The sequence below is a fragment of the Bubalus bubalis genome, chromosome 1 (assembly GCF_019923935.1).
Source record: "Bubalus bubalis isolate 160015118507 breed Murrah chromosome 1, NDDB_SH_1, whole genome shotgun sequence".
Taxonomy (NCBI): domain Eukaryota; kingdom Metazoa; phylum Chordata; class Mammalia; order Artiodactyla; family Bovidae; genus Bubalus; species Bubalus bubalis.
In genome coordinates this window covers 169,630,930-169,775,108 of record NC_059157.1, presented here as the reverse complement: position 1 = coordinate 169,775,108, position 144,179 = coordinate 169,630,930, and the positions used below count along the sequence as shown (strand labels likewise).

At 39.5% G+C, this 144,179-nt stretch overlaps 1 long non-coding RNA gene, 1 other non-coding gene and 1 pseudogene across 2 annotated transcripts; 2 read left to right on the top strand and 1 right to left on the bottom strand.

Annotated features, from left to right (window-relative positions):
- Positions 1-20,352: 20,352 nt before the first annotated feature.
- Positions 20,353-20,456, bottom strand: LOC112587345. The gene has a single exon (XR_003111840.1). It is a non-coding gene; the product is annotated as a U6 spliceosomal RNA (small nuclear RNA).
- Positions 20,457-53,926: 33,470 nt separating this feature from the next.
- LOC112586255 lies at positions 53,927-65,835 on the top strand. Its single transcript, XR_003110718.3, has 3 exons — positions 53,927-54,092; positions 62,979-63,145; positions 65,313-65,835. It is a non-coding gene; the product is annotated as an uncharacterized LOC112586255 (long non-coding RNA).
- A 24,317-nt stretch (positions 65,836-90,152) lies between these two features.
- On the top strand, positions 90,153-96,804 carry LOC112578143 (annotated as a pseudogene).
- The last annotated feature ends 47,375 nt before the right edge of the window (positions 96,805-144,179 follow it).

Below are 144,179 nucleotides of genomic sequence, written 5' to 3'. Positions count from 1 at the left end.
TTTGAAATAGCTCCACTGAAATTCCATCACCTCCACTAGCTTTGTTTGTAGTGATGCTTTCTAAGGCGCACTTGACTTCACATTCCAGGATGTCTGGCTCTAGGTCAGTGATCACATCGTCGTGATTTTCTGGGTCATGAAGATCTTTTTTGTACAGTTCTTCTGTGTATTCTTGCCACCTCTTCTTAATATCTTCTGCTTCTGTTAGGTCCATACCATTTCTGTCCTTTATCAAGCCCATCTTTGCATGAAATGTTCCGTTGGTATCTCTCATTTTCTTGAAGAGATCTCTAGTCTTTCCCATTCTGTTGTTTTCCTCTATTTCTTTGCATTGATCGCTGAAGAAGGCTTTCTTATCTCTTCTTGCTATTCTTTGGAACTTTGCATTCAGATGTTTATATCTTTCCTTTTCTCCTTTGCTTTTGGCTTCCCTTCTTTTCACAGCTGTTTGTAAGGCCTCCTCAGACAGCCATTTTGCTTTTTTGCATTTCTTTTCCATGGGGATGGTCTTGATCCCTGTCTCCTGTACAATGTCATGAACCTCATTCCATAGTTCATCAGGCACTCTTTCTATCAGATCTAGGCCCTTGAATCTATTTGTCACTTGCACTGTATAATCATAAGGGATTTGATTTAGGTCATACCTGAATGGTCTAGTGATTTTCCCTTCTTTCTTCAATTTAAGTCTGAATTTGGCAATAAGGAGTTCATGGTCTGAGCCACAGTCAGCTCCTGGTCTTGTTTTTGCTGACTGTATAGAGCTTCTCCATCTTTGACTGCAAAGAATATAATCAATCTGATTTTGGTGTTGACCATCTGGTGATGTCCATGTACAGAGTCTTCTCTTGTGTTGTTGGAAGAGGGTGTTTGTTATGACCAGTGCATTTTCTTAGCAAAACTCTATTAGTCTTTGCCCTGCTTCATTCCGTATTCCAAGGCCAAATTTGCCTCTTACTCCAGGTGTTTCTTGACTTCCTACTTTTGCATTCCAGTTCCCTATAATGCAAAGGACATCTTTTTTGGGTGTTAGTTCTAAAAGGTCTTGTAGGTCTTCATAGAACCGTTCAACTTCAGCTTCTTCAGCGTTACTGGTTGGGGCATCGACTTGGATTACTGTGATATTGAATGGTTTGCCTTGGAAACGAACAGAGATCATTCTGTCGTTTTTGAGATTGCATCCAAGTACTGCATTTCGGACTCTTTTGTTGACCATGATAGCTACTCCATTTCTTCTGAGGGATTCCTGCCCGCAGTAGTAGATATAATGGTCATCTGAGTTAAATTCACCCATTCCAGTCCATTTCAGTTCGCTGATTCCTAGAATGTCAACATTCACTCTTGCCATCTCTTGTTTGACCACTTCCAATTTGCCTTGTGTCATGGACCTAACATTCCAGGTTCGTATGCAATATTGCTCTTTATAGCTTCGGTCCTTGCTTCTGTCACCAGTCACATCCACAGCTGGGTATTGTTTTTGCTTTGGCTCCATCCCTTCATTCTTTCTGGAGTTATTTCTCCACTGATATCCAATAGCATATTGGGCACCTACTGACCTGGGGAGTTTCTCTTTCAGTATCCTATCATTTTGCCTTTTCATAATGTTCATGGGGTTCTCAAGGCAAGAATACTGAAGTGGTTTGCCATTCCCTTCTCCAGTGGACCACATTCTTTCAGATCTCTCCGCCATGACCCGCCCATCTTGGGTTGCCCCACGGGCATGGCTTAGTTTCATTGAGTTAGACAAGGCTGTGGTCCTAGTGTGATTAGACTGACTAGTTCTGTGAGTATGGTTTCAGTGTGTCTGCCCTCTGATGCCCTTTTGCAACACCTACCATCTTACTTGGCTTTCTCTTACCTTGGGCATGGGGTATCTCTTCACGGCTGCTCCAGCAAAGTGCAGTGATTGCTCCTTACCTTGGACTAGGGGTATCTCCTCACTGCCACCCTTCCTGACCTTCAATGTGGAATAGCTCCTCTAGGCCCTCCTGCGCCAGCGAAGCCACCATCCACTTGGACGTGAAGTATCTCTTCACGGCTGCTCCTTACATTGAACGTGGGGTATCTCCTCACGGCTGCCGCCCCTGAGCTTGGATGTGGGGTATCTCGTCTCCGCGGCTCACTGCTCCAGCACTGTGCAGCTGCTACTCCCTGCTCCAGCACCATGCAGCCACCATAGTATGATCCCAACTCTATGACACTTTGAAAAAGGCAAAACTATTTGGAGACAGTAAAAATAACAGTGGTTGCCATGGGTACAAGGGTGCAGTAATGAATAGGTAAAGCACAGGGGATTTCTAAGGCAGTGAAACTATTCTGTATGCTGTAGTGGTGTGTACTTGAATTGCGTGTGTGCATGTGTGCTAAGTCCCTTCAGTCAGTCCGACTCTTGGCGACCCTATGGACCGTAGTCCATCAGGCTCCTCTGTCCATGAGATTCTCCAGCCAAGAATACTGGAGTGAGTTGCTGTGCTTTCCTCCAGGGGATCTTCTGGACCCAGCGATGGAACCCTACTCTCTTAAGTCTCCCTCATTGGCAGGCAGGTTCTTTACGACTAGCGCCACCTGGAGAGCCCCGTGCTTGAACTGCATGTATACCAAAACACATGAAATGTATAACATCAAGAGTGAATGAAGGACTTCCCTGGTTGTCCGATGGTTAAGAATCCACCAGTCAATGCAGAGGATGCAGGTTTGACCCCTGGTCCGGGAGGGATCAGCTAAGCACTCTGTGCCACAAATCATGAGCCTGCACACCGAGAGCCCAGGCTTTGAAACTAGAAGCCACCACAATGAGAAGCCTGTGTATTGCAGTGAAGAGTAGCCCTGCTTGCTGCAAGTAGAGAAAGTCTGTGTGCATCAGGAAAAACTCAGTGCAGCCAAAACCAATAAATAAATAATTTTTAAAAAGTGTGAAGTGATAGAAAGAAACATACTGCTCTGATGGGGAATATTGATAGTGGGGGAGGCTATGCATATGAGGGGGCAGAGGATATACAAGAACTCTGTACTTTTAGTTCAGTTTCTATTCGGTTTCACTGTGAATCTAAAATTGTTCTTTTTTTAAAACAAACAAACTTTTAACTTAAAAAAATTGTTGGTGGGCATTTGGAACTGAGATTCCATTTGATGCAATGAAAATAACATGAAGGCCCTTGAATCTGACAAGCATTATTTGAAATTTTATGATCATTAGTCTGAAAACTTTGTGAAGTTTAACTTCTCTAGGACTCAGTTTTCTTGAGAATAAGTTAAGTGAATAATATTTATCATGTAGAACTTATATGAGGAGGAACTTAGATAACTCTCTACATGCTCAATAAATAGTAGCTATCATTTATAATATAATATATTTCAGATTTGGGGCCAAGGGGACTCATCCTTCATACTAGTGGGAAAGCAAGAAAGGCAATAGATAAAACTACACCCTTTCAGAAGCAGTTTATGGGAGACAGAGAAAAGATTAAATTTGACCAGGCTCAAGTATATTGTATTTAAATTTTTTCCCCTTTTACTCTAGCAGTGATAATGTGAGATCTCTTTTGATAAATTGTTTGTATCTTAAAAAATATCATGCATACTCCCCCTAGAAAAGGTATTCAAATGATCTAGTATTGGAAACGGTACATAGAAAGTCATTATTTCTTGATGAATTTGCCCTCCAAATATTAGAAATGACTAATATTTCTAAAAAATTATTGTTGTTTAGTTGCTCAGTCATGTCTGACTCTTTGCAACCCCATCAACTGTAGCCTGACGGGCTCCTCTGTCCATGGGATTTCCCAGGCAGTAATGCTGGAGAGGGTTGCCATTTCCTTCTCCAGGGCATCTTCTTGACCCAGGGATCGAACCCAAGTCTCCTGCATTGGCAGTCGAATTCTTTACCACTGAACCATCAGGGAAGCCCGATTTCTAAAAATAGAAGAAAGGAAAATACATACCTGAAAAAAATTGCTAGGAAGAAGTAGTAACAGTATATTGTATCCTAGTCAGTAATCTTATTGAGAAATTAAACTTGCAGTTGGGCTGATAAATGGGGAGTAATGACAGGACAAATATCTTGAAAAATACAAAAAGGAAAACTGAAGGCAATTAGAAGTCGGTAACTATGAGAACTGTCGGATAGCTTCTTTTTCATTTTCTTTTACCTCACACCAAAAATCCTCACTTAAGAAAACAAAATTATGTCCGGTGGCAGAACTATTGGTCTGCCACAGCATCCATTACTTCCTTTTTTCTTCCTAAAAATCCCCTACCCCTCCTTTTTGTTAATATCTCCCCTTGTCCCCCTGAAGCCCATGGGCTTCAGGTAAGAAAACTTTTCCCTCGGTCTAGGGACTGGGAGCACTGACTGCTCATAATCCCATTTCTTTGTCAGTGATTGCTGCAGAAATGAGCATGTGATGTGGCCCAGTTTGTGCCAATGAGATGTAAAGAAAGGTTTGCTAAGTGCTTCAGGGAAAGACATTTTCTTGCTCTTAAGAAAGAGCCACTCAAAAGGGTTATTCTCCCTTTCTCTGTTCATCACAGAGGTGCAGATAAAAAGCTCAGAACTGCCATAGCTCTTTTTCCACCGTGCAGAAGCTAATCTAAGGATGAAATGAATTCACAGTGAAGGACTTAGTGAGTTACAGAGAAATAGGACTGGAGTTACTGGCTTGTTCCAGACCTACACTATATCTTCCTCTGGAATTCTGGGTATGAACCTATACATATCCTTATCTGAGATAGCTTAAATCATAGTTTAATTTGCAGCTGAAAGCATCCAGCTAATATCTGCTGACTATGAACTATTAGAAATGGTTATTTCTGATGTGTTGGTTTTTATTAACATTGTACACAAAAATGTTAACAAAGATATGGTAAGACTTTTAGGTCAAGGCATAGGATAAAGAGTTTGCCAGGTGGCACAGTGGTAAAGAATTCACCTGCAAGTCAGGAGACCTGGGTTTGATCCCTGGGTTGGGAAGATCCCCTGGAGTAGGAAATGACAACCTACTCCAGTATTCTTGTTTGGAAAATCCCCATGGACAGAGAAGCCTGGCAGACTATAGTCCATGGAGTTGCAAGAGTCTGACATGACAGAGCATACACACACACACACAGAATAAAGAAAATCAGGAATTTGATACCCTAGGAAAAGAGCTCTGAAAAGGCGATTGATTTGACTATCTGGAGCTACCACACCACTCATTTTTGAATGATTAAGCCCTTATGCTAATGTCCTTTTGATTCACTTTTTTTTTGACAATTTTGTGAATTGTGAGACCTCATACCTATCTGAGTTACAGACAGCAGAAACACCATGAATATCTGTGTAACAGAACTGGAATAGATTCATGGGACTTAATCATATCGTGAATAATGGAAGCTGAGTAATACTGACAGTTATAGCAAAGATGATGGCAGGGGATTTTTTTGTAACTGGATTTAATATAACTGTAACTTCAGATGTAATAGCCTTTTAAGACTAGGTTTGCTAACAGGTCTAAAGGATGAATGTGCTATCAGATTGTGGAGTTAGAATCACACTGATGCTTTCTATGATATGAAAATAACCTGTCTTGATTTTTCAATATACAAGTAATTAGCAACATATAGGAGGACAGCACATTTTCCCTAGTTATCTTGGATTGACTTTCATGTACTTTGCATTTCACTTGTAAATCTTCTTAATGGGAATGGAACTAGAATGTCATTGATGATGAGTAAATGCAGTATGTCAATCATGATGAAAATAAATGTGTATTTATTAAATCAATCAATGAATGAAGACTTTTTCACTTTTGTTTTAGTTACCACTTAAGCACATGGCTTGTAGAATAATCCTGTAGAGTTAAGATGCTGGATGCTACAAACCACTCACAAAACTCTTCACACTGCGCTATTGTTAGATATTACTTTTTTGTTTTAGATCCAGATTCATCTTTCCAGATGCCTATAGAACATTTTCATATGCATGTTCTACTATCAGCTCAAACTTTCATATCTTATCTGGATCTTCTCATCTCCCCACCCCTCTTTTCAACTGGTGACTTGCCTCTCTCCCAGTCACTAAGGGATGCGTCCACAAGGCACCATTCACTGTTTTCTTTCCATTGTCTCTCTTATTTAATTATAGCCATGGAGTCTTGTTTACTCTTGCTTTGGAATGTCCCTTTCTTCCTAGTGCCATGGCTACAGCCCTTCACTGACTCATTGTTGTTATAGGCATGTCACTCTTTCCTAGTCTCTATTTACCTCCAAGTCAAATCACACCTCACATTTTGGCCAGATTAATCTAACTAAAACATTGCTTTCATTGTCGCTGTCTTTGTCTTGAGAACTCAAAGCAACTGTATGTGACTTGAAGTTTGAAATCCAATTGAACTTGACTGTCATTCAAGGCCTTTTATTATCAGTCTAATATTACTGATAGAAATTGTCTTTTAAATCTCCTCAGACTAAACCCTCTGCTATAGTTTGGTTTCTGGTACAAGCTTGGCACAACCCCACAACATTGCTTATGTTGTTTCTGCCAGAAATGCCCATTTTCAAATCCTTATCCAATTCAATCCCTTCCCTTGCTTTTTTGCCTTCATACCTGACTCTCAATTCAAATATCTATGCCATGCTTTCTTCAAGTTGAGCAAAATCTTACTTCTACTAAGTTTGTGTGATATACTCAGTTGCTAAGTCATATCTGACTCTTTGCGATCCCAGGGACTGTAGCCCATCACACTCCTCTGTCCATAGGATTTTCCAGGCAAGAATATTGGAGTGGGTTGCCATTTCCTTCTCCAGGGGACCTTCCTGACCCAGGGGTCGAACACTGTGTCTCCTGCATTGGAAGGTGAATTCTTTACCATTGAGTCACCTGAGAAATATTTGTGACTATCTCAGTTCAGTTACTCCATCCTGAAGGAGCATATTCCCAAGACTAAATTGCCTCAAGTTGTTTAAAGTTATAAAATTGGATTGTCAGTACTATGCAACTTTGAGTGGAGGCCTCCCAGGTGGCGCTAGTGGTGAAGAACCCCACTTGACAATGCAGAAGACATGAGAGACCTGGGTTCAATCCCTGGGTTGGGAAGATCCCTAAGAGGAGGGCATGGCAGCCCACTCCAGTATTCTTGCCTGGAGAATCCCACTGGACAAAGAGCCTGGCAAGCTACAGTCCATATGGTCACATAGAGTCATTCATGACTGAATCAACTTAACACACACACACAGCCAAGCCTCTGCTCCCATTTCTGGCTGGATGTAGGGAGTGACAAGCCCTGGAGCCAAGATTCTAGTCATAATATAGCTTGGTGGTTATCTGCTAACTGTGGTTTTCCTCTTTGTGGCTTCCTTAATAGGAATTTCTCCTATGGAAAAGATAATTAAATGTTGACTTTAAAAATTCTTTCCTTATGCATAGGCACACTGTAGTTATAAAATCTACCCTGTGTTGGGAGAATGCTTTAAAATGATTTAAAATAATATTTAGAAAAAAAACCCTAATGATTGGACTTGTACCAATATATGTAAAAAAGCATAATAAAAAATTGGATATATTTTTATCTTAGTATATCAAAATTTATGTACTCTAAAAAATACTGGAATATTATTATTAGCAGTGATCATTTTGGATGATGGTTATTTAATGACTTGCTATCTTTTAAAATACTTTATTTTTTAAACTTGTGTTTCAGAGAAGTACAGTAATACATAGTTCAAGTAGTCTATAGAAGATACTGTTTAAGCAGGTAAAGTCCAGATATGTGCTGCATTTTTTGAAAAGCATTAAGGAGTATGAATAAATAGAAGGTCAAAAATTATTTATTAGGGCTTGCAGGACACAAAGATAGTTAAATGCAATATAGCAACTATTTTGCTTTGAATTTCTAAAATTAAGAAAGTAAAAGACATTACTTTAACACTAATTTTTGTTTTGTTTATATTTTTTATTATTAAAAATTTAAAACATACTGAAAAGTATGGAGAATACTATATATAAACACCTGTATATCTCTTACTGGGATTTTACAATTATTGAAACTTTTGCTATATTTCTATTTTATATGAAATCTTATAAAATAAATTATAAGCATCCTAACATTTTATTCCTAAGTAGTTCAGAATGAATTTCTTAGAAAATGATTGCAGTTTTCTACTTAATTACAATTCTATTATCACAACTAAAAATAGAATAATGATTGCCTTACGCTATCTTGTACTGAGCCCATATTCCAATTTTCTGTTTTGTCCCTAACATGTCTTTTATAGCTAGTTACTGAACCCAAGATCCTAACTAGGAACACACAGTGTATTGGCTGTGATGTTTCTTGTTTGTTTTTATTTACAACATCCACGTTTTCCTCCTTCCCTCCCTTCCTTCCTTGCCTCTCCATGGTATTAACTTGAGGATGAGCTGCTGCTGCTGCTGCTGCTAAGTCGCTTCAGTTGTGTCTAACTCTGTGCGACCCCATAGATAGCAGCCCACCAGGCTCCACCATTCTCTGGATTCTCCAGGCAAGAACACTGGAGTGGGTTGCCATTTCCTTCTCCAATGCATGAAAGTGAAAAGTGAAAGTGAAGTCGCTCAGTCGTGTCTGACTCTTTGCGACCCCATGGACAGCGGCCCACAAGGCTCCTCCGTCCATGGGATTTTACAGGCAAGAGTACTGGAGTGGGGTGCCATTGCCTTCTGTGGATGAGGTAGTTGCCTTGTAAAAACCCCTGCTTTTTGAATTTGTTTAATTGCTTCCTGGTGATGCTGCTTTAACTTGTTCATCCAGCTCCTGTTTTTCTATAAACCAGAAGTTTGATCTTTAGGAGTGCTTCCATCATTTTGACATAAGTACATTTTGACACAGATACTTTATTAGTAATGTCACCTAGTTCCTAATGCATCCAACTCTTCCACCATCGTGCTGACACTAATCCCTGAATCCGAGAGGCCCCAGCCAGATCTTTTCCCACAAAGCCGCATTCCTCTCCTCCAGCCAAGTCTCTCCAGTGATGCCTCAGCATCAATTTAAGATTGATTAGTTTTCTGAAAATGAAATCCTCTAATTAAATTAAGTAGTTAACATTTAAATACACTTAAATTTTAGAAATCCCTTGGAGTATGTGAAAAATATCTTTGACTCTGAAATATGGTCTTCCAAATATAAATACTGTATTAAACCAAATGACTTAGCAGGTTAATTCATTTTCCTTCAAGTGTTCAGTACAGTTCAGTCACTCAGTCGTGTCTGACTCTTTGTGACCCCATGAATCGCAGCACTCCAGGCCTCCCTGTCCATCATCAACTCCCGGAGTTCACTCAAACTCACATCTGTCGAGTCGGTGATGCCATCCAGCCATCTCATCTTCTGTTGTCCCCTTTTCCTCCTGCCCCCAATCCCTCCCAGCATCAGAGCCTTTTCCAATGAGTCAACTCTTTGCATGAGGTGGCCAAAGTATTGGAGTTTCAGCTTTAGCATCAGTCCATCCAAAGAACACCCAGCACTGATCTCCTTTAGAATGGACTGGTTGGATCTCCTTGCAGTCCAAGGGACTCTCAACAGTCTTCTCCAACTCCACAGTTCTAAAGCATCAATTCTTTGGCGCTCAGCTTTCTTCACAGTCCAACTCTCACATCCATACATGACCACTGGAAAAACCATAGCCTTGACTAGATGGACCTTTGTTGGCAAACTAATGTCTCTGCAAGTGTTAGCTCAGTTCTTTTAAAACTCTCTTTCACATTCTGTTAAATAAACATATCGATATGTGTCACACATGCTGCAGAACTGTTGGCTTCTGCTGAGTAGGCATCCCAGGGCCCTTACGCTGCCTCTTTTCTGGGGCTCACAGGAGCCGGAACACAAGTGCCCTGTGTATGCTTCACTGTGCTTCCCAAGGCATGCCTTCTGCCAGTCAAAACTGGCTGTTCCCACTGTGCCAGCCTCTCACATTGGTCCCTGGGCTTTTGCCAGTTTTTAAACTTGGCATGAGAACTTGTGCTGCAAGTTTGTGTTACTACATTTACAGCTCACTTTAAATTCTAGGCAAAAATATAACTCCCCAGTGTTTCTTTGGGAGAGTACTTAAATACCCCTTTTGAACTTTGGGCACTCGGCACATGCACTTGTGTGAAAGGTGCTAAATATTTATGCAATTTAAATAAAAATTTAAATGAATGCCTGTAACCATAATCGACTCTGTATATTTGCTGTGGTTATTATAGGGCATCATTTACCTAATTAATGGAATATACACTTGATTCATTGACATTTCTGAATGGTGTCTAGGATGTGGCCACAAACTTGCTCATGCACTTCATAATATTCTTAGTGACATTATCGTTGGAAGTTATGTGCTCAAAACAAGTGGAGGAGTGAATTGATTACTAACTTGGTCTTTAATCTAGAAGATTTAAATCTCAAGATGCTTTGTCCTTGGGTTATTTTTAGATTACAGAAAAAACCACTCCTTTAAATATGGATTGTTGGGAAAAAATGTAAGTTAGAAATATGAGAAAGGTAGATGAAGAAGTAGATAGAAACATTTATTTTTTCACAGTTATAAATAATCTGCTTTCCATTTTAGAAATGCCTTTGACTGGAAAGGATTATATAGTATATGTTCTTCAAGCTATTATGTAAAATTTTATTTCTCCATGAGTTCCTAAGCTAGAAGCCAAAACAATGTTTTTTTGGGCCTAAGTGCATTGCTTGATCTTGCAGAGCCTATTTCATGGTCTGCTAGATCCTAATGGAGATGGTTGGTAATGAGAAAATATTTATTTATATATAAAATAAATTTACAACAGAGTACAAAAAGTGTGTAAGCAAGCAGTACCAGTTTTAAAAAATTCATAGTGAGACCATATGAGTGTTTCTAGTTTTTTCCAAGAGAACTGTTTCTCTACACACATAATTTAGCTGCCTTGTGTTCAGGTGTGTGTGTGTGTATTAGTTGCTCAGTCCTGTTCAACTCTTTGCAACCCCATGGACTGTAGCCCACCAGGCTCCTCTGTCCATGGAGAATCCCATGAATGATATTGCAGTGGGTAACCATTCCTTTCTCCAGGGGATTTTCCCAACTCAGGGATTGAACCCAGGTCACCCACATTGCAGGCAGATTCTTTACCATCTCAACCATCAGGGAAGCCTGTGTGTGTGTGTGTGTGTATTCCTTTTACTCAGCGGTACATGTGTACCTTGGGGTATCATAGAGGATGACTCTTGCTGTATAACTTAAGCTCTAGCATTCTTACTATCCTAAGAACTATTTATCAGATTGCTGCTTTCCTGGAAATTGATTAATAACAAATGTTGAGTTTATTTGTTTAAGGCAAGTTCTGTGCCCCAGTTAAATGATTTATATATTTCACCATCTAAGAACTGTAAAAGAAACTTCTACAGGGTCTTTCAGTGACCTTAGTAGCTGATGTGTTAATAACATTTCAGACTGACGATTTGTGGCAGGCTTCTTGCCCAAAGCTCTGTAGTGAGTTATTGCTGCATTGCAGATTACAGTTTAATTCCTTAAAAAAAAAAAAAAAGCCTCATTGATGTTTGGGTTGCAGGATCCAAAACCATACTCAGTCCGCTACATCTTGGAAAAAATCATCCGTTTAGATGGAACTCATGAGATTCATAAATACACTTTGTGCCAAAAACCATAATGTGATACCTTGATTAGTGAAAGCTCTAGGAACTGGTCTCCTTTCTGATGAAACTGGCAGTATTAAAACTGTGGGAAGTAAAAGTTTGTATGTGGTTAACCGGCTTGACAAATGGCACCGCTTGGCTTCCACTTGTCCCATCTAAATACAGAAGGCCAAGTTTACAAGGAACAAAATGGTGAGGCTGTCAAAATATGCCTCATCCTGTGAAACCAATGCCCTCCTATGCTCTTTACTCTCAACTTTCCCAGAAGAAGAAACCCTAATAACTCTCACTTCCATTAGCTTTCCTTGTTGACTGAATGCCTTTTGATGAGCAAATTATAAAATGGCAGTCTATATCCTGAATTTGGCATGAAACTTTTGTTTGCCCCAGAATATTTTGTTTTGATTATGGGAATGAATTAGTTGTCAATGTTATGAAAATACAAACATTTTACATAAAAGTAGGGGTCAGCATCTGTCTTGAAATACCAGAAGCTCTTGCAACATTTGTAACCATGCAGACTTTCCCCTGACCACCCAAATTCGAAGCTGGGGGGTGTCTGGCCTCTGCAGATGGAGTGTGCCCTTTATGGGAAACTCATCATTCCCCCTCCTCAGTTGCTTCACTCATTTATGTCCCCTGCTTGCCCTTGCGGACATTTTGATTTTTATGTTTTGTTGTTGAATGTTTATTCATTTACTTGACTGTGTCAGGTCTTAATTGTGGCCCACAAGAGCTTCGTTGCAAATGCAGGATCTTCCTCTAGTCGCTGTTCATTGCCTTGGTTGCCCTGTGGCAATTGGGATCTTAGTTCCCTGGCCAGGGATTGAACCCACATCTCCTGCATTGGAACACAGTTCTTAGCCACTGGACCACCAAAGAAGTCCCTGGACATTTGTTTTGATTCTTGTATTTCATGACTATTTTACCCTCAGTGGAATTCCCAGGTGACGCAATGGTGAAGAATCCGCTTGCCAAGGCAGGAAACACAAGTTCAATCCCTGGGTTGGGAAAAATCCCCTGGAGTAGGAAATAGCAATCCACTTCAGTATTCTTGCCTGGGAAATGCCATGGACAGAGGAGCCTGGCCGGCTACAGTCCATGGGGTCGCAAAGAGTTGGACATGACTGAGCATGCACTCATGTGTGCCTACCCTCAATAGCACTTAATGTTTTACAAACTTAAGTTTTATACCTAAACATTCAAATTATGAAGGGGAATATTTGGTTTCCTCTTAAAAGAGTATTAGACCTTGGGAAGCAGGTATGTAAAAGACTCAAGTCATATGGTCTGTAGACCATGAAAGTAAAGTTGTCACTCCTATTAAAGATAGCATGGTGGGTGTGGGTGGAGGAAAGAAGTAGATGAAGGAGATTAAAAGGTACAAACTTCCCCTAGCAAAATAAACAAGTTTTGGGTATGAAGTGTACTGTATGGGGACTGTAGTTGGTAAGTATGTAATATCTTTGTGTGACATGTCACACATGTCAACTAGACATATTGTGTAGAAATATTGAATCACTATATGGTGTAATGGGCTTCCCTTGTGGTTCAGCTGGTAAAGAATCCACCTACAATGCAGGAGACCTGGGTTCTTTCCCTGGGTTGGGAAGATCCCCTGGAGAAGGGAAAGGCTACCCACTCTAGTATTTTGGCCTGGAGAATTCCATGGCCCGTAGAGTCCATGGGGTTGCAAAGAGTTGGACATGAGTCAGTGACTTTTGCTTTTGCTTTCATTTTTATACTGTGTAACAGGAGGTAACATAGTCTAGAAGGTCAATTATACTTCAAAAACAAACAAAGCCATAGAAACAGAGATCAGATTTGTTGTTATCAGAAATGAAGGAGTCGGAGGAAGGGGAATTGGATGAAGATCGTCAAAAGGTACAAACTCCCAGTTATAGACAGGAACTAGGGATATAATGTACAACATGACAAATTAACACTGCAGAATGTTACATATGAAAGTTGTTAACTCTTAGCAAATACTAATAGGTCTCATCACAGAAAAAGGTTTTTTTTTCCTGTTTCTTTAATTTTGTATCTATATGAGATGATGGGTTCTCACTAAACTTATTATGACAATTCTTTAATGATTTGTGTAATTCAAATCATTATGCTGGGCACCTTAAATGTATATACTTGTCATAGTAATGTGCTCAATCATGTCCGACTCTCTGTGACCTCATGGACTGTAGCCTGCCAGGCTCCTCTGTCCGTGGGATGTTCCAGGCAAGAATACTGGAGTGGGTTGCCATGTCCTTTTCCAAGGGATCATCCTGACCCAGGGATTGAACCCACGTCTCTTGCATCTGTTACATTGGCAGGGGGGTTGTTTACCACTGCATCACCTGCTGCTGCTGCTGCTGCTGCGCTAAGTCGCTTCAGTCGTGTCCGATTCTGTGCGACCCCATAGACTGCAGCCCACCAAGCTCCCCCGTCCCTGGGATTCTCCAGGCAAGAACACTGGAGTGGGTTGCCATTTCCTTCTCCAATGCATGAAAGTGAAAAGCGAAAGTGAAGTCGCTTAGTCGTGTCTGACTCTTAGCGACCCCATAGACTGCAGCCGTCCAGGCATTTTCCAGGCAAGAGCACTGGAGTGGGGTGCCATTGCCTTCTCTGGCACCACCTGGGATACCTTTAAATGTATATAGTGCTGTATGTCAATTATATCTGAATAAAACTCAGAAAAAAATGAAAAAAATTCAAATGAAGGGGGAAGAATGATACTTCATTGTTTTCCCTAGACTACTCTTCCCTGTCTCTCCTCATCCCTCTATTCTTCTGGGTCAGCACTGGTACTTACTGGGATGTCTGGAGCTGGATGAAGTTTTGTCCTTTGCTACAGGGTCTTACTGAAACCTGGACTGTCTTGCTCTTTAACACATCACCTGGTGAATCTTTTCCATCAACTGTCCCCCAAACCTTCTGCTTTTAACTACAGGGTTAATACTAGGTTTCTTTCTTAAACTCCTTTAACATGATTTCTCATCATTTACTTCAACATTGACTTGTAGGAGGACTATTTTATGTTTTCCAGCAGATTTGATGCTATTTTCTTTAGTATTTTGTCATATTTCTATATTAGATGTCATATTTTTACCTTCCAACTTGAAGGTCTGAAGCTAACACCTAGATCTTTTGATTTTTTTTTTCTGTCTTGCTTATGAAATAGTTGATGAATAAGTGTGTCATTGAAACACATTCTCTTCATTAATAGAGGTATTACTGCAAGCCTGTGTTAATATCCCACTGGAAATAAGCCTGCAGGAATGCTCGTATTTTCAACAGGTTTTATTTGCTGAATTTCTCCCTGGTGGATTCTTTCAGAGTAAAGTAAGAAAAATGCATTTTTATGCCTGGCATTTGGGTTTTATTTTAAAATTGCCCATTGTTTTTATACACAGTTGTATATACTGCTGCCTAAGGGTGCTTTGTAAAATTGCTTGTTCTTGAAACCTGTTGATCATAAAGTTAGCACTTGGGGCTTTTCTCTTCTGCCCCAAGTTGGATTTTCTGGGGAGCAATGAATGTAGTCAGACTGAGCCGAGAGCATTCCTTCAGTCTACCCAGGATAGGATCATGTACAAAGATGCTTTTGTTTCTATCCATTGGGATGTATGGTAACGGGATTTTACTAACCTAATATTTGTCCGGGGCATTGATGGTATAAAAATAATGTCCTGAGAGGGAGAATACTTCTTTCTCATATGAGCTTAGAGACAAAGACTTAGTTTTGAAGCATGTAAGAATATGGTGTGTTTGGAGTCAGGCTTGGCCTTTTTGCCCAGTGACGGTACAGATCCCAGTGTGTACAGAGGAATGTGAACCTGAAGGTCAAGGCAAACCAAGTGGAAGACCAGGGAGAACACATGTGATGGGAACAGAATTTTTTTCTTTTTCTTTTTTAAGACCCCAAGCTTGCCAACTTATTTCTCTTTTTAAAATATTAATTATGTATTTACTTTTGGCTGCATCAGGTCTTAGTTGCAGCAGGCAGGATCTTAGCTGTGGTTGTGGGCTTCTCTCTAGTTGCAGAGCAAGGGCTTAGTTGCCCTGTGGCATGTGGGATATTAGTTCCCTGACCAAGGATCGAACCTGAGTCCCCTGCACTGGAAGGTAAATTCTTAACCACTGGACTGCCAGAGAAGTCCCAGAGGTTTGTTCTTTTTCTTTTTTAGCAACAACCTTGAAGGAAATTTGGGGGATATTCCTTTAATTACTCTACTTTTTCTCTCATTTTACCCGCTCCTTAAATATCCACAAAATAAAACTCTGAAAATAAAACTTACAGGGTCAGTGGAGTTGATTCAGTGGAAAAGTAAGTTGATTCAGCCAGGGCATTGAATCCCAAGGATTCTCAGGGGCCCATTTTAGTAAAATTTTCATAGTATTGATTATAGTCATTAACTAGACAATTACATTTAGAGAGCATTGTGACACCAATAAAATTACACCTGAGTAAAATTTAGTTCTTTGGCTTCATTTTCTTAAACTGATAGAAATCTCAATATGATATCTAAGGCTCCCTATATGATTTGACCCTAATTGGTTTCTCCAGATTCATCTCTCACTTAAGGTTCTTATATGCTATGTGCCACTGAACTGCTTTTTTTGGTCCTTTCCCTTCATCAGTGAGTGTGAAATAAAATTTAAAAAATTAATAAAAATATAAATCTCTCTTTAAAAAAACAAAACAAAACAACAACAACAACAACAACAAAAAACCAGGAAACTTTGCCCCTAGGTCCTGGCACAGGACTCCTAAAACACTTGTAATTTCCTAAGTGAGAAGAGCACTAGGAGCATCTTTTGTGCATTTTGACCCCAGTTCCTAATACAAAACTCCTAAATCCCTTGGAATTTCCTGGATGATAGAAGTATCTTTTGTTCTAATGAGATGACTTTTGGTGGACTCCTGCATGGGGGCTGGCTATGAGAAATACCAAGCTGTGATTAAAAGATTGGAACTTTTAGCCCCACCACCATTCCTTAAGGAAGGAGATAGGAGCTAGATATTAAGTTAATGTTCCATCATACCTTCATGATGAAGCCTCCATAAAAATCCCAATACTACAGGATTTGAAGAGCTTTGGGGTTTGTGAACACATCTACATGTTAAGAGAGTGGCATATCCCACATCCACAGGGACAGAAGCTCCTGCATTAGGGACCCTTCTGAACCTCGCCATTTATGTTTCTTCCTCTGGCTCTTCATTCTTATCCTTTGTTGTATCCCTTGCAATAAACCAGTGTATGCTAAGTGACTTCCATAAGTTATTCTAACAAATTATGGAACCCAAAGTGGGGTGGTGGGAACCCCGACCCATATAGACAGTGGGTAAGAAGTTCAGGTGACGATCAGAGATTTGCAATTGCTGTCTGAAGTGGGGTCAGTCTTGTGGAACTCAGCCCTTAATTTGCGGGATCTGATGCTCACTTCAGGTATACTGTGTTGTTGCAGGAAGGGAGACCCCTTCCAGGGCCTGAGAGTGGTTCTTGTCTAACACTCAGAAATAAATTGTCTGAGGAGACAACATGAGCTGACAAAGCAAGAGGCTTTGTTGGGAAAGGGCACCTGGGTGGTGAGCAGTAGGTAGGGTAAGGGAACCCAGAACTGCTCAGTCACGTGGCTCATAGTCTTGAGTTTTATGGTGATGGGATTGATTTTCGGGTTGTCTTTGGCCAATCATTCTGACTCAAGGTCCTTCCTAGTGGCACACTTATTGCTCAGCCAAGATGGATGCCAGCAAGAAGGATTCTGGGAGGTAGTCGGACACGTGGTGTCTCCTTTAAACCTTTACCAAACTCTCTGGTTGGTGGTGGCTTATTAGCTCCGTGTTCCTTACTAGGACCTCCTGTCATAAAAGAACTCACACAAATGGTTGCGATAGTGCCTGGTCAGGATGCTCAGTTTTAGTCAGTGTGCTTCCCTTAAGAATGTCAGATTTCAATTATGAAGACCCAGCTGGTGTTGCAGAGAGTTGCTTGATGTGTGGAAAACCCACACATCTTGTGTCAGAAGTATTATGAGAACAAAGGAAAATACAGGAGTATTTTTCCTAGACAGTGGAAGAAATATCCCTCTGTGCATTTTTATTTGCTATATGTCACTCACCTTTGAAGACCTAGGTCAAATGTCAACAACTCCATGAAGACTCCAAGAGCACCTTATATAAGAAATCTGTTCTTCCTTTATTTTCCCCACTGTATTTTAATATCTCTATTTTATTGCACTCCATTTTCCTTAAAAAAAAAAACCACATTTATTTATTTGGCTATGTTGAGTCTTAGTTGCAGTACGTGGGCTCTCTAGTTGTGGTTCACGGACTCAGTATTTGCTGCACGTAGATTTAATTCCTCCACAGCATGTGAGATTTCAGTTCCCTGACCAGGGATTGAATCCACGTTTCCTGCACTGAAAGGTGGATACTTAACCACTGGACAATTAGGGAAGCCCCTGCCTTATGTTTGCAGTTGCTTGCATCTCTATCTTAATTCTCACAAAAAAGAGATACATATAAGTGTGTGTGTGTATACATATATATATATATGACATCTCACACAATATATATTATGTATAATATCACAAAAAGTTATATATATGTATATAAAATGTCACAAAAGATTATATGTAGAGGCAGAATTGCCATGTTGCTCATCTTTTTATTTCCTGTAGTACTCAGCACAGTATCTTAAGCCCAATAGACGCACAATAAATGTTTATATTAATAGATTTGTAGATCTTTGGAATAGCTACTTGCCAAAAGAATTAATTTGACACCTGAAATATGAAGTAGAAGGAAAGTATATTATTTGGGCAAAAAAAAAAATAGACTTGGACTTTTGAGAACGTGACAGTTTAGAGTATCCTGAGGAAAGTATAAATTTGAAAGCAGTTAAAACAATATTAATGTGAGATTCAGGGAATAAAGGAGAACTGGGGCTGAAAATATTCGTACCTAACAAGTTCTGATTGGCCCACTAATTCTCAACTTGTATGTGGTTCAGTTCAGGGAAATCTGCCAATTTGAGCAGTGTGACTTAAGCTCCATGATTCAACTATTATCTCAGGCATAATGGGTATTTGTGCACAATGAAAGAAAAATTCTCTCACAACATCATATATACCCTCTGTGGGAGGGAAAAATACATAAAATGCATGCATGCTAAGTCACTTCAGTTGTATCTGACTCTTTGCAACCCTGTGAACTGTAGCCCACCAGGCTCCTCTGTCCATGAGATTTTCCAAGCCACTGGACCACCAGGAAAGCCTCTGACTTGCTTTTAAACTAAAAAAAACCACCTTTTTTGTCTATGGGATAAAATATAAACTCCTTAAAGTGCCCTTGACGAATCATCCCCTACTCCTCTCCAGCCTCAGTTCCCACCAGCCTTCTCCCATGGGTGCTGTCCTCCAGCCACTAAGAATTATCATCAGTCCCACAAACAAATTATTTCCTCTCATCCCTCTGTGCCCTTTCTCATGCTGCTCCTCCTTCTTCAAATATGGACACCTTTAGCCTCCCTTCTCCACCAGTTAAAATTCTATTGCCCTTCAAGGCAAAACTAAAGGTTACCTCATCAGTGCTTGCCTAGCATGATGGAGCTGTTCACCTGCAGTGCTTCCACAGTATTTTATACGCATGTGTCAGACCACGAGTCACATTGTTCTGTCATTATTACTCCTCTGACAGCTTCTGCCACTGCTCTGGGACCTTTTTATAGGACACGCAGTCAAGTGTTCCATGACTTATGTTGGTCTCCCCTGCTGAGCACAGGATGGACTTGCTGCGTAGTAGGCACTTTCTACCTGGAGTGTTTGCTATACAATAGTAACAACTGTGAAATTATTCATTCTGCCACAGTGTTTAAAACTTTTTGTTCCTGTTAAGGATACAAGATACTGAGGCTGCTGCTGCTGCTGCTGCTAAGTCGCTTCAGTCGTGTCCGACTCTGTGCAACCCCATAGACGGCAGCCCACCAGGCTCCCCCGTCCCTGGGATTCTCCAGGCAAGAACACTGGAGTGGGTTGCCATTTCCTTCTCCAATGCATGAAAGTGAAAAGTGAAAGTGAAGTCGCTCAGTCGTGTCTACCTCTTAGTGACCCCATGGACCTCAGCCTACCAGGCTCCTCTGTCCATGGGATTGTCCAGGCAAGAGTACTGGAGTGGGTTGGCATTGCCTTCTCCGAGATGCTGAGGCATCGTTTTCGAAATATTACCTTGCTGAAAGATGTATAAAACCAGAATTGCTGCCAATGGCAACTCTAGCCAAAAAGGAAATCCATTGTTACTAAGCTTCACTAAATAACCTTACCTGCAGCAATCACTAGAACTTCTGCTTGGGAAGAGGGCCTCCTTTTATTTTTTATGAGTAAAAATTACACTGAAAAAATATTTTTATTGGAGTATAGTTGCTTTACAAAGTTGTGTTAGTTTCTACTGTACGGTAAAGTGAATCAGCTATATGTATACATATATCCCCTCTACTTTGGATTTCCTTCCCATTTAGGTCACCTCAGAGATTGGAGTAGAGTTCCTTGGGCTATATCATAGGTTCTCAGTAGTTATCTATTTTATACATGCTATCGATAGTATATATATATGTCAGTTTTAATCTCCCAGTTCATCCCACCCTCCCCTCCTTCCTCCTTTGTATCATATATTTGTTCCCTGTGTCTATGTCTCTATTTCTGTTTGCAAATAAGATCATCTATACCATATTTCAAAAATATAGACCACTTCACAAATTTGCATGTCATCCTTGCACAGGGGTCATGCTAATCTCTGTATCATTCCAATTTTAGTAGATGTGCTACCAAAGCAAGCACGAAGTTGCACTTTTTGGGGCTTGCTTGGTCGCTTAGTGGTAAAGAATCCACTTGTCAATGCAGAAAACATGGGTTCGATCCCTTGTCTGGGAAGATGCCACATGCCACAGAGCAACTAAACCATTGCACCCCAACTACTGGGCCTGTGCTCTAGAGCCCGGGAGCCCTCAACTGCTGAAGACCATGTGCCTCGAGCCTATGCTCTACAACAAGAGAAGCCGCGCGGTGAGAAGCCTGTGCACCACAGCTAGAGAGTAGCCCTCACTTGCTGCAACTAGAGAAAAGCCTGTGCAGCGACAAAGACCCTGCACAGCCAAAAATAAATGAATAGCTTATTTTTTTTTAAGTTACACTTTCTGATTAGAAAAGAAAGCACAGCAATTTGTGTTATCTGAGTAGCATCTTTCTGCTTCCTGCCCATTTTTTTTTCTTCTCCCATGTAGACTAGACAAAAGAGAGACTCTGGGGTCCTGATCTGTGGGAAATGATTCAGCAGCAGATCTTGAATGAGAAAAAGCACAAATATTGTTCTTTGACCTTAAATACTCATGAACAGTGATTACAAGACCCTTCAAGAGACATACAGATGGCTAACAAACACATGAAAAGATGCTCAACATCACTCATTATCAGAGAAATGCAAATCAAAACCACTATGAGGTACCATTTCACACCAGTCAGAATGGCTGCGATCCAAAAGTCTACAAGCAATAAATGCTGGAGAGGGTGTGGAGAAAAGGGAACCCTCTTACACTGTTAGTGGGAATGCAAACTAGTACAGCCCCTATGGAGAACAGTGTGGAGATTCCTTAAAAAACTGGAAATAGAACTGCCTTATGATCCAGCAATCCCACTGCTGGGCATACACACTGAGGAAACCAGAAGGGAAAGAGACACGTGTACCCCAATGTTCATCGCAGCACTGTTTATAATAGCCAGGACATGGAAGCAACCTAGATGTCTATCAGCAGATGAATGGATAAGAAAGCAGTGGTACATATACACAATGGAGTATTACTCAGCCATTAAAAAGAATACATTTGAATCAGTTCTAATGAGGTGGATGAAACTGGAGCCTATTATACAGAGTGAAGTAAGCCAGAAAGAAAAACACCAATACAGTATACTAACACATATATATGGAATTTAGAAAGATGGTAACAATAACCCTGTGTACGAGACAGCAAAAGAGACACTGATGTATAGAACAGTCTTATGGACTCTGTTGGAGAGGGAGAGGGTGGGAAGATTTGGGAGAATGGCATTGAAACATGTATAATATCATGTATGAAACGAGTTGCCAGTCCAGGTTCGATGCACGATACTGGATGCTTGGGGATAGTGCACTGGGACGACCCAGAAGGATGGTATGGGGAGGGAGGAGGGAGGAGGATTCAGGATGGGGAACACATGTATACCTGTGGCAGATTCATTTTGATATTTGGCAAAACTAATACAATTTGTAAAGTTTAAAAATAAAATAAAATTTAAAATAATTTAAAAAATAAAATAAAAAATTAAAATTGAAAAAAAAAAAAAAAAGACCCTTCAAGAATATCAGCACTAAGCTGTTCTGAAGTCTAACTCCAGAAACTTTCTTCTCTACCATGTGCTTCTCTTATTGTTGTCTTATTATTACCCAAGGAGGGGAGAGAAAAGTTGCTTTTAAAAAATTGAGATTAAAAAAAAAAAAGGTTTATTTTTTAATTTTATTTTTTATGTAAATATGCAATTTAGAGTCTTCAAATGGTTGACTTTATCATTCAGGTTTCTTTGTATAACTGCTGAAAACTCAAAACTAAACATCAAGCTGAAACTACATGTGATTCACTTTATTTCTTTTAGTGACAGCTTCCTGTGGTGGTTAAGAAGTGGGGTAGGTTTATATTTTAATTCTGCAATTCAACTTCCTGTGTGACCCTGAGAAAGTTGTGTGAACTCTCTGTGCCTCAGTTTCCTCATCTGTAAAACAGACATGATAAGGACATCTACTTCATAGGGAATTATGCATTCGATGAGCTGTACTTTCCAAATGGTTAAGAAGGGTGCCTGAAACACAGGAAGTGTTGTGTGAGTGTTCGTAAAATATATAAATGTTCCCATAGGATTGGATGGTGTATGTGAACCCCTTCTATCATACACTCTTTGGTAGTGTTGACAAAAATTAATCAGTTGATCTAAGAAAGAAGTAGAAAATTTTATTGGAGTCAAATTGAGGATTATAACCTAAGAATAGCATCTCAGAAAGCTCTGAGAACTGTTCTGCACATTTATTTAACTTTTTAGAGACAGAGGGTTGTACCTTAAATGACAGCTTGCACAATCTAGATACAATATCAAAAAGGAATGTTATCTTTTAAGGAGTTGTCTTGTTGATGCTAGGAGAAAAATGCCAGAAGAATGCTTTGTATGGTTGAACCAGTATTTCCGCTGATGGGGGTTGTTTGGCAGATATGTAATGCTGATATGCAAGGCACAGTAGAGGGGAGAGAGGAAACCAAAAGGCAGAGAAAAAATTTTAATGCTTATTTTTTTGTCTTGTCGTGAAATACAAATTGTATTTCACAGTTGGAAAAAGAACAGTGATACAGGTAGCCTTTTTTAACTTTTTGAAGCACTGTCAAGTATATTTTCTAGATTGATCTTTACTACAATACTGGGAGGAAAGGGAACAATAGATAAAAATATTAACATCTGAGTGACTTGCCCACAGATGATTAACAGTGTGGAGAAGGGCACCTAGAGTCTTTTGACTTTCCAAAGACATCTGCATTCTTAAAAAATTGGACTGCATGATTAGAAATCAATATGTGTTTAAGTCAAAATTATTTTATTGATAAAATGACAAGCTTTAGCCTGTTTGTTTTTAAAATGCCTACAAAGGTATTTTAAAAAAATTATTGTGTCCAACTTTATCTAAAAAATACAAAGTCTGAGTTGTCATTATTGATTAATTTTGACCTAGTCAGTAAGAATGTTAATGTTTATAGAGAGCAGATGGGTGGTTGCCAAGATGGGAGCAGGGTGGGAGAGAGATGGATTGGGAGTTTAACAGATACATATATATACTGAATCAGTTTGCTGTACAAAAGAAATTAGCATCACATTGTAAACCAACTATATTTCAATCAAAAAGAATATTAATGTTTAATTAGTTAAATAGCCTTGTGCCATGACTAGAGCTTTTCAGTAATTGCCAAGTTCTTCTGTAAATATCGGGAGTCTGCCTGCAATGTGGGAGACTCAGGTTTGATCCCTGGGTCAGGAAGATCCCCTGGAGAAAGAAATGACAACCCACTCCAGTACTCGTGCCTGGAAAATTCCATGGACTGAGGAGCCTGGCAGGCTAAAGTCCATGGGGTCGCAAAGGGTCAGGCATGACTGAGCAACTTCACTTCTTCTGATAATTCTGGATCTTTTAGACCATCTGTCTCCCACCACCCTATCCGAGGGATATATTAGAATTAAAGTAAGATTTTGGCCAAATTCTATGAATCAAGCCATTACTTATTAACAAACGGATGTCATAGAACCTATTCTTGAATCTTAATTAAATACCCTACTCCCACTCATCAGACACTTGATTAATGAGATACTAGGTTTTATCCCCAGGCTCTGCCATGGATGGGAAAGGGTGTGTTATAGTTGCTCGGTTGTGTCTGACTCTTTTTGGCCCTACCGGGTGGAGCCTGCCAGGCTCCTCTATCCATGTGATTTTCTAGGTAAGAATACTGGAGCGGGTTGCCATTTCCTTCTCCAGGGGATCTTCCTGACTCAGGGATCAAACCCTGGTCTCCAGCTTTACAAGCAGACTCTTTATCATCTGAGCCACCAGGGAAGTCCAAAATGTCTATGGGATGACTTCCCTGGTGGTCCACTTGCTAGGAATCTGCCTGCCAATGCAGGGGAAATAGGTTCAATCCCTGGTTTGGGAAGTTCATGCTGAGGGGCAACTAAGCCGATGGGAGGAAAGAGTATCAAAGGCTTTTGAAACTAAGGCATGTGCTATTTATAAAAAATTTGCATGCAGGAAGAACAAGGGAGCATCTATCAGTCAGAAGTCAGATACTTCAATTCTTAGGAAATAAAAGTGACTCAAGTATATATTTTGAAAATGAGAATATTAACAGTAAATTAGATCAAATGTGAATTTTTAAAAAATAAAATATACATTTGAAACAAGGATGCTGTGCTTAGTCACTCAATTGTATCCAAGTCTTTGCAACTCCATGGACTGTATCCCACCAAGCTCCTATGTCCATGGGGATTCTCCAGGCAAGAATACTGAGGGGGTTGCCTTCCTCAGGGGATCTTCCCAACCCAGGCGATCTCCCTCCTCTAGGGGATCTTCCCAACCCTGGGATGGAAGCCAGGTCTTCCACATTGCAGGCCTATTCTTTACCGTCTGAGCCACCAGGGAAGCCCTGAAACAAGGGAGACATAAATGAAGTAAATACAGATCTGAAGAGAAATTCAGATATCCACCAAAAAGAATGAGAGTCAAGTTATTACTTTGGAAGAGCAAAGAGCATTGTGATATTTAAGGGTTCATGAAATTGCTTCCAGAGAGAAAAAAATAAGGATTTTAAAAGTGAATTGAAATTTAAAATTTTATAACATTTGTTATAAATTTCTGTTGATTATAGAGGTTCTGATTTTTGTCATCATTTTCTCTCTTCTCTAGATATAAAAATCCACATATTTATACCTACATTTTATTACTATTTATTTTATTTATTATTTTATTTCTTTGGCTGTGCCAGACCTTAGTTGTGGCATGTTGGATCTTTGATACTTATTGAGGTATGCAGGATCTTTAGTTGCAGCATGTGGGATCTAGTTCCTTGACCAGGGATCAAACTTGGGCCCCCTACATTGAGAGTGTAGGGTCTTAGCCACTGGATCACCAGGGAAGTCCCTGTAACTACTTTTTTTTTTTTTTTTAAATTTTAATTAACTCTGTTAACTCTGCCTTTTTAAGCACTGTCATTATTCACTGTAAGAGATATTTGGGAAAGGTGAACCTGTGAGCAGTGGGTTAAAAGGAAAATGTCTTATACAGAGCAGCAAAAGTGAGATAAAGAAGGAATGAATGGCTTTTAAAATTTATAGGGCAGCAACATGAACGACCTCGTCTCCGAGTACCAGCAGTACCAGGATGCCACCGCAGAAGAGGAAGAGGATTTCGGTGAGGAGGCCGAAGAGGAGGCCTAAGGCCAAGTCCCTATCACCTTAGGCTTCTCAATCCCCTCAGCCTTCTTCCTCAATGACCCCTTTCCTCTCCCTCAGAATTTGCATTTTCTGCATCTATCTTGTTTTTCTTTTTTGGGGGGGATTCTAGAACAGTGCCTGGCACATAATAGGCGCTCAATAAATATTTGTTGTTTGTTGAATGTCTCTTCTCTCTTTCCACTCTTGGGGAGCCTAGATTTTCTGCATTCTGGGTAACCCTGTCATTTTCCTTCTGGTGCCCACTCCTCCCATCTGTCCAGTTAACATTTCCCTCTCTGTTTTCAAGATAGCTCTCCAAGAGGCTGGGTTTCCTCAAATCTCATTTAGAACCTTGTGCTGAAAACCTGGATTGGTGACTGCCATCCTAGGCCAGTGTGCTGGCCCAGGGGAAGGAAACTGAGCAAGTAGAAGTTCCTACCAGAAAGGGTTGGATTTGGAGAGGGGCATCCAGGGTACTGAAGTCCTAGGTGCCAGGTATCTCCCCGCTCCTCTCAGCTTGTGCAGAGGTGTTGACAGTATTATCTTCATTTTTAGTCTCCTTCCAAGCTCTGTCCTGAGCTATTACCTTTGCAAGTTTCTGGCCCCTACCCTACCAAGTGGGAATCCCTTCCTCTTCCACTTTATCTCCTTCATAATAACGTTGAATTCCCCTCCTTTCTCCTGTTTGAGAAAGGGGGTCAAGAGAAGCAAGAGATAGCCTTGGTCTCTAAGTCTCCAGAAAGCCCTCCCCACCGCATCTTTTCTTATAAAAAAAAAATAAATAGCAGCCCCTTCTGTACCTACATGGAAAGGTATGTGCTGCCACCTAAACGTCATTCCCCAGACAGGGGACAGAACACCTTCCATCTTTTGGCAAACATCTCATCTCTCCTGCTACTGCTTCCCCACTTCCTGATTTTGTCCTATTCTACACTTCAGATTTCTATTGTGTTGAACTTGCTGCTTTTTTTCATATTGAAAAGATGACATTGCCCCAAGAGCCAAAAATAAATGGGAACTGAAAAGAAAAAAAAAAAAAAAAAAAAAAAAAAAAAAAAATTTATAGGGCAGTCCTAAGGTTGCTTGTCCTGTGTCTCCATGCAGGTCTTTCAGGCTTCCTTGTACCGTGATATTGCTCAAGGAGCTCCAGAGAAAGGGTCAATATAAAGAGATTTATTTTAAGGACTTGGCTCAAACAATTATGGAGGCTGACAAGTTCCACAATCTAGGAAAATCAATGGTGTGGTTCCAGTTTGACTCCAAAGGTCTGACAACCAGGATCAATAGTGTAACTTCTAGTCCAAGTCAGGACTTGAAAACCAGAGGGCCCAATGGTGTAAATCCCAGTGTGAAGACAGGAGAAGACCAATGTCTGCTCAAGCAATTAGAGAGAGAAAATTCCCCCTTCCTCACCTTTCTGTTCTATTCAGGTCCTCCACCAATCGGATGATGCCTACCAGCACGGAGGAAGAGCATCTCCTTAACTCAGTTCACCATTTCAAATGTTAATCTCTTCTAGAAATACCTCCTCCGCCTCTCCCCGCATATCCAGAAGTAACGTTTAAACCAGGTACCTGGGTACCCTGGAGACCAGTCCCAGGTGGTCTTTTCGGGAATACTCTGAGTCCCACTTTTATTTGTTTATTTATTTTTTTGGCTGCACCAGGTCTTAGTAGCAGCACGTGGGATTTAGTTCCCTAACCAGGGATCCAACTCAGGCCCCCTGCATTGGGAACACAGAGTCTTAGCCACTGGACCACCAATTAAATTCTCCCACTTATGACTTCTATGTCAATTATCCTCTATCTTCAAGAGGGTGGTGATCCTTTAGCCGGTTCCCCTGAATTCCATTTCTTTCTATTGCCTGATTCTTCTGTTTAACCATAGAACTCTGCAGTTCCCACCCAAGTCAATCTCCTCACTTGGGGATCCTGAGAAATTTAGTCTTGGAACCTGGTGAAATTTTGTGTTCTTTTATATTCTTCAGATCATATACGTCTTAAAAATATTTAAGATGGTTTTAGTTGGATGTGTACCTTTTCTGTGGCTTTCTCTATACCCAGGTTATACATTATTAAGTCTTTCTATTGGTGTTTTCCATGAATCAGAAAATGCCTTTTAACTGATGTTTTTACATTTATTTGCTTCTGTATTCTTCATTGACAGACGATTCAGTAAGACCATCTTGATTGAGTACAAAGCAATAGAAATATTTTTTCAGTCCTTTTTTCTCAGGTTATTTTACATTAGCCTCCCTCACCCCCATGTATTATTATGGGTTTATGGCTCTACAGATTTTAAGTATGAGTCAATTTCAGCCAGTTTTCTCCTTTTGGTGCTCAGATAATCACAGCTTTGGGCAATGAGAGCCCCATTATAATTGGTGTAATTTTGGTACAACCTCATAAGCTTGCTTACTTTTTGTCCAATAAGATGCTTTTCACTTGCATTGTGATTTCTAAGAAATCTGGGAAAAGCAGTATTGGTGGTCATAGAACCTGGTGCTAGGATACATTTCCGAAGTGACATTGCAGAATTAGGAAAGATTTAAGGGAGGGGGTTGTTTTTTAAATTTTGTAAAGAAATGAAGCAGTCTTGCCTAATGGGCATATTTCCCATGAGAAATTTCCAATCCCATTCTATCAACAGAGTATTCCTAATTTAATTCTTGATTTAAAAATATTTCCTTCTTTCTTTTATACTACTGTAAAATATATAGTATACTCTACATGTCTTGTAGTAATCTATCAATAGATTCCTAAGACACTCAACATAGTTACCTACTACGTTAACAGTACCATAGTTTCAAGATAAATGTACAACATTAATACACATAGTAAAATTACTAAAATCCAAACATTTCTATGTATTTCCTTTTGTTTTTAAACTGCATTACTCTAAGGATTTGCAGTTAAATTGCTCTGTTCTAGAAATTATACAGCTTTTGTGTAGCTGTATAATTATAATGTGATGGATAATTTAGTTGAACTGTTTCCACTAGCTTTCATTTTGAGGGCCTTGGCATATTATTAGCTGATTATCTAAATTCTTAAAACAGGAGGCTTTTAGCTGCTAGTCTTTCCTTGGAGGCTATTGTCAATTAGGAGAGAGAAAGGTCTGCTCCACTTGAGACAAAATAAAATGCAAATAGCTCAGTTTTCAAAATTCTGTACATTGTCTATAACATCATCATCCCTAATAAAAACATAAAAGTAAAGCATATTTAAAATATTGTCCTGATAGTTCAGTTGAATCTGCCAGCAGTGCAGGAGACCCTGGGTTGATTCCTGGATCAGGCAGATTCACTGGAGAAGGGATAGGCTACCCACTCCAGTATTCTTGGGCTTCCCTTGTAGCTCAGCTGGTAAAGAATCTGCCTGCAATGAGGAATACCTGGTTTGATCCCTAGGCTGAGAAGATCCCCTGGAGAAGGGAAAGGCTACCCACTCCAATATTCTGGCCTAGAGAATTCCAAGGACTGTATAGTCCATTGGATTCCAAAGAGTCAGACATGACTGAGCGACTTTCATTTTCTTTCAGTATTTTTAAATTTCTAGAATATTCTAGAATCATGCATTTTTTTTGTATAATATTTAGTTATGTATATTTTGCATGCATGCTCTGCCCACCAGGCTCCTCTGTTCATGGGATTTTTTTTCAGTCAAGAATACTGGAATGGATTGCCACTTCTTTCTCCAGGGGATCTTCCCAATCCAGGGATTGAACCAATCCAAATCACCTGAATCTCCGCATTGGTAGGTAAGATCTTTACCACTGAGCCCTAGGAAGCTCTTATATATATTTTAAAATTTGCTAAATCATCTCCTAATTTTTAAACATTTAAATTTATTTTGCTTCCTTTTCTGAGCTACAAATTCTTTTTTTTTTTTTAATTTTACAATATAACATCCTAAGGAATCAACGTCTCATGACTTACATTGTTATACCAAGTTTACAATGTACAAATCCAGATCTCCCAGTTTGGATCATATCAACCCAATACCATCAAAGTCTTCCATGTTGTTCCAGGGATATCAAGGCAACACCTCATATATTACAACTCATGTAATTATCAAAGAGTAAAACATGGATATATGGACTTTTCAGGCTTTTACTGGAATAAAAAGTGAAAAATACTTACTTCAGATACATTATTGGTATCCTTAGTTTAGTAACGATTCTAATAAACAAACCTAATAAAATTCTAATAAAATAATTCTAATACAATTCTAATAAAAAATTCTGTTTTATAGAAGCCCTTGGAAAAGCACAGATCAATAATATCTTAGGATTTATAAATTCAGACTTCAAGAATCCAATGAGGAATGTTATAAATCTATCAACAGTATATCCAAATAAAATGCAACTGATTTAAAAAATAATTAGAAAATGTGGAAGATTTTATACTCAAAAAGATTCAAGTGGAAACTTTTCCATGGATTCATATAAATTTCACATTATCTCAGGGTTTTGTTAGAATTTTATTTGTAAAGTATACCCAGGTTTAAAATTATAACATACTTCAATTGCACTTCGTTTCAAATGAAAGAAATGTCATATTTTACATAATATGTTAGCTCTTCAGTTTTAGTGCATAAATTCAAATTCTTGAATGGAAACAAATATGCTATGCCCAAGATTTCTCACTTCATATCTCATAGTAATTGCTCTTGTAGCTAGGGTACAATATAAAATTATATTCCTTGCAATTCATGTACACCAATAGAAATTTTATTTTGATTATTCAATTTTTTAAATAAAATTATGGTTTGAGATTTAAAGATGTCAAAGATTAGTAGGTAGATAGTTAAAAACATAATGCTTATATAAATATAGAATGAGTCAAAGATATATTCAACTCCATTAAAGAGGAAACCAGCAGGGTGGCACCCTGGACCAAATGAATATTCAAAAAAGAATGCTGAAATAAGAACAGTAAATTAGGTGCAGAACAGGACAATAAAGCTTTAATCGTTGGGTGGTATTTTCTGTAGGGTAGACATTATTTACATCTCTATCAGATCAAAATCATTTGCAATTTATCTCTATTCTGCAAGTTGATAGCTAACTTTACAGCATCTGAACTTTAATCAATGGTAGATAGTGAGTCAAACAAAAGAATACTCCCCTAGTTGACTGACTCTTATTGAATAATGTTCCAGTATGACAATGAAAGGGCATACACTCATCCTTTTGCCTTTTTTCCCTATACTGTATATATTTTTCCTAACAGGGGTTTAATAGCAACAGCACCAACAAAACCACCTCAAACTTGCAATGAATGTTTTGGAAATGAAAGTAAGACAAAACTAATACAGTGTTTCAGGTTTAAAAATAAAATAAAATTTAAAAAAAATGCAAAAAAAAAATAAATAAATAAAGTAGAGGGAAGTAATGAGGTCACCTCTTCCCCAATTTTCTAGAACTGAAGTGTTTGCATTTCCAGATTCTAAGCTGACATCCTTCCTCACCTCCTTCCTCTCTTTTTATTTACTTTCAAGGACTGGCCTCAGACTCAGAGTATAAATTATTGGTACTTGTTACTGATCTTTATCAGACCAAAGATAGCTGGTTTTGTTTTGAGTGTAAAGTCGCTCAGTCATGTTCAACTCTTTGCAACCCCATGGACTGTAGCCTACTAGGCTCCTCCGTCCATGTGATTTTCCAGGCAAGAATACTGGAGTGGGTTGCTATTTCCTTCTCCATAGACACTTCTAGTAAACAAAATTATTTAGTATATTTTTAAAATTTCATACACAGATTTTTCAGTGTCATCCTGTCTTTTCTGGTTAAAAAATCAACTCTCATATTTGATGAAATAGTCTACTTTAGATTCAATATGTTTTATACTTTTTAACTGTATTCATTTAAAAATAGACATTTTATATGGTAAATGTATTTGGAGTGCTCCTTTTCAAACAGACAGTTCTTAAGATTCTTAAAGAATTCAGAACACCATTTGTAATTCAGCAACTTTATATGTGTATCTATGCAAACAGGTTTTGTTTTTTTTTAGGATAATATTTTTTAGGAAAATACTTCTCATCCATGGAAGAGAGATTACATTACAACCTAAAGCAGAGTTGCTTAGAATTACACCGGATTGAATTTCAACATCTCCTCACTGCTTCCTGGTAGACTAATAATTTTTCTATCCTACTATTCTTTGCAGTTTAGTCTTACTTAAGGGGAGGGGTTATTTTGATCTACTTTCTACTATTTAAAAATGAGGGAATGGAGAGCAGAGGAATTACTTTCTGAAAAAAAAAAAAAAAAAAAAAAAGAGACTTTTCCTGGGGATCAGTTTCTGTTCCACTTACTATAAATGGAATGACCACCACTGGCCATTATTTCTAAGGTGTGACCTCCTCAGTGTTTAGGAACTTCAATAGTACTGTTTTGAGTATTTAATCTTATACTGAAGTAGTTGTTTCAGAAACTTTCCTGCCATCCTGAGGAAGGAAATCTGGAAGCTTGTAGGGGCTCACTGTGTGGGTGGTTATAAGCCTAGAAACCAAGTATAAAGGTTATTGAGGTTATTGGACACTATTTATCAATGCCAGGAGTTTCACAGGGGTCTGTGTCTCCAGTCATAGTCTGGTGGTGAGACCTGGCCTGTACCCCTCTAAGGCAGGAGGATTAGAACTTTTACTCCTGGGGCCTTTTAACAGAATCATTTATAAGGTTTGTCCCCACATTCTCTCTCTGTACTTAGTAAGGTTTTCAACTTCTCCTGAGCATCTGAGAGGGAGTTAATTAAACTATGTTTTGTGTGTGTGTGTGTGCTTCTTTTTCCCATAGATACCAGACTTTATCTGGTCAGAATGGAATTTTTCTATCAGAAAAATATTTTCTATTTTTTTCTGGGATGATTCAGGTCATGATGATCCTAAAAGTGATCAAGGGAATACCGTGGGTCATCGCTGGTAAACCAAATTATGCAGAATGTAGTCCATTTGGTTGAAAATAACTGAGCAGGGCATGGCTTCACCTTCCTAATTTTAGACAGAGAGTGTCTGTTAAAAGTGGATCTCGGGCTTCCCTGGTGGCTCAGTGGTAAAGAATCCATCTGCCAATGCAGGAGACACAGGTTCGATCCCTGGTTTGGGAAGATAGCACATGCCACCGCGCAGCTAAGCCAGTGTGCCACAACTACTGAGCCTGTGCCCTGGAGCCAGAGAACTGCAACTACCGAATCATCGTGCCACAGCTACTGAAGTCTGTTTACTCTAGAGTGCATGCTCTGCAGCAAGAGAAGACATTGCAGTGCGAAGCCCAAGGACTGCAACTACAGAGTAGACCTCGCTGTCTGCAACTAGGGAAAAGCCAGCACAGCAATGAACACCCAGCACAGCCAAAAATAAAAATAAATAAATGAAATTATCTTTTAAAAAGTGGATCTTGCTTGAGGATGAAAATAGGCTATGTAGAAAAAAAATCATTTATGGAATCTTTGTAGACAATATATTATGTGGTGGGGAGGGATGACAGAGAATGGAACAAGCAAGTGTGGAATCGAGCTCAATGTACCTGAAACAATGAAAGTCTTTGGAGAAGGAAATGGGAATCCACTCCAGTATTCTCGCCTGGAGAATTCCATGGACAGAGGAGCCTGGTGGGCTACAATCCATGGAGTGCAGAGTCAGACATGACTGAGTGACTAACACTTTGGAAGTGAAAACTGCTCAGGGAGAGTTTTCTGGAGATTTTCATAAGACTTTTTCCTATAGCCCATCCACTGTTTTTCAGTGACTGTTCTGTTCCCAAACTATACCAAAATATGGTGAGAAAAATCCAGCATAACATTTGTCACTTTGGAGGATGAAATGATGGGTCAGTCATTTCAGTCAGAGTCCAGAGACTATCATACAATAGTTTTTGACACACCAATTTAAAAGAAATTATTTATTTTGCAAGTTTAGGAGATAACAGTAAAGAAAAGATCAAATACACATTTGAAAAGAAATTCAAATAAGCATTTTAAAAAAAGAAAGGATAATAGAGTCAATAAACATTTGAAATAGAATGGAGTCAATTGGGAGTCCATTCAGAACAAAGGAGTGTTTCCTGTCATGTAATGTATTCAAGGCAGTTATAGCTTAAGGCCTTCCCAGGTGGCTTTCACAGGTGGGTAAAGAATCCACCTTCAAGACTGCGCAGCGAGGAAAATGAATAGACAGCTCGTGTGCACATTTTGTTGTGGTAATAAAAGCATAAAACCCGAAAAAAAAAAAAAAAAAGAATCCACCTTCAGTGTAGAACATGCAGGAGACTGGGGTCCAATCCTTGGTTAGGGAAGATCCCCTGGAGGAGGGCATGACAACCCACTCCAATATTCTTGCCTGGAGAATCCCATGGATAGAAGAACCTGGTGGGCTACAGTCCTTGGGTTAGAAAAGAGTCGGACAAGACTGAAGCAACTGAGCACTCAAGTGCAACTTATGGATATCTTTGTTATTGGGATTACTACCTTGCTTAGAATATAGGACATAATAAAGTTCCATGGGTTAGGAAGGCTTCTTTCATTATCGTCACCCTTTGGCAGTGAGACCTTTGGTGACTTACGTAACCTCTCTGTGCCTCTGTTTCTTCATCTGTGCTACATGGCTCTGCATGTCTTATAGGGTTCAGACACACTGCATGAGTTTACATGTATGAAGCTTAGAACAGTGCCTGACACACAGTAAACGATCAGTAAATCTTAGTTCTTCCTACTTCTAAGGTTCACTCTGACATGGACCCAAGCCGTGTTCTTCTGTTCTAGTGACCCCACATGAACTCTGGAGTGGTCAGGCCACAAGGTCACTGGGGAATTGGGGAGACCCCAGAACCCAATGGGGCAAGGGGCTTAGAGTGTGGGGCTTGCTGACTGTTGTGCTCGTTTCATTCAAGGGTAGTAGAATCTGTATAATCATTTTAGTCCAGGTTAATGGTAGGCTGCAGTCCCTGGGGTCGCTAAGAGTCAGACACGACTGAGCGACTTCACTTTCACTTTTCTCTTTCATGCATTGGAGAAGGAAATGGCAACCCACTCCAGTGTTCTTGCCTGGAGAATCCCAGGGACGGGGGAGCCTATTGGGCTGCCATCTATGGGGGTGGCACAGAATCTGACACGACTGGAGCGACTTAGCAGCAGCAGCAGCAACACTGTTGAACACCATTTTTTTCACACCTGAAATTTATTTTCTAAACATCCTCTATGTTTATTAATAAATATCCTGGTGCAAATTTCAATAATGGCATTTAAAGGACTTAATAGACACCTCTGTCATATAGATTTCTGACTGGAATCTTCTAGTCACTAACAAGCCATCTGGGGATATAGATTAAGGTTAATTTACACATTTTTAACACACTATTTGGGCTTCCCCTGGGGATCAGTGGTAAAGAATTTGCCTTCAATGCAGGAGACGCAGGAGATGTGGGTTCTATCCCTGGAGGAGGCCATGGCAACCCACCCTAGTATTCTTGCCTGGAGAATCCCATGGACAGAGGAGCCTGACAGGCTGGGATACATAGGATCGCAAAGCGTCGGACACGACTGAAGCAAGTGAGCACATACACACACATCATACTATTTATATTTAAAAATCACCACACAGATCACTTGACCTCTCAGTAAGTATGGGAGAAAGTTTAAGACACAGATCAGTCTTGACCCCGAGATTACCTGTTAGATTCCTCTGTCAGTTTAGACTATACTGAAATATTTATAAAGCAGGGCCCACATATAATATTGTTTTCCTCTATTTCTATGCATTGTTGCTGAGGAAGGCTTACTTATCTCTCCTTGCTATTCTTTGGAACTCTGCATTCAAATGGGTGTATCTTTCCTTTTCTCCTTTGCTTTTTGCTTCCCTTCTTTACACAGCTATTTTTAAGGCCTCCTCAGACAGCCATTTTGCTTTTTTGCATTTGTTTTTCTTGGGAATGGTCTTGATTCCTGTCTCCTGTGCAATGTCATGAACTTCCGTCCATAGTTCATCAGGCACTCTGTCTATAAGATCTAGTCTCTTAAATCTATTTCTCACTTCCACTGTGTAGTCATAAGGGATTTAATTTAGGTCATACCTGAATGGTCTAGTGGTTTTCCCTACTTTCTTCAATTTCAGTCTGAATTTGGCAATAAGAAGTTCATGATCTGAGGCACAGTCAGCTCCCAGTCTTGTTTTTGCTGACTGTATAGAGTTTCTCCATCTTTGGCTGCAAAGAATATAATCAGTCTGATTTTGCTGTCGACCATCTGGTGATGTCCATGTGTAGAGTCTTCTCTTGTGTTGTTGGAAGAGGGTGTTTGCTATGACCAGTGTGTTCTCTTGGCAGAACTCTATTAGCCTTTGCCCTGCTTCATTCTGTACTCCAAGGCCAAATTTGCCAGTTACTCCAGGTGTTTCTTGACTTCCTACTTTTGCATTCCAGTCCCCTATAATGAAAAGAGTATCTTTTTTGGGTGTTAGTTCTAGAAGGTCTTGTAGGTCTTCATAGAACTGTTCAACTTCAGCTTCTTCAGCGTTACTGGTTGGGGCATAGACTTGGATTACCGTGATATTGAATGGTTTGCCTTGGAAACGAACAGAGATCATTCTGTCGTTTTTGAGATTGCATCCAAGTACTGCATTTCGGACTCTCTTGTTGACTATGATGGCTACTCCATTTCTTCTAAGGGATTCCTGCCCACAGTCGTAGATATAATAGTCATCTGAGTTAAATTCACCCATTCCAGTCTTTCTTAGTCTGCTGATTTCCTAAAATGTTAATGTTCACTCTTGTCATCTCCTGTTTGACCACTTCCAATTTGCCTTGATTCATGTACCTAACATTCCAGGTTCCTGTGCAATATTGCTCTTTACAGCATCGAACCTTGCTTCTGTCACCAGTCCCATCCACAACTGGGTGTTGTTTTTGCTTTGGCTCCATCCCTTCATTCTTTCTGGAGTTATTTCTCCACTGATCTCCAGTAGCATATTGGGCACCTACCAACCTGGGGAGTTCATCTTTCAGTGTCCTATCTTTTTGCCTTTTCATACTGTTCATAGGGTTCTCAAGGCAAGAATACTGAAGTGGCTCAATAAAGGACAGAAATGGTAGGGACCTAACAGAAGCAGAAGATATTAAGAAGAGATGGCAAGAATACACAGAAGAATTGTACTAAAAAGATCTTCATGACCCAGATAATCACAATGGTGTGATCACTCACCCAGAGCCAAACATCCTGGAATGTGAAGTCAAGTGGACCTTAGGAAGCATCACTACGAACAAAGCTAGTGGAGGTGATGGAATTCCAGTTGAGCTACTTCAAATCCTAAAAGATGATGCTGTGAAAGTGCTGCACTCAAAATGTCAGCAAATTTGGAAAATTCAGCAGTGGCCACACAGGACTGGAAAAGGTCAGTTTTCATTCCAATCCCAAAGAAAGGCAATGCCAAAGAATGCTCAAACTACTGCACAATTGCACTCAACTCACACGCTAGTAAAGTAAATGCTCAAAATTCTCCAAGCCAGGCTTCAGCAATACTTGAACCGTGAACTTCCAGATGTTCAAGATGATTTTAGAAAAGGCAGAGGAACCAGAGATCAAATTGCCAACATCTGCTGGATCATGGAAAAAGCAAGGGAGTTCCAGAAAAACATCTATTTCTGCTTTATTGACTATGCCAAAGCCTTTGACTGTGTGGATCACAAGAAACTGAGGAAAATTCTTCAAGAGATGGGAATACCAGACCACCTGACCTGCCTCTTGATAAACCTGTATGCAAGTCAGGAAGCAACAGTTAGAACTGGACATGAAACAACAGACTGGTTCCAAATAGGAAAAGGAGTACGTCAAGGCTGTATATTGTCATCCTGCTTATTTAACTTAAATGCAGAGTACATCACGAGAAACGCTGAGCTGGAGGAAGCAGAAGCTTGAATCAAGATTGCCAGGAGAGAATATCAATAATCTCAGATATGCGGATGACACCACCGTTATGGCGGAAAGTGAAGAAGAACTAAAGAGCCTCTTGATGAAAGTGGAAGAGGAGAGTGAAAAAGTTGGCTTAAAGCTCAACATTCAGAAAACTAAGATCATGGCATCTGGTCCCATAACTTCATGGCAAATAGATGGGGAAACATTGGAAACAGTGGCTGACTTTATTTTTGGGGGCTCCAAAATCACTGCAGATGGTGATTGCAGTCATGAAATTAAAAGACGCTTACTCCTTGGTAGAAAAGTTATGACCAGCCTAGAGAGCATGTTAAAAAGCAGAGAGAATACTTTGCCAACAAATGTCTGTCTAGTCAAGGCTATGGTTTTTCCAGTGGTCATGTATGCATGTGAGAGTTGGACTATAAAGAAAGCTGAACACTGAAGAATTAATGCTTTTGAACTGTGGTGTTGGAGAAGACTCGAGAGTCCCTTGGACTGCAAGGAGATCCAACCAGTCCATCCTAAAGGAGATAAGTCCTAGGTGTTCATTGGAAGGACTGATGTTGAAGCTGAAACTCCAATACTTTGTCCACCTGATGCGAAGAGCTGACTATTTGAAAAGACCCTGATGGTGAGAAAGATTGAGGGCAGGAGGAGAAGGGGACGACAGAGGATAAAATGGTTGGATGGCAACACTGACTCAATGGACATGGGTTTGGGTGGACTCCTGGAGTTGGTGACGGACAGGGAGGCCTGGAGTGCTGTGGTTCATGGGGTCGCGAAGAGCCGGACATGACTGAGGGACTGAACTGAACTGAACCAAACATATAATATTTTTTATTATTTGTCTCCTTACCAATACAGCTGCATTGATTTAACTTAGACATCAGGTTGGTATCATAAAGTAAAATATTATTACAAAGGATAGTTTATGTGATAGGAAATAAATCACGCAAGCCGTATAAAGAATTTTAAGTCGCCTTTTATCAAAGTTACAGTTTTTCATATTTGTGCAGAGAATTGTCTTAAAGGCAATGATTAGGGAAATATTGCAGAAAATTGTGGTATGATGAATATAGAAGAATTCTTTTTCTGAGAAAAGGGACTTGGGGACTTGAGATGGAAGCTTTGAAAATATAGAAGCATAAATTCACAGAATATATCTTCCTTGTTTAAAATGAATATGCCTTCACTTTTGAAGGAGAAACATAGTGAAAGGTTTTGAAGAAATGGAAGTGAAAAAATAATGATGCAAAAAATAGAGAGTCATAAATCTTAAAAAAGTTGAATGTAATTTTTATTTAAAACACTTTTTATCTTTATAGAAAAAAATTGTGAAATAATACAAAGTTCCAATATGTAGTGCATGCAAGTTTCCCCTATTATGAAAATCTTACATTAGTATGATACATACATTGCAATTAATGTACAAATTTTGATAGATTACTATTAACGACAGTCCATTCTTCATTCAAATTGCTTCAGTTTTTAACCAGAATACTATATTTAGTTCTCATGTCTCCTTTAGACTCCTTGGGCATATGACAACTTCTCATTCCTTCTTTTTGATGACCTTGACACTTTTAAATAGCATAGTTCCGGGATTTTGTAGAATGTCTCTCAGTTTGAATTTTCTGAAGTTTTTCTCATGATTAGACTGGGGCCCTGAGTTTTTAGGAGAAAGACCACCGAGGTAAAGTGACATTCTATCACATCTTATCTAGGGTACATTGTGTCAACATGAACGAACGATCCCTGATGGTGATACTGATCATGATTACCTGGCATAGGTAGTGTTTGTCAGGTGTCATCCCTGTAAAAGTGACTTCTTCCCCCTTCCCATACTGTACTTTGGGAAAAAGTCGTTATGCACAGACTACACTTAAGGAATACAGAGAAAATCTTAAATTTTAGAAGCTATGTAAAATGCAAAAGTCAGGAAAATGCACACACAGAAAGACATGCCTGTACACACCATTCAGTAGCTTAAATTTTTTCACCTATGAATGAACTATGAAAATATTTTCATGCCAAAAAATGTTTGTCCAGCATGATGGCAACAGCTGCAGTTATTCCATGGTGCTAATGTACCATCATCCATTCAGCTGTCCATTGTTGGTTGTGTGAATGTGGACTCTGGGAACAGTAAAGCCCAAGGACACGGGTGTGCCTTCCTCACAACCAACGGCTTAGTGCAGAACAACTTGGGAGAAGGCTTGTTGTCATATTTTTTTGAGTCTTCACTGTGCTGTGACACAGAGAAGCTCACCTATTTCCTAATTCTATCTTCTACTTTTGTGGGAAAACAAAAAATAAGACACCAAAGTAATACATAGAATGCATTTAATACATTTTAAGATATTTCATACATGCAGAGCAGATATAAGCTAATCTCCAATATTGCCAGAAAAACTGTTTGACACTTGAAAGTGAAGTGAAAGTCGCTCAGTCATGTCCGACTCTTTGCGACCCCATGGACTATACAGTCCATGGAATTCTCCAGGCCAGAATACTGGAGTGGGTAGCCTTTCCCTTCTCCAGGGGATCTTCCCAACACAGGGATCGAACCCAGGTGTCCTACATTGCAAGCAGGTTCTTTACCAACTGAGCCACAAGGGAAGTCCTTGACACTTGGAAATAGGTAAAATAGATTACTGGGTATTCTTTCAGTTTCGTGCTGGGCTCTTATTAACTGGGCCTTGTATAATTCTGTGGGGCAAAAGTTAACTTGTAAATTTATGTCAGGTAATATGTGGATAGTTTCTGTCCAGTGGAATAGATAACCTCAGCTGTTGGTCATTAACCAGTTTTAAATCTAACCCAGTGATCTTATCCTAATATTTTCTTGTTAAATTGCTTACGCATACTTTTTCAAATGTTCTTTGAACCATTTCTCTCATTAAATAATGAGTTAAATAAAATCTTTAGCATGTGGCTTGAGAGCCATGATTTGCCATTTTGAAATTATATTTTAACAATATTATATAATGCAGGTTGTTTATATTGACATTTCAGCACCACTTTAAGATCCTGAAAGGTGCTTTGATTATGATGTTTTGGCTGAATATTATTTTCTTTTCATGGAATTTTCTATACAGTCTAGTAGTACAATATTATGTGACATATTCTAGTTTAATGAATACTTATTCATTGAAAAGAAGGTTAACCTGATTATATAATCAGAACTTTTCATTTCCTACATACTTGTGGAAATATGAATTTAGTACAGTTAGAAAATGCAGTTGGAATAAATGCCAAATGCTAGAATTATTAGGTAAAATTTGACAACATTGTTGGATCCAATTTTTATACTGGGGTTTTGCTTTACTCAGGTGTTAACAAACTATGTTCTATGGGTCAAACCGAGTGTGTCATTTGTTTTAGTTAATGAAATTTTATTGGCCCACAGCCTGTTCATTCTTCAAAGTGTCGTCGATGGCGGTTTTTATGGTATAACTGCAGAGTTGGATAGTTGTAACAGAGACCATGTGGCCTGCAAATCCTAAAGTATTTGCTATATGACTTCTAACAGAATAATGTTTTCAACTCTTGGGTTTACTTCTTCTAGGATAGGACTTTCCATCATACTTGGGTAATTGTTCTCCTTTACTAACAGAGGACTTTGAACAGCAAAATATAATAGCAACAGCTGCTTTTATGTTTTACAGTGGAAATACTTAAAAGCCTAATCTAATATTTTATTGATCAACATACATATTTATTACATTTATTAAATAAATATACTTTGAACTTCTCATTTGTGAGCTAGTCTTATGCAATCAAACTTTCTAAAATATTTGCATTTTACTGTTGACAGTTGATTCTGAGTCATAAGATAGTTTAATAGTTTAGTCTGGCAAATAATTGCTTGCCTTGGGTATATAATGGCCTTTGCTGAACGAAGCAGATAAAATAGTTCTGTCATTTTACTCTAGGCCCACTGTCTGATGAAATGACAGAAAGTAATATATTTTGGGTAATATTTATAAAACTGCATTTTGATAAGTGTGTTTCCAAACAGAAGATATCAGATTTCATGTTAGTGCACAATTAAAGGAGAAGTACATCTTTTCATTTATTACATATAGAACATCTTTTACTTCATGAATTAGTAATTTTCAGAAAGGAAAGCTTTGGGCATCATATAATTAAGAGACGGCAATTTCTGAAAATGCCAAGTCTTTAAAATCCAGATAATACTGATGGTAGCTTGATTAGTTTCCAAACTCACTAAACCAACCTCTGTGTATGATTCTTTCTTCCATTTTTAATTCATAAGTGAATCTGTTGGCTCCTGTCCTTTAATCTATTGAAGTGTTCCCTTTCTCAGTTCTGGTCTGTGTGCCTTTTTAACAGATGCTCACTGGGGATTTTCAGGAGGCCAAGGGGTTGAATGGTGTTAGAGATAAAGGAAACTAGGGCGTGACAGGGAAAGGACCTTGCTGTACAGCTGTTTCTTTCTGTCTGACCAGACCCTGCACGTGACAGACACCTCACAGATACTTATTAAGCATGATAAGTGAGCACCTGCAGACAATTCACATAAAGCAAAAGGCAGAGGCTGCTGATGACTCTGGGATTACTTTTTCCAGCTGCTAGGTGGAAAAAGGTGCAGACAGGTGCAGACTTCCAGTCTTCTACCATTGAGTTCTCTCTCTAGCCTCCAAGGCTGCTGAGAAATCCATCACAATAGATTTACAACCTGTGTTGGCTCCATTGTTCCTTTTGTTCATATCCTACCCAGGCTGCTGGTGGAAGGGATTAAGAGACTATCCCAGGATTCTGGCTTTAAATCTGGATCTTGAGAGTTAGTTGGATTTATATAACTTCCCAGCACGTGCTTGCTTTCTATGCTTCATAACTAATGATTTCCTGCTCATTCCTTCTAAGCCAGAGCCTAGAAGTTAGCTGGGAGTTTTCTTGATAAATCCAAGTCACATAGGTGACAGAAATTTTGTGAGATTGAGCATACCAGCATTTTTTTTTTAATGTGGACCATTTTTTAAAAAGCCTTTATATAATTTGTTACAATATTGCTTCTGTTTTCTTTTCTTTTTCTTTTCTGGTTGCAAGGTACATGGGATATTAGCTCCCTGATCAACGATCAAACCCATACCCCTCCCCCCTACATTGAAAGGTGAAGTCTTAACCACTGGACCACCAGGGAAGTCCTAAGCATACCAAGCTTTTTAGACTGTTTGGCTTTAGACATATTCCCAATTACTGGAGGTCTCTCACATTGCTCTGTCTTGCATAGTACATGTCCTTTCAGGCAGATTTTTTAGCATTAACCTTTTTTGTACTCAAAGGAAATGGTGAGTTCCAAAATAAGAAATGCTAAGAAACACTTAATGTACCTTTTGGGGTTCAGGAGAGGAGGCTCTTGGTCTGTGTCTGTCAATACTCTGCTCTGTTGACTCTGGGTTGTGGCTGAGTTCATTCTGTCAGTACTGTAAAATCAGATCCTATTTTTGTTTGCCTAATGCCTAATTAGGAAAGCAAGGCAGTGCTTTTCTAAGTAATTGTTGAAAACATCATGAGGACAATCGGGATAATCTTTGTTTAAAGAAGCAAATATAAAAGGTGTAATCATAATCATGCTGTGGGTTATGGAGGAAATCCTAGACAAATATCTTCCTGTCTCTGATTCCCATCCTGGTAATCCTCTTATTTTTCATTGCCTAACGTTATGGTTCACCTCTTGTTGACTTGACCTCTCCTTTCTGTTTCTGTTGATGGCTAATCTATGAAAGAGACAGGGCACACTCATCCAGCTTACCGATGTCCCAACCTTTGACTCCGCTTAAAAACATTTTTCAGGGACAAATACATCTAAAATTGAGGTTCTTGTTGGTGGTTCTTATTTGTTGGTACATGAGCAGTTGATCATGCAATATTTAAAAATTTTCAAATTTAAAATCTCTTCTCTTTCCCACCCATGGGCATGTATGCTTATGGAGGTTAACATAATGACCATAAAGGAATCTTAATTTTATGTTGTAAATGATACTTGAACTTGACTATAACAAAACCCAAATTACACAAGCAGCAAAACTGGAATGACAGGTAATTTTCTGAAGTCAGTGATACAGGCCAGCCCTAAATTGAAGGTTATTCAGATACAGAGAACTTGGCAGGCTTGCAGACACTGTGTTTGAATTTTGTTCTTGTCGGGGAACTCTCTGAAAAGTGCCAGGTTTAATGGAATTTCGATAAAGATATTCTCATTTCAACTCAAAGTTAAACATATTTCTGTGTCTGATTCATCCCTGTAATATTGCCAAGCCTGATAGCATTTCAGAATCACTTCAACATTTTTAACGGTCTCAGTTCCTGAGTTACCTGTCACAGCATCTCCACCTGGGGGTTAGGAGGTAAAAAGGAAAATCAGAGTCACTCTAGGCAGGTGAACTTGAGAGGTGCCAGATAAAGGAGATTTCTAGTATAGTAATAACATTCAAGAGAGAAGTGAGGCAACTGGCACAGGTGAATTTAGGTAGCTTCAGTGGGTTGAGATTTAAGGAGTCCAGAGAGAGCCCTTACCCTTGCTCTAGAATTTTCCTCTCATTGCCCTTAGACCAAGTAGAGATTCATAAAATAAAGCATAGCTCAGAAAGCAGCTATGACTATTTCATGTCAGTCAGTTGACTAGCTTTCTCTTGCAGTGTTGCAACCTGCTGAGGACAGGTCCCTATAGGAATTACACAAAAAGTAATGAGGAACTGAGGTGGGCCAGTACCTGCGAGGCAGGCTTGGGTGGGTTGTTGCAGTGTGGCCTGGAGTAGATGTAGCAATTGGCTGCGTGCTTTGGAGAAACGGAAAACTGAAAAAAGTGTCAGAGGAAGAGTTCAAAAGACATCTTGTGTGGATCATTAGTGCTCAGAATAGTGTCTGTGTGGACCAGCAGTAGCAATAGCATCTGGGAGGTGTTTAGAAATGCCTGACTCAGAACGGGCATTTAACCAGATCCCCAGGTAATTCATATGCACACCAAAGTTTGAGAAGCACTGGTCTCTTTTTGTCAAGGGCCCGTTCAAATAAGGTAGATTCTGTATTCTCCTGAGATCCCTGATAGACATTCAGGATGCCCTCTTGAGCACATGGATTCACCAGCTAAATGGAGAATTGAATCAGGTTCACTTTTCAGCAGTGCCATTTCTCTTGGCAGCTATTCTATCAGAAAGAAAGGAAATTAAACCTTGTCTATTGCTATAAGGATGAAGGTGTCTTTGGACTGCCAGAAAGAAGAGTCAATACCTATTAAGGACCAAATGATGCCATAAGAGGGAATTAAATAGTAATCCTGAAGAGGCAAGAATTTGCAATCCCAGAAGCTTCAGAAGTGACAGAGTTCAAGTCTTTATCATCATAAAGTCTTAGGAAGGTTATTGACTACATTAGAATAGTTTTCAGGTTTTATAAGAAATTGGAAGGATTTTGCATCAGGAATAATTTGTGAAAGGTGAAGAAAAAGCTAGTTTATAAAAAGACCATTTTCAATACCAAGACACAAATTTGGAGCTTGCATAAGGGTCCTATGAAAAGCAAACTTTGTAAAGACTTTCTGGATGACAGATTCTGATGGGAGAAGAGAGAGATTGTTCTTGATAAAGCTGGCAGCAGAGCCAGATAAGAAGGTAGCCAGATGTTCACTGGGTATAGCCAGAGAAGAAGGAGCTACCAGGAAGCACTAGGGAAGCACCACCACCCATCAAATTCACATCAGAGTTTATGAAGCTGGGTACTGTCTATCAGGACCCTGCTAGATATGTTAGTGATAATGGCATAACAATTTCCTGTCCTCCAGTTGTTCAAGTGTAGACCATTATCTATAGTACAAGCCAGCTTATGGTAATGAAGGAGAATAAGAACATTGTACATTATCAAAAGAAACAAAGAGTGAATGTGGTCAGAGTAGATGTAATTGAAGTGTGAGGTGTTCTGGCCTCGTGGTACTTGGGATATATAATTTAGAACCTGGCAGTGCCCTTGCCTCGGTACTTGGCCCTCTTTTGAATCCTGCTTGCTACCCAACACCCATAAACAAACTGGCTTGCAAAAAAGACCAGCTGCTGTTCTATTACAATTCCTCTTTTGCTTTGATTCCTTCTTGGTTGCCACGATTTGATGGCAGTTTAATATGATTCTTAAATGTTTCAATGCTTTGCATAACATTTAATATTACATGGTAAATGAAAGGAAAATTAGCAACTTTCCCCATATACTGTACTTAGTTGATTGATTGATTAGGGGCTTATTACACCAAGTTGCCAATAGAAGTAGTTGTTCAAAACAGCTGGCCTCTTCCAACTTTGAGAAATTGATAATGCTGTTGCAGCCTCATCCTTATTTCCTGGGACTGTTGAAGAACCTCTAGAACTTCATAGCTTCTCAAGTACATCTAGTTTAGTTGCATTAAAAAAAAAAAATCCCTGACCATTGTTTAATCTGCATCTGGGCTTTCTCATCTTATAACCCATTGCCCTTTTCTTAACCAGGCTCTCCTTAATCTCCATTATAAAAACCCAGCCATTTCATGTTTCATTTCTGTTAGTTGTAGATTAAATCTTTTTTCTGATTTTATAAAACTATAACTGTGATTATTAATATTTCTTCTTTCAGATAGTATAATTACACTTAAACACTATGGTTTATACCTTTAAAGGAGCAGGTGCAGATAGAATTTCACTTCGCATTAGGGATTTCCTACTCCAGAAATAACAAAATGGTAGCTGGGATGCCCCAACAAAATATGGGGCACAAACATTTTTTATTTGTGATTTAATTCTCAAGAGTTTTTTTTTTTAATATTTGTTGCTAATAGATATATTAATATAAATCCAAATTTCTGGCTTCTTTTGATGAACCAAAAGCTCTGATTTCATCTGGTCAATACTCTCTCCTAGAAAAAGTTGGCTGATGCCTAGTGGCACTTGCCTGCTTTGAATGGGTTATATACTCTTACTGTGCAGGGTAGTTCTGCTTTCCTCATAAATTCCCAACTTTCCTGACACTGGTAGTCATTGCATTTGGAAATCCTGGTCTAGTTAGTCTGTGTATGGGAGCTAGTATAGATTTAGTGAGCAAGTAAAATGAAAGAATAAATTAAACAGTCTGCCTCTTGGACATCAAGCTAAGGTTTTACATAGCTATCAGTTCGTGAATAATAAGAGAAAGATTCATTTGGATTTAATAAGTTGGCAAACTCTTCTAAAATCTCAGATAAGTTCTCATATTACTGTGGTTGAAATTAACCATTATGTAGAAAATAAGCAATTTTGTCTGTTGAGAAGGCTATCGTACTTTGCAGATGTAATTTAGAGGCCTTTTGGAAACTGAGCCCATAGTAATAAAAAGAGATGTTGACTAAATTATTTTAACAAAACTCTAATAACATTTCACCTTAATGAAAACTTCTGAAACTCTAAAAGTTGGAAGTTAGGAAAATTAATCTGCCAAAATGGAAGGTAGATTTTTAATATCTCTTAAGAATTGAGGCAGAAAGTCAAGTATAACTAAAAAATGATAGGCTTTTAGTAAGGGAGACAGTAAGGTTAATAAGCAAGATATTCTTAACACATTACAAACTTAGTTATACTAATGGATGCTTTCCATTAAAAAACTACATTTCCTTATTGTTGTTGTTCAGTCGCTCAGTCATGTCTGACTCTTTGCAACTCCATGAACTACAGCATACCAGTCTTTCCTGTCCTTCACCATCTCCCGGAGTTTGTTCAAACTCATGTCCACTGAGTTGGTGATGCCATCCAACAATCTCGTCCTCTATCATCCCCTTCTCCTGCCTTCATGATGCCCCTTCCCAGCATCAGGGTCTTTTCCACGGAGTTGACTCTTCACATCAAGTGGCCAAAGTATTGAAGCTTCAGCTTCAGCATCTAATTCATATTCTAATGAATATTCAGGGTAGATTTCCTTTAGGACTGACTGGTTTTTATTTCCTTGTAGGCCAAGGGATTCTCAGGAGTCTTCTCTGACATCACAGTTTGAAAGCATCAATTCTTCAGAGCTCAGACTTCTTTATGGTCCAGCTCTCACATCCATACATGAATACTGGAAAAACCACAGTTTTGACTATATGGACTTTTGTTGGCAAAATAATATCTCTGCTTTTTAATATGCTGTCTAGGTTGGTCATAGCTTTTCTTCCAAGAAGTAAGCGTCTTTTAATTTGATGACTGCAGTCACCATCTGCAGTAATTTTGGAGCCCAAGAAAATAAAGAAATTAGTATTTAATCATAAATACTAGTAAGGAAAATAAGATGTATCTTATTAGTATTTATTTTTAAAGTTATTAAAGTGAAAGTCACTCAATTATGTTTGACTCTTTGTGACCCCATGGACTATACTGTTCATGGACTTCTCCAGGCCAGAATATTGGAGTGGTTAGCCTTTCCCTTCTCCAGTCCCAACCCAGGGATCGAACCCAGGTCTCCCACATTGAAGGCCAATTTTTTACCAGCTGAGCCACAGGGAAGTCCACAAGTACTGGAGTGGATAGCCTATCCCTTCTGCAGTGAATCTTCCCGACCCAGGAATCGACCCAGGGTCTCCTGCATTGCAGGCAGATTCTTTACCAACTGAACTATAAGGGAAGCCCTCACATTGTTAAAGATGAATTTATAACTGTAAATTGAGTTCTTTGTTTCAATACAGAATTTATTTTGAAGCAAGTAAAACAAATTTAAAAAAGACAACCTTTGTTTAAGGTAGATTGAAGTAGAAGGGAAGTTGCTTAGTCGTGTGTGACTCTTCGTGATCCCATGGACTATACAAGAGTACTGGAGTGGGTTGCCATTTCCTTCTCCAGGGGATCTTTCCAACCTGGAAATCGAACCCAGGTCTCCCGCATTGTGGAGAGACCCTCTGAGCCACCAGGGAAGCCTAAATGAAGTAAAAGCAAGATGTTTTTAATTGTACTAAGTAGTGCTAGAGAACTTTTGAGGACATGTAGCTGAATGGAAAAGAGAAAAGTGCATATGAACATGCTCCAAAAGTATGGCACTTGTGAATCCTTCTTAATCTCAAAAACAAAATATCGAGTTTGAGTTTCCTTACCTCAAGAATTTGTTTGTATACCTGCAGTAATTTTTGCCACCAAGGCTTCAGTCCTGTAATGCAAAGGTAGGCATCTATTTGAGGGGTATGTGTGTATTGTGGGGGCAATACCTTTATTATCTATAATTATTTTACTATGAATTTTCTTGCAAGTAGGTATTGTTTTGTATTATAAACTTTCCCTAAGTTCTGATTTTGAAAGCATGGTAACATTGTGAGAGACAGATTTTATTTTTTTTTTTTCCAGAATGATTTGCTCTAGGCCAGAAACTCAATGATCCTTTCAAAACCTGCTCTCTTGTTTTTTAGCTGGAAGATCTTATCTAGATCTCTAAGCCTCCCCTAAGTATCATTCTGACAGGTAATGAATGGGTTTGAACATTGGATTCTGAAACTAAGAATCTAGATCAGTTACTGTTCTTTTCTTTCAGTGGTTGTGTTTTAGTTTCATTTATTCCTCTTTAGAAAGAAAGTGAAATAAAAAATAAAGAAGTGAAATAAAATAATGGAAAAGTGAAATAAAATAAAGAAAAATAAAGAAGTGAAATAAGAATAAGGAAGTGAAATAAAAAAGTGAAATTTATAAAAAAGAAGGCAGAGCACCAAAGAATTTATGCTTTCGAACTGTGATGTTGGAGAAGACTCCTGAGAGTCCCTTGGATAGCTAAGAGATCAAGGCACTCAATCCTAAAGGAAATCAACCGTGAATATTCATTGGAAGGACTCATGCTGAAGCTGAAGCTCCATCTTGGGCCACTTGATGTGAAGAGCCGACTCATTGGTGAAGACCCTGATGCTGAGAAAGATTGCAGGCAGGAGGAGAAGGGGGCGACAGAGGATGAGATGGTTGGATGGCATCACCAACTCAATGGGCAGGAGTCTGAGCAAACTCTGGGAGATGATGAAGGACAGAGAAGCCGGCGTGCTGCAGTTCATGGGGTCACAGAGAGTTGGACACGACTTGGTGACCGAACAACAATAACAACATTCCACTTTGGAAAGAAATTGATGTAGCAATTTAACTCTTGGGAGGGAATTTAAGGTTTTTTTTATCCAGTTAGCAGTGTCAGCAGGAAAAGCCTCTAAAGAAGTAGAGATTCAGGTGTCCTGGCTTTAGAAGAAGTGAAGCTTCATCTCTATGCAACCCTTCCTGTGAGGGGCTGGCCTTACTAAGTGTAGGGTTTGGTACTTGTAAGAAATCTTGGAGACCGTTTATTTTCTAGTCTTTCTCCTTGATTGTCCCATGGATCATTCATTCTCTCCCATTTCCCTCATAACCTAAATTTATTCTGTGTGTTCAGTACAAAATGGAGACTGAACTTGAGACATCCCCAAACAGACAAAACCATTTAAGCCATTTAAACTAAGTGAATCTAGTTTGTTTCATGAACATAGGCAAACCTTAATTTAGGTTATTTCTTATAAATGCCCCTGTCCATCATAAAAGCAACAAGTTGTCTTCCTTAAAATTTTTTTAAATAATCCCTTTTAACCAATACCCTGCTTCCTGAAAACCCTCACTGTAAAGGTTAGCAACTTTCTCATTTTCACTTTATAAGCCATCTTTTAACTTCATGCCCCTGAGCTTCATGTCAGTCTTGAAATTAATATGGCACAGATGAACTTATTTGCAAAACAGAAACAAACTCATAGACATAGAGAACAGACATGGCGCTGCCAAGGGGGTGGTGGGGAGGGAGAGGGATGGACTGGGAGTCTGGGATTGGTAGAAGCAAACTTATTACATTTAGAATGGGTAAACCACAAGTTCCGAATGTATAGAACAGGGAACTATATTCAAGATCCTGTGATAAACCATAATGGGAGAGAGGATAAAAAAAGAAAAGAATGTGAGCACGCATGCACGCACATTTGTGTATAACCGAGTCACTTTGTTGTACAGCAGAGATTGGCACAACAGTGTAAATCAATTATACTTCAATTAAAAAACAGAAAGCTCCCACCTTGCAAACTGTTCTTATATATACAATAAACTATTACTAAATACCATTTTTTGATTTGGTGGCTTTAATTTTGTTATTTCTGAATTTTTGACATATGAAAAAATATTGGATCAATACTTTCTACCTTTACTATAAAAATGAAAAACATCTTTGATTGGTCAGACACATCATTTGAAAGATACTTGAATTGTGAAAAATGATTTTAATATCACTAAAACTGTAGGATGCTCAGAGGTACATAGGCAACCTCTTATTGAAACATATATAATTTATAGTTTCTTCCCTATTAAAGTAATACACAGTCACAGTAGAAATATTAGGAAAATGTAAAAAACAATAGAAATCATTCATAACTTTACACAGAGATAAGTTTGATATATTGTCTTTAAATATATTTTATGTGGCATTCTGTATTTGTGACTTTTTTTTACAAAATTTGAAATTATGCTATATTCTTTTGTATTCTACTTTTCTAAAAATATCCTGAAAAGTTTCCTGTACACTTATATATCTTCAGAAACATTTTAAGTGACTTAATAGCATTCTATTTTTAGAAGCATAATTTAATTAATTATTTTCAGTCATTTAGGTTGCTTTCTGTGTTTTCCTGTTATAAAAAATTCTGTGACACCTTTTTACCTAATATATTCTGTAATCTTCTAATTATTTCTTGAGAATAAATTCCTAGAAATAGAGTAATTGAAACTTTTTTACTGAAATACCAATGATCCCCAGGCTGCAAAATCCCAAGGGTACTTTAAAGTTATTTTTTAATAAATCATTTTATTTTCTAAAATTTTTAATTAATTAGACTGCACCAGGTCTTAGTGATGGCACACAGGAATCTTGCAGCTTCACTGGGGCATGTGAGATCTAGTTCCCGACCAGGGATCGAAGCCTGGTCCCTCGCATTGGGAATGTGGAGCCTTAACCACTGGACCACCAGGGAAGTGCCCCCAAAATGCTTTTCATTCTTACATTCACTTGACTTCTCACAAGTGTTACATCCACAAAATTCTTTTTCTTCACAACTCAGCAGTTCCAACAGCAGTATCCCTTTCTCCCTCTGTTCTCTTTTCTTAGCCTATCTTTCTATACTAATGGCCTTAAATATAAACTCTAGGTTGACAACTCACAAATTTCTATTTCCCAAACAGATCTCTTTTCTGACCTGTTCCTCACATCTTTGAAATTCTCCCAAGAGTGTCACACCCAACATTTTCACACCTGGTCAACTTTTCCCTCCTCAGCCTTTTCCTCCTTACCCTGTCCAGTGAAAGGGCCACCATCTACTCAGTTGTGCTGTTGATCAATTGCTTGTTAGAAACTTGTTCTTGATAGCAGACACCTCACATCTCACGTCAAGGTCTATGACTTCTGCATCCAGAATAGATCTCAAGTCCATTTCCTTTTTCCAGTTGTCATCTCACACTGTTACTACATTACTGTAACTATTTGTAAAACGATTTAATGATGGATTCTCCCCGTCAGATCATAAGGGAAATTTTTCACATCTTGCTGTCTCTCCAGTCTGCAGCAGAGTATCTGGCTTTAATTTGGCACTCAGCAAATGTCTTAAACACGTAAAATAATTTATATGGCCAAATGACCTTTCAGAAATGCTTTAACAAATTAAACTCTCATCAGCCATTTATAATTGTGCTGGATTTCTTGAAATTGTAAGTTCATAGGAGAAAAATGATTATGCTTTATTTTAATTTACAGTTTTTCTTATGGTGAAAATTGACAGTTAAAAGATATGTTTATTAACTATATTCTTTTGTGAACTGTCATCAAATTTTTGATTGTAATCTTTATATTAATTGATTTTGAGTTATTTATATGTTAAGAATGCCAATCTTTTGTTAGCATATTATAGATATTGCCACATGTTGTCATTTGCCTTTTAATTTTTTATGATATTGTTATGATATGCAGACATTTTAAATTTTTATTATTATATTTTAACAATGATTTGTTTTACAGTTTTTACTTTTCCTTTTATGTTTAGAAGGCTTTCCTTTTCATATGAGAGATTAGTTATTTTTTTTTTTCTGGTTAGTTTAAATTTAAAAAAAAAATTCATTGTTTTTGTCAAATAGATTTTATTTTGGTGAATGGTATATGGTAAAGTTCTAATTTTATTATTTTTATCATATATGCATAGTAAATAAAATAGTTTCTCTATTGAAATCATATTAAATATTAATAACATAAAACACAGATATATTTTCTTTAATTAGATAACAAATATCTTAAATTTTCTTTTAAATATTTTAATTTCTTTTTTCACCCAAGTTACACTTCATAGCTGGCTTTGATAAATTGGTGATGGACAGGGAAGCCTGGTATGCCTAAGTCTACGGGGTCACAAAGAGTCGGACACAACTGAGCAATGGAACTGAACTGAGATCTGTGTGTGTGTGTGAAAGAGAGATGGAGAGAGCATTATATCATTCTATCTCCTTGCTTTATGATATTCAAAGCACTTTTATGCCATTTTCTTATTCAGATATCAAATTATTCCTTGATGTTGACAGAAAAGGTATAAAAAAACCATTTTGTAGATGAGGAAACTGACAAGGAATTTCAGTTTGCTTGCTCTAATTCGTACAGCTGCTAGAGGATGGAGCTGAGATTAGTATTTTGCTTTCTTTAATTCTTAGTCCAGTTTTGTTATATTACAAGTGAGTAATTAATATAGAACCTTGTAATAATGACCTCCTTTAGTTTTGCCTTTGTTACTCTGTATTGTGAAATGAGATTGCTTGCATTTAAAGTCTAGTTGGTTTTGTGTAATTAAAGCAGTTATTTCTTTTTTTAATGTATTAATTTGAGACTGGGCACACTAGTCAAATTCATAGAAATGCATAAAAAATTACTTAGTTCCTCCAAAATTGACTCTGTATTTTCCAAATGTACTTCCCTTCTCACAAAATCAAATGGTTCTTACCATTCGCTGAGAGCTACCTGGACACAGCAATCTTGGTCCAGTCTATTATAGCAAGGGTTTACAGCTGGAGATTTTGGCCCAGAGCTCTTTATTTGAAATTAAATATTGTGTAGTCCTCTAGGCAGTGAAATTTGTCTTCTTAAAGAAAAGAAAATTATTTCATTGTTCTAATAACACTATTGTTTCTTACTTGATGACTTCTTTGTGCCAAAGTTCTTTAATGGTAACCTTCATGTTTTTCCATATCTAGTGGGTCTTTTAATCTGGAGCTCCAGTTGAGTGGTTGTTCAGGGTGTTGGCAAGAGTTATAAAGAATTTATATTTCTTTCTTGACTGGATTCTGGTTGAGAAATTGAATGGCACAAATGTTGAAAGACTAGCTTGCTGTAGACATAATGAAGCAAGCAAAATGAAATCTCCCAAGGATAAAAGTGTAATGTCCTTTACTTTTTATCTTTTAGGTACAGGCTTGTGCCACATCTGACTTTATTGCTGTGGGCAAAAAAGCAGCCAGGGTGAAGAGGTGAGTTTTTATGAAGAAAGACCAAGAAGGAAAAAAAGTGAGAGTGTAGTGGAAAGGGAACAGAACTGCACCTCAAACGCAGACATTGCTGTCACAGAATTTTTCTTTTTTTTGAGAATTATATTGAATTTAAACATTTTCCAATGTTAATGAGCATTGGGGGTGTGTTTATTTTTATATATAAGAGAGTGGCCTCTCATAGTTTATAGTACAGTTTGTAAGAAAGAGCTCTTAAACGTGGTTTTAACAGTAAGACTTATGGGAACATTAACATCAAATTGAAGAAGGATGATTCAGATAATCTAGGAGATTCAACACTGTATATGAATCTTTCTAGACTTAAAAAAAAGTCATAGGAATTCTTATTTTTATTTTATTCCCATGGCAACACACTAAAAGAGTCTAGCCAAGGTCTTTGAAACTGGAAAGTAACCTTTTCTTATCTGCCTCAAAGAATTTAGCTCTTTCTACAGTAACCTCAAAAACAGAAATCTTGCACATTACCAAAATGTTTATTGCATAAGTTTTTGATAATTAGAAAATATAATGGAGAGTTTACATATTCCATATAAACATGGAAAATAACTCAAAATTCTAATTCATAATTTCTACCTCTAAGAAATCAACATTCATTTTCTTGGGTTTTTTTTTTTTAGTCTTTTCTCTTTCTTTGTACATGAATATATTTGAAATATTTGGGACAACCTTAAAGGTTAACTTTATTTTTGTTTCTTTAGTATCATATAATGTTTATTTTTATATGAGAACTAATATTTCTCTATAAAAAATATACTGAACCAAGTCTGGGTCATTCATATGCAATACAAAACCACAGACCTTGGGAAAAGAACCATAACCAAGAAATCCTTTGTGATATTTGATTTTGGTTACTCTACGGATCATTGCTTAGGTGCTCAAAAATGTTTGTTGAGTGAATGTTGAATTCCAATTAATAAAACAACAAACTAGGCTAAAGGAATAAGAACCATTGTTTTTATCTCCTTTCCTCTATTTATTTTGGGTTCTCTGAGAAGCAGATGTCAAGATGGGACTAGATTGAAAGAAATTTATTGGAGAAAACACCTGTGTTTTATTTTGTTTGGTTTACTATAATAGAATGCCATAGCTAGATAGCATATAAACAATAGAAATTTACTTTTCACAGTTATGAAGTCTGAGAATTCTAGGATCTGAGTGCCAATAGATTTAGTGCCCGATGAGGGTCGACTTCCTACCTCATAGATTAGTTACTTCTCATTATCCTCACATGGATCCAGGGGCAAAGAAAACTCTGAGTTCTTTTCTATAAGGGCACCAATCTCATTCACTGGAGCTTTGCCCTTATGACCTAATCGCCTTTCAAAGGCCTCCTCATTTCTAATGTCATCATACGGAGGTTAATACTTCAGCATGTGAATTTTGGGATACAAAAACATTTAATCTACAACAGTCCACTCACTGCTGGCTCCCTCAAGTCTTAACTCAGTCTGGCATCAACTAAAGCATAAAGTTCAAAGTCTGTCTGAATATCATCTAAATCAGATATGGATGAGACTCACGGTACAATCATTTTGAGGCCAGCTCCTCTCCAGCTGTGACTCTGTGAAACCAAACAAGTTATGTGCTTCTAAAATATAAAGGTGGGACAGGCATAGGATAGACATTCCTTCCCAAGAGGGAGAAATAAGAAAAAAGAGGGGCAACTGATTCCGAGTAAGTGCAAACTCCATGAGATCTTAAGGTTTGTGAATAGTTCTCTTTGGCTCAGTGCTGTGCCTTCCAGGGCCACTGTGATGGCAGGGTTACCCATGGGCACAGTGGACCAGCCCTGAAGCAGCTTTCTGCTTGGATCCTGGGGCTCTGCCACGTTGTGGTCCTGTGCCAGAGACTCTGCTAGACAGTCTCATCCTTTGAAACCCAGGTGGAGGCAGTCCATTCAGCCCACATGAAAGTGAAAGTGTTAGTCTCTCAGTTGTTTCCGACTCTTTGAGACACCATGGACTGTAGCCTACCAGACTCCTCTGTCTGTGGAATTCTCCAGTCAAGAATACTGGAGTGGGTTGCCATTCCCTTCTCCAGGGGATCTTCCCGACCCAGGGATCGAACCCAGGTCTCCCACATTGCAAGCAGATTCTTCATCATCTGAGGCCCACAGGGAGACTGCTAAAATTTGCTCTTAAACCCCCTGGAGGGGCAGCCAGAGCAGCCTGTGCTGTAAGGGGGCCCACAGGCACCAGTCTTTTGACTTTGGAATCATTCAATCCCTTCTGCACTCTAACCCTTCTCTGTTGTTCTGGAATTGTTGTGGACTGGCAGCTCGGATGCTTTCTGAATTGCCTTTGGGGTCATTCTTCCACTTGCTTGGAGAACAGTGCCCGACTTCTGTTGAGATAGCTGACTAGGTCCGTGGTTCATACTCAGACTAAAATCTTTATCAAATGGTCACTTGACCACACTCTAGTGTTCCTTTCCTAATGGGCTCTCATCTTTTGTAATATCCACAGGCTGAGAGTTTTCCAAATCTTAAAACTAGAACTTAGTTTCTTTTTGCTTAACAATTCTTTTCAGAAGTCTCTGCCTTAAACACTCTGCTTAGAAATCACTTCAGCTAACTATCCGATGTCATCACTCACAAACTCGGCCTTTCACAATGGAGCCAAGTTCTTTGCCACTTTGTTTAACAAGGATTGCCTTTCATCCGTTGTTCAATAACATGTTCCTCGTTTCTGTCTGAGACCTCATTAGGATAGCCTTGACTGTCCACCTCTGCCAGCACTCTGTTTGTGGCTAGTTAGGTCATCTCTCAGAAGGCTGGAGCTTTCCCTGGAGATCTCCTCTGCTTTGTGAGCTCTCAGCACCACTGCCCTTAATAGTCTGCTTGTGGCAATAGAGGCTTTTTCTAGCATGTACCTCCACGCTCTTCCAGATTCCACCTGTTACCCAGTTCCAAAGCTCCTTTCCCACTTTCAGGTATTCCTTACAGCAGCACACCCTCACCTCTGAGTACCAATTTCTGACCTAGTCAGTGTGAGCTGCTGTAACAAAACACCAAAGCCTGAGTGGCTCACGAGCAGCAGAGGCTAATTGCAGTTCCAGAAGCTGGAAGTGTGAGGTCAGATTGCCCACAGGGTTGGGTTCTGATAAGAAATATCTTCAGGGTTGCGGATGGCTGTCTTTTCACTGTATTATCATATGGAGAAAGGAGGTGAAGGAGGCTGCTGAGAGTTTTTGTTTTGTAAGGACAAAATACTAAGTCCATTCATAAAGGCTTCCCTCTCATCTTGTTGAGAGACAGAGATATTAAATAATATTCTCTGAACTGAGAAGGAACTTTGAGACTGAAAAACTAAGTGTACAACTCCAAGAAGTACAATTATGAAGTTTGTTGTGGGTAGATTACGTACAGGCAGGAAAGATCGGGCAGGAAGATTGAAGATCCAGAAGCATTGGCAGCTGTACTGTGCAGCACCGAAATGGGTATTGGAAGATTCAAAAGGAACAAAACTGAAAGTAGTATTTGGTTATAAAGTGAGAAACATGTCTGTACCGACTGGAACTGAGATTTTTTCCTTCCCTCACAGGTGTCTCATGACCATTAACATCTGTATCAGAAAAAGGCACTCTTCCAGGTTTCATATCAGACAAAGGCAAGGGTGAAAATAGATGGGGAACTTATCGGGCTTGGGCTCATTCCTTGTGAATAGGCTAAAGTTCAGTTACATAGAGAAGTGAGTGGTAGGATTGTGGGTCTAAGATGGAGCTGACACTCTAGAGTCACTATGGTTCAGACACACATACCCCTAAATGTCCTTTTTTTTTTTTTTTTTTTAATGAAAGTATAGTTGATTTACAATGTTGTGTTAATTTTTGTCATAGAGCAAAGTGATCCAATTATAATTATACAACCTTTTCCATTATGGTTTAATAGGATATTGAATATAGCTCCCTGGGCTATATAGAAGGACCTTGTTGTTTATCCATCCCCTGTATACTAGCTTGCATCTACTAATCCTAAACTCCCAATCCATCCCTCCCACCACCCCTCCCCCTTGGCAACCACAAATCTGTTCTCTATGCCTGTGGGCCCATTTCTGTTTTGTAGATAAGTTCATTTGTGCCAAATGTTATTTTATTTATTTTTTAAGGAATGCTTTCTTTTTAAAAAATAATTTTATTTATTTATTTAATTTTGACTGTGCAGGCTTTTCTGTAGTTGTGGCAAACAGGAGTTACTCTCTAGTTGCAGTGCACGGGCTTCTCATTGTGGTGGCTTCTCTGGTGCAGCCCAGGCTCTAAGGCATGCAGGCTTCAGTAGTTGTGGTGCAAGGGTTCAGTAGCTGTGGTGCGAGGGATTAATAGCTGCAGTTCCCGGGCTCTAAAGCATGGGCTCAGTAGTTGCAGTGCATAGACTTAGTTGTTCTGCAGCATGTGGGATCCTCCTGGACAAGGGATTGAACTCATGTCTCCTGCATTGGCAAGCAGATTCTTTACCACTAAGCCACCAGGGAAGCCCCTGGGTCATATTTTAGATTCTACATATAAATGATATTTGTCTTTCTCTTTCTGACTTCCTGATAATCTCTAGTTCTATCCATGTTGCTCCAAATGGCATTACTTCATTCTTTTTATGTCTAAGTAGCTTTCCATATATATGTACAAATTTATATACATATACCCAGTATTTTCTTTATCCATTCATTTGTTGATGCTACTGGAGATCAGTGGAGAACTAACTCCAGAAAAAATGAAGGGATGGAGCCAAAGCAAAAACAATATGCACTTGTGGATGTGTCTGGAGATAGAAGCAAGGTCCGATGCTGTAAAGAGCAATATTGCATAGGAACCTGGAATGTCAGGTCCATGAATAAAGGCAAATTGGAAGTGGCCAAACAAGAGACGGCAAGAGTGAACATCGATATTTTAGGAATCAGCGAACTGAAATGGACTGGAATGGGTGAATTTAACTCAGATGACCATTATATCTACTACTGCGGGCTGGAATCCCTCAGAAGAAATGGAGTAGCCATCATGGTCAACAAAAGAGTTAGAAATGCAGTACTTGGATGCAGTCTCAAAAACAACAGAATGATCTCTGTTCGTTTCCAAGGCAAACCATTCAATATCACAGTAGTCCAAGTCTATGCCCCAACCAGTAACGCTGAAGAAGCTGAAGTTGAACAGTTCTATGAAGACCTACAAGACCTTTTAGAACTAACACCCAAAAAAGATGTCCTTTTCATTATAGAGAACTGGAATGCAAAAGTAGGAAGTCAAGAAACACCTGGAGTAACAGGCAAATTTGGCCTTGGAATACAGAATGAAGCAGGGCAAAGACTAATAGAGTTTTGCCAAGAAAATGCATTGGTCATAACAAACACCCTCTTCCAACAACACAAGAGAAGACTCTACACATGGACATCACCAGATGGTCAACACCGAAATCAGATTGATTATATTCTTTGCAGCCAAAGATGGAGAAGCTCTATACAGTCAACAAAAACAAGACCGGGAGCTGACTGTGGCTTAGCTCGTGAACTCCTTATTGCCAAATTCAGACTTAAATTGAAGAAAGAAGGGAAAACCACTAGACCATTCAGGTATGACCTAAATCAAATCCCTTATGATTATACAGTGGAAGTGAGAAATAGGTTTAAGGGACTAGATCTGACAGATAGAGTGCCTGAGGAACTATGGACTGAGGTTCGTGACATTGTACAAGAGACAGGGATCAAGACCATCCCCATAAAAACAAATGCAAAAAAGCAAAATGGCTGTCTGGGGAGGCCTTACAAATAGCTGTGAAAAGAAGAGAAGTGAAAAGCAAAGGAGAAAAGGAAAGATATAAGCATCTGAATGCAGAGTTCCAAAGAATAGCAATAAGAGAGAAGAAAGCCTTTCTCAGCAATCAATGCAAAGAAATAGAGGAAAACAACAGAATGGGAAAGACTAGAGATCTCTTCAAGAAAATGAGAGATACCAAGGGAACATTTCATGCAAAGATGGGCTCGATAAAGGACAGAAATGGTATGGACCTAACAGAAGCAGAAGATATTAAGAAGAGGTGGCAAGAATACACAGAAGAACTATACAAAAAAGATTTTCACGACCCAGATAATCAAGATGGTGTGATCACTCACCTAGAGCCAGATATCCTGGAATGTGAAGTCAAGTGGGCCTTAGAAAGCATCACTACGAACAAAGCTAGTAGAGGTGATGGAATTCCAGTTATTTCAAATCCTAAAGATGATGTTGTGAAAGTGCTGCACTCAATATGCCAGCAAATTTGGACAACTCAGCAGTGGCCACAGGACTGGAAAAGGTCATTTTTCATTCCAATCCCCAAAAAAGGCAATGCCAAAGCATGTTCAAATTACCACACAATTGCACTCATCTCACATGCTAGCAAAGTAATGCTCAACATTCTCCAAGCCAGGCTTCAACAGTATGTGAACTGTGAACTTCCAGATGTTCAAGCTGTATCTAGATAAAACAGAGGAACCAGAGATTGAATTGCCAACATCTGTTGGATCATCGAAAAAGCAAGAGAGTTCCAGAAAAACATCTTCTCCTTTATTGACTATGCCAAAGGCTTTGACTGTGTGGATCACAATAAACTGTGGAAAATTCTTCAAGAGATGGGAATACCAGACCACCTGACCTGCCACCTGAGAAATCTGTCTACAAGTCAAGGAGCCACAGTTAGAACTGGACATGGAACAACAGACTGGTTCCAAATCAGGAAAGGCTGCATATTGTCACCCTGATTATTTAACTTATATGTAGAGTTCATCTTGTGAAATGCTGGGCTGGATGAAGCACAAGCTGGAATCAAGATTTCTGGGAGAAATATCAATAACCTCAGATATGCAGCAGAGAAGGCAATGGCACCCCACTCCAGTACTCTTGCCTGGAAAATCCCATGGACAGAGGAGCCTGGTGGGCTACAGTCCATGGGGTCGCTAGGAATTGGACAGACTGAGCGATTTCACTTTCACTTTTCACTTTTCACTTTCACGCATTGGAGAAGGAAGTGGCAACCCACTCCAGTGTTCTTGCCTGGAGAATCCCAGGGACGGGGGAGCCTGGTGGGCTGCCGTCTCTGGGGTCGCACAGAGTCGGACACGACTGAAGCGACTTAGCAGCAGCAGCAGCAGCAGATATGCAGATGACACCACCCTTATTGCAGAAAGCTAAGAAGAACTAAAGAGCCTCTTGTGAAAGTGAAAGAGGAGAGTGAAAAAGTTGGCTTAAAACTCAACATTCAGAAAACTAAGATCAGGGCATCTGGTCCCATCACTTCATGGCAAATAGTTGTGGAAACAATGGAAACAGTGAGAGACTTTATAATTTTGGGCTCCAAAATTACTGCAGATGGTGACTGCAGCCATTAAATTAAGACACTTGCTCCTTGGAAGAAAAGCTATGACCAACCTAGATAGCATATTAGAAAACAGAGACATTACTTTGCCAACAAAGGTCCATCTAGGCAAAGCTATGGTTTTTCCAGTAGTCAGGTATGGATGTGAGAGTTGGACCATAAAGAAAGCTGAGTGCCAAAGAATTGATGCTTTTGAACTATGGTGTTGGAGAAGACTCTTGAGAGTCCCTTAGACTGCAAGGATATCCAACCAGTCTATGCTAAAGGAAATCAGTCCTGAGTATTCATTGGAAGGACTGATGCTGAAGCTGAAACTCCAATACTTTGGCCACCTGATGCAAAGAACTGACTCATTTGAAAAGACCCTGAGGTTGTGAAAGATTGAAGGCAGAAGGAATAGGGGATGACAGAGGATGAGATAGTTGGATGTCATCACTACCTCGATGGACATTAATTTGAATGAGCTCCAGGATTTGGTGATGGACAGGGAAGCCTATTGTGCTGCAATCCATGGGGTCACAAAGAGTTGGACAGGACTGAGCGACTGAACTGAACTGAAAAGTTATCACCTGATAGTGCTGTAATTCCCTGTGCTATCTGTATACATAGCATATATAAACAGCACAGGAAATGAACTTACAGCCATTTTCTTGTTGCTTATCTGTTTAACACAGAGTAATTTGTATCTCTTAATCCCATATCCTAACTTTCCTCTTCCACTATCTCCACTCTGGTAACCACTAGTTTACTTTGTATATCTATGAGTCTGTTTCAGTTTTACTACATATATTTGCTGTTTATTTTTTAGATTCCACATATAAGTGATACCATACAGTATTTGTCTTATTTGACTAAGCATATTATTCTTTAAGTCTATCCATGTTGTTTCAAATGATATAATTTAATTATTTTTATGGCTGAAGAATATTCTATTATGTATGTATCTATATTTATATATCACATATTTTTTATTCATTGTCTGGGATGGCCCCTTGGGCTTACTTCCATAATCTTGGCTATTGTAAGTAGTGCTACTATGAACCTCATGGTGCACCAGTCTTTTCAAATTAGTGCTTTCATTTTTTTTCCAGATATATACCTAGAAGGAGAATTGCTGGGTCATATGGAAGTTCTGTATTTAATTTTTTCAGAACCACCATACTTCCACATTACATGCATCATCCTACATTCCCACCAACTATACTCAAGAGATCCAATTTTTCCACATCCTTGTCAACACTTGTTCTTTTCTTTTTTTTTTTTTTTGATAGTAGCTATCTTAATGGATGTGAGGTGGCATTTTATTATGGTTTTAATGCACATTTCCCTTATAACTAGCAATGTTAATCATCTTGTCACATGCTTTTTGGCCATTTGATTATGTTCTTTGGAGAAATGTCAAGTCTTTTGCCCATTTTTAAAATCGGTTTGATTTTTTTTTTAATATTGTTGAATGAGAATAATTTTCAGTGGTTCTTTGAAGCAGAAATTCTCAACTTTTTTGACAGGGGTGAAGGTCACTTCTGATAAAGAACAAAATTCTTGCACATTTATACTTCGGCACTTACCGCAAGGTGGCTTGTACTATGGCTAATTATCTTCGCTTGAACAAACTGAGAGCAAGAAAAGGTCATGTTATTGATTCTTACTTGATAAATCTCAAGTTCCTAGGAAGGTAAGTAGTACAACAGAGTTCAAGGGAGGAAGTTAGGGGTGCGTGGGTTTTTCAGAAAAGCTCTCAGGTGTTATGGGTATTTATTCTTGTTGCAAATCATTCCCAAACTGAGTGGTTTTAAGCAACAACCATTTAATTTCTCATGATCGTGTGGTTTGGTGTAATGGATCTTCTGTTAGTGTTCCCTGAGCTCGCTCAGGTTGCTGCACTCAGCTGTGTGTTCAGCCAGCAGCTGGGAGGTGGGAAGGTCCAAGATGACTTCAGTCAAACCATCATATCTGGGGCCTTGTTAAAGATGCCTAGGGGGCTGGGAGCATTCTCTGTCCACATGGTACTTCATCATTCCACCTCAGCTTTTTTTCATGGTATCTGGCTTCCAAGAAGGTAAAAACAGATGTTGTAAGTTCTCTTAGGATGTAGGTCCAAAACTCAGAAGGTGCCAAAGTCAAAATAAGTCAGAGGGACAGCCCAGCTTTAAGTGGAGTGGAAATAGGCACACCTCGTGATAAGCATGCATTCATGCTAAGTCACTCTGGTCATGTCTGACTCTTTTTGACCCTATGGAATGTAGCCTGCCAGGCTCCTCTGTCCATGGAATTCTCCAGACAAATACTGAAGTGAACTGCTATGCCCTTCTCCAGGGGATCTTCCCAACCCAGGGACTGAACACGCATCTCTTCTATCTCCTGTATTGTAGGTGGATGCTTTACCATTAGCGCCACCTGGGAAGCCCAACTCTTGATAAGAAAAATTACACTAGTGAAAAAATACATTAGTGAAAGAGCACAAGGCTGTGAGGGATCATTGTCATCATCCTAGGACATAATATATAGTGGCAGGTGATTCTGAGGTCTCCCTAGGGACAGGACGACTCTGGTTTGAGAATCACTAGTACGTAAGATCAACTACTCCAATAACTGTTTTGTTGTATTTCTCTCTCTCCTCCATGACTGTTCAATTCCGTGTCTATTTCTTTTCTTTTTTAGGTTATTTCTTTTTTTTTTTTTTAAGTTGTTTGCTTTTATTTTTTTATTTTATTTTTTTTAAATTTTATTTTGTTTTTAAACTTTACATAATTGTATTAGTTTTGCCAATTACAGTTAGTAGCAACAAGACCCATACATGTAGGAACCTGTTGTTCAAATTTACGAAACTATAGCAACAGGTTTGTAAACATGGCATCAAGGCTATGGAAACAGAAGTGGTTCCAAAGAATACAATATTTTTATTCTTGTTTGTATTTTCAGTGGGCTGTGTATAATATAATTTACAAGTACATTTTTCATGTAAGAAGATGGGTAGATAGCTCCTGACCCGACATTGGTAGAAGATTCATTTTGAGTTGTTATTGATTCAGTCACAACCTTTCACTGATTGGCCTTGTGGCCCACAAAACACATTTATGAGACAGCTGCCTGGATCAGGTGCAGATGGGCTGAGAAACTTTACAAAGCAATGTTATCCATGCAAGGTTTGCAGTCCTTGCTGCTGTTGTTCAGTCGCTCAGTCATGTCCGACTCTTTGCAACCCTGTGGAAGCAGCACACTGGCCTGCCCTGTCCTTCACCAGCCCCCAGAGTTTGCTCAAACTTACGTTCATTAAGTCTATGATGCCATCCAACCATCTCATCCTCTGTCACCCCCTTCTCCTTCTGCCCCCAATCTTTCCCATCATCAGGTTCTTTTCCAAAGAGTCAGCTCTTTGTGTCAGGTGGCCAAAGTATTGGAGCTTCAGCTTCAGCATCAGTCCTTCCAATGAATATTCAGGGTTGATTTCCTTTAGGTTGACTGGTTTGATCTCCTTGTTGTCCAAGGGACTCTCAAGAGTCTTCTCCAGCACCACAGTTCAAAAGCATCAGCTCTTCAGTGTTCAGCCTTCTTTATGGACCAACTCTCACATGCATACATGACTACTGGAAAAACCATAGCTTTGACTCTATGGACCTTTGTTGGCAAACTGATGTCTCTTTCTACCATTAGGGTGGTGTCATCTGCATCTCTGATGTTACTGATATTTCTCCTGGCAATCTTGATTCTAGCTTGTGCTACATCCTGCCTAGCATTTCTCATGATAATGTTATAGAGCCTTGACATATTCCTTTCTCAATTTTGAACCAGTTCATTGTTCCGTGTCCGATTCACACTGTTGCTTTTTGTCTTGCATACAGGTTTCCAGGGAGGCAAGTAAGGTGGTCTGGTTTTCCCATCTCTTTATGAATTTCCTACAGTTGCAGTCCTTACAACTTTATGAGAAGCAGGGCAGTGCGCAGAAGCAGAAAGAACCCAAAATCTTGACCTGTTTTCAGTGCCAAGTTGTGGTAAAACCTTGACCATGTCAACTAAAGGTTCCTGGACTTCATCATCAACATTTGTAAATGTATAATACACGTTTTGGTGTTGGAAAACCAAATAAAATGACCTGTATAACAGCTGGCAGCTGTATCACTTGCTAGCACACGTGTAGAAACTGGCATTCAGAGTGGGTAAACAAGACATAAAGGTTCTGTTGATATATTATTGTACGTTGATCTCTGATACTGGCCTATTAGACTTAAAGGCAATTTCCAGGTGGTTTTTCCATTTGTACTTGGTGTCTAATCATTCTGATTAAGTCATGGCTGTGATGGCTGCTGCTCAAACATTTGGTTGTGCTGATAAATGTATAACTAAAATAAAAAGGAAATGAAAGTATCATTCAGTTTAAAAAATTTTATCTTACTCTTCATCACAAGTACATTGTATTGTTATTTATTTTGTGTGTGTATCCAGTTTCTAAATTAAATTGGTTAGTGTTTGAGGGCAGAATTTGGGATCTTATGCTATTTAGAACTCCTCTATCTGTACCTGGAGAAGGGAATGGCTACCCACTCCAGTATTCTTGCCTGGAGAATTCCATGAACAGAGGAGACTGATGGGCTATAGTCCATGGAGTCCCAAAGAGTTGGACACAGCTTAGCGACTGAACAACAATCTGTACCAGATTCTTATTAAAATTAGGTGATGATCAAAATCAATAACTTGCTGCATAAGACATGGCACAGTTCCCCTAAATTGTGCATGATATTTAGCTAGCAGTGTCTCATTATGGGCTAAGCCATGTCCACTCTAAATTCATATGTTGAAGTCCCAACTCCCTGTCATTTCAGAATGTGACTGTATGTGGAGATAGAATATTTATGGAGATAATCAAGTTGAAATGAGGTCATTAGAGTGAGCCCTAATGCAACATGACTGGTGTCCTCTTAAGGAGGGGAAATTTGGACATGGAAGTGCACATAAAGGTAAAAAAATATGAAGAGATGTAGGGAGAATATAGCCATCTAAAACCAAGGAAAGAGGCCTGGGACATATTCTCCCTTGGAGCCCTCAGATGGAATCAACCATGCTGCTGCTGCTGCTGCTAAGTCATGTCAGTCGTGTCTGACTCTGTGCGACCCCATAGACGACAGCCCACCAGGCTCCCCTGTCCCTGGGATTCCATAACTGTGAGCCAACACATTTCTGCTGTTTAAGTCACCCAATCTGTAATGCTTTGTTATGGCAACTCAAGCAAACTAATACATGTCTTAGGACAACAGAGTGTTTGTTGCCCAGCACCACTTGTTACATACAGAGAGAAATTGTGTATCACCTGTGAACTCATTGGTGATAATCACAATGTTCAATACAAATTAAAGAAGTTCTCCATGTGAGGCCTCTATGTATCTTCTCCCTGATGCCCTCTTTGATAGTTGTCTGGAAGAAAATAAAGATATTTCTCAATTCATATCTTTCTTATCTGAGAAAAAGAAAAGGTTGGAGACTCAGTGATAGTTCTCATTTTCAATGTGGATTGCGTTCCTTTTTCTAAGAATCCTTTTTAATCACAGGGACAGCTTTTTGGCAAAGGGGTGGAATATGTGTTTCATAGTAAGAGCAACATTGCTTGATGAGTTGGTACCAGTGTGGGTAATTTGCATCATTGTGATCTTCTGCATGATAATAAGGTTAAATAATGAGTGGTGAAAATCTATTTTTTACTCATCCTTTGTACAAAAGTGAAAGCTTTCAGGTAGTTAAAGGGGATATTTGGACACCATAATAAGACCTCTTATTCCAGGTAAGTCTGATCCACAAAGGGGGCCACAATTGTGCATTTTGGGTAAGTTTTAGTGTCCTTTTACTTTTGAGATTCTGAAGATACCTCTTTCCATTGCTTTCCCTTGCTGCAGTGAATAGCTAGCAAATGCCACGAAAATTAATGCCGGCACTGGTTAAAGACATGTTGAATGAGATGAGTACCTGTGAAACTGCCCGAGGCTAATTTCATTATCAAACTTGGAGTCTAATTACTGGCCTAGTTATGTTTAAAGGTATGGTAGCAGTATTTCTTTCTGTATAATTGCAAGTGTTGCTTTGCTTACTAATTTTTTGGGGGATTAAAAAAAATTTCTTTGGCTGCACTGTGCAGCTTGTGGGATCTTAGTTCCCCAACCAGGGATCCACTCCGGGCCCTCACTAGTGAAAGTGCAAAGTCCTAGCCACTGAACTGCTAAGGAAGTCCCTAGTCACCAGTTTTTAAGAAAGGAAAATTGTGAGAAATTAACATCTTGTGGAATCCCAGTGAAAATGACACAAATTCTTTTTGCCTGGGCTTGCAGAATCACCAGGCGTTAATAAAGAAGACATAATATTGCAATTCAGGAGATGCAGGTTCCATCAATGGGTTGGGAAGATACCCTGGAGGAGGAAATGGCAACCCATTCCAGTATTCTTGCCTGAAAAATCCCAAGGACAGAGGAACCTGGTGATCTATAGTCCATAGGATCACAAGGAGTTGGACACGACTGAACAACTGAGCACCTGAGCACAATATTGTAATTATGACATAATATTGTAGCTTTTCTAATAAATAAACAAATAGGCACATGTGCACGTGTATATGCATTGCATGCTGTAAACATTATGGAGAAATTCACTTGATCATGATTCTAGAATCTCCCCAACTTTTCTTTAAGGAAAATGAGGGAGAGGAGAGAGCAGGCAGTACTGTCAGAATGGAAAGAAGCACTCCTTTGTAAAAAGCCACTGGGCTGTAAGTATGGGTTAGAATTATATTCAACTAGAATGTATACTCTCCACCCTTCAGTTGTTTTTATTTAGGAAAAAACTGTGCTAAATCTAAGATGATGAAATAAATCTTTCTCTCCTCCTGGAGGTTCTTTGGATGAGCTAGTTTAGAAATAGCAGTCTTTGGAAACTATGACTAATCATGAAATGCAGTAATTAAGTTTTATAGAAAGATGTTGTAAGGAATGAGATGATAGATATGAAAACACCATAAATTCTTAAGGAGAAAGTTATTGCTAGAGTGGGTTTCTTTATACATCTGGGTAGCTTACTTCCTGGTTTCAACATTTTGTGGGTGTGGGATTCATTAAGGAAGCATGGCTTTGCTTGATTTGTTTTTAGAGGAAAAAGAGTTGTGTTTAATTTAAAATATTTTAAAAAAGCCCACAATGTAAAGTCAAATAAAGAGTAAAGGATTAATCTTGGGACTTCCCTGGAGGTCTGGTGGTTGAGAATACACCTTCCAGTGTAGGGGATGCAGGTTCGATCTCTGGTCAGGGAACTACGATCCCACATGCTGCAGGACAGCTAAGCCCATGTGCCACGACTGGTGAGCCTGTACGCCACAGCTGCTGAACTTGAATGCTATCGTGCCTTCGCACCACAACACGAGATGCTCACGTGCTGCAACTAGAGAAAACCTGTGTGCTGCAGTGAAGACCCAGCATGGCCAAAATAAAACAACAACAACAACAACAACAATAAAGTTTTTATCTTGTATGAAATAAGAGGAGTGTCTAGAGAAATTATATTTTATTCTATCACTGTTGAGGTGAAAACAAGGCTGGAAACCCAGAAGATAAGCAGGTTGTCCACATACTATTATGACACAGTGAGCTTTGGGGTAAACAGATGGTGGTCATTTGCTGTCTGTCTGCATTTGGGCAAGTTATGTAACGTTTTTGAGCTTCAGTGTACTCAGCTATACAAAGGAGATGTTATGGTGGTGGTTTAGTCACTAAATCATGTCCGACTCTTTGCCACCCATGAATTATAGCCTGCCAGGCTCCTCTGTCATTTCCTTCTCTAGAGGATTTTCCCAACCCAGGGATCAAACCCGGGTTTCCTGCAATGCAGGCAGGTTCTTTACTGACTGAGCTACTAGGGAGTATATAAAGACAGGATAATTTTGTCTTATCCATGCTCAAATGATGTCCTGAGAGCCTATGGCGATTAGTAGAAGTTCAAAAGCTGGCTTTGGAAATTTCTTGCTCTGAGTTTTACATCCTTGGTGGGAAACATTGTAGAATGGGAAGAAAAGTCATAGAACTGCTCCTGTGAAGGATGCAACATTTAAACCAGGAAAAACTTCCCCAATCCACTTTATTTGCCAGGAGACTGTAAAAGAGCAGCCTTTTTTAGAGAGAACATTTGACTGTGGAGTTTCCTTATGCAAACCATTGCATGGAGAATAAAAAACTGAGGATTTTAAAAATGTACACTCTTTTACTTCATCTATATTCCATATGTGCTTTGCTTTCTGTCAAAGTAATAAATATTGCGAAGTCAGAAGATTGCTTCATTAAACTCTAGAGTATTTAAATGTTCTCTTTTGTTTTGGGACTGCTTTAGTCTCTGATAAGAATGCTTATTTCTAGGAAGGCTACTGCTGCTGCTAAGTCACTTCAGTCGTGTCTGACTCTGTGCGACCCCGTAGACAGCAGCCCACCAGGCTCCCCCATCCCTGGGATTCTCCACGCAAGAACACTGGAGTGGGTTGCCATTTCTAGGAAGGCAACTAGATCTAATTTAGGAGATAAAGGGCAGATCTCTGACAGAAAATTGCCATCTGATGGTAGAATTTTCCATTCATTCAGTATAACGTATTTCATCCTTTCACATTAGTGTAGTCTTTGAAACATCAGAGTCTGACAAAATGCCAAGAGACAATTTTTAGATACAGTGTACGTTTGGCAGAAGGAATTACATGATATATTTAATTATATAAATAAAATGTTATTTCTTTGAATATGGAAATTTTCAACTATTCTAAGAAAAAGTCTCTCTCCCAACCTCCACCCTTCTTGGTCTTTTCTTATAATAGCATTTTTTAATTTAATCAACTTGCATCCATTTCTTGAACAGAAACAGATCAGCATAAAGAAATTTATGACTTGTTTCTTACTGCATCACTCATTAGCCTTAAATTGATTGTCTTTATCTCTCCTTAGAGATTCTACCAAAAAGGTAAGCCTCGTGGGGAAACAGAGTTGGGAATCTATACACATTGTGTTTACGTGGGAGTTGCTGAAGGATGGTATCTCTTACAACACATATGTTTGTACCTAGCCACATCCTTTCTTGTCTCTGGGCTTTATCTCCTTTTTTACTTAAGAATATAAAGAAGAAAGAACAACTTTTCTCAGTATTAGACTGGTTCAATTAACTTTATTTTTTTAAGTATTTACATAAATCTTTGAAAAATGCTATATAACTCCTCTTCAAGAAAATAATTACAAGCAGCTTCTTAGTTGGGTATAGCTGGAAAGATATTCACAATTATATATTCTAAGCTTCTCTAATAGTTGATACAAAAGGGATTCAGAGGGATGGAGAGACCTGTGCAAAGGCATGAATTAAGCCAGTAAAAAGGCTGAAATTAAATGTCAAAGTCTCAGGTCAGTCCCCCTTCCTAGAAACCATTTTATCTTAAAATGGAGATCTGACCGTTATGGTGTCAAGACAGATTCATTTCATGAGAAAATTCATATTTGGGGAAAGAATGTAAGGTCTCATATGTCCTTGACAACAGATATTTGTTGTCTAGCTTTCTGAACAGATATTTGTCTCTAGCTTTCTGAAGCTAGAGAAGTGTAAGAAAGGCTTGGCTCTGATGTTTTCCTAAAATATTAGCTCTCTCATCCATTGTTAATCCTACAAGCTTCAATTCTATGCCTAACATGGTCCAGGTCTGTGCTCAGTCTCACAGTTCAGTTCAGTTCAGTCACTCAGTTGTGTCCGACTCTTCATGACCCCATGGACTGCAGCACGCCAGGCCTCCCTGCCCATCACCAACTCCCAGAGATACTCAAACTCAGCTCCATTGAGTTGGTGATGCCATCCAACCATCTCATCCTCTGTGGTCCCCTTCTCCTCCCATCTTCAATCTTTCCCAGCATCAGGGTCTTTTCAAATGAGTCAGCTCTTTGCATTAGGTGGCCAAAATATTGGAGTTTCAGCTTCAACATCAGTCCTTCCAATGAACAGTCGGGATTGATCTCTTTTACGATGGACTGGTTTGATCTCCTTGCAGTCCAAGGGACTCTCAAGAGTCTTCTCCAACACCACAATTCAAAAGCATCAGTTCTTTGGAGCTCAGCTTTCTTTATAGTCCAACTTTAACATCCATACATGACTACTGGAAAAACCATAGCCTCGACGAGACGGACTTTTGTTGGCAAAGTATTGTCTCTGCTTTTTAATATGCTGTCTAGGTTGGTCAAAACTTTTCTTCCAAGAAGTAAGCATCTTTCAATTTCATGGCTGAAGTCACCATCTGCAGTGATTTTGAAGCCCCGCAAAATAAAGTCAGCCACTGTTTCTACTGTTTTCCCATCTATTTGCCATGAAGTGATGGGACCGGGTGCCGTGATCTTAGTTTTCTGAATGTTGAGCTTTAAGCCAACTTTTTCACTCTCCACCTTCACTTTCCACAAGAGGCTTTTCAGTTCCTCTTCACTTTCTGCCATAAGGGTGGTGTCATCTGCATATCTGAGGTTATTGATATTTCTCCTGGCAATCTTGATTTCAGCTTGTGTTTCATCCAGCCCAGCGTTTCTCATGATGTACTCTGAATAGAAGTTAAATAAGCAGAGTGACAGTATACAGCCTTAATGTAATCCTTTTCCTATTTGGAACCAGTTTGTTGTTCCACGTCCAGTTCCTACTGCTGCTTTCTGACCTGCATACAGACTTCTCAGGAGGCAGGTCAGGTGGTCTGGTATTACCATCTCTTGAAGAATTTTCCACAGTTTATTGTGATCCACACAGTCAAAGGCTTTGGCATAGTCAATAAAGCAGAAATAGATATTTTTCTGGAACTCTCTTGCTTTTTCAATGATCCAGGGGATGTTGGCAATTTGATCTCTGGTTCCTCTGCCTTTTCTAGATCCAGCTTGAGCACCTAAAAGTTCATGTTTCATGTACTGTTGAAGCCTGGCTTGGAGAATTTTGAGCATCACTTTACTAGCATGTGAAATGAGTGCAGTTGTGTGGTAGTTTGAGCATTCTTTGGCATTGCCTTTCTTTGGGATTGGAATGAAAACTAACCTTTTCTAGTCCTGTGGCCATTGCTGAGTTTTCCAAATTTGCTGGCATATTGAGTGGAGCACTTTCACAGCATCATCTTTCAGGATTTGAAATAGCTCAACTGGAATTCCATCACCTCCACTAGTTTTGTTCGTAGTGATGCTTTCTAAGGCCCACTTGACTTCACATTCCAGGATGTCTGGCTCTAGGTCAGTGATCACACCATCGTGATTATCTGGGTCATGAAGATCTCTTTTGTACAGTTGTTCTGTGTATTCTTGCCACCTCTTCTTAATATCTTCTGCTTCTGTTAGGTCCATACCATTTCTGTCCTTTATCAAGCCCATCTTTGCATGAAATGTTCCCTTGGTGTCTCTGATATTTTGAAGAGATCCCTGGTCTTTCCCATTCTATTCTTTTCCTCTATTTCCTTGCATTGATCACTGAGGAAGGCTTTCTTATCTCTCCTTGCTATTCTTTGGAACTCTGCATTCAAATGGGTATATCTTTCCTTTTCTCCTTTGCTTTTATTTTCACTTCTTTCCACAGTTATCTGTAAGACCTCCTTAGACAGCCATTTTGCTTTTTTTACATTTCATTTTCTTGGGGATGGTCTTGATCTCTGTCTCCTGTACAGTGTCATGAACTTTTGTCCATAGTTCATCAGGCACTCTGTCTATCAGATCTAGGGCCTTAAATCTATTTCTCACTTCCACTGTATAGTCATAAGGGATTTGATTTAGGTCATACCTGAATGGTCTAGTGGTTTTCCCTACTTTCTTCAATTTCAGTCTGAATTTGGCAATAAGGAGCTCATGATCTGAGCCACAGTCAGCTCCTGGTCTTGTTTTTGTTTACTGTATAGAGTTTCTCCATCTTTGGCTGCAAAGAATATAATCAATCTGATTTCGGTGTTGACCATCTGGTGATGTCCATGTGTAGAGTCTTCTCTCGTGTTGTTGGAAGAGGGTGTTTGCTATGACCAGTGCATTTTCTTGGCAAAACTCTATTAGTCTTTGCCCTGCTTCATTCCGTATTCCAAGGCCAAATTTGCCTGTTACTCCAGGTGTTTCTTGACTTCCTACTTTTGCATTCTGGTCCCCTATAATGAAAAGGACATCTTTTTTGGGTGTTAGTTCTAGAAGGTGTTGTACGTCTTCATAGAACCATTCAACTTCAGCTTCTTCAGCATTACTGGTTGGGGCATAGACTTGGATTACTGTGATATCGAATGGTTTGCCTTGGAAGTGAACAGAGATCATTCTGCTGTTTTTGAGGCTGCAGCCAAGTACTGCATTTCGGTCTCTTTTTTTGACCATGATGGCTACTCCATTTCTTCTAAGGGATTCTTGCCCACAATAGTAAATATAATGGTCATCTGTGTTAAATTCACCCATTCCATTCCATTTTAGTTCGCTGATTCCTAGAATGTTGACGTTCACTCTTGCCATCTCTTGTTTGACCTCTTCCAATTTGCCTTGATTCATGGACCTGACATTCCAGGTTCCTATGCTATATTTCTCTTTACAGCTTCGGACCTTGCTTCTATCACCAGTCCCATCCACAACTGGGTGGTGTTTTTGCTTTGGCTCCATCTCTTCATTCTTTCTGGAGTTATTTCTCCACTGATCTCCAGTAGCATATTGGGCACCTACAACCTGGGGAGTTCATCTTTCAGTGTCCTATCTTTTTGCCTTTTCATACTGTTCATAGGGTTCTCAAGGCAAGAATACTGAAGTGGTTTGCCATTGCCTTCTCCAGTGGACCACCATTTGTCAGAAATCTCCACCAAGACCCGTCCGTCTTGGGTGACCCTACACAGCATGGCTTAGTTTCATCGAGTTAGACAAGGTTGTATCCATGTGATTAATTGGTTAGTTTTCTGTGATTGTGCTTTCAGTCTGTCTGCCCTCTGATGCCCTCTTTCAGCGCCTACCGTCTTACTGAGGTTTCTCTTACCTTGAACGTAGGGTATCTCCTCAAGGTTGCTGCTACTGACCTTGGACATATCCTCTGGGCCATGCAGTCTCGCAGAGTCAGAGGCAAATAAGATTCTATTGAGGACCTGAAGAAGCTTACAATTTAGCACTGGTCTCTAACTATCTTTCGTCTCACTTAATGGTGGAGGAAAAGATACTAAAACTTTGTTATATGTGTTCTCTAAAAATAAGAAAAACATCAGCTTTGTGAAACATATAACATGTGGATCAAAGTAGTCCAGGTAAATGATGTGTAAATCAATAAACTTGCTTTGAAGATAGATATGCAAAAATTTTTACTAATAAGAATGTATGACCAAAAATATCTGGAGATAGTATACAATGAGAACAAGAAATAGCCTAGTGAATTTGGAGATTGATATCAAGGTGATCGGAGAAGGCAATGGCACCCCACTCCAATACTCCTGCCTGGAAAATCCCATGGATGGAGGAGCCTGGTAGGCTGCAGTCCATGGGATTGCTAAGAGTCGGACACGACTGAGCGACTTCACTTTCACTTTTCACTTTCATGCATTGGAGAAGGAAATGGCAACCCACTCCAGTGTTCTTGCCTGGAGAATCCCAGGGATGGGGGAGCCTGGTGGGCTGCCATCTATGGGGTTGCACAGAGTTGGACACAACTGAAGCAACTTAGCAGCAGCAGCAGCAGCATCAAGCTGATAGTTTTCCTGAATAGATTTTAATATTATAAATGATTGATTTTCAAATTGGGAGGGAAAGACTCCCATAGTAGATCATTATATCTATATCTATATCTATCTATCTATCTATCTATCTATATATATATATCTCCCCTGGAGAAGGGATAAGAATACTCCAGTATTCTGGCCTGGAGAATTCCATGGACTGTATAGTCCATGGGGTCTCAAAGAGTCAGATAGGACTGAGCGACTTTCACTTTTACAGATATATATATTGTGTGCATGCTTAGTCACTCAGTTATGTCCAACTCTTTGTGACCCTTTGGACTGTAGCCCTCCAGGCTCCTCTGTCTGTGGATTTTTCAGGCAAGAATACTGGAATGGGTTGCCATTTTCCTCCCCCAGGGGATCTTCCCAACCCAGGGATCAATCCCACATCTTCTGTGTCTCTTGCATTGCAGTCAGATTGTTTACCCTCTGAGCCATAAGGGAAGCCATATATACGTGTGTGTGTGTGTGTGTGTGTACATATATATTGTATATATATACATATATATGCATATATTCTTTTTAATGGGAAGAGTATAGTTTGAAACAACTTGTATTCTGTCTTCTTGCTTGAATTCATTTTTGAAATTTAATACCCAATATATCTGTGGGATGGTGAGAATTTTTATCACTAAAAGTCATAGACGGACAAATGAGAAAGAGTTATTAAGTGCATTAAGTGAGGTTTAGAGGAAAGATAGACTTCAGAATCCACCATTGGGAGTTTCACATTTTTGCTGACCACTCTGGTCAAGTCCTTGTGGTTAACTCATTTCTTTTATCTGTAAACAAGATATAGCAGTAAAAATCTAGTAAGGTTGTGGTGAGAATTAAAATAAAATGAAGTGCCTGAGCATGTCTATACATCCTGATAGATTCAGTGTGCCTGCTCAGTTGCTTAGTCATGTCCAACTCTTTCCATGGGCTATAACCCACCAGGCTCTTCTCTCCATGGAAGAACACTGGAGTGGGTTGCCTCACCCTCCTCCAGGGGATCATCCCACCCCAGGGATAGAACCTGTGTCTCCTGTGGCTCCTGCATTGGCAGGAGATTCTTTACCACTGAGCCACCTGGGAAGCCCTGAGAGATCCTAGAAGAGGCAACAAATATAATGTTCTTCCTTTGAAAGAACATATCTTAAGGGTTAAATACCCATCTTCACGTTAAACATTGGCTTCTAAAGATTAAAATTCCACCTGAAACTTTCAGTTCTTTATGAATGATTTTCATGTTGCTCTAAGTTATTCACTGTGACTGTTGACATCTTGATAAGATCTTCATATTTGTTCCAGAAAGAAGTACACAAAGAAACTGGCAGCATTGTGGTGAGATGTAAAATTCTATTATGGATTTAAAAATGAGCTGAGAGATTAGTAAAACAAGGAAGAGAAAAAGGCAGGTCACAGCTTGCAACAAAATTAGTTGTACAACATCCATGCCTTCTACACTGGGACTTGAAATGTTCATATTTTCAAAGAAGTTTCTGACAAGCTGGGCAGAATGGCCAGACTGTTGACGTGCCAGATGATAAATTATTTAGTCAGGGCAAAGATGAGAACAGAGCTTTAAAGACTCCCAGAACATATTAAAAAGATTAGATAATTGTGGAACAAACATAGTTAATTGAGCAAAATAACAGCAGGTGAAATTTGAAACAGGCAAGTGCAAAGTAGGGCACACTGAAGAATCGGATGTAAACTACTTATACACGTGATACATTCCTAATTGATTGTAAAATCTCTCAGGGCCGTGAACTAACAGATACTGTGGGTCAGTTAAGGAAGCATCTTGGCTGGTACATGGAACTTTCCATAGAGTGAACGAGCATTTTCTTATTAATACCATTATCCTAATTCTTTAAAATATTATATTTTTATTCAGTATGGAACATTGCAAAGAGGAATGAGAAAATTCTTGGGAAACAGCAAGTGGAACTGGGATGGAGGAAATGGGAAAGACATACAAACAAAATTTACTGGATATCTAACATGTGCCTGGCACTGGGTTATCATAGTAAATCATATCATTTGCCCACAATTTTTCTATTCTCTGCATTCAAGCCCTTTGTTCTGTGACTTTGCAGTTTCTCCTACCAGAGGTGGGTATATTTACAAGCTCTATGAATGTTGGGCTTGCCATGTGGCTTGCTTGAACTACTCAGATATTAGCAGATGTGATGTGAACGGATGCTTATATGACTTGTACATGAAATGGGCATGTTCTCATGCATGTCTGCCACTGCTGTCAGATCATGCTTGTGGTAGCCATTGTCTAAGAAGAATGAATACTCCTTGTGAACCACTAAGATCTTGCAGTGATGGTTAACTTTATGTGTTGACTTGACTGGCCTATGAGGTGCCCAGATATTTGGTCAAATATTATTCTGGGTGTATGAGAGAAGGTATTTCTGGATGAGATTGACATGTGAATCTTTGGACTCAGTGAAGGAGATTGTCCTTCCAGTGTGGGTGGGCCTCATCCAATCAGTTGAAGACCTGGATCAAACAAAAGGGCTAACACCCTGACAATTAAGATAGATCTCTTCCTACCTGACTCTTGAGCTGGAACATCAGTCTTTTCCTGCCTTTGGACTCAAACTGAAACATTGGCTCTTCCTGAGTCTGAAGTCTGTTGGCTTTTTGACTGGAACTATATCATCAGCTCTTCTGAGTCTCCATAATCTTCATACTCTCTCTCTCCCCATGAATATATCTGTTGATTATATGTTTATCTATCTATGTATTTATCTATGTATTGATATCTATGTATTTATCCTTGTATCTATATATCTAACTATGTATGCATGTATGTATGTATGTAAGGGTCTATCAATCATCTGTCTCATGTTGGTTCTGCTTCTTTCAGTTCAGTTCAGTCACTCAGTCCTGTCCGACTCTTTGCGATCCCATGAATCACAGCACGCCAGGCCTCCCTGTCCATCACCAACTCCCAGAGTTCACCCAGACTCACGTCCATCAAGTCAGTGATGCCATCCAGCCATCTCATCCTCTGTCGTCCCCTTCTCCTCCTGCTACCAATCCCTCCTAGCATCAGAGTCTTTTCCAATGAGTCATCTCTTCACATGAGGTGTCCAAAGTACTGGAGTTTCAGCTTTAGCATCATTCCTTCCAAAGAAATCCCAGGGCTGATCTCCTTCAGAATGGACTGGTTGGATCTCCTTGCAGTCCAAGGGACTCTCAAGGGTCTTTTCCAACACCACAGTTAGAACCTAAATACAAGACTTCTTTGAATACTAGCACTGAGTTGATACAGTTATTATATTTGTATCAATATGTAGTTATCTCAGTTAATTATCATGATTATCTCCTGTGGTAAAATTTTCTCCCCTCATTAAAAATATATATACATTTAATTTTTGCCTGTGCTGCATCTTTGCTGCTGCTCGGGCCTTTCTCTAGTTGTGGAGAGCGGGGGCTGCTCTCTAGCTGAGGTGTGCAGGCTTCTCATTGCAGTGGCCTCTCTTCTCTTGTGGCTCCAGGGTGCACAGGCTTCAGTAGTTGAGGCTCCCGACCTTAGAGTACGTGCTCAGTAGCTGTGGTGCATGGGCTTAGTTGCTCTGCCGTGTGTGGGATCTTCCAGGATCAGGGATTGAACCTGTGTCTCCTACATTGGCAGGCAGATCCTTTAACACTGAGCAACCAGGGAATTCCCTCTCCTTATTTCCACAGATGCAAAAATTCAGTTTCAAGTGGTTAAATGACTTGTCCAAGGGCATATAATAAGTGTCACATAGTGGCATTGGAATTTAAATCCAAGTCTTTATAGTTTCAAAGCCTGTGATCCTTTACATAGGCTATGTTTTTTTTTCCAGAACACTGGAGAGATCACAAGAGAGGATATTAGAAAGTCAATTGCGGTGCAACTACAGTTCTTTTTGGAGGCCTGTTCTAGGCTAGGTCCAGTACTCAGCTGGACATTACTCTCTAGTGCCTCTGATGTGGGATCAGCAGTCTAGGCTGACCCAGGGATCACTCTCACTGGGTGAAGAAATTACAGATAAGCACCTGGTACCTGAGTTAATTTCGCCTAAATGATACGTAAGGAATGACCTCTTCTTTGCTTCTGTCACTGTCTGGTCTCTTTAGTCATGACATCACATGGATAAATTCTGTTTTTATTTATATCCACGTGGCCCTGGGAGAGCTGTCATTCAGTTCAGTTCAGTCACTCAGTCGTGTCCGACTCTTTGCGACCCCATGAATCTCAGCACGCCAGGCCTCCCTGTCCATCACCGACTCCCGGAGTTCACTCAGACTCACGTCCATCCAGTCAGTGATGCCATCCAGCCATCTCATCCTCTGTCATCCCCTTCTCCTCCTGCCCCCAATCCCTCCCAGCTTATTGTTTATAACTGGAACCCGGTAGCCTTGAGAAAATTGATTCTTGCATTGTGTCCCTTGGACTTTTGTGAAGTGTGATTTTTAGTCAGTAGAAGGATTTTTGAAACAGACCTCTTTTTTAAGAGATATTTATGTTAAAAATCTTATCAAGGTTTAACAGAAAATTTGATTATCACTTCTATTTTTGCATTTTCTTTTTTACTGTTTTTTCTGTTTATAAGAATAACATATGTTCATTATAGAACACTGGAAGAAAATGGATAAAATTCATTCATATATTAATAATGTTGATGGAATGATAATATATTGATCATTTTGTTTTTACCTTTTATCTAGGAACATATATTTAAATACATTGCAACCGAAATATATATATTACTTTTTTTCCACTTGAGAATAGTTTCCTGGGCATTTTCTTATGTCTTCATGAGCCCTTTGAAAACATTTACTTGTAATTCTCATCTTGAATTTTCCTTTTTGGGGGCATGACTCTCAAATCTATCATTTCAATGTCAAGTTAACAACTTCTTGGTAGATTTTTTTTTTTAATAAAGTTGCCCCGGTTTATTTATTTATTTTTCTTTTTTAATTCATTTGACCAGGTCTTAATTGTGGCACACAGGATCTAGTTCCCCAACGAAGGATGAACGTGGACCATCTGCATGGGAGCAGCGTCTTAACCACTGGACCACCAGGGAAGTCCTTTTACTGGACATCTTGACCTGGACAATCTCCTACATATTTAACCTCAAAAGGCTGCAAAGTGTCCTCATCTCCTTCTCCTAAAATAGTTTCCTTTTAAAATGCAAATTTCTCTGTTAATGGTCCTGAAATTCTCTTGGTAATGTAGGCTAACAAGTTTTGAATCCTCTTGCATTTTTCTGTCCTATCCACTTGTTTCCAATTACTCATTATGCCCTAGGGTATGATCTTGGCAATGACATTCATATTCTTTCTTCCTTCCTAGTGTCATTTGGAAAATTTCTGAAGTAAAGCCTAGAGCAGAGTAGTGATTGTTCCAGTGTTGTGGACACCATGGCCTTCTTCCATTGCCACCTCCCTAGTGTAGGCCACCATTACTCTCCTCTGGATTAAGATATACTTTTAACCTTTTCATACTGTTCATGGGGTTCTTGGAAGGGAATGAAAGAAGGGGACGACAGAGGATGCAATGGTTGGATGGCATCACTGACTCAATGGACATGAGTTTGAGAAAACTCTGGGAGTTGGTGATGGACAGTGAGGCCTGGCATGCTGCAGTCCATGGGGTCACAAAGAGTTGGACACGAGTGAGTGACTGAATTGAACTGAACTTTTAACCGGATTCCAGATCACAGCAAAGCAAACTCATAAGTCCTTGAGGAATCATAAAATATTAAAGATGAAAGAAGCTTTCATCTAGGAAAGAAAACTAGGTTTAGAATGATTAATTTTCTTGATCTCAAATAACTGTAAGTAAAGTTAGAACTGGGCTTCCTAACTCTTGTTTTAAAATTCTTTCTGTCACATCTTCTCCAGAGCTTTTTAATGAGTGTTAAGTAAACACCAACATCCTTAGCCAGCAATTCAAGGTCCTTCACAATATGACTCCCAGTTCACACTTTCAGCTCACCTCTCCTTGTCCTTTGAATATTCCACATCCTTCTGCCATATTGCTCTTGCATTTCTCCCCATGTAGAACAGAGTCACAGCCTACCATGACCAGCCCAAACTCATCTCCATTTGTTGAGAAACTCCTTGTTATTCAAAGCCAAGGTGTAACCTAGCCTCTTCAGTCATGTCTTTCTAGAAGATTCCCATTGAAATAACTTTTAATTTGCCCTCTACAAATAATTTGAGTGTATGGTAGTTGTCAGTTCCTGGCAATGTAGATTTTACATAAAAGGATAGATTGCAACATCCCTTCTGAGTTCCATGCTCCTTAAGGACAAAAAATAATGAGTTCTTAATCATTGCTTCATTCAAAACACATAGAAGACAGCCTTCTGTGTGGTTCAGAATCATGAAATCATTTTTTTTTTAATGAATTAAAAAAATTTTTTGGTAACTCTGTGCTGCATCACTACAAACAAAGCTAGTGGAGGCAATGGAATTCCAGTTGAGCTATTTCAAATCCTAAAAGATGAAGCTGTGAAAGTGCTGCACTCAATATGCCAGCAAATTTGGAAAACTCAGCAGTGGCCACAGGACTGGAAAAGGTCAGTTTTCATTCCAATCCCAAAGAAAGGCAATGCCAAAGAATGCTCAAATTACTGCACAATTGCACTCATCTCACATGCTAGTAAAGTAATGCTCAAAATTCTCCAAGCCAGGCTTCAACAATACATGTACCATGAACTTTCAGATGTTTAAGCTAGATTTAGAAAAGGCAGAGGAACCAGAGATCAAATTGCCAACATTTGCTGGATCATGGAAAAAGCAAGGGAGTTCCAGAAAAACATCTATTTCTGCTTTATTGACTAAGCCAAAGCCTTTGACTGTGTGGATCACAATAAACTGTGGAAAATTCTGAAAGAGATGGTAATACCAGACCACCTGACCTGCCTCTTGAGAAACCTGTATGCAGGTCAGGAAGCAACAGTTAGAACTGTACATGGAACAACAGCCTGGTTCCAAATAGGAAAAGGAGTACAATAAGGCTATGTACTGTCACCCTGCTTATTTAACTTATATGCAGAGTACATCATGAGAAATGCTGGGCTGGATAAAACACAAGCTGGAATAAAGATTTCTGGGAGAAATATCAATAACCTCAGATATGCAGATGACACCACCCTTATGGCAGAAAATGAAAAGAATTAAAGAGACTCTTGGTGAAAGTGAAAGAGGAGAGTGAAAAAGTTGGCTTAATGCTCAACAATCAGAAAACAAAGGTCATGGCATCCAGTCCCACCACTTCATGGCAAATAAATGGGGAAACAGTGGCTAACTTTATTTTTTTGGACTCCAAAATCACTGCAGATGGTGACTGCAGCCATGAAATTAAAAGACGTTTACTCCTTGGAAGGAAAGTTATGACCAACCTAGACAGTATATTATAAAGCATAGATATTACTTTGCCAACAAAGGTCGGTCTCATCAAGGCTATGGTCTTTCCAGTAGTCATGTATGGATGTGAGAGCTGGACTATAAAGAAAGCTGAGTGCCAAAGAATTGATACTTTCAATTGTGGGGTTGGAGAAGACTCTTGAGTGTCCCTGGGACTGCAAGGAGGTCCAACCAGTTCATTCTTAAGGATATCAGTCCTGAGTGTTCATTGGAAGGACTGATGTTGAAGCTGAAACTCCAATATTTTGGCCACCTAATGCAAAGAGCTGACTCATTTGAAAACACCCTGATGTTGGGAAAGATTGAAGGTTGGAGGAGAAGGGGACAACAGAGGATGAGATGGTTGGGTGGCATCACCGATTCAATGCACACGAATTTGAGTAAACTCTGCAAGTTGGTTATGGACAAGGAGGCCTGATGTGTTGCAGTCTATGGGGTCTCAAAGAGTTCGACTCGGCTGAGTGACTGAACTTAACTGAACTGAACTGTGCTGTATGTCAGATCTTAGTTCATAGACCAGGGACTGAACCCTTCCCCTTGCTTTGGAAATGCAAAATGTTAACCCCTAGACTTCCAGGGAAGTCCCGTGAAATCTTTTTCTTTTTTTGTGGGGGGTGGGGTGGTAGTAAATAAGTCATCTTATTGGTTCAGGTACAGATATTCAGTTCAGTTCAGTTCAGTCGCTCAGTCGTGTCTGACTCTTTGCAACCGCATGAATTGCAGCACGCCAGGCCTCCCTGTCCATCACCAACTCCTGGAGTTCACCCAAACTCATGTCCATCGAGTTGGTGATGCCATCCAGCCATCTCATCCTCTGTCATCCCCTTCTCCTCCTGCCCCCAATCCCTCCCAGCATCAGAGTCTTTTCCAATGAGTCAACTCTTTGCATGAGGTGGCCAAAGTACTGGAGTTTCAGCTTTAGCATCATTCCTTCCAAAGAAATCCCAGGGCTGATCTCCTTTAGAATGGACTTGGTTGGATCTCCTTCAAGTCCAAGGGACTCTCAAGAGTCTTCTCCAACACCACAGTTCAAAAGCATCAATTCTTCTGCACTCAGCTTTCTTCACAGTCCAACTCTCTCATCCATACATGACCACTGGAAAAACCATAGCCTTGACTAGACAGACCTTTGTTGGCAAAGTAGTATCTCTGCTTTTGAATATGCTATCTAGGTTGGTCATAACTTTCCTTCCAAGGAGTAAGCATCTTTTAATTTCATGGCTGCAATCACCATCTGCAGTGATTTTGAAACCCAAAAAAATAAAGTATGACACTGTTTCCACTGTTTCCCCATCTATTTGCCATGTGTGGATCACAATAAACTGTGGAAAATTCTGAAAGAGATGGGAATACCAGACCACCTGACCTGCTTTTTGAGAAACCTATATGCAGGTCAGGAACCAACAGTTAGAACTGGACATGGAACAACAGACTGGTTCCAAATAGGAAAAGGAGTACGTCAAGGCTGTATATTGTCACCCTGCTTATTTAACTTCTATGCAGAGTACATCATGAGAAACGCTTGGCTGGAAGAAGCACACGTGTTGGAATCAAGATTGCCGGGAGAAATATCAGTAACCTCAGATATGCAGATGACACCACCCTTATGGCAGAAAGTGAAGAGGAGCTAAAAAGCCTCTTGATGAAAGTGAAAGTGGAGAGTGAAAAAGTTGGCTTAAAGCTCAACATTCAGAAAACTAGGATCATGGCATCTGGTCCTATCACTTCATGGCAAATAGATGGGGTATTTATTATTAATTATATTATATATATATTATATAATTAATATAATTAATTATATTAATTATAATTATATTCACAAGCAAAAATTCTCATAGTGTGAAAAATATGAGAAAATTACTGAGTTTTAATATTTTTATATTCTATGTTAGATTGTGTGTACCACAAGGAGTACATGATCCTGGAGTGTAGGAAGGAAATATTAAAACTTTTATAGGTGTTTATCTTTTGGTTTTTAAAAAGTTTTGCTATTTCTTTCATAGGTTTTATACATAGTTTATTACTAAAGAAGTCAGTGTATATAATTTAGAAATGAACTTATTGTAAATAGGATATGACGGATGTATGGGAAGCTATGAAGTCAAAAAATTATTTCCATGGGATGCAATCAGAAATGTACAGGAGGAGTTTCATTTCTGGCAGTGGCTGGCTATTCTGGACAGTCTTCCTGCTATCATAGTTTCCTCAAATAGCTTACTGTAGCTAAAATCATGGAAGTTTCTTATTGCCCAGTGTTCAAAATAGATATATGCACTGCTTAAATTTTGGTCCTGATTCTCATCTTTAAAGAAAGTCCAATCTCCATAATGATACAGGTGAAGCTGAGCTTTGATCTTTATCATGGGTCTTGTCATATTCTGTTAGGAGAAGGCGGTGGCACCCCACTCCAGTACTCTTGCCTGGAAAATCCCATGGATGGAGGAGCCTCGTGGGCTGCAGTCTATGGGGTCACTAACAGTCGGGCCCGACTGAGCAACTTCACTTTCACTTTTCACTTTCATGCATTGGAGAAGGAAATGGCAACCCACTCCACTGTTCTTGCCTGGAGAATCCCTGGACAGCTGGTGGGCTGCCGTCTATGGGGTCGCAGAGTCGGACACGACTGAAGCAACTTAGCAGCAGCAGCAGCAGCAGCAGTCCTAGTCTGTTGGTTTGTAACAGATGAATCAGGAAATAAGGAAATGTATTGGCTCATCTCCTGCCCTGAAGTGGCTCCTTGAGAGTGAACTACATGATTGCCACAGCAGCTGATTGCAGGATACCAAAGTTTGGATTTCTATACATAATCAGTTTCCAGATGCTCACAATTATAAACTATCAACTGCCCCAGAAGCATAATTTTTAGGAACAGGCAATAATAATCATTGAGCAAATATTTTTTAAAAATCTACTTATATATTCTTTGGTTGTTGCCTTTATTTATTTATTTGGCTTGGTCTTAGTTGCAGCATGTAGGATCTAGTTCCCTGACCCAGGGATTGACCCTGTGTTGCCTGCCTTGGGAGCATGAAGTCTTAACTGCTGCACTGCCAAGGAACTCCCTACTTATATATATTTTTTAAATTAAAAAGTCTACTTTTCCATGAATAGAAATTTATATTGTAGGTTTTTTCAACTTATGATGAATATTGTTATATTTTGTGAGATAGATGTTGAAGCAAACTTAGTTTTATGAGGCCTCTATCAAAATAATTTTAAAGCATTTTATTTAACTTTGAATGGGCAATATATCTATATAGTTAAATATTCAAAAATATAAAATAACTTACAGTGAAAAAAGTTTTCTCTCAGCTCTGTATCTCAGCTGTCCTTTTCCTTCACACTGGGAATCAACATGATTCATTTTTAAACTATTCATGAGCAAAAATAATAAATAAAAATTAAAATAAATAGATATAAACAAAAATAGTATATATCATTCTACTTTTCTTGAGCAAATATTATCATATTATGTGCATTCTTTTGAACTGTACATCTTTAAAGGTATTTTCACTATATATATATATATACACACACACACACACATTAGTATATTAGCACCTCAGTCTTCCTTTTTTTGCTTTTCCTCAGACATATTATTTCTCTGTATGTATGCAGTATATTAGGTATTCCCTGGGAGCTCAGTTGGTAAAGAAATCTGCCTGCAGTGCAAGAGACCTGGGTTCGATCCCTGGGTCAGGATGATCCCCTGAAGAAGGAAATGTCAACCCACTCCAATAAACTTGCGTGGAAAATCCCATGAACAGAGGAGCGTGGCAGGCTGCAATCCATGGGGTCCCAAGAGTCGGACATGACGTAGTGACTAAAGCACCCATGCAGTATATTTAATTCATTAAATCAGCCCTCTATTGACAGATATTTAGATGTTTCTAGTATTTTTTTCACAGTACATGTATGCTTGTTAGTTTATTTGGTATCACTTTTCAAAGATGGGAAGGTACACTGGGACAGAAGTAAGACTCAGTGGAAGTTTTTGAACATTGCTGATACCACAAGAACAGAGACCCTTGACTGTGGTGATATTAAGCTTTTCTGACAATATTTTAACATCACCAGGGGTAAGGTGATACATTCATTTTTAAACCAAATCTCTATAAGTCAATGTTTTTCTTGAATTTCACAAGCCATGTTGATGCGATGTGTGAATTAGAGGAGAGTCCAGTAGTCTATTTATGACTTGGGGTTATTAATTTTTATTAGTTTGAGAAAAGTATTTTTTATTCTAGAGTGAATATTTTTAATGTTACTGGTAAGATAAAAGTCAACCAATTTCTAAAGAGCATCTTAGTTTGGAATTTTTTTACATTTCCTTGCTGTCTACAGTAAGTTTTTAAATCTTATAAGTTGTATATCTGTTTTTGTTAAAGGCATTTTGTTTTGTTAATTTTTTATTAATTTCTATTGGAGTATGGTTACTTTTCAGTCAAGTATTTTGTTTTAAAAATAACTTTGCCATGAATCATCTTGTTACCAGAGATACAATATGGGACAATATTTTAAAACTGACTTTGTTGGCTCAGCTGTTGTTGTTGTTCAGTCAGTCAGTTGTGTCTGACTCTTTGCAACCCAATGGACTGCGGCACACCAGACTTCCCTGTCCTTTACTATCTCCTGGAGTTTGCTCAAACTCATGTCCAATGAATTGATGATGCCATACAACCATTTCGTTTCTGTTGCCCCTTTCTTCTGCTGCCCTCAATCTTTCCCAGCCTCAAGGTCTTTTCCAATGCATTGGCTCTTAGCATCAGGTGACTCTTCACTGGCTTAGAGGGCATGTGTATTTGTCTTGTGGAGTACTATTAGTTCCTTACCCTCCAGAGAGGTCTCTCCATCTCCATTTCTATAGGAATCACATGCAGCTCCTGCTTTCTTGAAGTTTTGCCCATAGAAGACATTACCAAGTTTTTGACTCTTGCCCAGTCTAACAGGTAAAAAATTGTGTTGCAGTGCAGTTTTAATGGGAATTGCTCTCACTATAACTAAACTGTGTCATTTTCATATACTTCAGAATCATTTGTATTTCTTCTTTCAGGATCTGTGTCTCTATGAACGTTATCCATTTTTTAATTTGACTTTTTCTTTCCAATTTGAAGGGATTTTTTTTCATATATATATACATACACACATATATATGAGCTTCCCAGGTGACTCATTGGTAAAGCATCCACCTGCCAGTGTAGTTTATGCAGGAGACACGGGTTCGATCCCTGAGTTGGGAAGATGCCCTGGAGAAGGAAATGATAACCCATGCCAGTAATCTAGCCTGGGAAACCCCATGGACAGAGGAGCCTGGTGGTTCTACAGTTTATGGGGTTGCAAAGAGTCAGATAAGACTTAGTGACTAAACAACAACAACATATATAACTATATATATATATTCATCTATATATATAAAAAGTAAAAGTGTCAGTTATGTATATGTGAATATATATATATATAATATATTTAAAATTAGCCATTTTTCTGTATAAATGGCAAATTTTTTTACCTTTTTGTTTTCTGTTCATCTTAATCTTATCTGAAATGCCTTTGCAACGTTAAACCACCAACTTCCTAAATTTCAACAAAAAGCAAGTAATACAAATAAAGAGAAGAAAATTTGGAAGAGGAAAATAACATTTCCTGCAAGATAATTAACAGGAAGTTGAAAAGTAACATAGAGAACTAATAAAGTTCCTTATTTTACAGATGAGGATGTCAAGTTAAACATTATATACACACAGTCATCCAGGATGGAGTGGTAGACTATACGGCATGCATAGTTGGTTGCCAACGCAAGGCCATTCACTCTTCCTTGGTGGCTGATCCTAATTTTTTAGCTTTTTACCTCTGATTCATTAACCCAGACCTAATCCTGATTGGTCTCAGCCTTAAGAAGAGGCATTGAATTCTTCCTGGCAATTAGCCAGTGAAATGAGAGGGAAAGTCTGTTGAGAGGGTTTGTGTAAAGTTTTTCTGGCTCATGAAATCAGCCACACAGGACTGATGCCCTCCTTTTTTTCAGCTGGGCTTTGCTGATTGAGATTTGCTGCCTAGAACTGAGGCAGCCACCTTGTCACCATGAAGGGCATTAGCCCTAAGGCCAGTGGCATGCTGAGGATACAGAGCAGAAAGGGAAATCACTGGGGCTTTGGATGATGCTGTTGAGTTGCTGAATTAACCAATTTTAGAAATGGTCTGCCTTGGAGTTCTAGTTATAGGATGCATTCATTCTTATATGTCTGTTTATTTTTTATTTTTGCAAGTAATTCTTTTATTCTGTTTCCACTCTTTACTTGATGCCTGACAATGGAAGAAGTGAGGACAACTCAGCTGCTTCTGTGAGCTTAAGATTGTCAATGTCATCTTCTCCTGTGCCCTTAATTAGTCTCTGCTTTTCTCTCCTATCCCCTCCTCCCAGCTCATGACTTCAGTTATCTTCTCAAGCATGGGAAAACTCAACATGCAAATATATACCTGTGTTACTTACCAATGGCTTTTGTGGTTAAAAGTTGGTTATTTTCCTCATTTGTTTCTAGTTTTTCGGTACGTGCCCAACTCATCTCGAGACAGCAAAAGAGACACTGATGTATAGAACAGTCTTATGGACTCTGTGGGAGAGGGAGAGAGTGGGAAGATTTGGGAGAATGGCATTGAAACATGTATAATATCATGTATGAAAAGAGTTGCCAGTCCAGGTTCGATGCACGATACTGGATGCTTGGGGCTAGTGCACTGGGACAACCCAGAGGGATGGAATGGGGAGGGAGGAGGGAAGAGGGTTCAGGATGGGGAACACATGTATACCTGTGGTGGATTCATTTTGATATTTGGCAAAACTAATACAATTTGTAAAGTTTAAAAATAAAATAAAATTTAAAAAAATTTTTAATTAAATATTTTTATTGAAGTACAGTTGATTTATAATATTATGTTAGTTTCAGGTGTACAGTGCCATGATTCAGATATATATAGATATATAGATATATATATCTATATATATCTCATTTTCCATTATAGGTTATTGCAAAATACTGAATATAGTTCCCTGTGTTATACAGTAGCTCCTTGTTGGTCTTATTTATTTACTTTATTAAATTGCTTTATTGACTTCACAATATACAATGAAGATCTCTCCATGCAATAGGTAAAGCTCTCCTGCTGACAGAAACTTACAGGTTGGGTCAACAACACAACAGTCAATTAGAAGTTGCTAATAGGAGACCTACAAGAAACAAGTAACTCCAAAGTCTTACAAGAAAAGCACATCACAGATATGTATATTTAGGAAGCAGATATGTCTCCCTATTAACCTCAGGAAAAACATCAGTATTTAAGCCATGTGGCAAAACTAATTAAGATGGTCATGGTGACATGTGGTGGGTGGGGTTTGGGGGGTGTGGTGGGGGTGGGATCGGTGCTAACTGCCCACAAACTATGACTCAACTGCTTTTCCTTCAGCCATCTCACCTTCTCCCCAGTCCTTTCCAAATTCTTTCTCATTCTTGCCTGTGGCTCTCCAAGCCTCTGAGTCATGCATCTGTACTGTAGGATGCGCTGCTTAACAGGGAACGCCTATGATTTCCTCCAGGTATGCAATAGCCACCAGCTTACAAACGGATGGATAAAGGGCTCTTTATTAGCATCTTGCTCTTTTTCACCCTTTATTTCATTCTCCTGGTTGGCATTTTCCACAGTCGGTTTTTTTTTTTTTTTTTTTTTTTTACTGCTTGTTTCTTTTTGGACGCCAAAAACCTAGCAAGGATAAACCCAGGATAAACTTCTGGGTTTATCCTTGCTGTTTTCTGCACCTCTTAAACCCACAGACCTGCAGAGGGTCGGGGTGGAGGCGGTTGGTCCATTTCTGGCCCCTTATTTACTTTTTTATGCTAGTTTTATTGAAGTTTTCTATCACTTGCAACTGAAAGCTTTTCAATATTGATACAGCCCAGTACTTAAACCTTCCCACTCCAAGCTAAGTGAAGTTTTGAATACATTGTGTTCTTTACAGATAGACATCAGGTATGAAAATCTTATCATTTTCATGGAGAAAGATACTGGAAAACTTTTCCACCCTGGATTAAAAGCGTAAAAATATGTGTTTAAGAAGCTTAAAAAACTAAATAAAAAGTTAAAATGAAATGCAAAATTCTTTATCCTGATCACATTTCAAGCAGGCTAAGTCACCTGTCCTTTGTTGTAATGATTTTTCAAAATGCATGGAAAAGTTTTGCTTCTTTGTGACATTGAAATCAAAGATGATTCTGATATTTGCATTTAGTGCTGACACAGTAAAAGAACACACCTGTCCATTTTTGCTTTGCATTATCCTCTTTCTGTTAGTTGTGTATGTGATATAAAATAAGACCCTTCTGTGTAGCACTGGAGGACCGCCAAATCCATCCTCAGTTTACCTCTCTGACCCCATTTCTGACAGATTCTCTTGATTTATCCTCTGTGCCAGCAAGCCTGAATCAATATCCTTCTTACACATGACCTCTCCATGTCCCTGATGCTCTGTTCACCTCCCAGTGCTACTTCCTTCTTTTTGCAGGTCATGGCTTACCTTGTGTTTGAAGTCCAAATTCTGCCTCTCCTGTCTCCAATTCCATCTTCCTGGTGACATTTTCCATGATACCTCCTTTCTCTGTTCTCAACTCTGCTGGAAGTAATACTCCTTATTCTGAACTCCTGGAACATTTTATCTTTGGCTCTTTAACAAATCGATGCCTTTGATTTATCTCCATCTTTTAAAATGCATTTTTCTTCCAGTTGCTTTCTCCTGCTTTTTAAATATTTCTAAATTTGTAAGTATGCCTTTAAAAATGGCAATACCTAAATGGTCTTCATTTTCCTATCATCTAAAGTTTTAAGGGAATATTCATATTTGCTTCATTGTTATAGCTCTCCAGCAGCGCAGGCACTGACACTGAGCCTTGCCCATAGTATTTGTAGAATAAATACATTGGATATTTTGTCATATTTTTCCTAAACAGTTTTACAGCTTACTTGTTTGTACTTGTGTCAACTCAAGCAGCAACTAATAAATCTCCAGAATGATCTTTCAGAGTTGAAAAGCAAGGAGTCAATCACGTGCCATAATTCTTTAAAAAGGAAAGGGTTTCATTGGTGTCCGGTAGTGTTGGTCGGAGTAACAGGCTATTCTTGCTAGAGAATTCAGTAATTAAAAGTTGGACCTTTTTTTTCTGAATCACTTTCCACCTCTGTACCATTTGCTTCTAGGACATCATAGCAGAACAATAAGACCCTAAGAAATTTATCTATTAAATCAATTATCTTTGCGGGAGGGGTAAGCTATAATTACTTACCTTACAGTAGACTAATAATAATGTACTTTTAAATTTTACGTATTTCCCATGGAACCTGAAAAAAAATGATACAAATGAGCTTATTTAAAAACAGAAATAGACTCACAGACATAGGAAACAAAATTACAGTTAACAAAGAGGAAAGGTGGGGAGGATAAGTTAGGAGCTTGATAACGGATACCCACACTGCTAGGTATAAAATAGATAAACAATAAAGGTCTACTGTATAGCACAGGGAACTATATTTAATATCTTGTAATAACCTATAATGGAAAAGAATCTGAAAAAGAATATATATTATATATACACGAAAGTGAAAGTGAAAGTCACTCAGTCATGTCTGACTCTTTGTGACCCCATTGACTAAGCAGTCCATGGAACTCTTCAGGCCGGAATACTGGAGTGGGGAGCATTTCCCTTTTCCAGGGGATCTTCCCAACCCAGGGATCGAACCCAGGTCTCCCACATTGCAGGCAGATTCTTTACCAGCTGAGTCACAAGTATAACTGAATCACTTTGCTGTATATCTTAAACATTGTAAATCAATTATACTTCAATTAAAAATAAAAATAAAATGTACATATTTCTATAATTGCTGCTGTGTGTGCCTAGTAGTGTCCGACTCTTGCAAACCCATAGACTGTCAGTCCCATAGACTGCCTGCCAGGCTCCTCTGTCTATGGGATTCTCCAGGCAAGAATACTGGGGTGGGTTGCCATTTCCTTCTCTAGGGGATCTTCCTGACCCAGGAATCGAACCCGGGTCTCCTGCATTCCAGGCAGACTCTACTAACTGAGCTACAAGGGAAGCCCATAAAATATAATTAATGCATATTCTAGATTAAAAATCCAATTTGCTGGTATGTGTTGTATGACTATTGTTTACATTTTACACATAAGTATATGCATTGATCCTTCACTTTATAAGGAAGATATTGTTATCTTAATTTAATAGACAAGGAAGCTGAAACTCAGTATAGAGAAACTTCTCAAGTTAGGTCAAACATTTAGAGAGTGGCAGGGCTTGGAATGAAATCCAAGTCTTACTCACTCCTCAGTCTGGGGTTTTTCCACTGGCTAAGATGCCTTGTTTGATAATTTTCATAAAACTTAGTACATGCACAGATTAAAACTTAACGTCCACACAAGAAATGAGGAGGGGAGGAGATAAATTTTATTGAGTCTTCCTTTACTGTATCACTGTCTTATCTCAAATATTGTAAAGTTGAAAGTAGCAATCTCTGTAGAATTTAACTGGAGTTACAGAGATATTCCTCATATCCTCAGTTTCACTTTCTATGGTTCCAGTTAACCCTTGTCAATCACAGTTTGAAAATACTAAATGACAAATTCCCAAAGTAAACAATTTGTAAGTTTTAAATGGTACCCATTTTTTTCTAGCATGATGAAATCTTGCGCCAGCCCACTCCATCCCACCTGCTCCATCCCTTTGTTCAATGCTTCCCATCAGTCAGTCACTTAGAGGCAGTCTGGGTTATCAGGTCAACTGTTGCAGTTTCTCAGTGCTGATGTTCAAATAACCCTTCCTTTATTGATAATTATGGCCCCCAAGCACAAGAGTAGTGATGCTGGTATCAGATTTGCCAAAGGGGAGCTGTAAAGTGATTTCTTCAAGTGAAAAGGCAAAAGTTTCTGAGCTAATAAGGAAAGAAAAAAAATCATATGCTGAGATTGCTGAAATCTATGGTAAGAACAATTCTCCATGAAATTGTGGAAAGGAGGAAAAAGAAATTTGTGCTAGTTTTGCTGTTGTGCTTTAAACTGCAGAAGTTATGGCACAGGCGTGTGTGATAAGTGCTTAGTGAAGATGGAAAAGACATTAAATTTGGACAGGATATTTGGAGGGAGAAGTGGGATTCACATAACTTTTTGGCTCCCAAGTGGCTCAGTGGTAAAGTACCTGCCTACTAATGCAGGAGACGCAGGGGACACAGGCTGGATCCCTATGTTGGGAAGATCCCCTGAAGAAGGGATGGCTATCCATTCCATTATTCTTGCCTGGAGAATTCCATGGACAGAGAGCCTGGTGGGCTACAGTCCATGGGGTTGCAAAGAGTCAGATCTGACTGAGTGACGGAGCACATTCACATAACTTTATTACAGTATATAATTATTTTGTTTTATTATTAGTTAGTATTGTTAATTTCTTTCTGTGCCTAAACAGTAAATTTAACAACGGGATGTATATATAGAAAAAGCAGTATTTTTACAGTTTGGTACTATCTGTGGTTTCAGGCATCCACTGGTGCTTTTGGAACACATCCCCTGGGAATAATACTATATTAGCAAACTTTTATTACATAAACATGCCAGTTAGAGCAGTTAATGTGTGCACAGTTGAAATGATTACATTTTGGTAAACTTTTGTTAAAAGAACTAACCATATTTTTTTCTTCCAGTTGTCTGAACAATTTGGGTAAGTATTTAACTCTTCCTTTAATAATTTACATATTACTATCGACTGACAAATCTTTAAATTCATATCAACGGAAGTATTTCCCAAGAATTTGCAAGTAGGTGGGGTTAAACAGAATTGCTACATAATGAAATTTAAGGATATTCTTTGGAGTTTGTTAAAAGGAAGCTGTTTCATAAGTCAGGAAACCTCTTTACATGTATAATACTCTATCCAAAAAATTATGTTTTTGAAACAAATATTGTATTGGCCTTTTTGTGAGAGAGGCAGCTTTAAAATTACAGGTTACTAGTAAATTCAGCTGCAGTAAATTCTTAATATATGTAATTCTGACATATTTAAATGATAGCAAACAAGTACAGTAGCAAAAAAGACCCCTGGGTACCCATTAATATAGTTGAAGTACTTCTTGTAACACTCCCAGATCCCATTTCCCTTCTTCATTTTTAAGAAGTTACCTCCATCTTGAATCTTGTATTTATCATTCTCAAGTACATTTTCACACTTTATTCCATTTATATACATGTACATACTCTTCCCCACCCCTCAACAGACTCCTAGGTAATCATTAAAGTGTTACATTTTCAAAGCTTGTATAGATACTACCAGATTTTACATTACATTCCTGATATGTATCTGTTTTGATACATATTGCCTTATACATGATCTAGAGATCATTCATTTTAGCATTATGTAATATGATATTGAATGAATATTGAATATACCTCGTGTAAAGAATCCATTCTCCTTGACACGTATGAGGTTGTTTCTAATTTTCACAATGACAAACAATGCTAGTGTGGTTCTCCTTCCTTATGTTTCTTGTTCATAAGCAGGGGAGTTTCTCTAGTTCCAAGAATGGGACTGATGGTTTGAAATGCATCTTCAACTTTCCCTAAACAATAGCAGGTTTTTGGAGATGCATCCTGCCTCTTCCCCCTGTGTGTGCTGTGTGTGTGGACTGTGTGTGCTGCCTGCATAGCTCATTTCTTCGGGTTCCTGTTTGTGCATGTGGGGCTCCAACTGGGCAGATGAGGAGGCCACTGCTTGTGCATCTGCCTCCGTGTGTGTGTGGGGGAGGGATGGGTATTAAGGAGAGTATGTGGAGAAGGCTGGATGTGGCTACAGGAGTGCAGAGCTAGAAGGCTGAAGGAGGCTCTGGTCACTGTAGTGTCCTCCGTCTTCCTCCTCATTCCACGTTCCTTTTCCAGGCAGCAGTACCCAATGGAGCCTCTACTGTTACCTCTGAGGCCCTGGATCTAAGGGATAGGGACAAACTGCAAAGCAACGGTGTTCTGAAGGCAATGGACCACGTCAATATTGCCATCATCTGCACCCTCCTCAGCTTGCGTCCCTCTGTGATGGAACTCAAGAAGCTGGACAACCTGATGTTGAACTTGGATGAGACTGAGGACAAGGCCAAGTTTGTGGGTAAAGCCATCTTGGATGTGCCCTTGGCCATGTGTAAAGCAGGGGCAGCTGAACAGGAATTGCCCCTTCACCACCACATTGCTCAGCTGGCCAAGAACTCAGATCTTTTCCTGCCTGTGCCTTCAACATGATCAGTGGTGGCTCTCATGCTGGGAACAAGCTGACCACACAGGAGTTTAGATCCTCCCCATGGGTGCTGAGAGCTTTCAGGATGTCATGCGACTCAAGGCGGAGGTCTATCACACACTCATCTAGGAATAGTATGGCAAAGATGCCACCAATGTGGGAGATGAACATGGCTTTGCCCCCTGAATTCTGGAGATCAGAAGCTTCCAAGCAAAGCCCTGGAGCTGGTAAATGCAGCCATTGACAAGGCTGGCTATACCAAAAAGATTGTCATCAGCATGAATATTGCCACCTCAGAGTTTTATCATGGTAGTAGATATGACTTTGAGACTTTAAGTCTTACTGATACATCACTGGGGAACAGGACTTTGTTAGGGCCTATCTTGTTGTCTCTCTTGAGGCTGAAGTTTAGGCAGATCAATTTGATCACCAAAGCCATCCAAGTGTGCAAGCCCAGGAGAATGGCTGAGGGTCATGATGAGTCACCGTTTGGGAGAGACTGAAGACACGTTCATTGCCAACATGGTGGGGGAACTGTTCACAGGCCAGATCAATACTGGTGCCTGGTGCACCTGGCTAAGTACAATCTGCTCATGAATGAGAATCACAGAAGAGCTGGGGCCTGAAGCTTGGTTTCCAGGACATAATGTCTGCAGTCCCAGCATACTGTGATCCTTCTACCTGGACGGAGACTTGGAACCCCTGGCTCATCCTCCTGGAACTTCTTCCTTTCAATCCTGTTTGCAATTTCATTCCAGACACCCAGGCTGCCCTGTTGCACTGCTCATGGGCTGCTTCAACCACTACTGCCTCCACTCTCCACTCTCTGGGCTCCAGGTGGCATGGAATGCAGGACCTGCACAGTGCAGAATGAAGGCAGGTGCTGACTGTGTGCATCAGCCTGGCCGAAGATTATGTATGTGTTTGGTGGTGGTGGTTTAGTCGCTAAGTCGTATCCAACTCTTGCGACCCTGTGGACTCCCAAGCTCCTCTGTCCGTGGGATTCTCCAGGCAAGAATACTGGAGTGGGTTGCCAATTCTTTTTCCAAATAAATGTATGTTTTTATTTATTTTTATTCATCCTGTTAGTTAATAAATCACTTCCGCATAAGTCCAGGGGACCGTGTGTCTGTGTTTCTTGTGACTATGGGTTACTAGATGGCTTGAGGTGGGGATCTTGCTGAAATGGGAAGAGTAACAGAAAGGGCCTCGATGGTGGTTCCTGTGTGTGTTGAAAGCCTTCACTGCAACCTGGGTCAGTCCAGAGGTGGAGATATGTGCCTGAGGGCTCTACATTTGTCCCTCTCTTCCCAATCCTAGCTTTCCTGTTCTTCCTATCCATCTATCTATCTATCATCTATATTAGGAGGGAAGTCCTGGTGGCTTACGGTAAAGTATCTGCCTGTAATTTAGGAAACACAGATTTGATCCCTGGGTTGAGAAAATCCCCCGGAGGAGGGCATGACAACCCTCTCCAGTATTCTTGCCTGGAAAATCCCATGCACAGAGGAGGCTGGCGGGCTACAGTCTATAGGGGTCACAAAGAATTGGACACAACTGAGTGACTCAAAAACAGAACTATTTTAGGAGGAGATCTCCTCCCTTAAGTGGGAACGGGGTTGCCTGGAACAAAGGCCACATGTCCCTGCTGCATTTGCAGCTGAGGGTGGACATTTCATTAAACTCCAGCAAAATATATGTAAGTGAATGTGTTCTGTGAGACTTTGAGGAGTGTCTTTCAATGAGGAGGTCATGCCCCCCTTTCCCTTTTTCTCCTTCCTGTTGGCTGTGATAAGATCATGGTGATTGAAGCATTGGGCAATACTTTAAAATCCCGTTTAAATGCACTTTAAGCATTCTTTGAATCTTGGTATTATGAAATGGAGTTTGGGGCCAGTTTGGCAAACAAAAACAAAAACAAAAAAAAAACCACTGTAATTTCTCCTCTGATTTCTTTTTAAAATTATAGCTGCTTTCTTTTGACAAAAACCTGAAACTTTAACAGTAAGATAACCCTTCTCATTCATTTTTGAACAGAAGCTACTGAATTTGATGTACTATTATTTACTTCCTATTTTGAAGCTGTGCTCATAAGAGAAACAGATATAAATTTTCTTTGTTGTACTCTTACTATCCAGTTGTGCCCTCTAGGTTATATTGGCATTCCAAAATGAGTCAGGGAGCTTCCTCACTTTTTCTCATCACTGAGGCAATTTCTGTAAGATTTATACTATTAGTTACTCGAAGTTTTAGTAAAACTGCTGAGGTAATTTCCTGTAATTGTCTAAGCCTATCTTTAGGTGGGGGAAACTTTTGCTCTCTAATTTGATTTCTTTAGTGGTTATTATTTTATCTCAGCTTTCCTACTTTCTACCCTCTCCACCTGTCACATTAATGTTTCTCTGTCTCACGGAGTCTGTCCTGACTTCGCTGATTTTCCTGGCCTCATTAGCCCATACCATTGATCTCTATGTGGAATTTTAAAATGCATTTCACTTGATTTTTTTGTTGCTGCCTCTCAGCTTGGGAGGAAATAGGACAAAACAGGACACTTTCCTTCCCCTTTCCACCTGGTATCTTTTGTTGTTGTTCAGTCGCTTAGTTGTGTCTGACTCTTTGTGACCCCAGGGACTGTAGCCCGCCAGGCCTCCCAGTCCCTCGCCATCTCCTGGAGTGCATCCAAGTTCATGTCCATTGAAATGGTGATGCCATCCAACCATCTCATCCTTTGCTGCCCTCTTCTCCTTTTGCCTTCAATCTTTCCTAGTGTCAGGGTCTTTTCCAGTGAGTCGGCTGTTCGAATCAGGTGGCCAAAGTATTGGAGCTTCAGCTTCAGCATCAGTCATTCCAATGAGTATTCAGGGTTCCCTTAGAATTGACTGGTTTGATCTCCTTGCTGGTATCTTTAGTCTCTCCAAAATTGGCATTCCACAGTTGGTAGATATAGGTAGTTTTCTTTACTGCAGACTGTGTGTGTATGTGTTAGTCGCTCAGTCGTGTCTGACTCTTTGCGACCCCATGGACTACAGCCCACCAGACTTCTCTGTCCATGGGATTCTCCAGGCAAGAATACTGGAGTGGATTGCCATTCCCTTCTCTAGAGGACCTTCCCAACCCAGGCATCACTAGACCAGTTATTTTGGACTTTGCTCTGGGTCCTAGAAACATGTGTTTGTGTGTATGTGTGTGTGTGTGTGTGTGAGGGGGTGTCCTGGTGACATTTCCTTTTTCTTCTAACCTGACCTCCCTGCCCTCAGGGTCTCCACTTCTATGCCCCAAACATCCCTGTCCTTTTCCACTTATCTAAAAATACCCCTTATCAAAGGAAAATATCTGGCAATTTGGAGCATCTCTCTCTTATCTTCTTTTATTTAGTGAATCTTGTTGTATTGAGTATGGGAAAGGAGAATTTTCAGTTCAATGGATGGGAGATGTTGTTTCTCCAATTTAACTTTTCCTTTTGATGGTCCCTCATCATGAGTCATGAATCATGGACTCTTCTTTTTTTTTTCTGTCTTTATAGTAGAATTTTACTAAGGGAGGCAGAAGGATAATGTGGAAAGAATTCTAACCTTGGTTTTATCCTTTCCTGTTTTTCTTTCTTTTTTATTAATTTTTTTTTGAGTATAGTTGATTTACAATGTTGTGTTAATTTCTGCTGTATAGCAAAGTGAATCAGTTATATGCAAATATATATATATATATATATATATATATATACACACACACACACACACACACACACTTTTTAAGATCCTTTTCCCATACAGGTCATTACAGACTATACAGAAGAGTTCTATGTGCTATACGGTAGGTCCTTCTTGTGTGTCTGTGTTTAGTCTCTTAGTCATGTCCGACTCTCTGCGTCCCATTGGACTGTAGCCTGCCAGGCTCCTCTGTCCATGGAATATTTCAGACAGGAATACTGGGGTTGGTTGCCATTTCCTTCTCCAGGGGATCTTTGCAAACCAGGGATCAAACTCATGTCTCTTTCATCTTCTGTTATTTGTAGGTGGATTCTTTACCACTGTACCACCTGGAAAGTCCAGGTCCTTATTAGTTATATATTTTATATATAGTAGTTTTAAAGTACCTAGGACCCAATGGAAAGTCCAAAATAACGGGTCTAGCCTGCGGTAAAGAAAACTACCCCAATTTCCCAATTTATTCCTCCCCCATTTCCTGCCTGGTAATCACGTCTGTTTGCTATATCTGTGATTCTGTTTCTGTTTTGTAAGTTCATTTGTACTATTTTTTTTTTTAGATTCCACATATAAGTAATATTATTTGATATTTGTCTTTCTCTGTCTGACTTATTTACTCAGCATAATAATCCCTAGGTTTATCCATGTTGCTGCAAGTGACATTATTTGGTTCTTTCTAATGACTGCATAATATTCTATTGTGTATATATACCAAATCTTTTTTTTTTTTTTTTATCTATTCCTCTGCCAATGGATTTAAGTTCCTTCTATGATTTGGCTGTTGTAAATTGTGTTCAGTGAACATAAGGATGGAGCCAAAGCAAAAACTATACCCAGCTGTGGATGTGACTGGTGATAGAAGCAAGGTCCGATGCTGTAAAGAGCAATATTGCATAGGAACCTGGAATGTCAAGTCCATGAATCAAAGCAAATTGGAAGTGGTCAAACAGGAGCTGGCAAGAGTGAACGTTGACATTCTAGGAATCAGTGAACTCAAATGGACTGGAATGGGTGAATTTAACTCAGGTGACCATTATATCTACTACTGCGGACAGGAATCCCTCATAAGAAATGGAGTAGCCATCATGGTCAACAAAAGAGTCCGTAATGCAGTACTTGGATGAAATCTCAAAAACAACAGAATGATCTCTGTTCGTTTCCAAGGCAAACCATTCAATATCACAGTAATCCAAGTCTATGCCCCAACCAGTAATGCTGAAGAAGCTGAAGTTGAATGGTTCTATGCAGACCTACAAGAAGTTTTAGAACTAACACCCAAAAAAGATGTCCTTTTCATTATAGGGGACTGGAATGCAAACGTAAGAAGTCAAGAAACACCTGGAGTAACAGGCAAATTTGGCCTTGGAATACGGAACGAAGCAGGGCAAAGATTAATAGAGTTTTGCCAAGAGAACACACTGGTCATAGCAAACACCCTCTTCCAACAACACAAAAGAAGACTCTACACATGGACATCATCAGATGGTCAACACTGAAATCAGATTGATTATGTTCTTTGCAGCCAAAGATGGAGAAGCTCTAAACAGTCAACAAAAACAAGACCGGGAGCTGACTGTGGCTAAGATCATGAACTCCTTATTACCAAATTCAGACTGAAATTGAGGAAAGTAGGGAAAACCACTAGACCAGGTATGACCAAAATCAAATCCCTTATGATTATACAGTGGAAGTGAGAAATAGGTTTAAGGGACTAGATCTGACAGATGGAGTGCCTGATAAACTATGGACGGAGGTTCGTGACATTGTACAGGAGACAGGGATCAAGACCATCCCCATGGAAAAGAAATACAAAAAAGCACAATGGCTGTCTGGGGAGGCCTTACAAATAGCTGTGAAAAGAAGAGAAGCAAAAAGCAAAGGAGAAAGGGAAAGATATAAGCATCTGAATGCAGAGTTCCAAAGAATAGCAAGTAGAGATACGAAAGCCTTCCTCAGCGATCAATGCAAAGAAATAGAGGAAAACAACAGAATGGGAAAGACTAGAGATCTCTTCAAGAAAATTAGAGATACCAAGGGAATATTTCATGCAAAGATGGGCTCGATAAAGGACAGAAATGGTATGGACCTAACAGAAGCAGAAGATATTAAGAAGAGGTGCAAGAATACACAGAAGAACTGTACAAAAAAGATCTTCACGACCCAGATAATCATGATGATGTGATCACTGACCTAGAGCCAGACATCCTGGAATGTGAAGTCAAGTGGGCCTTAGAAAGCATCACTATGAACAAAGCTAGTGGAGGTGATGGAATTCCAGTTGAGCTATTTCAAATCCTGAAAGATGATGCTGTGAAAGTGCTGCACTCAATATGCCAGCAAATTTGGAAAACTCAGCAATGGCCACAGGACTGGAAAAGGTCAGTTTTCATTCCAAGCCCAAAGAAAGGCAATGCCAAAGAATGTTCAGACTACCGCACAATTGCACTGATCTCACATGCTAGTAAAGTAATGCTCAAAATTCTCCAAGCTAGGCTTAAGCAATACGTGAACCGTGAACTTCCTGATGTTCAAGCTGGCTTTAGAAAAGGTAGAGGAATTAGAGATCAAATTGCCAACATCTGCTGGATCATCAAAAAAGCAAGAGAGTTTCAGAAAAACATCTATTTCTGCTTTATTGACTATGCCAAAGCCTTTGACTGTGTGGATCACAATAAACTGTGGAAAATTCTGAAAGAGATGGGACTATCAGACCACCTGACCTGCCTCTTGAGAAATCTGTATGCAGGTCAGGAAGCAACAATTAGAACTGGACATGGAAAAACAGACTGGTTCCAAATAGGAAAAGGAGTACATCAAGGCTGTTTATTGTCACCCTGCTTATTTAACTTCTATGCAGAGTACATCATGAGAAACGCTGGGCTGGAAGAAGCACAAGCTGGAATCAAGATTTCCGGGAGAAATATCAGTAACCTCAGATATGCAGATGACACCACCCTTATGGCAGAAAGTGAAGAGGAACTCAAAAGCCTCTTGATGAAAGTGAAAGTGGAGAGTGAAAAAGTTGACTTAAAGCTCAACATTCAGAAAATGAAGAAAATGGCATCTGGTCCCATCACTTCTTGGGAAATAGATGGGGAAACAGTTGAAACAGTGTCAGACTTTATATTTTTGGTCTCCAAAATCACTGCACATGGTGACTGCAGTCATGAAATTAAAAGACGCTTACTCCTTGAAAGGAAAGTTATGACCAACCTAGATAGCATATTCAAAAGCAGACACATTACTTTGCCCACAAAGGTCCTTTTAGTCAAGGCTATGGTTTTTCCTGTGGTCATGTATGGATGTGCGAGTTGAACTGTGAAGAAGGCTGAGTGCCGAAGAATTGATGGTTTTGAACTGTGGTGTTGGAGAAGACTCTTGAGAGTCCCTTGGACTGCAAGGAGATCCAACCAGTCCATTCTGAAGGAGATCAGCCCTGGGATTTCTTTGGAAGGAATGATGCTAAAGCTGAAACTCCAGTACTTTGGCCACCTCATGCGAAGAGTTGACTCATTGGAAAGGACTCTGATGCTGGGAGGGATTGGGGGCAGGAGGAAAAGGGGACAACAGAGGATGAGATGGCTGGATGGCATCACCAACTCGATGGACATGAGTCTGAGTGAACTCCGGGAGTTGGTGATGGACAGGGAGGCCTGGCGTGCTGCGATTCATGGGGTTGCAAAGAGTCGGACATGACTGAGCGACTGAACTGAACTGACTGAATGGAACATTGGGGTGCGTGCATCCCTTTGAATTATGGTTTTCTCTGGATATATGTCCAATTGTGGGATTTCTGGATCATGTGGTAGCTCTATTTTTAGTTTTTTAAAGGAATCTCTTTGTTGTTCTCCATAATGGTTGTGAATCATGTATTCTTAAACTGTATGCTTCATACAGGAAGCTTGTCCTGCAAAATTAAACTGTAATGTTGGTGAAGGGGATATATGTTTCTCATTTTTTTTAATGATTTAATCAATATTAAGATCTTAATCTTGCATCAGAAAACATGAGGATCATTTGGTTTTTATGATGCAATTAGGAACATTTGTTGCCTCAATTGTTGAGGAGTCAACTTGCTTCACGAAAGAGCTTTATGAACTTCCAATGACTGTTCCTCCCATCTTGGAAAGTGTGATCTTATTAAATTATTTGGAGCCAGCAGTCCACGTATGATGGGGAGACTGAAATAGGAGAGAAAGATGGAGGAATTAACAATTTCTTCCACCCTAAAGTTTTGAGTATCACCTCTGTTCTCCAAATTTCCAGGAAGAATAAGGAGTAATGATAATAATAATAATGTGATAAGATAAATATGTATTCAGTTCTTCCAGGCCTTGTGCCAAGAACTTTACAAGCATTACTTTTTTAATCCTTACAACAACCTTTAAATTACAATTATTATCTCCATTTTATAGATGAGAAAAGTAGTTTCAGTAATTAAGTGACTTATTTAAGACCACACAGCTGTAATGGTGGGACCAAATTTAGTGCATGCATGCATGCTCAGCCACTTCAGTTGTAGCCCGCCAGGCTTCTCTGTCCAGGCAAGAATACTGGAGTGGGTTGCCTTGCCCTTCTCCAGGGGATATTCCTGACCCAGGGATCAAACCTGTGTCTTCTGCATTTCCTGCATTGCAGGCAAATTCTTTACCACTGAGCCACTGCGGAAGCCCACCAAATTGAGTCCTAGGTCTAATTCCAGAAACCACATTCTTGGCCCCTAAGGGAGCTTCCTCCCTACACAAGGAGTAGCATGCCATTCTTTGTGGGAGGGAAATTCCTCCATTAACGTGAAAATCTACTAGTTTGCTGATGGGGAAAACCACCTGAACCAAGCAGCTCCAAGTCTATCACCTCTGAGACACTGTCTCCTGGAGTGACCATGCCACCTCGTACTGCTCTAGGTTGGAGGAGCTCTGTCTTCTCTGGAAAGTTCCACCACTGAGATAGGCTGACGCGAAAAGACTCAGTTACTGTAATGAGTACTGAGGGAGAACGTGAGAAAAGCAAACCAAGAAAACATGCAGGGCATAGATACCATCCAGCTGGCAGCTTTGTGATCCTGAAGCTCATTTTCTCTCTGGGCTTGTGGGTCTGGCCCAATTCCACATGCTTCAAGGTGTTCCCAAAGGACTGGGGCATATTTGGCCCATGTTATCAGGGAAACAGTTTCGGGCTTCAGCTGGCAGCAAGATGGGAGCTGGGGCCCTGATTGCCCTGCTAGCCCGAGGCTAGTCCTTCCTTACTTGTTTTCACTGCTTGGTGTAAGAGAGTTTGCTGCCTACCAGGTGCCTCCCACCAAGTTGATTTTCCAGTCTTAGTAGCCTCCACTTTGGCCAAGAGTTGGCAAGTCTCTGGTGATCAGCACGACAATGTGCTGTCCCTGCATGTCCAGGCATTTGCTCTGAGCCTGAAGGCCAGTGGAGAAACATCTCCCAAACTCAATAGCACAAGCGGAAATGGCAGGGGTGGGTTGCTCCACCACCCTGCTCTGCTATTCATCATCCAAGGCGAGGAGGTTGTAGGAGGAAGCTCATGTCAGCTTCTTTGTTTGACAAGTGAAATTGATCTGTAGAAGGCTGAAGGCAACACTCAGCCACTTGCCATGACCCAAGCAGACCCCAGTGCCCCCAGTACCCCTGAGTGGGCCCTGCTGGCTCACACATCCTGACCCCCTATGCCACTCATTTGCATGGGGCCCACACTTGCCGAGTGTGGAGAAGAAATGGAGCTAGAGAGAAAGGAAGTAATGGGACTGGAGTTTCTAGCAGTCTGTGTGCCATTCCAAGAAAAAATCTGCCTCTTCTAAGTCATCAGTGACCTTTCTCATTCCTGTTGCTGATATCTCTCCCTACCCTGAACCTACCCTCAGAGAGAAAAAATTCACCTGCAAAGTGAAACCTGTTTCTCAGGGCAATTGTTCCAATAAATATCTACTAACATATTTATTTTTGGTTCAGACTTGGCCTTTAGAAACTCTCATAGTGGTGATTTTTATTTAAGTAGAGGATGTTGCTAAATTTGTTTAATGCTAGCATTTCTCTCAGGAAGGCTCTCAAGACTTTGGAATTACATTTCCTTCCATCCAGTTTCTTTACTGCTTTTAGGCTGCCAACATTGTCTATGGTCAAAAGTCCCATTTTGTAGAGACTGAGGCTCAGAAAGAATAAAGTGATTTACACAGTGGTGTCTGCTGCTTATTATCAAATGTGGCCTTTTATCTTTGTTTCTTTCTTCAATATCCTTTTTTTTTTTTTTTGACTTATGAGTTTAGTCATGTATTAGTCTTCTTCATTAGACTTGAAGAAGTAGAGAAAGTTCAGAAACTTATCGGAAAGTATACTTAGGAGGTAGGAGCAAAGATGGGAGATCAGGAAGGTTGTTTGGAGAGAATCATATTTCCCAGATCATGACTGGTAGTTTTTTCTTTTTCTTACATCTCAAGAGAGTCTTAAGTAGTTCCAGGTTTTTCTCACATTTGATTTTTGGTTGTGATAGTGACCCAGGTGGCTGAGAATCAGAAAGAACTTGTTTCAGTCACTTGTCCATACTTGTTCAAGGAAGATGAAAGATGTCTAGAGTGGGTTTGGTCCCAGCGTGCATTCTAGAACCAACCCACAGCCTGGAGCAGTCATGTCTGCAAAGCAGAAGACCTGTGTATAAAGAAGTAATGCTGGTGTTTCAGCCCCCTGATTTTTGGGGTGCTTTATAATGCTGCATCGTTACAACAGTAGCTGATGAATCCTTTTTCTCTCCCCCTCCCACTTTCTCTTGTGAAACAATGTAATTCCTCCACCTCTAGCTCTGCCTTCATTCCTCTGGCTCACTTGGGACACCATAAAGTGACTAACATCTCTTTTTCTCTTTAGGGCCCTTGTCTTGAAGCTGGGAAACAACACAAGGTCTTTTAGGATGTAAAATATTATGAGCTTGAGGACATAGGAAACTGAATGTTGTCTGTGTAATCTCAGTTGTCAAGCTATAAAGCTAACATGTTTGCCCTGCGCTCTCAGAATCATTCCTTCCATTATTGTTTCATGTTCTTTGGAAAATCGGAGAGAATCACTGGTACTTCTCAAAACAATGATATAATACATAGGCAGCTTACTGAGGTGTTTGATGTAATGCTGCCTTTATTCCCCTCCAGAGAGCTAAACACTCCAGACATGGCAAGATCCATTTAACCACATCTTGCTGAAAAGAATCTTAGATACATACCTGTTTTTGTCTTTGAGTAGTTATTGAAATCTGTATGTGACATTATAGTTCTCAGAGTTTCTCTACCAGTAAGGATGTAAAGTATGTGTCAATGGTCATCTGGCCTTGTTCATACATCACTATAGAAAGCTGAGCACAGAAGAATTGATGTGTTTGAGCTGTGGTGTTGGAGAAGTGTCTTGAGAGTCCTTTGGACTGCAAGGAGATCCAACCAGTTCATCCTAAAGGAGATTAGTCCTGGGTGTTCATTGGAGGGACTGATGTTGAAGCTGAAACTCCAATACTTTGGGCACCTGATGTGAAGAGCTGACTCATTTGAAAAGACCCTGATGCTGGGAAAGATTGAGGGCAGGAGGAGAAGGGGATGACAGAGGATGAGATGGTTGGATGGCATCACTGACTCAATGGACATGGGTTTGGGTGGACTCCGTAAGTTGGTGATGGACAGGGAGGCCTGGCGTGCTGCGATTCATGGGGTCACCAAGAGTTGGACACGACTGAGTGACTGAAATGAGCTGAATTGATGGATTACCTGCATGGCCTAGAAACATTGCAGTGGAAAAATATAGCAATTTGAATAATTTTCATGATACATTTGGCAACAAAATTATAAGAAGCCATTCTAAGTAGGTTTTTTTTTTTTAAACAATTTTGTAAAGATTTTTTTTATGTGGGCCATTTTTTTAAAGTGTTTATTGACTTTTTTACAATATTGTTTCTGTTGTTTATGCTCTTGTTTTTTGGTTGCAAGTCACGTGGGACTTGGGATCTACCCTGACCGGGGATTGAACTCATGCCTCCTGCATTGGAAGGTGAAATCTGAACCATTGGACTGCCAGGGAAGTCCCTCCAAGTAGGTCCTTGCTTAACTATATAAGATTATGAAGAGAGGAAACCATGAAAAAAGTAGAGCTTAAACATGGCATTACTGAGGACTTCCCTGATGGTCTAGTGGGTAAGACTCCATGTTCTCAAGGCAGGGGACCCAGGTTTGAGAGCTAGAGCCCTCATGCATTGGATGCATGAAGCTCATGCATTCAATTAAGAGTTGACCTGCTGCAACTAAGAAGCCCCCATGGTGCGAAAAAGATCCCGTCAGCTGTAGCTACGACCCATAGCAGCCAAAATAAAGAAATAAAATAAATATTAGAAAATATCATTACTCCCTGTGAAAGTGAAAGTGAAGTCACTCAGTCATCTCCGACTCTTTGTGACCCCACAGATGGTAGCCTACCAGTCTCCTCCATCCATGGGGTTTTCCATGCAAGAATACTAGAGTGGGTTGCCATTTACTCCCTGTAGTTCCCACCAATTCAAAAGTGATGCTTTCTTTCATCTGCTCTGTATTCCCTCTGCTTTGAACATCTCATACTCTTCTTTCAGTTCACATTTCACTAGTTCTTCACTAGCTCAGTCCCACAACTTCTCATCCTGTCTCATTTTTTTTTCTTAAAACATGAAGGATGCTTATTCCAGGGTGCTCTTGGTTTTATCTACACACATATATATATATTCTCAGTCAATAGAGATTAAAAGTATAATCACAATCATACACTTCCTTGCCACACACACACACACACACACAGATATGTAAAAAAGGATGCTTGCAGGCTGTCACATGCCACTACAGAGTTTGTGTATAGTAACCGTACCTGGCCGTAGATCCTCACGTCCAAAATGAGAATTACTTGTCAATACCACACTCTCTCGCAATTGTGTTAGTGGAGTTCTCTTAATTATTTTATATCTGTAGGGCTTGTCTCCTTGACAGTGCAAGCTCTTTGAGGGAAATATCCATGAAAAGGACATTTTCACAGCTACCAGAATTAGGGGCATGATAATAGAAGCAAAATGAGCATGTCTTGATCTGTTCACTTTCCCCCAAGCCCCCACTCTCCACCTGCCCCACCATTCTATTCAGGCTCCAACTCTTGCATGTCCCTCTTGAAGCTTGTTTTGAGGGGAGTTGGGAAGACCCACACTATCCTTTTTCTCCAAAGAGTAATGAGTAAGATTCTTTTTTTCAATCATCAAAAAAATGTCATCAATTCATACAAGTCGAGTGTGTGCATGCATGCATACTTAGTTTTAGGATATAAAAGTTCAGAAAGACAAGGTTATGAATCATTTACCTTTATTGAAATTCCAACACTCCCACTACCTCAGTGCCATCATAAACAATAGTAATGATCTGGATGAACAGATGGTACAAAAGTTCTGGCATCGCAGAATGGTTTCTGCCGCTCACGTGGAGGGAGGCAGATGAGCCCAGAGGATGAGCCTGTGCTCAGGAGGTGGCCAGGCTGGGTTCGCATCCCCGCTGTCCTACTGCCTCCTTTGCAAACTTGTGAGATCTTGACTAAGGGTTGCAGGGCCTCTTGGTGCTCCATCTCCTCACTGAGTAATAACTGTACCTTCTGCCAGAGTCGTCCTGAGCGTTAAGTGGGTTCACATACCTAAGCACCAACAGCACTGTCTGCACAATGTGAACACTCCCTTCAGTCTTAAATGTTTTGTGTCGCGTCCCTTCTCTGAGCTTCAGCTTTCAGAAGACCGTATGTGTAAGATTCAAAAAGATCAGATGAGATAAACATGGGAAAGTGATTGTCATGTGTAAAGATCTATACAAATACAAGGCATTATGTCTTTTTAAAAAAAAAAATGTATTTATATATTTTTGGCTGTACTGGGTCTTTGTTGCTGCGTGGTTGTTCTGCATAGGCTTCTCATTGTGGTGGGTTCTCTTGTCATGGAGTGCAGACTCTAGGGTGTTCAAGCTTCAGTAGTTTGTGGCTCAGTAGTTATGGTGCACAGGCCCAGCTGCTTCAAGACGTGTGGGATCTCATCTTCCCAGACCAGGGATCAAACCCATGTACCCTGCATTGACAGGCAGATTCTTCACCACTGAACCACCAGGGAAGCCTAGCAGTGTGTCTTTTAAAGGGCCACTTTGAAACGTAGCATTGATTTCTATGCTGATTCTTGGAAATCTCTCCCCAGATGCTGAGTTCCTTGCTTGTGTGACTTGACAGCAATAATATTGGTTATTACTTTGGATATATTTACTGTTAGGAAGTAAGATATGTCAGGCCAGATCTTTGAAGGTTAATTTAGGGAACAGGGTGGAGCATGAGGGGAAGAAAGAGAGTGAGGTTGTCAGATGTGTTGGGGAGAGATTGAAATGTTTGAGGAGAACAACGGGGATGTGATCAGCGGCACAGCTCACATGAATGCTCCTTTCATAGCAAAGCTGTGAAAACTGAAACTCTTGCGTTTCCTAACAGACAAGGCACAGGTGTTATAGGCACTTCTGCATCCTGGACAGAATCCCATGGCTGCTTTCGTAACATCTCATGCCCATGACTTCACTCCATTCTGCCACAGGAGGTGTGTCAGAGTCCACTGAGAGCACCCCACGATCAGCAGGTCACTGTTGTCTCATTTCACAGAGGCTTGGTGTGGTTCTGCTATTTGACCTCTAATTCAAAGACCTGACTCGTGTCCATGCGTAGACAACCTTACTGCATCTGTGTCATTTGGAATCACTTAAGGCAGGGCACAAGGATTACCTACAGTGATGAATTACTTGCACATCAATTCACTGCCTGTCTTTAAAACAGGTTGGACAAACCCTGGTACCTGAATGAAGAAGGTGAAATTTAAGGATGAAAGTCTCAGAGTGCCTGACTCCTCACTTCTGCAACTCTGTAGGTTCCATTACTTCCTATTCTTAATCCCCACCCCTTACCCCTACACCCACTCCCAATAGGTTCAGTCCTAGGCCCCATTAGCTCTCTCCTCCTTCCCTCCTTCCCTATTTTTACAAACATTTTTGATAGCCAACTCTATGTCACATAACTGACATTCACCAGTCCCCATTCTCATGGAGCTTACTCCCAGTTTTTAGGATAAAACCAGAGTATAGGAAGGAGGGATTTCATTATTTTCTAAAATATTTGTTTATTTATTTTTGGTTGCCTAAGCAAGAATCCCTTAGAAGAAATGGAGTAGCCATCATGGTCAACAAAAGAGTCCAAAATGCAGTACTTGGATGCAATCTCAAAAACAACAGAATGATCTCTGTTTGTTTCCAAGGCAAACCATTCAATATCACAGTAATCCAAGTTGATGCCCCAACCAGTAACGCTGAAGAAGCTGAAGTTGAACGGTTCTGTGAAGACCTACAAGACCTTTTAGAACTAACACCGAGAAAAGATGTCTTTTTCATTATAGAAGACTGGAATGCAAACGTAGGAAGTCAAGAAACACCTGGGGTAACAGGCAAATTTGGCCTTGGAATATGGAATGAAGCAGGGCAAAGACTAATAGAGTTTTGCCAAGAGAACACACTGTTCATAGCAAACACCCTCTTCCAACAACACAAAAGAAGACTCTACACCAGATGGTCAATACCGAAATCAGATTGATTATATTCTTTGCAGCTAAAGAAGGAGAAGCTCTATACAGTCAGCAAAAAGAAGACCGGGAGCTGACTGTGGCTCAGATCATGAACTCCTTATTGCCAAATTCAGACTGAAATTGAAGAAAGAAGGGAAAACCACTAGCCCATTCAGGTATGACCTAAATCAAATCCCTTATGATTATACAGTGGAAGTGAGAAATAGATTTAAGGGCCTAGATCTGATAGATAGAGTGCCTGATGAGCTATGGAATGAGGTTCGGGACATTGTATAGGAGACAGGGATCAAGACCATCTCCATGGAAAAGAAATGCAAAAAAGCAAAATGGCTGTCTGAGGAGGCATTACAAATAGCTGTGAAAAGAAGAGAAGTGAAAAGCAAAGGAGAAAAGGAATAATATAAGCATCTGAATGCAGAGTTCCAAAGAGTAACAAGGAGAGATAAGAAAGCCTTCCTCAGCAATCAATGCAAATAAATAGAGGAAAACAACAGAATGGGAAAGACTAGAGATCTCTTCAAGAAAATTAGAGATACCAAGGGAATATGTCATGCAAAGATGGCTCGATAAAGGACAGAAATGGTATGGACCTAACAGAAGCAGAAAATATTAAGAAGGGGTGGCAAGAATACACAGAAGAACTGTACAAAAAAGATCTTCATCATGATGGTGTGATCACTGACCTAGAGCTGGACATCCTGGAATGTGAAGTCAAGTGGGCCTTAGAAAGCATCACTACGAACAAAGCTAGTGGAGGTGATGGACTTCCAGTTGAGCTATTTCAAATCCTGGAAAATGATGCTGTGAAAGTGCTGCACTCAATATGCCAGCAAATTCGGAAAACTCAGCAGTGGCCACAGGACTGGAAAAGGTCAGTTTTCATTCCAAGCCCAAAGAAAGGCAATGCCAAAGAATGTTCAGACTACCACACAATTGCACTCATCTCACACTCTAGTAAAGTAATGCTCAAAATTGCCAAGACAGGCTTCAGCACTATGTGAACCGTGAACTTCCAGATGTTCAAGCTGGTTTTAGAAAAGGCAGAGGAACCAGAGATCAAATTGCCAACATCTGCTGGATCATGGAAAAAGCAAGAGAGTTCCAGAAAAACGTCTATTTCTGCTTTATTGACTATGCCAAAGCCTCTGACTCTGTGGATCACAATACACTGTGGAAAATTCTGAAACCAATGGGAATGCCAGACCACCTGACCTGCCTCTTGAGAAATCTGTATGCAGGTCAGGAAGCAACAGTCAGAACTGGACATGGAACAACAAACTGGTTCCAAAAAGGAAAAGGAGTACTTCAAGGCTGTATATTGTCACCCTGCTTATTTAACTTCTATTCAGAGTACATCATGAGAAACGCTGGACTGGAAGAAACACAAGCTGGAATCAAGATTGCCGGGAGAAATATCAGTCACCTCAGATATGCAGATGACACCACCCTTATGGCAGAAAGTGAAGAGGATCTAAAAAGCCTCTTGATGAAAGTGAAAATGGAGAGTAAAAACGTTGGCTTAAAGCTCAACATTTAGAAAACTAAGATCATGGCATCTGGTCACATCACTTCATGGGAAATAGATGGGGAAACAGTTGAAACATTGTCAGACTTTATGTTTTTGGGCTCCAAAATCACTGTAGATGGTGATTGCAGCCATGAAATTAAAAGACGCTTACTCCTTGGAAGGAAAGTTATGACCATCCTAGATAGCATATTCAAAAGCAGAGACATTACTTTGCCAACAAAGGTCCGTCTAGTCAAGGCTATGGTTTTTCCAGTGGTCATGTATGGATGTGAGAGTTGGACTGTGAAGAAAGCTGAGTGCCGAAGAATTGATGCTTTTGAACTGTGGTGTTGGTGAAGACTCTTGAGGGTCCCTTAGACTGCAAGGAGATCCAACCATCCATCCTAAAGGAGATCAGACCTGGGCATTCTTTGGAAGGACTGATGCTAACACTGAAACTCCAATACTTTGTCCACCTCATGCAAAGAGCTGACTCATTGGAAAAGACTCTGATACTGAGAGGGATTGGGGGCAGCAGGAGAAGGGGACGACAGAGGATGAGATGGCTGGATAGCATCACCGAGTCGATGGACATGAGTTTGGGTGAACTCCAGGTGTTGGTGATGGATAGGGAGGCCTGGCATCCTACAATTCATGGGGTCGCAAAGAGTCGAACTTGACTGAGCTACTGAACTGAACTGAAGATCTTAATTGTGGTACATGGGCTCAGTAGTTGCACCGCACAGGCTTTATTCCTCCATGGCAGGTGAGATCTTAGTTCCTAGACCAGGGATCAAACTAGCGTCCTCTGAATTAGCAGGCACATTCTTAACCACCGGACCACTAGTGAAGCCCCGGTTTCATAATTTTTATTAAAATATTTTTTAAAAGCATAGTTACTTTAGAGTAATTCATGCTTATTTTGGACAGAATGTTTGTGCTCTCACAAGATCCAAATGTTGAAGCCCTAACACCCAATAAGATGGCATTTGGGGATGGGGCCTTTGATAAATAATTAATGTTAGATGAGTTTTAAGAGTAGGACTTTAAGATGGGATCAGTGTCCTTATAAGAAAAAACATCAGAGAGCTTGTTTGCTGTCTCCCCTCTCACGTGCACAAAGAAGATGTCATATGAGCATACAGAGAATGGTGGCTGCCTGTAAGCCAAGAGAAGAGGCTGCAGAATGGTATTTACCTTGCAGCACCCTGATCTGGACACCCTAGCCTCCAGAATGATGAGAGGCGTGTCTGTCCTTTCAGCCACCAGCTCTATGGCATTTTGACATGGCAGTGGGTGCTTACTATAAAATATTCACTAAATAAGGAAGTATAAAGCAGAGGCCCTGAACTGGAGAGTCTGCAGGCAATGTCAGGCCTGCAGATATGTTTTGTTTGGCTCATTGGTGTTTTTTTTTTTTTTTTAACCAGTTGTACTGAGCTATGGAGAAGGCAATGGCACCCCACTCCAGTGCTCTTGCCTGGAAAATCCCATGGACGGAGGAGCCTGGAAGGCTGCAGTCCATGGGGTCGGTAGGAGTCGGACATGAGTGAGCGACTTCCCTTTCACTTTTCACTTTCGTGCATTGGAGAAGGAAATGGCAACCCACTCCAGTGTTCTTGCCTGGAGAATCCCAGGGACAGGGAAGCCTGGTGGGCTGCCGTCTGTGGGGTAGCACAGAGTCGGACACAGCTGAAGTGACTTAGCACTGAGATATAGTTCGTATACCATATAATTCACCCATTTATGATACGCAATTCAGTGACTTTTTTAGTGTATTCACACAGTTATGCATCCATCGCCACTATCAGTTTTAGAACATTTCCATTACTTCAGGCAGAAGCATATACTCCCTATCCTCCCAAGCTCTGGCAGCCAGTAATCTGTTTTCAATCTCTATCAATTTGTCCATTCTGGACATTTTGTTTAAGTGGGAACATACAATATGTGGTCTTTTGAGAGTGACTTCTTTCACTTAGCACATTTTCAAATTCCTCTATATTGTAGGACATGTCAGTACCTCATGCATTTTCATTGCCAAATTATATTCCATTGCATAGATATAATGCAGTTTAGCTTTTCATTCATCAGATGATGGACATCTGGGAGATTTCTACTTTTGTGAATATTGTGTACAAGTTTCTCTGTGAATGTTTTGTCTTGGGTATGTACCTAGGAGTGGAGTTGTTGAATCATGTGGTAATTCTATGTCAAAGCATTTATGAAACTGCCAGATTGTTTCTGAAGCACTGTTTTCTATTTCTACCAGAGATGTATGAAGGATGCAATTTTTTCACATCCTCACCAACAGTTGTTATCTGACTTTTTGATTCTAGACATCCTAGTGGGTGTGAAGTGGTATCTTCTTATGGTTTCAGATTTGCTTTTCCCTGATGGTAAATGGTATCCTTTTTCATGTGTTCATGACTATTTGCCTTTCTTCTCTGAGGAAATGTCTATACCTCAGATATGCAGATGACACCACCCTTATGGCAGAAAGTGAAGAGGAACTAAAAAGCCTTTTGATGAAAGTGAAAGTGGAGACTGAAAAAGTTGGCTTAAAGCTCAACATTCAGAAAATGAAGATCATGGCATCTGGTCACATCACTTCTTGGGAAATAGATGGGGAAACAGTGGAAACAGTGTCAGACTTTATTTTTTTGGGGCTCCAAAATCACTGTAGATGGTGACTGCAGCCATGAAATTAAAAGTTGCTTACTCCTTGGAAGGAAAGTTAAGACCAACCTAGATAGCATATTCAAAAGCAGACACATTACTTTGCCCACAAAGGTCCGTCTAGTCAAGGCTATGGTTTTTCCTGTGGTCATGCATGGATGTGAGAGTTGGACTGTGAAGAAGGCTGAGCGCCGAAGAATTGATGCTTTTGAACTGTGGTGTTGGAGAAGACTCTTGAGAGTCCCTTGGACTGCAAGGAGATCCAACCAGTCCATTCTGAAGGAGATCAGCCCTGGGATTTCTTTGGAAGGAATGATGCTAAAGCTGAAACTCCAATACTTTGGCCACCTCATGTGAAGAGTTGACTCATTGGAAAAGACTCTGATTTCTGGGAGGCATTGGGGTCAGGAGGAGAAGGGGACGACAGAGGATGAGATGGCTGGATGGTATCACCGACTCGATGGACGTGAGTTTGGGTGAACTCCGGGAGTTGGTGATGGACAGGGAGGCCTGGCGTGCTGTGATTCATGGGGTCACAAAGAGTCAGATACAACTGAGCAACTGAAATGAACTGAATTGAACGGAACCCATTTTTAATTGGATGTTTTTTACCTTTGGATGTGACAAAATCTCACAACTGGATGTGAAATTTTGACTATAAAGAAAGCTGAGCGCCAAAGAATTGATGCTTTTGAACTGTGATGTTGGAGAAGACTCTTGAGAGTCCCTTGGACTGCAGGGAGATCCAACCAGTCCATCCTAAAGGATACCAGTCCTGAGTATTCACTGGAAGGACTGATGTTGAAGCTGAAACTCCAATACTTTGGGCACCTGATGTGAAGAGCTGACTCATTGGAAAAGACTCTGATGCTGGGAAAGATTGAAAGCAGGAGGAGAAGGGGACGACAGAGGATAAGATGGTTGGATGGCATCACTGACTTTATGGACATGAGTTTGAGCAAGCTCCAGGAAATGGTGAAGGACAAGGAAACCTGGCATGCTACAGTCCATGGGGTTTCAAAGAGTTGGACCTGACTGAGCAACTGAATTGGAGAAGGCAATGGCACCCCACTCCAGTACTTTTGCCTAGAAAATCACATGGGCGGAGGAGCCTGGTAGGCTGCAGTCCATGGGGTCGCTAGAGTTGGACACAACTGAACGACTTCACTTTCACTTTTCACTTTCGTGCATTGGAGAAGGAAATGGCAACCCACTCCAGTGTTCTTGCCTGGAGAATCCCAGGGACAGGGAAGCCTGGTGGGCTGCAGTCTATGGGGTCGCACAGAGTCAGACACGACTGAAGCGACTTAGCAGCAGCAGCAGCAGCAGCAGCACAGCAATTGAATGATGATGAAGTCACTTTAGATGTGTTTGACTCTATGTTATTATGGACCATAGCCCGCCAGGCTCCTCTGTCCAGGCAAGAATACTCGAGTGGGTTGCCTGCCCTCCTCTAGGGGATCTTCCCATCCTAGGGATCAAACCGGAATCTCTTGTTTCCTGCATTGACAGGCATGTTCTTCACCACCAGCATCACCTGGGAAGCATTCCTTTTTATATTCAGTGAATATTTATTGAACATCTACTGAATGCCATAGTTTTTTTCAGCCACTATGGATAGAGCAGTTAACAACTGAGTAAACAAATTGCCTGCTTTTTTGGATTTGCACTCAGAATATATAGGTAAGCCACATCTTTTAAATATAATTGACCCTTGAGCAATGCAGGGGTTAGGGGCCCTGAGCCTCCACACAGTCAAAAATTTGAGTATAACTTATGGTTAGTCCTCCACATCTGTGTGAGGTTCTACATCTGTGGAGTGTGTGGTATAATCATGTTTACTATTGAAAACACTCATGTATAAATGCACCCACATAGTTCAAATCTGTGTTATTAAAAGGTCAACTTTGAGTCAGTTTGTTACCATTTAAAAAAACTTTTTAGATTCTGCATATAAGTGATATCACTTGATATAAAAAAGAGAAATGGACTCACAGATTTACAGAACATACTTACACTTACCAAGGGGAAAGGGTAGGGGAAAGGGATAGATTGAGAGTCTGGGATTGACATGTACACATTACCATATTTAATATAGATAACCAGTGAGGACCTACAGTATAGCACAGGGAACGGTGCTCAATATTCTGTAGTGCCTTAAGTGGGAAAAGTATTTGAAAAAGAACAGATACATACATATGTATGACTGAATCACTTTGCTGTACACCCGAAACTAACAACATTGTTAATCAATTTATTCCAATATAAAATATAAATAAATAAATAGTAAACTCTGGTTGGGAACTATTTCACTGTATGGTTGCATGACAATTTATTTAGCCAGTCACCCACTGATGGACATTGAAGTACCCTCTCCACCCTCCTGCAGTGTTTTTGCTATTAAAAAGAATGAATAGATGGAGAGAGATGAAGGAAGGTTTGGGGATTCGAGTCTCACCACTTGTGTTTCCCTTCTGAGTGTACCTGTGCGCTGGTCTCTGTCTTTTTGGGCATGCTGGGCCTCTGTTTTGCTACTACATCTAGGTTTCTCTTTAACTCTGGGAACTGCATGCAGAGGTAGAGCTCTGATTCCTGTTTGACCTGCCCTGGAAGCAACTCCTCACCCTCCAGGCACTTTGCCTTGCTGGTGTGATTCAGAAGATCTGTTTGATGCTTTGCTTCCTGGCATACTGGGACTCTCTTCCTCTGCTTGTAGCTTAACTGAAAAGTCTGAAACTGTACATTGGGTCTGTGATCTCACATTGCATTTCGAGCACCGGTAGCCAGTGCACTTCTTTCCAAATCCAAAACTTCCTGTTTTGGTTTTTTTTTTCAATATTGTAATTTTTATTTCAAAACATCCTTGAGCTTACCAAAAGTATCCAAGTACAGTAAAGACCTTTGTTTTTACAGCACCATTCAAGGGTAAGTTGCCGATTTTTGAACATCTTAGTATATAAATCCCACAGTCAAGAACATTCTCACAGGTAGCCATAACAACCATCAAATTCCGGAAGTTAACACCGACATATTGTCAACACTTAAAGCTGAGATCCCACTGAGTTACTTCAGTTGTGCCAATAATGTAATTATGGCAAAAGGACCTCCTTCAGACTCACGTGTAGCATTATGTTGTCACGCCTCTTTAGTCTCTTTCAGTCTGGAGCATTTTCTGTTTTCCCTTGCGTGTCATGACTTTAATGGTCAACTGTTTTTTAGAAGACCCCTCAATTTGGGTTGTCTTTTTAATGACAAGATTCAAGCATCTTTGAGGGGATTCTCTCAGATGTGGGGTGTGTGTGTGTGTGTGTGTGTGTGTGTGTGTGTGCGCGCGCGCGTGCTCAGTTGTGTCTGATTCTTTGCGACCCTGTGGCCTGTAGCCCTCCAGGCTCCCCTGTCCTTGCAACTTTCCAGGCAAAAATACTGAGGTCGGTTGCTGTTTCCTTCTCCATGGAATCTTTTAGACCAGGGGTTGAACCTATGTCTCCTGTGTCTTCTGCATTGCAGGCAGATTCTTAACCACTGAGCTACCATGAAGCCCCCTCCTGTGTTTGTTCATGCTACATCCTATCACTAGGTGGGTCATATTGAATCGTCTTATGTCTTATGATCTTCTCTTTGATCACTTGATTAAGGTGATCTTTGGGTTTGTATTCTTTTCTTCTTGCAATTCATAAGCAATTTTTGCAAAGGTAACTTGAGACTCAAATATTCTTTCTTATCAAATTTCCATTTATTTATTTGTTTTGAACTTATGGATTCCTATTTTATTTAATGGATTATTTTCCATCACTCTTATTATTTATTTGGTTCCTCAAATGTCCCAGGTGAGCTCGTGGGAACCCCATGAAGCTCATAGCTAAAACTCCCAACCCTTACTCCATATCACCCTTCCCTCTAAGTGTAACACATTCTCTATGTAGCTGGTGTATTCTTCTGTTATCAGCTTGCTGTCTAAGAGTGCTTTGTCACCACTGAAAATTTTTATTGATTTCCATCCCAGAAAATATGGATAAATTACTGCAGTTAAGCACTGAATATCAGAGTATGCACACTTTTGTCTCATATCAATGTTTATTCCAGCCTATTGTCATAGTATATACATTAAATTACTTAAAAAAAACTAAAATCTCTTAGTTTCTGAGTACTAATATCCCTTGATTATGATGCAATCTGCTATAAAATAATCAGCTTTTCATTTGTTGTTTCCAACTTGGAAATACTTACAGTATTTATGTGCATATTTGATTCTAGCTACCTCAAAAAAGATAAAAGGAAAATGTTTATGAAATAAGAGAGCTAAAATAAGAAAGTAGGTATATAAACCATTATCAGAGGAGAAAAAATTATGCTTTCTCCCTGGACTTCCCCTACCTGGCTTTTGGAAACCACCAGTCTGTTTTCCATTTCTATGAGTTTGTTTGTTTGTTCTTTTTTTTTTTTAATTTTTCAGAAAATATTTAATGAGTTTTTACTAGGCTTGTAAATGTGTTTTTTTATATTTATTTATTTATTTATTGTGTGTGTGTGTGTGGTTTTTTTTTTTTAATTTAATTTTATTTTTAAACCTGAAACACTGTATTAGTTTTGCCAAACATCAAAACGAATCTGCCACAGGTATACATGTGCTCCCCATCCTGAACCCTCCTCCCTCCTCCCTCCCCACACCATCCCTCTGGGTCGTCCCAGTGCACCAGCCCCAAGCATCCAGTATTGTGCATTGAACCTGGACTGGCAACTCGTTTCATACATGATATTACACATGTTTCAATGCCATTCTCCCAAATCTTCCCACCCTCTCCCTCTCCAACAGAGTCCATAAGACTGTTCTATACATCAGTGTCTCTTTTGCTGTCTCGTACACAGGGTTATTGTTACCATCTTTCTAAATTCCATATATATGTGTTAGTATACTGTATTAGTGTTTTTCTTTCTGGCTTACTTCACTCTGTATAATAGGCTCCAGTTTCATCCACCTCATTAGAACTGATTCAAATGTGTTCTTTTTAATGGCTGAGTAGTACTCCATTGTGTATATGTACCACAGCTTTCTTATCCATTCATCTGCTGATGGACATCTAGGTTGCTTCCATGTCCTGGCTATTATAAACAGTGCTGCGATGAACATTGGGGTACACGTGTCTCTTTCCCGTTCTTTTTTTAGGTTCCACAAATAAGTGAAATCATGCAGAATTTGTCTTTCTCTGTCTGACTTATTTCTCTTAGCATAATGCCCTAAAGGTCCTTTCATGTTATCACAAATGACAGGATTTCCTTTTCTTATATTTGAATAATATTCTACTGTAAATGTTGGAGAAGGCAATGGCACCCCACTCCAGTACTCTTGCGTGGAAAATCCCATGGATGGAGGAGCCTGGAAGGCTGCAGTCCATGGGGTCGGTAGGAGTCGGACATGAGTGAGCGACTTCCCTTTCACTTTTCACTTTCATGCATTGGAGAAGGAAATGGCAACCCACTCCAGTGTTCTTGCCTGGAGAATCCCAGGGACGGGGAGCCTGGTGGGCTGCCGTCTATGGGGTCACACAGAGTCGGACACGACTGAAGTGACTTAGCAGCAGTAAATGTATATACCGCATTTTCTTTATCCAGTGGACTTAGATTGTTTCTTGTGTTGACTATTGTAAATAATGCTGCAAAGATCATGTGGTTACAGATGTCTTTTTGATATAATGATTTCATTTCCTTTGTATATATACTCAGGAGTGAAATTGCTACGTCATATAGCAGTTCTATTTTTAATTTTTTGAGAAACCTCTGCACTATTTTCCAATACATTGGCCACCTGATGCGGAGAACTGACTCATTTGAAAAGACCCTGATTCTGGGAAAGATTGAAGGCAGAAGGAGAAGGGGATGACAGAGGATGAGATGGCTGGATGGCATCACCGACTCAATGGACGTGAGTTCGAGTAAACTCTGGGAGTTAACAATGGACAGGGAGGCCTGGCATGCTGCAGTCCATGGGGTTGCAAAGAACTGGACACGACTGAGCGACTGAACTGAACTGATACTATTTTCCATAGTCATTGCACTAATTCATATTCCCACAAATAATGATCAAGAATTATTCTATTTTCTCTACATCCTTGTCAACACTTGTTATCCTTTGCCTTTTTTATAATAACTAGTCTAACAAATATGATTTTCATTTCCCTGATAATTAGTGATATTGAGCTCCTCTTCATGTACACTTGTTGGGTGTTTAAATATCTTCTTTGGAAGAATTTACATTTTTAACAAGTTTCTATATAACGCTGACAGCTGCTTCACTTACTGCGTGTTGATAACCACTAGCTCTAAGTGAAGTTGCTCAGTCGTGTCCGACTCTTTGCGACCCCATGGATGGTAGCCTACCAGGCTCCGGGTCCATGGGATTTTCCAGGCAAGAATACTGGAGTGGGCTGCCATTTCCTTCTCGAGGGGATCTTCCCAACCCAGGGATCAAACCCAGGTCTCCTGAATTGCAGACAGACGCTTTACCATCTGAGCCACTAGGGAAGCCCATAAAAGTTGCCAATTCGTGTACCCAAACTCACTATTATTGTTATTGTTAGGATGAATTTTTAGCCATTGAGCCTCTACCCAGACATTACTCCTCACTATCCCCACCTGTCAAAACTCAATGCTCCTTCTCTTTCATAGCTCATTTCAAAGATGTTTCATCAGTAAAACACCTACTCTTTGTCCTAACTACATGGGCTCCATCCTTCCCTGAGCCCCTTTTACTGCTTTGATCACTGAATGCACCCTCTTTATTACCCTATCAGACAAAGATGAAAAACAATTGAATCTTAATCCTTTTTTTTAATCCTTCTAAATTGTTTCCCTAAGAGTTTATAGCAGAACTTTCAAATGGGATTCAAGGATACAATTATACCTATGTTGCAGTTTGGCTATTTCTTCCACCCTCATCTGTACAAAATCTAATATTAACTATGGTTAGACCCAGTATGTACATTTCCCAAGGTTTTCTATACTGGAAGCCAGCCTCATATGCGACCTATTATATTAAAAATGTCCTATTTGTTCAATGGTTTGGAACCTCAAATCTCTTCTTTAGCATCATGCTTAATCCTTTCTAAAACAGTTTGTGATGGGAAAGGGAATGTCTTTGAAATAATCCGAATTTAATTAGAAACATTGGGTGCTAAAATTTGATTTTTAATTTTTTTTTTTTTTTAGATGAGAGATGCTTTGCTCCATTCTTTATGCAAACTGTTCTGCCCTTTCTTCAACCCTCTTTCTCTTTTTGGCCATTTCTCCCTGCCAGCCATTAAATACAGGGGTTAAATTCCTAGAGATTTCATTCTTCATGGCAGTGTGAGGCTTTGGACAGTTACACAGACATTTAATTACAAGAAGTCAAATAAGCTAATGTCTGCCATAGGCATTTGCTGGGGAGGAGTTTTGGATATCCCTTCCCTGAAAGCTCTTTCTGCCTGTCACCTGCTTAGACATGGAGAGTCCTGCTCTCACACAATTTCCTCCAAGAAGGGTAAACATGGGGGTCTCCTAGGAGATGGCTTTTTCCCAGAGTTTGAATACTTGCTTTTCCCACCCTTGTCCAGAAGGGCAAACTGCCAGAATGTTATATAGGGTTGGTTCCTTGGTTATCTAGCACGGGAAAATGTCACCAGACTGTTAACTGTGGGAAAATAGTAGAAATAATATTTTTCAAACTCTGCTTAAAATTTTTTACTCATAGTGTTGTTAATTTCTTTCAGGCAGGCAAAATATACTTTTTACTTGGAAGTTAGCCATTCATTTTTTTTTTTGTAAGAAAGTAAAACAAGTTATTTAAAATTGTTTTGTTATAAAGATTAGTAATCTAAAAAACATTAGATTAACTATACTGTCTCCCTACCCTCCTGCCCCAATATATCATTCTGAATGGCAGATTCTTTATCCTTTGACATAGAAACTTGAGTTGGTTTACTGTATATCAAGCCTTTTGGATCTGAGCTGTGCCCCCATAAAACTTTCCCAGAGTCTAGAAGCCCAGTTTGAAAGGCCTCGGATGCTTTCTCAGTGTAATAAGATCATTTCTACTATATGGTGCCAGATATTTTTCAATCTCTTAGTCTATTCTTCAATGACTTGAAGATTGTTTATTCAAAGAAAATAAGAAAATAACATGGTTAGCTTCTAAGATTTAAAAAGTTTGTTTACAAAGATATAATGAAAATGACCTACATATAAAAGTGACTAATTGAATAATGATAAAGAGTATAATTTGGAAAAAAAAAGGTTCATTTTCAAAGTCAGAAAAATACATTGAGACACCTCATAGTTCTGATCATTGTCTTGGATTTAACTTTCCAAGCCACACAATTCTTGAGACAATGTTCAAGTTAGAATTTGAAAATGTAGTTGGAATGAATCACTAAGAGGCTGAAGGAAGAAAATATGTAAATAAAATCCGTACAGTCCAAAACAACCAATGCGTATTACTTATCCACAAAGAAGAAATAAACTTCAACAAGAGCAATGTAGAACAGTGTTGATTAAATACAGTTGATTAAATGAGCAGCCACTGGGTTAGTATTTGGATACTGAGGCCTTTGGGAGAAAAGTTTACCTGGCATTGCACGATGCGGCTGGTGGGATGGGGACAGGAGGCAGGACTGGAGGTATGTGGAGAGGGATATAGCCCGTACATAGGCAATGTGTGCGCTATGCTGGGTTGTGCTTTTACTGTGCATTCCCTGGTAAAACACTGTTTAACTAGGTTCCTTTTGGCCTTTCCAAGGTAGCAGCTTGATGAGAGCAGCCTTATGAAGTATGTTGGGTTCTTTCTTCTCATGAAGTCACACAGAGATTCCATTAGCTGTTTAGTCAACAACTTGGTAGAAACTGGCTCTCCTGAAGGCTAAGTAAACAGATATGAGGCAGAAACACTCTGCTTTTTAAGGCACTAAGTATAAGTTGCCACTGCTGGGATGCAAATTGAAGTTCCAAGAACAGTTAAGCTCTGGGTACCTTAAATGGATATCTTTATTATGTCCTCAGCTTTGTAGTTTGTGTGTATGTGTGTGTGTGTGTGTGTGTGTAATTTGTACATCATGGTCACTAAAGGAATAATAATAATAAATTTTAACATAGGTTCCTTTCTCTAACTTTTAAAAACTTTCTAATAGGTATTCAACAAGAAAACTTTAAATAATTTAGGACAAAGCTTCATGATCAGATGAAGGCTGAATTTGAATTAGAGGCAGCTTTGGATAGTGAAAACAGTATGGGCTTAGGGGCTATGCAACCCCAGGATTCAAAACATGTGGTTTTGTTTGTGAAACTTGTGAGACTTGGGCAAGGGACTCAATTTGTTGACCTGTAGCTTCTTCATTTGTAAAGTTGAGATAATCACATCTTCATTATAGAGTGGTACCGTCATTAAATTCAACATGAATGCTCAGCATTTAATATAGTGCAGCCTATAATCAATATTAGTTTCTTTTTTTCTTGAATCAGTGGCAAAAGCTAAATGATTAATTTTTTTTGGCTTTGGCCATTAGGAGCTCTTTTGGTTAGTTCATGTATCCTTTTGACATATGCTCATCATTGTGGAGGTTTTTCTTTTTGGGTACTTTTTTACTTTCTTGGTCCAGGTTTTATTTTCTGCCCTAGTCCAGGAATCAGCCATTTCTCCAAGGAACCAAGATATGGGTACTAGATGTTATTATTATTTTTTAAATATGTTATACTTTGCAAATATTTTCTCCTAATGTGGGTTGTTTTTAAATTTTGTTTATGGTTTCTTTTGGTGTGCAAAAGCTTTTGAGTTTAATTAGATCTCATTTGTTTAGTTTTGTTTTTATTTCTATTACTCTAGGAGACAGACTGAAAAAGATCTTGGCATGATTTACATCAAAGAGTGTTCTTCCTGTGTTTTTCTCTAAGAGTTTACAGTATCAGGTCTTACATTTAGGTCTTTAATCCATTTTGAGTTTATTTTTGTATATGGTGTTAAAGAATGTTCTAATTTCATTCTTTTATGCATAGCTGACCAGATTTCCCAGCACCACTTATTGAAGAGAGTATCTTTTTCCATTACATATTCTTGCCTCCTTTGTCATAGATTAATAGACCATAAGTGCATGGGTTTATTTCTGGGATATGTATACTGTTCCATTGCTCTATATTTTTGTTTTTATGCCAGTACCATATTGTTTCAATGACTGTAGCTTTGTAGTGGTATAGTTTGAAGTCAGGGAGCCTGATTCCCCCAGCTCCATTTTTCTTTCTCCAGATTGCTTTTGTTGTTCAGGGTCTTTTATGTTTCCATACAAATTAAAAAAAAAATTGTTATAGCTTGTGAAAATACCATTGGTAATTTAATGGAGGTTTCATTGGATTGGTAGACTGTCTTGGGTAGTAAAGTCATTTTGACAATATTGATTCAACAAACAAGGGGTTAATCTTCAAAAGCTACAAACAACTCAGGCAGCTTAATATTAAGAAAAAAACAAAAACAAACAAAAAAACAAGCCAATCAAAACATTGACAGAAGACCTAATAGACATTTCTCCAGAGAAGAGATTCAGATGGCCAAGAGGCACATGAAAAAATGTTCAACATTGTTAATTATTAGAGAAATTCAAATCAAAATTACAATGAGGTGTCATCTCACACCCATCAGAATGGTCATCATTAAAAATCTACAAATAATAAACGCTGGAGAGGGTAAGGAGAAAAGGGAACCCTCCTACACTGTTGGTGGGAATGTAAATTGGTATAGCTGATATGGAGAACAGTATGGAGTTTCCTTAAAAAACTAAGAATAGAGCTACCATATGATCCAGCAATCCCACTTTTGGGCATATATCTGGCATAAGCCATACTTTTGAAAAGATACAGGCACCCCAGTGTTTATTGCAGTGCTATTTACAATAGCCAAGACATGGAAGCAACCTAAATGTCCTTCAACAGAGGAATGGATAAAGATTGGTACATATATACAATGGAATATTGCTCAGCCTTAAAAAGAATGAAATAATGTCATTTGCAGCAACATATATAGACCTGGAGATCACTATACTAAGTAAAGTAAATCAGACAGAGAAAGATAAATATCATATGATAATACTTATATGTGGAATCTAAAAACATTATATGAATGAGCTTTTTATAAAGAAGAAACAGACTTAGAAATAAACTTATGGTCACCAAAGAGGGAAGGTTCAGGGGAAGGGATAAATTGGAAGTTTGGGATTGATACATACACACTATTATATTTAAAATAGATTACCAAAAAGGACCTACTATATAGCACGGGGAATTCTGCTTAATTTTCTGTGATAACCTAAATAGGAGAAGAATTTGAAAAATAATAGATACAAGTATAACTGAATCACTTTGTGGTGTACCTGAAACTAACACAACATTGTTAATCAATTATTGTTGTTGTTCAATTGCTAAGTCATGTCTAACTCTTTGCAACCTCATGGACTACAGCATGCCAGGCTCCTCACTTCACTGTCTCCTAGAGTTTGCTCAAATTTGTGTCCATTAAGTTGGTGATGCTATCTAACCATTTCGTCCTCTACCATCCCCTTCTCCTTTTGCCTTCACTCTTTCCCAGCATCAGGGTCTTTTCTAATGAGTTGGCTCTTCACATTAGGTGGCCAAAGTATTGAAGCTTCAGCTTCAGCAACAGTCCTTCCAATGAATATTCAGGGCTGATTTCCTTTAAGATCAACTGGTTTGATCTCCTTGTTGTCCAAAGGACTCTTAAGAGTCTTCCCCAGCACCACTATTCAAAAGCATCAGTTCTTTGGTGCTCAGCCTTCTTCATGGTCCAACTCTCACATCTGTGCATAAGTACTGGAAAAATCATAGCTTTGACTATGTCAGACTTTTGTCAGCAGAATGATGTGTCTGATTTTTAATAAGCTGTCTAGGTTGGTCTTAGCCTTCCTTTGAAAAAACAAGTGTCTTTTAATTTCAGACTGCAGTCACCATCCACAGTGATTTTGAAGTCCAAGAAAATATAGAATTTGTCACTGCTTTCCCTTTCTATTTGCCATAAAGTGATGGGACTGGATTCCATGATCTTAGGTGTTTTTTTTTTTTTTTTTTTAACGTTGCATTTCAAGCCAGCTTTTTCACTCTCCTCTTTTACCTTCATCAAGAGGCTCTTTAGTTCCTCTTCACTTTCTGCCATTAAAGTCATATCAACTATGTTCCAACATGAAATAAAAATTTAAAAATTATATATATATACACCTTTTCTTTTATATCAGTTTTAGATTTACAGAAAAATAGAGAAATTAGTTCAGGAAATGTCCACATACTCATGACTTTTCCTATTATTAACATATTAATATGGTATATTCTTTATAATTCATGAACCATTATTGATGTTTTATGAGCTAAAGTCCATAATTTGTTCAGATTTCCTCAGTTTTTACTTAATTTCATTTTTTCTATTCCAGAATTCCATTCAGGATACCACATAACACTGGGTTCTCATGTCTCTTCAGGACCTCTTGGTTGTGATAGTTTCTCAGACTTCCATTGTTTTTGATGACTTTAATGGTTTTGAGGAATAATGGTCAGGTATGTTGTAGGATGCTGCTCTAGTGGAATTTGGTTGGTGTTTTTCTCATGATTAAACTGAGATTATGGGCTTTTATGGGAGTAATAACCAGAGGTGCCATTGTCATCATAAAATATCAAGGGTGCATACTATCAGGGTGAGCCTGAGGTGGGGTTTGTCAGGTTTCCTGACTTCAGAGTTCTTCTCTTCTTCCTCCTTGTTCCTGGAGAACACTGTGCTCTTTGGAAGAAGTTACCATGTGGATCCCACACAAGCAGTGGGGTGTTACACTCCCCCTTTTTGAGGGCAGAGTATCTATGTAAATTATTTGGGCTTCTGTGCATGAGATCTTTAATCATTACTTTTTCTTCTTTTTTTTTTTTTTTTGGTTTTGTTTTCTGATCTCTATTTTTCAGTGCTGGAAGTGAAGTGTCTATATTTGGGCAAATATTAATTAAACAAATATATAGGACTCCACTTGTTAATATTCAGGACAATTGATGATAGATAAGCACTTTTAAGGACTTCCCAGATGGCTCATTGGTAAAGAATCTGCCTGCCAAAATAGGAGACATGGGTTCGATCCCTGAATCAGGAAGATCCCCCAGAGGAGGAAATGGCAAACTGCTCCAGTATTCTTGCCTGGGAAATCCCCTGGACAGAGGAGCCCAACAAGCTACAGTCCATAGAATTGCAAAGAGTTGGACATGACTGAGCACACGTGTGCGCGCGCACACACACACACACACACACACACACACACAGTGCTTTTAAACTAACATTGCTCAAATCTCAGTTATTAAATCTATAGGGATATAGTGAGTTTGACTCTGTTTTTCCTACTTGAACATCCATTTCCTAAGTGTCTATTTCTGCTTAAATATATCAGAAATATTCCTACTAATGAAAAGTCACTTTTCATTTTTAATTTCTCTCTGAATTTTCTACATTGCTGAGTTTCCTGATGGTTGACCATGAAAAATTAGGCTCTGATCTTACTTTAAAGAATAATTGGCCACCAAAGACATGAGGCAAACTAGACATACTGTGAAGAGCACATTTCCCACAATAATTACTAGGTTGTTTCCTATTAAATGGCAGAGCTGTGCAGCATCACATTTAGTATGAGAATACATAGAAGCTGAGAGGAGTTTAAGGTTAAACGGAAAACAAAGTACTCCCTGAGGTTTTAATCACTAATTACAGGTCTATAAATAGCCATTTCTTAGGTTCAGGAGGCATTTGGTCTCCTGGATATGATTTAGTTTGGCATATGGGCTTGCCAGTTTTTTCTCCTCCTTCCCTTTGTGAACTGCTTGAAATGATTGGAGAGGTCAGACGTGAAGACAGGTGGTGAAAATGTTAGGGGGGAAATACAAAAAGTAATTGTCTTGATTTGCCGGCAGTCCTATTTAGTGACCTACAGGAGTTGACCCAGCACTATATTTAGATTTTGCAAGATGATGTACCACAACATACTGTTGATAGGCTCTCATTTTCTGATTGATTATTATCTTTTCATTGAAAAGGTTTATACTGGTTTGTGTATCATCTGGTCCATGCAATATATAAAGAAATTATACATAGTTGATGAGAAACACTGAAACAGAAAATTCAAACCAGACAGAAGTGTAGCTATTTTCTCTCTTAATTTTGAACAAAATTTGCTTTGCATTTCAAAACCAGTAAAGATTTAATATGTTTATGATAACAAGCATAGGTTCTTTTGGAAAGAATAATATTTTAAAATTGAATTTGCATAACTGGAATAAAGTGTATGGATACGTGCCAATATTTGTACCCCTTGTTTTGTAATCATTTTTCTGTAATTTGGGATTATGTCTATTTTTAAGGTCTCACTGGCTCTGGGATCATTATTTGTTTCCTGAACACATGTATACCTGTGGCAGATTCATTTTGATATTTGGCAAAACTAATACAATTATGTAAAGTTTAAAAATAAAATAAAATTAAAAAAAATAATAAAGGCAAAAAAAAAAAAAAGAAATTTAATACCCAGGTACTAGTTCTGTCATCTATTTTGATAGAATCTAAATTCATGTAAAACATAGTTGGTTTCAAGGCACTTCCTGCAGAATCAGAAAATCTCATCTTGTGCTTCAAAGGGAGAAGTGGTTGAATGTGAGTTAAAAGTTCCACTCCAATCAGAAAATCATACAGTTCCTTTACTTCATAAAGTTCAGTTTTCCCCTCAAGCTACTCAGTGTTTTACATATATAATTTCATATGTTTGAAGAGGGGCTAAAGTTTAAATTTTTATTTTTACATTATTTAGTAGAAAAAGACCTTGAGGCCCTGAGAGGTTTAAGTCGATGGGTTTGCCACAGACTAACCATTTTGAATTTTAATCTAGGATTCATTCAGCTAGGATTTCATACCAAGATTTTGAAAACTTTACAGTAATAGAGGTAGGATAGGAATCTTCCATAAGACTCTCTCTCTTTTGCTTCTTTCTCCCTTTCTCCCAACACATTCTGGACTTTCAACATTTTAAGAAAACAGGAACAAGCTGTTGATCCAGTACAGCTGAGTTATTTAGACGTCTGTAGTAAAGAAGAAAACCACCGTGACAATCTTAGCAGTATCTTTGAAGTCAAGGATGATATTTATTGGATTTTATTAGATATTTATTTTATTAGATTATTGGATTTTATTGGATTTTCACCAATTTTTAAGGCGAGTCTTCTAAGGCAAGAAACTGGTTGAGATTAGACAGAGTTTATACATAATAATTTCAGTTAGGCTATTATGTCAAGGTTATTGTTCTGAAGCTGTTAGTCTTGACGGGTAAGCTATTTAGTTGGTTCTATGTTTACATGAAAGTCACTCAGTCATGTCCGACTCTTTGTTACCCCATGGACTATACAGTCCATGGACTTCTCCAGGACAGAATACTGGAGTGGGTATATCATGTTTAAGAAGCTAGTATTTTCTCAAGCAATTAGCTAAGTTATTTCATGCTTGTTCTCATTACTATTTAACATGGAGAAAATAAATTATGCCTGGTTCTGGATCCTTAACACAGGGACCAAGATTATGTTGGTTCCAGTCCGTGGAATCAGTTCAATTCAGTTCAGTCGCTCAGTTGTGTCTGACTCTTTGTGACCCCCATGGACTGTGCCAGGCTTCCCTGTCCATCACCAACTCTTGAAGCTTGCTCAAGCTTAAAACTCTCATTCTTGCTGACTTCACCTCTTCCACCCATACTGCTACTCCTGTGGATTCATCACCATCATCTCTTATCTGGAATGCCTTAGAACTTTAAAATTTTTCTTCTTTTGCTTATATTTTTTTCAAATCCATTTTCTACACAGTTGTCAATGCATCATTTTTGTCTCCCACTTAAAGTCCTCTATTACATTTGTTTTTGCTTTTTTTTTTAAAGTAGTGTTAGCTTATTTTTTAGAAATGATAAAAGGTGGCAGAAATATGTAGATTATTTCAGTCAATTCATTGATTTTTTAAAATAATGAGTAAGCATATAGAATGTTTTATTTTCACTAGTAAACAAAGAAATACAAATTCATTAAAATCCATATTGTTTTTTGATTTTCAAATTAGTACAATATTTTTTGAAGATGGTGGTATCTAATGCAGGGGAGAAACATGTTAGCATCATTTCTGGCATCAGAGTAAACTAGTCAACCCTTTAGGAAAGCAATGTGTCATTTTGTGACAAGAGAGTCATTAATAGTCTTACCCAATTAGCCCAGAAATTCTAGTTCAAGACTGATTCTAAGTGAGGAAATGCTCTGTACAAAGAAATCTAATACAATCACATTGCGCTTGTTGAGCAAGTGTTATCTGTTGCATTTCTGCCTGTGGTGTTTTGTTAGCAAAGTCTCTGTCAAGCCCTGGATGGAACAATGCTTTACTCAGAGAAGAGACAGAGCAAGACAGAGCTTCCGTGGTGAACGTCACACCCGCAGGTCCAGTAGGTTCCTTCCAGTAGCCAATGCTGGGCAATTGGCCTGCACTCACCCTTCTTGTGCTGTAGGAGGACTGTGTCCTCATCCTGCAGGGAACAGATATAGCAGTGGGGCTGACCACATGTCATATGACCCACGTCCTTAAGCAGAACAAGGCAGAACCCAACTGTGTCTGAAACAGGGAAAGATATTCCCACATAAGATCATAAGCCCATCAAGGACTATAAGGTTGTGAGGCTCTTCTGCTCTTGGTAAGGAAAGGTTCCAAGTTCACGGCCCATTCTTTTTTAAAATTTTTATTTATTTTATTTTTGGCAGGGCTGGGTCTTCGTTGCTGTGAGCAGGCTTTCTCTCGTTGTGGAGAATGGGGACTACTCTTCATTGAGGCGCACAGGATTCTCATTGTGGGGACATCCCTTGTTGCAGAACATGGACTCTAGAGCACGTGGGCTTCAGTAATTGTGGCACAGGGGCTCAGTGGTTCCACAGCATGTGAGAGCCTCTAGGACAAAGGAAAGGACCCGTGTCCCCTGCATTGGCAGGCAGATTCCTATCCATTGTACCACCGGGCAAGTCTCATGGTCCATTCTTATGTGACTGGGAGGTAGTTGAATACTGCATGCATGAGACTGATTTCTTCAACAACACTAAGGACTTCCCTGGTGGTCCAGTGGCTAAGAGGCCAGGCTCCCAGTGCAGGGGTCCTGGGTTCGATCTCTGGTCAGAAAAAAAACAAAACAAAACAAAATGAAACACTCAACATGAAACCAAAACTTTTTACAGTGACATAGTAGGTCCTGGCTATCTTCTCTGACTTGAAGTAGTCTTACCTTTGGTCCAGAAGTGTGTTCTGGCCTCAGTGAACTTTCTTCTGTTTTTGCCTTGAAGCCTATGATGGTTCCCTTAAGTCTATCTAGCGGGGCTCTGCCTCCAGTCTTGGGATAATTGTCCCCTTGCAATTCAGATCTCACCTCAAAGATCATTTCACCTGAGAGAACTTCCTTAAACTACTGAATCCAAAGTATTCCCCTTTGCGCCCATATGTTATATGATCTGATTCTACTCTTTTCATATGATCCTACTTTTTTTTTTTTTAAGTGTTTGTTTTATTTAACCACACTGGGTCTTAGTTGCCACATGCAGGATTTTTTGGCTGTGGCATGTGAACTCTTAGTTGCTGCAGGTGGGATCTATTTCCCTGACCAGGGAACACACCTAGGACCCTGCATTGAGAGCACAGGGTCTTAGCCACTGGACCCCAGGGAATTCCCTGATTCTACCTTCTTCATATGATTTATCATTATTTGCTCACTAGTCATTTGCTTATTTATTCCCTTCTTCCTTCATATAGAATGTAAACAGGAACCCTCTGCCTTTTTAATGTTATATGCCCAGTGGACTCTTGCCTTCTATAGTCCATAGTATATGTTAAAATATTTGTTTTACTGTGTCTGTGGGGATTTAGGGAAATGCTCTCAACCATTGCGAGTGCTGGTGTACATTGGTACAGTTTAGCAATATCTATTAGGATTGGAAATGTTCGTGTTCTTTGATACAGAATTTTTGCACCTAGGTATTTATCCTACAGATATACTCATACATGTGAAAAATCAGGTACATGAAAAGATATTCATGGTACAGAAAAAAGTTAGTATAGTAAATCTGAGGCTGCTATCTTAGAAATATTTGCTTACAAGGTAGTTGTTGGCTGGCTCTGAGAACCTGGCTGGTAATTATTTTCCTGCACTGATATGAAGATTTCCTAAGTGATAAGGCTGTTATGCCCACCTGGGATACTGATCAACTGCTTTCCTTCTAGAACTTTGGAATTTTGGTAGTGGCTAGGCAGATGGTACCTATGTGACCAGTCCTCAGTGAAAATCTTGGTATTGAGTTTGGGTAAATGGTTTTCCTGGACAGAAACATTGCATACATGTTACTACATATTTTGCTGCTGAAGGAAGGTGTACACTCTGTATGTCCCCTCAAGGAGGAAGAAAACATAGGAAGCCTATGCATGAATTTCTTCAGATTCTGCTTGTCTTTCCCCCTTACTGAACTTGTTATATATCCTTCTGCTGTCATAAACCTCAGCTGTGAGAGCAACTATTCTGAAGGCTGAGAGTCCTTCTGGTGAATCTTGGACTATGTAGATAGTCTTGGGGACTTCTGAACTACTTATTATAAATTACCTTCACAAAAAATTATTAAAGCAAGTAAAATGTCTATGAACAGAGAATAAGGGACTTCCTTGGTGGTCTGTCAGGGGACGTTCAACTTTAAGGAATCCAGTATGTTGCACTTTTCTTTCTTTGTGTGCCATTTCTCAAGGATTCTCTGTTCCTTATCAGTTCCTATTCCAGAATGAGTAGAGCTGCATGCACTTCTCAGGACTGAGATCATGGGAAAGGGTACCTGCTTGGATTCCTTTCAGTAACTCCCTTCTGTGACTCTTTTCAGCGTCAGCGACCTTGTATGTATTAGACTATCCATTTTGTTGCAACTGATGGAATTTCATTCTTAGTAATAGCTGAGTAATCATTTTACTAAAGATATATAAGCCTGCATTTCTGCTAATAAAATACCCTTGCTCCTCTAGAGACCTGGGTCACCTGCGCCCTTCTTTCTGTCTTCATTCTCATCGGAGTGTGGAAACCCACCAAGCTCACTCTCTCACCCGGGCTTTCAAGACCTCCTTGAGAGGACGCCCTGTGCCTTCATGAGCGGTACAAGTCCTGTGTATGGGCTTTATTTGTTTTCCACGTAACCCGAGAGATACTGCTCTCTCTCTGTTTTTCTCTCTTTCTTTTTGTCGACTCCAGTCCACCAGGTCCTGGTCTGTAAAGAATACCAACAGTGATCCAGTGGCTAGGATTCCAAACTGCCAATGCAGGAGGTCTGGGTTCAATCCCCAGTCAGGAAACTAGATCCCACTTGCTGCAACTAAGAGTTTACATGCTGTAACCAAAAAAAAAAGAAAGATCCTGCATGCTGCAATTAAAAATCCCACATGCTACAACTAAGACCCAGCACAGGAAAATAAATAAAAATATTTGAAAAAAGAAAAGAGAACTAGTCATAGCAAACATGCAGAAAGGAATACTATGCAGTACCATTTAGTACTCCTATATGAGGCAATCCTATATTCTGAGGTGGAATTATTAACAAAATATCTGAAGGGAAAAACCAGAATCCCAAGTGGTTTGTGTAATCCTCTATGCTTCTATTTGTGCACATTCACATCTATATGTGTTTGTAAATGTGTAGAATATCACTGGAAAGATATTCAAGAATCTGATAATAATGAGTTCCTTTGAGGAGAAGAACTTGGTGGCTGAGAGGAAACATTGGGGAAGAGAGGTTTTGCTATCTACGTTATACTAATATGTTGGCCACTAGTCATATGTGGCTATTTAAATTTAGCTTAGTTAAAATGTAATAAAATATTCAGTTCCTCATTTGTGCTAAGCATATTTCAAGGTTTAATAGCAACATGTGGATAGTGGTTACCGTATTGGCACAGAAATAGAAAATTTTCATCTTTGCAGAACAATGGTTTGGAGACTACTGATCTATATTCTATTTTTTAACCATTTAATATTCATGCCATGTTCATGTTTTATTTTTTCAAAAACTTAACTAAAATGAAACAAAATATTAGTTGAATGAATGAATCATGAATGCTGATGGTAAGTTCTCTACTAACAGACTATTCTGAGAATCTCAAGAACTAAGGTTGTCACCCATTTTTGTGGTGGAAGTTTACACCTAGTTATATTGCTGTTGCTGCTACTGCTGCTGCTAAGTCACTTCAGTTGTGTCTGACTCTGTGCGACCCCATAGACGGAAGGCCACCAGATTCCCCTGTCCCTGGGATTCTCCAGGCAAGACACTGGAGTGGGTTGCCATTTCCTTCTCCAATGCATGAAAGTGAAAAGTGAAAGTGAAGTCGCTCAGTCATGTCCGACTCTTCGTGACCCCATGGACTGCAGCCTACCAGGCTCCTCCATCCATGGGATTTTCCAGGCAAGAATACTGGAGTGGGGTGCCATTGCCTTCTCCTAGTTATATTAGATAAGGTAAACAGCAACTTAAATTCTCTCAACCTATTAATCAAAGCATATTTTCATCTTAGGGGCTGAGGCCAATTCCATATCTTAGAAACTTTAGCAAATTCACCAAGGAGAGTGCCAAGAAACACAGCGCTCTCCTTCACCAGTTCCAGTAATTTATGCTATGGGCATTTGGCTAGCTCCAACACAGGACTGGAAAAGGTCAGTTTTCATTCCAATCTCAAACAAAGGCAATGCCAAAGAATGCTCAAACTACCACACAATTGCATTCATCTCACATGCTAGTAAAGTAATGCTCAAAATTCTCCAAGCCAGGCTTCAGCAATACGTGAACCGTGAACTTCCTGATGTTCAAGCTGGTTTTAGAAAAGGCAGAGGAACCAGAGATCAAATTGCCAACATCCACTGGATCACCAAAAAAGCAAGAGAGTTCCAGAAAAACATCTATTTCTGCTTTATTGACTATGCCAAAGCCTTTGACTGTGTGGATCACAATAAACTGTGGAAAATTCTGACAGAGATGGGAATACCAGACCACCTGACCTGCCTCTTGAGAAATCTGTATGCAGGTCAGGAAGCAACAGTTAGAACTGCACATGGAACAACAGACTGGTTCCAAATAGGAAAAGGAGTATGTCAAGGCTGTATATTGTCACCCTGCTTATTTAACTTATATGCAGAGTACATCATGAGAAACGCTGGACTGGAAGAAGCACAAGCTGGAATCAAGATTGCTGGGAGAAATATCAATAACCTCAGATATGCAGATGACACCACCCTTATGGCAGAAAGTGAAGAGGAACTCAAAAGCCTCTTGAGGAAAGTGAAAGAGGAGAGTGAAAAAGTTGGCTTAAAGCTCAACATTCAGAAAACAAAGATCATGGCATCCAGTCCCATCACTTCATGGGAAATAGATGGGGAAACAGTGGAAACAGTGTCAGACTTTATATTTTTGGGCTCCAAAATCACTGCAGATGGTGACTGCAGCCATGAAATTAAAAGATGCTTACTCCTTGGAAGGAAAGTTATGACCAACCTAGATAGCATATTCAAAAGCAGAAACATTACGTTGCCAACAAAGGTCCTTTTAGTCAAGGCTATGGTTTTTCCAGTTGTCATGTATGGATGTGAGAGTTGGACTGTGAAGAAGGCTGAGCGCCAAAGAATTGATGCTTTTGAATGTGGTGTTGGAGAAGACTCTTGAGAGTCCCTTGGACTGCAAGGAGATCCAACCAGTCCATTCTGAAGGAGATCAGTCCTTGGTGTTCATTGGTAGGACTGATGTTGAAGCTGAAACTCCAATACTTTGGCCACCTCATGCGAAGAGTTGACTCGTTGGAAAAGACCCTGATGCTAGGAGGGATTGGGAGCAGGAGGAGAAGGGGACGACAGAGGATGAGATGGCTGGATGGCATCACTGACTTGATGGACATGAGTCTGAGGGAACTCCGGGAGTTGGTGATGGACAGGGAGGCCTGGCATACTGTGATTCATGGGGTCGCAAAGAGTCAGACACAACTGAGCGACTGAACTGAACTGAACTGAACTGAACCTACTAGAGTAAAGCAGGCCTCTTTGCTGTTCTTCCTGACTCCTTCAGTGAATAGAGCTTATGTCCTCAAGTAAATTATCATCAATTTTATATACTTAGATTGAGAGATGTCAGGAATGATATTTTTTATTAGTATTAGTATTTTTTTAGTTCACAGTTCAGTATTTATTAAGTCCTACTGAATCATATATGGTCTTTACCCTTGAAGTTCTTTTGATCTGGTATGGGAGATGGAAAAAGGGAACAGACTGTGTTGATATATTTGCATTAAATGATGCCAGTGTAAAGGTTTGCTCAAGATACCCTGGTATGTGGAGCAAGGCTGCCTGATCCATCATGAGGGAAGCATAAGGCATTTTTAGGTACAGAGATGGGGGAGTATGCTTTAGGCAGAGGCAAAGACAGGAGGTTGAGAAGGAGTCCATCTTGTTGGAAGTCCCACAGTAGTTAAGTCCTAGAGTCCAAAACTAGTTGTAGAGACCAGGGCAAGGAGTGACAAGAAAAGCAAATAACAGTGAAGCGGTGGGAGGCCTTGTGCTGAATGCTAGGTAGCTAGATTTATCTGTATCTGGCAGGGGTCTGGAAGCCTAAAAAGGGAGGAGTATCAGATACATCAAATGCATGTTGATATGGATTTAACAAAGCAAAATATCTGCCTTCAATGCAGGAAACCCAGGTTTGATTCTTGGGTCAGGAAGATCTCCTGGAGAAGGGAATGGCAACCCACTCCCCTGGAGAAGGCAATGGTATTCTTGCCTGGAGAATTCCATGGACAGAGAAGCCTGGCAGGCTACAATCCAGAGGGTCGCAAAGACTGGACACGACTGAGTGACTAATACTTTACTTCACTCATTGGATGCAAGTCGATACGGGTTTAGAAAAGCAAAACTGGGGCAAGGTGACTCAGTAGGGCACTGCTGGCATAGTCCAGATGAGACTGAAGCTAATGAGGGCCTTTTCTTTTTTAAATTTTTTATTTCTTTTGATGAGGGCCTTTTTAAATGATTGACTTTCTGTGAGCATTTATCTCCTCCCTGTCTCACTTCCTTCTGCTTCCTCAATTGTGTTTCTTGAGGTCATTTTTCAAATAAACTTCTTGAACCCAAATCTTTGTCTTAGCATCTGCTACTGAGAGAATCCAAAGGAAGAAAAAGGTAGTATATGGTGAGTAGAGTCAGTGCAGCTCAGAGGACAAGGAAGAGGACTGAAGATCTCCCCGCCGGCTTCCTCAACGTGGAAGGCATTAGTTACTTTTGCAAAGGCAGTTTCAATGAAATTGTTTCAGTAGAAAACAGGCTGCAGAGAACCAAGGAGGGATTTTGAAGTGAGGAAGAAGGAAATGAATATCATATCCAAAATGTATGGCAAGTGATAAGGTGAGATGTAGAAGGAGACACAGATTCAAAGAGTTTTCCAGAACAGGTGAGGTTTTTATATATGATCCTATCCTTCATATAACAACTTCTCAAATAATCTTATCCTGGTTGAAAAGACACCAGTATAGTAAAAGAAAGGCAGAGAGCTGGAAGTAAATTAAATTATTGACCGCATAATTTGAGTTTCTGGATCCAGTTTTGCCTGAGGCTTCCAGATTCACCTCTGTGGCATGACTTTTGAGTTAAGTAATTTTCCATTTTGTCCAAGTCAGATTGCATTAGGTCTTTGTAACTTGCAAACTATGAGTAGTCCAAATCTTTCTTCTATAAGACTAATTGGAATGCATTTCTATTTTTACAAAACATACTCACACACATATACATGGACACATAGAATCTATTCAAAGTGTTGAAATGATGGAAGAACATGTAAAGAGAAAAAAAGAAAGTGGTATAAAACAGACCAAAAATAGTTCATAATTGATGAAGCAAGGAGCTTGAGAGGATGGTAGCTGATGAAAGCAAGAACTTGAGTAAAATGATTATTTCTAAAAATACTTTTAAGAACTTCTTAGTATGAAGTTTTGAAACATGCATAAAAGTTGAAAAATCATAAAGTTAGCAATCATGTATCTATCACCTAGAGTCTACAATTAATGCTTTGCTACATTTTCTACTTTTGCTTTATTACATATCTCATTTATCCATCCTTCTATCCATGGAACAAAGCATCTTGTATTTTTGATACATTTCAAAAGAAGTTGCAGATATTTGTACTTTTCACTTCAAAATATTTCAGGAGGCATATCATTAACTTGACTTCCAAATTTGTTCACAGTTATAAATACCAAATACTTAGGAAAAAACTTACCCATAACACTTCTGTTATTCTAATGAACTATCTCTTTGATCTTTTAAAATTTAAGCATCATTATTATTTTGATGCTTTATTATACATTAAAGGATTTTTTTTACAAATTCCTCATATTTCAGAGTGTGATCCATTAGAAAATTTTCTGCAAAATATAAATTAGACTTATTCAAGTAGGTTTCTAATGTGATACCTTATAGATGAGTCAGAAATAGTCACACAGAAGAGTATGAAGTTTGACATATGTTTACTGTAGTCCTAAAAATCAATTGCAGGGACTTCTCTGGTGGTCCAGTGATTAAGACTCGAACTTCCCCTATAGGAGGCATAGGTTCAATCCCTGGTCAGGGAACCAAGATCCTACATGTCATGTGGTGTGGCAAAAAAAAAAAAAAAAAAAAAATTAATTACATACCAGGGGCCCTTTCATTATTATATTACCAATAGCCTAGCAGGGGACCATGCTTGGGTTTCAATTCTTTGATAGGTTGCTGACCCTGGAATGCATGGTCAGCCTAGGCCTACTAAGAGCTTTGACTTTGTAACAGAACCTGGGAGAATATTTTTTTGGAAACTACAGAAATTTAAATATTCCATACAAAAATTCACCTTAGTTCTTGTCCTAGCCTTTTACTGTCTCTAAATACTTTGTTCTCTGTAGTGTATAGCATAGAGAACTCCAGTTAATGCACTGTAGTGACTTGAATGGGAAGGAAGTCCAAAAGGGAGGGGATATGTATGTGTATGACTGATTCACCAGTAGATACTGTCACAACATTGTGAGTGAGTGAGTGGAAGTCATTCAGTCATGTTGACTTTTTGTGACCCCATGTATTATACAGTCCACAGAATTCACCAGGCCAGAATACTGGAGTGGTAGCCTTTCTCTTCTCCAGGGGACCTTCCCAACTCAGGGATCGAACCCAGGTCCCCCACATTTCCAGGTGGATTCTTTACCAGCTGAACCACAAAGGAAGCCCTCACAACACTGTAATGCAACTATATTCCAATATAGATTAATTTAAAAATACTTTATTCTCTTTATATTATTAACCCTTGCACTCTGCATTTCATTTCTGGATCTCTGAATATTTATTTCTTGGTCTGGCATCATTCGCTAAATTGCTGCTGAATCCTCCTGGGTGCTCAGTAGTCCACCATTGTCCCCTCCTCTTGACCTCACAAGGACTTACAGTCCAGCAATGTGGGGCTGAAAAGAAACTCCAGTTCTGCTTCATTCACTCTGCTCACATTTATGTGATTTTTTTTTTTTTACCTTAAGTCATATGTGCCACGTGTCTTAGTGTCCTCTTTTCTGTGATAGATTGAAAAAAAAAAAGTTCTGTTGATTGCACATATGTAAAAAATGTGTGGTCTCTGAAAAATGGTCTAACTGGTCTCTCAGAATTTGAAAGAGTGTTTTTCTCATTCCTCTGTGGTTTATTCCTCCAACTGTTCTCTGGATCCCAATTTTGTTCTCCGTCCTATGGGACTTGTACCAACAACACCTATGCCCTTTCCCTCCCGAAGCTTCACTGTAACCCTATCTATTGTCTATTTCCTATCAGCACTTAATTATACACAGAGCACTCCAGTATTCTTGCCTGAAAAATCCCAAGGACAGAGGAGCCCGGCGGGCTACAGTTGAAAGCATTGCAAAGAGTCAGACATGACTGAGCGACCAAGCACACACATCGTAAAATTTTTTGTTTTAAAACTCTTTCTTTAGCCTCTTAGTTCCCTCTGGGAACCATTTTGCCTCTTATCCCTCCTTCTTCCAAGACTTATCCATACTCGCCATCTCTCCTTCTTTATCTCATTTAGACCTACATGGACAGGTGCAAGTACAAAGGATTATCACATCCTTTCTAGAGGTCGGCCAAGACCAAGAAGGTTGCAACAAGCAGCACCCACTAACACACACGCACACGCACACACACACACACTTTTAACATAAAGGAAGCCTGAATTCTAACTCAGGCAAAATGGCTCTTTGGGACATTAGTCTGCCGGGACATTAGTCTGCCATTTTTTTGATCTGCTGGTCTCTGAATAAACCTGCTATTTGTTGTGACAACATCTTGTCTCTCGAGCAGTGTGAGCTTGGACTTGGTAAGAATACTACTTAAAAAGGAAAGGCCCCTAAAGCTGGCTTCCCATATCCTAAAATTCTAGCTAGAGAACAGTGACCACTTTTTCATTGACAGGAATTTTAAAATGTTTTTGTTGTGGTTATCTTACCATTTTTTTTTCTCTTCAGCATCCAACTTGGATAACAGAAAAATGGACTTATAGTCGACAATTTGGTTACTTCTACTCCAAAAGTGAATATCAACTGAATTATTACATACTTTTTTCCCAAATAATTCTTAATTAATAGGTGGATAAATCATGGCTTTAGACATATGTTTGCCTGCAGGCAAAATACTAAAATTGAAAAGGAAAAAGCCAGATTTTCTTAACTTCCCATGATACTTTAGGAAACTTTCTTAAAAAACAATAACTTTTTCAAAATCCAAGGCCCCTTCTTTTTAAAAATCATGACATGAGTGTTTAATATGTCCCTGAGCTACCTAATAGTGTTCCATAAATTCTTTGCTTTCATCAAAAAATTAATTACATCACCTATAAATACAAGGATCTTATAAAAGAAAAAAAAAACAAAAAACAAAAAACAAACTACTCCAAGAAGTTGCTTTAGGTAAAATCTTCACAAGAATTTGTTTTGTTTTCTTTCTTTCCAAACAGAACTTTAAAATAAATTTGGAGTATGGAACAGAGTATAATTGTGACATCAGTGTGCCTATCAAAAGTTGAATTCTGTGTCAGAAATGATAATTATCAGCTCTGAAGCATAAAACTATCTAATTCTGTCCTGATTACTAATTAATCAGGTGCTAAAGGCATTAAAACAGTGACCCTGTTTCAGCAATGGAAATTAAAAAGTCATGCTTGAGATTTAAAGAGACACTGGGTTCTTCTTCCCATTCCTGACACCTCCAAAAGGTTAAATGTAGCATTAAAATAATTCCCTATTAGGTGTGCGTGTATGCTATCATTTGTCTTATTCTTGATGAAGCAGAACTTAACAGAGAGAGCATCATTTTCTGAATGCTCAGTTTTGAAATCTACTTTAAAGCTGTCATATATCATGATCAAGTGGAATTTACTCTGGGGATGCAAGGATGGATTAACATCTTCAAATAAATCAATGTGATACAACACATAAAAAAATGGAGGATAAAAACCATATAGTCATGTCAATAAGCATAAAAAATGTATTTGACAAGATTCAGCACCTATTTACAGAAAAAACTCAGTATAGAAGAAACATAATAAAAGCCAGAGGTGACATCATACTTCATGATGAAAAACTGAAAGTTATCCATTTATCCCATCAAAAGCTATCTAGGAACAAGATTCGGAAGATAATCACGATGGTCTGATCACTCACCTAGAGCCAGACATCCTGGAATGTGAAGTTAAGTGGGCCTTAGAAAGCATCACTACAAACAAAGCTAGTGGAGGTGATGGAATTCCAGTTGAGCTATTTCAAATCCTGAAAGATGATGCTGTGAAAGTACTGCACTCAATATGCCAGCAAATTTGGAAAACTCAGCAGTGGCCACAGGACTGGAAAAGGTCAGTTTTCATTCCAATCCCAAAGAAAGGCAGTGCCAAAGAATGCTCAAACTACTGCACAATTGCACTTATCTCACATGCTAGTAAAATGCTCAAAATTCTCCAAGCCAGGCTTCAGCAATACGTGAACCGAGAACCTCCAGATATTCAAGCTGGTTTTAGAAAAGGCAGAGGAACCAGAGATCAAATTGCCAACATCCGCTGGATCATGGAAAAAGCAAGAGAGTTCCAGAAAAACATCTATTTCTGCTTTATTGACCATGCCAAAGCCTTTGACTGTGTGGATCACAATAAACTGTGGAAAATTCTGAAAGAGATGGGAATACCAGACCACCTGACCCTTCTCTTGAGAAATCTGTATACAGGTCAGGAAACAACAGTTAGAACTGGATACGGAACAACACACTGGTTCCAAATAGGAAAAGGAGTACATCAAGGCTGTATATTGTCACACTACTTATTTAACTTATATGCAGAATACATCATGAGAAATGCTGGGCTGGAGGAAGCACAAGCGGGAATCAAGATTGCTGGGAGAAATATAAATAACCTCATATATGCAGATGACACCACCCTTATGGCAGAAAGTGAAGAAGAACTAAAGAGTCTCTTGATGAAAGTGAAAGAGGAGAGTGAAAAAGTTGGCTTAAAGCTCCACCTTCAGAAAATGAAGATCATGGCATCTGGTTCCATCACTTCATGGGCAATAGATG